This window comes from Eptesicus fuscus, chromosome 7 (genome assembly GCF_027574615.1).
Source record: "Eptesicus fuscus isolate TK198812 chromosome 7, DD_ASM_mEF_20220401, whole genome shotgun sequence".
NCBI classification, from domain to species: Eukaryota; Metazoa; Chordata; class Mammalia; order Chiroptera; family Vespertilionidae; genus Eptesicus; species Eptesicus fuscus.
Window position 1 is genome coordinate 61,188,431 of NC_072479.1, and position 144,179 is coordinate 61,332,609.

The window sequence follows — 144,179 nt, forward strand, 5'->3', positions numbered from 1 at the left end:
CATGCAGTGCTCTTTCTGGAAAGGGCGTTTTACTTAGCAGATTTAACCTTCGGTAGGAGAAAGCGTGGCAGCCCAAGTGGCTACTCCTGTTCTCAGACTTGGGAGGAAAGGAGCCCTGAGCGGCCTCATCTCTCTGGGGATGGTCTTCGGGGGCGAGGAGACTGAGTAGGGGATAAAGGGAGTGAGGCCCTGGGCTCCCAGAAGAGGAAGGGTGTGTCCTTTAAGAGGCCTCTCAACCTTCCCTGGCCTCATAAACCTGAAATCCATGAGGACCTGAAACGTGTAAGAGCTGCGATGCTGACTCAGTAAGAGTTAGAGGCCAATTTGCATGATGTTTATAAGGTGATTTAGCTACATGCGGCTTGATAGTAGTAAGAACAGCCTTTGTTTCCAACCCATGCCTCTTTTATCTCTCCTTCCACTAACCCTGAGCACTTGTTAGTCAAACTTGTAATGATCATCTTACTATGTTCCTTATGCTGTGTACCAGTAACTCAAAAGATGAAGCCAGCCTGTAGCCCCTTCCCCGTAGAAAAGTCAGGCCTGTGGCTTGCAGGTAGGTGGGTGTTTGGAAGACATCACCCAAAGATGCGCCATGGCTGCCCCCGATTTGGACAGAACATCCTCAACATAGGCCCATCTGCCTCGCCTGCTTGTATGACCTATTTCCTAGCTACAAATGGCTAGCATTACCTGTTCTAAACATCTGGCATTACCTGCCTGCTTAGTCACCTTCCCTCTGGCTTCAAACAGCTGGAGAACTCCACCCCCATCCACCTCCGATCCATCCGGGATCCCTCCCCATTTTTTTGGGAAGGATCCGGAGGTACCAGATCTACAAGTTCTGATGTCTTTAAAAGGATGAGCCTGGGAAATAAGGCGCACTTGAGAGCTGTGACATTCACCTTGACGCTAGTGGAAGTCCGACAGCCAATCCCATTTTGGCCTCCAACTGGGCACCATGAAGGCCTGTGTCCCCCTGATACTGGCCATGCTCTGCGGCCTGGCCTGGGCAGGTAAGTCATTATCTGGTGGAGGTAGAAGAGGTCCTGCATAAAGAAGCAGAGATTTGGGGAACTTGGCAGAGGGTGAGAGTAGTGGGACAAGGGAGGGTCAGCTCCGTCCTAAATTCACGGGAGCACCTTGGACCGGTCCTGGTCTGAGGTGCAGGAGTTGCCTCTGGAGTGGAGTGGACTGTGTGAAGGGAGTTTCAGGGCTGATGGACTAATGTCCTGGGAGACACTTCTTGACAGCTTGGAAGGCCAGCCCCAAACATTCCTTAGTCCAACCTGACTTTTGATCTCACCCAAGGTTTGTTTTTTTGTGGTCATTGTATGGTATAAAGCTGGGGCTGGGGTCTGCTGGGTTTGAGTGGCCTGCTGCCCTTGGTTACCCCCTCGGCTGCCTGGGAATAAATGAGGTTGTCTGGGGTGGGACCTTTCTCTGAGATGGGCAGGCTCAGGGGGAAACGGGAAGGAAGAGCCCCTGACCAGGAAGTGGGCCGTGTGCTACCTGGGGCTATGCAAGTGGTCAGGGGAATCGGTCTTGCCCCAGTGTGAGGGGGATTAACACATAGAGAAGGGTCCTGGCCCACAGCTACTAGCGGTGCAGGGGATGGGATGGGACCAGCAGAGGAACAGGAGCCCTTTCCTGTTTAGTAGCTACGCAAAGGGCTGGGGCCCTGTGTTAATTGTGGCTAATGAGTGAGTGAAACCAAGTGCCAAGGGAGGGGGCTGAGCTGAGGCGTGTGGGGAGAATCCTTGTCTGCCTAGAGGAGAAAGAATCAGAGCTTGATACCCATCCCACCCAACCCAGGCAGTTCCTGTATTAGGACTGTTGTAAGGACTAAATAAGATAATGTGTTAAAAGCACTCTGTATGGGGTGAGATCCGAATGAACTGGGGCTTTGATTATGACTATAGATATTCCTGTGAGAAGCTTACTCTTGGAGTCATTTCCAAGTAGGTGGTGGATAAGGGGACCCCTGGCAGGATTCCTAAGTGGAGAGCCTTTGGAGGGGAAACTGCTCCCAGGCGTCCAGCCCTGGATGGGATCATGTACCTCCACCCCGGCGCTCATTGCAGAGCAGCCGGGAATCAGCTCTGGCTGGGCCCTGCCTGGCAGAGAGCCAGTGGTAGAGAGTGAGGGAGGACAGGAACACTTCCAGCTTAGTGTGAAGGAGTGGCCGCAGGGTGGATACATCCCCGTCTCAGGAGAGGACAGCAGCTCAAGACTTTTGGTCTCTGCCCTCGTTGGTTTGGCTCAGTGGGTAGAGTGTTGGCCTGCGGACTGAAGGGTCCCAGGTTCGATTCCGGCCAAGGGCACAGGCCAAGGGCACATGCCGTGTTGCGCCTGGGTTATGGGCTCGATCCCCCCCAGTAGGGGGCGTGCGGGAGGCAGCCAATCAATGATTCTCTCTCATTGATGTTTCTATCAATTGAAATCAATTTAAAAAATAAAATAAGAAAAGACTTTTGGTCTCTGGTGAGGAGGGGGGCAGAGGCCACAGGGGTTTCGGACATGCAGGTGGAGCCTGAGGGTGGTGATCTGATCTGGCTGTGGGATTGCTGGGGAAGTGAGGGTGGAGTGGCTGATGCCACCTTCTTTCCTCAGGTGGGAGGGAAGAGGCTCTGCTCTTGTCTATCCTATTTCAACATCTCAGAACTTTGACGCAAGAATGTGAATCATACTGGGGGGCCTTTGGCTGAAGTAGGAAGCTGGTCCTGGAAATGAATTTTCTTAGTTGACTACGTCTCCATGGAAACCGCATCTGGGCCCCTGTAGAGGCACAGATGTAGGTTGCCCCAACCACCAGAGGGGCACAACACTGGCATATGGGGACGCCCAGGCTCTGTTGGTGGGCAGAATGGATAGGGAGTGAGCATTCATTCTAGCATCTTGACATCTTGGAGGGTGCAGAGAAATTTAGTATTTTATTGGGGTGGGGTGGGGTGATCATGGCTAAGCTCTTCATGGGGAATGGAGGAAGAATCTGAGTCTGAGAAGAAAGGCCAAAACGAAGAAAGGCCGAGTCAGAGAAGGGGCAGAGGGACGAGGGCAGCTGGTGGCTGGAGCAGGGACTCAGGTGCCTGGCCGGTGAGCGAGGCCCACACAGCACTGGTGTAAACAGTAGGCATCGGGTGGTGCACTGGTGTGAGGAGTCAGGGTGAGTGTCCCCAGAGCAGCACAGCAGGGAAAGTCCCTTTGAGGAACAGCTCCTCCCACCCCTCCCCTCCACCCCCAAATCCCAAGGTCGTCCTGAAGCCTAAGCTTACTGAAAGCGTGCAGGATCCCGGGCCAGGCTCCTTGCTGGGGACACAGTTCTTGAACGACGGAGATGAAGACGTCCACTCAGCTGGGGCCGGGGGTGGGGGTGTTCTCCTGAGCACCACAGAGCTGCCTATTCACTCGCAGCCCGTCTCAACGGGTGCCAGCGGCTGGAATGAAGCGAATTCTTTCCTCGGACTCTGCTGATCTGGCCCATTCGACGCTGCCCTGTTTTGTCTGAATTCTCTCCTTCGGATTCTGGGTGTACTGCCAGGCTGAGCGGGCAGGCAGCTGACCGAGCCTTCCTCCTGGGCTGAACACTTCTCCTTAAGGTCTTCCCGTTCAGGCTCTAAGGGAGCATCGCTTAAGATTCAAGAGGAGTTCCCTTGGGCCTGAAGGGACAGGGGCCTGGGGCCTGCTCTTTTTCAGGGACAATTCACTGGATCCGAGGCCTACCTTCCCGGCCACACTGGAGGCCCTGTACATGAGGTGAAGTTGCCTCAGGCCCTGGGTAACCTTGACCTGACACCTCTTTGATGTAAGGAAAACAGACTTACAGTGGGGATGTCAGCTAGGAGAGACTGTCAGCAACATTCATCGTGGGCACCCCGGCCAAAGGGAAGGCATAGCTGAAACCCAGGGAGGGAGTAGCCGGTTAGGCATGTGGGTGGGAGGGAAGACGGCTCCAGCCAGTCTGAATTCCTGTCACCTTGAAGACAAGCATAAAACTTGGCCACTGTTTATTTATCTCACAAACACTTGCGTGGCGCTAATCTGTCACGCACTATCCTAAGTGCTTTACAAATACTAACTCATTTAGTTCTTGTAAATATTCTATGAGATAGGCTCATTATCACACTTTTACAGATAAGGAAACCGAGGCACAGCAGGTCAAATAACCTGTCCACGATTGCATGGCCAGAAAGCAGCAGAACCAGAATTCCAGCCCCAAGCAGTTGGGTGCCAGACTCCAGGTTCTTCCACCTCCCTGCTGTGTCACCCTCATTAGCACAGTACAACCCCTCATCCCAGAATCCAAAGCAGTAACTTAACCCGTATCTGAATATTCACCTCTGCCCTAAACCCAGGCTAAATTGAGGTGCTATACCTGCATGGGATCATAATTAGAACCAAAATCCCGAATCTAGTCTAAGGCAAAACTGGGCTAATTTCTTCTCTCCCAGTCCTGACACATTCCACAACCCTGAATGTGGTCTTAAAGCTATCCCCAATGCTTTACCCAAACATGACGACAAAAATTGTTATTTTATCAATAAATTTAACTCAAGCCCAAATCCTAACTGTAGCACTTAATCTAAACCTAACTCACCCCAACCCCGGCCCAAATTAGGTTTCAGTTTCCTCATCCACACAAATTCCGGCACCGACAGTAACTCTGACTCTGATCTTGACATTCTCTAACCCACAGCCTGACCCTAACCCCAGCACTCGCTGAATCCAAACCTCAGGAACCTCAAATGGAAAGAAAGGCTCTGTTATCCCCCTTAAAGCCCCGAGTGGAAGGAAGGGCCCCACAGCCAGCTTCACCCCGGCTTGCACCCTCCACTGTCTTTGCTGCGGTGGGCGTGGTGGGACTTGTTTTCTTAGGAGTGGTGGTGGGTTTGTACCATTTAAAAAAAAAAAATTCTTGTCCTTATGCCCCTGTGACCAAAAGCTTGTTTCTGCAAGTCCTTTGGCTGGAGTACGGGATGTGGTCTGTGGTTACATAACGGCTTATTCCAAAGGCCAATTCTCACCCACACCCGCCTCATTCCCCACCCTGAGATAAACGAATCTGAGTGCATTCCAAAGATTCAAGAAACAGAAAGATGTGACTGTGGGGGGAGTAGGATGCAGAGAAGACCAGATGAGGAAAGAACAAAGAAGCAGAAAAGGGACAGGATAGAGGAAGGGGATGGGTCAGGGTCAGGGGGCAGAGGGATCCCTTTCATCTACAGGACAGGTGAATAGTGGCCTCGGGGCCGCGCCCAGCCCACAGACCTCTTTATCTGGTCTGCCTGAATTTTTTAAAAATTGGAAAATTTCACATAAAAATGAAGGCTTCTCTTGAAGAACTAGAGGTTGTGGCAACACTGAGCCTGTATCCCAACATGGCAGCAGGTGGCTAGAGCTGATGGTGGCTGCCAGTTTCAGGCTGGGCATTAGTCCCAAATTTGCCACAGTCCCCACCACTTCCTACTGCCTTCCTGCTTCTTCACTCATTTATGTCACAGGCCTAGCCCCGTAGGCATTTGAGTGTGTGATCCTGCAGTATTGGGTGGGTGCTGGGCATAGTGCATTTGGGACTGTGGAAGTACTTCTCCCTTGCAGACAGCAATGACCTTCCTTGCCAGGTGGGGTCCCAGCCCTTGTCTGTGAACCCTCCAGCTAGGGGTACCTTGATGAGGAGAATAGGATCCTCAAAGGGCTGAGTTTGTGACCCTTACCGCCCATAGGAAAAATGGAGTCATGCGCATCGCGCTGTAATGAGAAATTTAACCAAGATGCTGCCTGCCAGTGTGACCGAGAGTGTCCCTGGTACTGGGACTGCTGTGACGACTACCAGCACCTGTGTACTGGTGAGGCTCCTTGGGGGGGGACGGGCGCGGGGTAAAGGGTCTGGAAAGCACAGTGGGTTGAGCCACGTCCATGCCAAGCCTGCCCCAGGGGCTGCTGGCTTGGATGGCCAGCAGTCTAGAACGGGATTCAGGACTGATGCCGGCGCTCAGGGGGCCCGGGATGAGGATACTTGGGCATGCAGCAGGGACCAGCAATTTAGACACCACTTGTCCCAGGTATTCTAAGATGTCCCCAGTGTAAAACCCCAACTTAAAATAAAACAGATGTCATTTACCTGGATTATCTGTCTGAACTATCAGGATTAATGATGTCTTGAAAGTTTAAGTAATTCCCCAAAAAGTAAAATGATAAACATTTCATTTTATTATGTATTCCAATACCAATGGTTACTCAACACTTTAAATAGCAAAAGTATAAAAAACGGCAGCATACTTTTCCCACGTGCATGCCCCCAGGGAGACTGGGCGACACAGTGACGGTCATAGCTCACACCACTCTTCCTGTAGTGAGTAGGCCGAGTGGCCGCAACATCTCCAACCCTCATTCCCAGTCCAGCGATTAAATGGGACACGCACTGCCCTCAAGAGCCAGTCGTTCTTTTGTTACTTCAATGGCACGGTCTTAAGTGAGTCATTTAAAAAACACACACATCATTTTGAATAACCACCTGGTTTGCATGCTGCCGATGTTTCAGACTTTCAGGTAAACGATCGTCCGCTTCAGGACACAACGCCTAGCTAGGTTCACTGCCAAACCATGTGTCCTGACTCCCAATTTGGAAAACACGGTCCCTGGAGCCATGGTAGATCATGGCCCGCGAGATCACTGCATACGGCTGTGCGCCTTGTGCACTGTGCGAGGGCACCTGGTGAGAAGGCAAATCGGATCAACATTGAATCTGTGTCTTTCTTGCTAAGCCATGTGCCTTGGGCAGATCTGTGCCGGCTGAAAGAAAGGGGTGACTTCTCCTAATTTGCCCAAAGGTGGTGTCTGCTGACCCAGTCCTGTGCCCACAGAGCTGCTTCCACCCAGAAGGGACCTTTCTTCAATTTACACAAACACACCCATTTCTCGCTGGAATTCTGCTGATCGGGCGCAGGCGGGAGCACAGGCCCAGCGCTCCCTGTCAGAAGCTGAGCCGCCCCTTTCTGCTGCTGCTGTGCCCCACTCAGCAGACCCGGGAAGGCCCGTTCACCTTAGACCATCGCACTCGCATGTCTAGATAGAGACAACACTCAGCCAGGAGCCGTTGAATCTCTCTCTCTCTCTCTGACGTGCAACTCAAAATGTTACCAATGATGGTTGAGACCCTAGATCAGCTCACAGAAGTCTGTTGGCATGAAATGTAACTGAGTTTAGCACCCTGTGAATCGTCAGCGCTCAGAACACAGCCTGGCACAGGGCGCGTGGTCAGAAGATTCCTGGTGACTGAATGAATAACCTGACGGGTGGCTCTGATGGTAATCACACAGTGTTACCCAGCGAACTCACGCATGGATCCCCAGTCACTTTGTCAGAGCGTTGTTTCTTTGGGGGAAAGTATTCCGCCGTGCGGTGAGCAAGGAGCTCAGGGTCCCAGGAACATCCCTCCTCTTCCTCCCCACCCCAGCTCACCCGACTCAGCCCAGGGCAGAGGCTGCAGTCACGCAGCTTGCAAGCCAAGGGGATGCAGCAGCAAGAGGAATGGGCTTTTCTAAACACACACTCCCCCGAACGCAGGTGGCCTTTGTCAAGTGTTGCAAAGAAAGAAGGGAAGCTGGTTTCTCAGGAAGCAGTCCTGATTCCTGGAGGCCCTGGGAGGAGCTCACTCTTGACTCCGATGGGGAGTTAGGACAGGTCTGGCATGTTCCCAAGGAAGGGCCTTGTCATTTGGAGAATGTCAAGCCTGTCCACCTATCATAACCAAATCAGAGTTTCCAACCCAGAAGGGACCACCTCCTGCCTCCCCCTCCCCTTTGTGCAGATGAGCATACGGAGACCAGAAGGTAAAGTGGTAAGGAGGGCTGTCACCTGGGGAGATTCTTTTCAATAATGGGTCCCCTGCTGTCTTCCATTTTCAGTTTTTCTCCTCCTTCCCTTGGTATTTGTTCATTGTTCCCTAGCGCCTGTTTCGTGTTTTCTTCTACTACACATGCTTGTCCCTGAGGCTGGGGGGACTGAGAACCAGAGATAAAGGGAGGGGTCCCTCGGGGATAGCTGGTGACTTTACTTCTCTGTTTCAATTGAAGAGGACCCCAAAGAGCCAAAGCCGTTCCTGGAGCTGGAGGAAGAGATGGAGGAAGAGATGGAGGAGGCCCCGGCTAGCAGTGAGTCTAAGGGGACCTTCAGGATAAAGAAGGGACATGAGAGGGTGACAGGGGAGGGGCAGCCATATCAGCGGCAACAGGCCGAGGCCTACGTCAGACAGACCCTAAGTCCAGCACCTGGAGGTGGTAAGAGGGGCTCGCTGGACTCAGGATCTGGGCAGGAAGAAGTCTGAGGCCCTCAGCAGCCTGGGGGTGGGGGCTCTGGCAGGAAAGAGGGCCCTCGGCCCGCGGAGAGGCCGGAGAGGGAAGTGGAAGAGATTTTATTTTTAGAGTGGGGAGATTATAAAAACACAGGCCAGAAAGGAGAGTTGGGCATCAGAAAGGACTTCCTGACTGTGAAGGGTGTGGACCAATGAAGCTTGTTTGTTTCCCTTCCCCGGAGATCTTTGATAGAGTCAGGAGAGCCAACAAAGCTTAAGTGTGGGGAACTAGCCGTGACCCAGCGACCTCTAGAGGTCCTCAGGGCACACACCTCCCTCTGCTCTCTCAGCCCTGTACTCAGCACCCGACTCCTGCCGGGGCCGCTGCCATGAGTCCTTCGACAAGCACCACCCATGCCACTGCAATGCCCGCTGCCCAGAGTTTGGGAACTGCTGCGAGGATTTCGAGAGCCAGTGTGGCCACGGTGAGTCTCCTGCTCCCTTTAGCCTAGCCCCAGGGACAGGGGGACCCTCCAGAGCAATAGTTCTCCCAGTGGGGTCCCTGGGCCGGCAGCATCAGCATCCTCTGGGCATGTATTAGAAACGCTTCACCCTGGACCTACTGAATCAGAACCTCTGGGGGGTGGGGGGGCGCGCGCGCACGAACCTGTTTCAACAAGCCCTCCAGGTGATTCTGATGCATGTCAAAGTTTGAGAACCTTCCTAGAGGAAGGGGCCAGCATGGACATTGTCTGGACATTCTGTGGGCAAGGCCAGGTGCTGATTTTAAGGATCCTTAAGGCTCAAGGCCCCTGTCCTCTGGCCACTAGGGGGCCTGACTGCAGCCCCTCTCCCTTGCTGTCAGCTTGTGGAAGGTGCCTGAAGGGGATGCATTCAGACAGATGCCTCCTTCTGTCTACCCTCTGGCTCTGAGACACCCTTCCCCCAATCCCTCCCAGAGGGCTTCTCCCACAGCAGTGACGCCATAACCACGGAGGAGCTGCAGGCCATCTCTGAGAAGATCTACAGGGCGGACACCAACAAAGCACAGAAGGAAGACATCATTCTCAACAGCCAAAATGCCATCTCGCCCTCTGAGACCAGAGACCAAGTGGACCACTGCCCGGAGCCGTGCGTTCCCGTCATTCCTCTCCTGCAAAGTCTCTCCCCCTCGCTTGCTTCTTTTGATGCCTCAGCTCTTTCATCCTCCAGGCAGGGGGATCAAAGGGAGAGCAAAAAAAAAAATAGATCTCCAGAGGCAGACAAAGCTACCTTGAGGGACTGTGGGCATCCAGGGGGGAGGGTTTCTGTGACTGGCCAGGCTGAGAACGTACCTAACCTTCCAGGAGCTGAAGTGTAAGGAAAGAGCGACCTCATGCAGGCCCCCAAGAGCATCTGAGGTCCCCACGCTGCTCCTGAACCCAACCCTCCCAGGCCTGCCCCGGCCCATCTAGCAGTCCTGGAGGGGTTTCTGCGCTACCTTCAGGCCTCTTACTGGGCCACCCTCCGCCTCCCTAGGCTCTTCACATATGTCAACGAAGAGCTGCTCTCCAAGCCGACCTACGCAGCCTTCATCAACCTCCTCAACAACTACCAGCGGGCGACGGGCCAGGGGGAGCACTTCAGTGCCCAGCAGCTGGCCGAGCAGGACACCTTCCTCAGAGAGGTCATGAAGACGGCTGTCATGAAGGAACTCTACAGCTTCCTCCATCATCAGAGTGAGTGAACCTGCCCCCGGCCCCAAGGCAGTGCTGAGGGCTTGGGTCTGTCTGCAGGAGAGCCAGGAACCTCTGGGGCCTCCACAGTGGGGAGAGTAAGAACATGGGTGGGGACTACATGGAGGCTGGTGTCCATTGGATGATGATGATGATGATGATGATGATGATGATGATTGTTTTAGTCCTCACCTGAGGATTTTCATTTATCTTTAGAGAGAGAGTAGAAGGGGCGGGGGGGGAGAGAGAAAGAATGTCAGCGTGAGAGAGTCACATCAACTGGTTGCCTCCCACACTCGCTCTGACCGGGGCTATAGATCAAGCTTGCATCTGAGGTACATGCCCTTGACTGGGAATCAAACCTGATACCATTTGGTCCAAGGGCTGATGCTCTAACCACTGAGAAAACTGGTCAGGGCTGGGTGTCCATTTTTTAAGGGGGAAGGGAGAGAGGGCCAGAGAGAAGCCCAAAAAGATCATGGACCCCAGCAGGACCCAAGACAGAATCTTCTGTCTGGCCTGGAAGTCACCCCATCTTTTGATTTACGCTCAGCTGCCTTGTTTACCTCCCACTCACTGCTTCAGTCTCAGGGTTCTCTGCAAGGCTGTGAGCCGGCCCGCTCCACCCAGGGCATGGTCAGCCACCTCAGCCGATCCCAGCTCAGCACCACTTTCCAGGCTTACAGCATCCCTGATTCTACTCCTTGCTCCTGCTAAGTCCAGGAAGGAGGACGGCCCACTCCACTTTGGTTGTTGTTGGGGAAACAGCAACAGAAAATCAACAAAGGTTCAGAGGGGAAGGTTCTACCAGGAAAGGTTCTGATTGGAGTGACTCCAGAAACATGTGAATCAGACCAAAAAAGGTCAGGGCTGCGGAACTTCTTGGCATGGGTTGTGTTTGTTAGTATCCTCCAGATTCCTTTCCTGCAATCCAGGCAGTTGGGCTTTGCCTCAGAGCGGCTCTGTCCAGGTCTTCCCTCCCTGGCCCTCTGGTCTCGGCTATGCATTTGGTCCAAGGGCTTCTGCCTTGACTTAGTAACATGCTGTTTTTTAGGTGAAGTCCAAGGCACATTTGTAATCCCTATGAAGAGGAGCAATCCTTCACCGCCCCCTGGTGTTCTCTTTGTAGTAAACACTCGAGAGAATCGGAGGTCCAGGCTGAGCCCTTCAACTTTTCAAATGAGATGGAGGCCCAGACAGACTAGATGACTTGGCTGAGGCCACAAAGGAAGTTGTAAGCAGAGCCAGGCTGAAACCCAGGGTTCCCATACGGAAGCCAGGCTGTTGCATTACTCACCCTGTCTTCATCCCTCTCCCGGTCCAAATTCCACTTGTCTTTAAAGTTCTAGCTCACATCCCACTGCATGTCTGAAGCTGTGCTTGCCGCAGCTCCCGGCTAGCTGGCTTTCATCATCTCTTCAGAGGTCAAGGGTTTGGGGTCTGGCCCCAAATAGCCTTGGTCCAGAGAGACTGGATTAGAGTTCGGCTCTGCCACTTACTAGTGGAGTGACCTTGGACACGTTATCCTACTTGTCTGAGCCTTATCTGTGAAATGGGGTCTTGGAGGACTTACGCTTGTAAAGCACCCAGTGGAAAGCCTGGCGCCAAGAAAGTGGTTGCCATTCAGATTGTGAGACCATTCTGTTATTCTGTGCATATTGAGTCTTGTTTTCCAATTGTGTGTTAAGTCCTTGAAAGAAGGGACTATGTCTGGTATCACGTTTGTATCCCCTCCACACAATTCTGGGCAGTGAACAGTTGGTATTTGATGGCTCCTTCATTCTGACCCCCAGCCCTGACCTTTTCCTTGGGTCCCAACTGCCTTTTCGACATCCCTACCTGCCTATCTAATGACATCTCTTCGGAACTTCGTGTAAAGAGGATCCTGCTTCTTCCTCAGTTTCCCCCATCCCATAAATGACACCGTCATTCATCCAGTTGCTCAGGTCAGAAGCCCAGGAGTTATATTTGACTCTTCTTTTTACCTCACTGTTCCCCCATTTCCACTTCCTCCACCAGTAACATCTATTATGTCCACCTTCAAAATCTATCCCTGGCCCTGGCTGGAGTCGCTCAGTTCGGAACATTGTCCCATGCACCAAAGGTCGCTGGTTTCCAGTCAGGGCACATGCATGTCCAGGTTGAGGGCTCAGTCCTCAGTAGGCAGCCAATCAACGGCTCTTTCCCATTGATGTTTTTCTTTCTTTCTCCCTCCCCCTTTCCCTCTTTCTCTAAAATCATTAAAAACATATTTATTTTAAAAAATCTACCCCTCATCTGCCCACTTTTCACCCCTCCTCCATGGCTTCCACCACAGTCTAAGCCACCACCACTTGTAACCTGGACAAAGTGTTAGCCTCAAAACTGGTCTCTCTGATGCTCATATGCCCTGCTGACTTTTTTTTGCACACACAACCGGAGTGATTTAAAAAAATGTTTTTATTGACTTCAGAGAGAGGAAGGGAGAGGGAGAGAGAGATAGAAACATCGATGATGAGAGAGAATCATTGATCGGCTGCTTCCTACATGCCCCCTACTGGGGATCAAGCCCGTAATCTGGGCATCTGCCCTGATCGGGAATCGAACTGGCAACCCCTGGTGCATGGACTGATGCTCAACCAACTGAGCCACACCAGCCAATCGAGGAGTGATTTTTAAAAATCCTTTGTCTCTGATTAGTGCTATCTTCTCAGAGAAGCCTTTCTGATCTTCCTTTTCTGGAAGAGCTCCTACCCCCATCCCCACCTCCAGTCATCATGGGATAATCTTCTTTATTTCCTTCATAGCACTTATCTGAAACCATATTGTTTACTTATTGTTTATTTGTTTATTATTTGTCTCCTCTACCGGAATGCAAACTGTAAAGACTGTGATCCAGTCCTGTGATTCCCTGCTGAATCTTTCACCTTTAGATCTGGGCCTCGCACAAAACAGTTGCCCCATAGATCACTGTTGAATGAACAATTGAATACATCTGTTGGTTGAACCCATGTGTCTCTTGACATGATGGAGCAGGTGGCCCTTCCTTCCTTCCCAGGATCTGGTCCTGCCTTCCCCTCTCTTAAATCCTCTATGTTTCTCTCCCCAGACCGCTACAGCTCTGAACAAGAGTTTGTCAATGACTTGAAGAACATGTGGTTTGGGCTCTATTCAAGAGGCAGTGAAGAGGGGGACTCAAGTGGCTTTGAACACGTCTTCTCAGGTGGGATCACTCTGCTTGGAAAGAAAGAGATGGAGAGATAGCTTCCCTCAGGATTGGGCATTGATGAACCCGCAGCTGCACCAGCTAGCAGGGAGGGACACGTCTACGCCCAGGCCGAGAGGGTGGGGTCTGAGGAGTCACTGTTGAGGAACAGTCTAAGGGTGAAAGAGGGCCAGATGCCGGGCTCCCAAGGGACACATGTAGGAAGGGAGACATGTTGCGGGCCATGGCTGTCTACCTCTGAATGGTCCTCTGCTTCCAGGGCTTGGTCAGCGGCTTCCCAAGAGGGCCTTGGTCTTTCTGCCCACTGCACTGACCCAGAAAGCTCCCAGCAAGTCTGGTTTGCTCTTGGAGGAATGTATCTCAGACTGGTTACCAGAGTCAGCCAGGAGGAGGAATTTCCCCAAGGGCTTGAGCTGAAAGGGGGGCCTTCTGGAGGTAAAAGTGAGGAATGCAAGGGACTCTGAGCAGTCTGGGCAAGGGGCTGAGCAGGTGGAAAGTCTAGGAGCCAGAGACTTGAAAAGTGAGACAGCCTTGGCATGGGAGGGAGAGAGGGGCTAGAGGGGAGGCCCAATCACCCACGCCGCACTCTTTATTATAGGTGAAATAAAAAAAGGCAAGGTCACTGGCTTCCATAACTGGATCCGCTTCTACATGCAAGAGAAGGAGGGCCTGGTTGACTATTACAGTCACATCTATGATGGGCCTGTGAGTACTGAGCGCTGACCCTGTGGATGCCTTGTTTAGTAGCCAGACTTTTTGACCTCGTTCTGCATTCCGAGCAGTCAGACTTGTCTCTCACCCTGACCTTCATTGGTAGCTAATGGGGATTACGAACTTGACTTCCACATCTGCTGGACAGTGGGTTTAGCCAGCCAGGACACTGGGATTCCTTTCCAAACCGCGAAGGCTCCCCAACTGCAGGGGCAGGAGGCAGAGGGCACCATCTCTGGATGGGGCTGCAGGCAGGGCAGGGTTCTCAGAGGGGAGAACCAGTCAAGCAATTACTTCCTGCCTGAATTTTCTTAGAATGTGGTGTCAGCTGGAAGTTTCATCAGGCTAGTCTGAGTTAAACTTTTTATAAAAATGAAACCTTTACTGCCCGGTGCCAGAAAATAATTTGGGAGTGATAAACGATCCTTTTCTTCCACGTGTGAGGGCCATAGGGAACAGATATGTCCCTGTTCCCCAGGCACCGATCATATGGATGCTGACTCTGGCCTCCCTGGGAGACACGCACTGACAGCTCCAGACACAGGGTCGGAGAGGGGCTTACACACGGTAGTAGGAGTGACTGTTTATTTGAAGAATCCAGCCTCCCCTGAAAGTTCACACAGACACCCATTGGCCCTCAACAAATCCTGGCTGACTGCTGCCGTTTGCTTCCACTCTGTCAGCCTCCACTCTGTGGCATTCATACCCCCTCTCTGTCGGCAGTGGGAGTCTTACCCTGACGTGTTAGCCATGCAGTTCAACTGGGACGGCTACTATAAGGAAGTGGGCTCAGCTTTCATCGGCAGCAGCCCCGAGTTTGAGTTTGCACTCTACTCCCTGTGCTTCATCGCCAGGCCAGGCAAAACGTAAGTACTGGGCCAGCCAGGCCAGGGGGGCAGGCTGGGGCCGCAGGCTGGCCTCAGCCAGGACTGTTGGGAGACCTGGATTCTGCCACTCGGTGGCTCAGAGGGTATGGACTGGGCCTCAGGGTTCTCACTTGGGAAATGAATCCATCAGATTGGAGGCTGCCAAACCTCATCTTAGCCGAAGAACTGCCACCCCTCTTTCCTCCAAGTGAAATCTTATGAGGACCTTAATGTATGCAACAGTGAGAAATGGAGTTGCCCTGGTGTTCCAAGCCTCTCTGATTGCCCCTGAGGCTGCTTGGGGGAACCCTGAAGCCCCAGAGAGTACTGTTGAAACCACTGGGCCTCATGTGCTCTAACATTTGAGGACTGGGTCCTGTTACCTCTGAAACCCTATGCAGACATTTAATTTCTGGGGGTTCAGCTCTAGAGTCTGGGATTTTAGAGTACTGCTCTGGGAAAGATGAAAAGCGTTTTTTTTTTTGTTGTTTTTTTTTTTTTTTAAGAAGATAGGAAATAGGCATGGATTTTGAAAGGGCTCCATGCAGCGTGGGGAACTGGAGGCAGTGGCTGAAGTAAGCGGTGGCAGCCTCTTAGAGGCCTGTTAAGATAGTCTGGAGTTCTGCATGAACTGGGCTTGTTCCTTCCTGTCTGGGGACAGGGGTGGAGTGAAGCAGGAACCCATGATTTGATGATCTTTCTCCACAGGTGCCAGTTAAGCCTGGGTGGATATCCCTTGGCCATCCAGACCTACACCTGGGACAAGTCCACCTATGGAAATGGCAAGAAGTACATCGCCACAGCCTACGTGGTGTCTTCTACCCGATAGAGCTTGGGGCCAGAAAGGGGCAAGAGGGCAGTGAGAGCTTTTGCGGGACGGAGATGCTATCCACTCTGGGCTGGAGGGGGGATGGAGGAGACTGGGAGGGATTCCCAAATCCAGACATGTCCATATGGGAAAGAGAGAAAAGATACAAATTAGAGAAATGCAGGGAAACAGTCAAGGCTTTGTCCTCTAGCATTTTGGAAACGGCATCCAGACACAGAAGGTGGGGCCCTCCATAGCTCTTTGCCCTGACGGAAGTTGGAACTGTGAGCAAGTCCTTGACCTCTCCAGGCCTCAGGTTTCCTTTTAATGTAAGGAAAGGGGCTTGCCCCCTCTCCTCTTTTTTGGGGTTGGGGAGAGGGCAAACCTGATGAATTATTACTGTGAAAGTGTTATCAATTGTTCTTAGAAAGAACGGCTGATAGACATTCAAGATTACTATAATGGCTGTTATTGTACACAGCTCTGCAAACAGCAATTCAGCCCTATGTTGGGGCCTCAAAGAAATCAGGCCATGGAAATCAAGCATGGGTATTTGGTCTTTTCTAGGGTTACATCCTCTCAGAGGAGGGTCTGGGAGAACTCCAATGCTAGACAGAGAGGATCATGGGTTGACACAGTGAGTGGGCTTGTAGGGAGTGGACTTCTCCAGGCCTGGCGGTTTTGACAGCCAGCTCAGTAAATGCATCAAGAACGTTCCTGCTTATAGCTCTTTAGTGCAGTTACAGAACTGTATTTTGATCCCAAATAATCTGTGAAAGAGTTCCCCCATCGGAGGATTTTGCATCAGAAGAAAGGAGCCTATAGCTTGGTGTCATAAACAATTATTTTAAGGCTTAAGCAGCAACAAACTCTAGAAGGGAAGACCAGGGAGACTGCATTTCAACCTCAATTATGCATTTCTCCCCTAACTCCACTGAGAACCAGATGCTGTTCCACAGAGCCAGGCTTGAACTACAGTTTAGAGGGTTTGAGTCTCCAATTAAAGGCATTTAAGAAAATTTGAAATGTGTCTCTTTTTTGCAACTGGCCTTCCTCAAATGTCTGTCTCCCTGCTTTTGCCCAGGAACAGGGCTGGGAGTGGTACTTCTGCTTTCAGTGTTTCTTCAGGATGGCTTGGAGAACATGGTATCTTGGTGAAGTCCCTGAGGTCTCACCAAGTTTCTCTGGCAGAGATGGGGAGAGAATTCTTCCTGGTGGACTTGTAATGTGAAGAATGGGAGGAGTGTACTTCTGGCTTCTGGTTCCACATATAGGAGTTTGGAAGTTGCCAGTCCATCCTAACAAGTGAAAGCAGAACAGACTGAAAAACCAACAACTCTCCTTGGGATTCGTAAGAGAAGAGAGGACACAGGCAAACCCCTGCCCCCAAGATTGGAAAGACAGGAGACTGTAGATAGGGCTTGCTGGAGAATAGATTCTGGAGCAGAAACCAGTGCTTTTCTCCAACACAGGCAGGAGAAAAGGAACCATTTTGAAATATTCTAGAGCACTGTCTTTCTTAAAGCCTGCTGTCAGGGGAAACTAATTAGTCAGAGCTTAACCTGAGAGTGTGGGGGGAGCAATAACATTTGTTAAAGCTCTTACCATGTCCCAAGTTGTGCTAGATAGGAGTTTTACATTCATTTTCTCTCTCCAGTAGGTATTTTTTATCTTCACTATTTTAATTATACCTAAACAACTGAGATTCAGATTATGCCTCATTTTACAGATTACATTCTCAGTAAGTAGCAGAATCAGGGTTACAAAATTCAACCCTTTTCCTCAGGTTATAGTGAGCCTGGGTTTCTAGCCGTACTGATTCATTCATCCTTCTTTCAAAGGATACTTACTAAGGCTTGGGACAGAGGTTACTGGTTGCCCCTCAATATCTGCTCTCCTCTTCTTCCTTATTTATTGAATTCTTAGTTTTTAGATAAGCACATGACTGCCCAAAACTAAAAATGCTCAAACTCCCTTGAAGAGAGAAGGCTGCCATTATAGGCATAGTTTTTTGTAGGCCAATGGAAGCCTCAGAATTAGGTGCTGATGGCCATGGAGACCATTGGACTAACTCCTCTCGCTTTGATTCTGTTCTCAATAAACAACTGTCTTGATTATTGTGAGTTGAGAGAGAAAGAGAATTCACTCAAGGGTCTATGAGGTGTTACCAGACCAGCCAGGTGGCTCTTTCCTCTCCCATCTCAATTGACTCTGTCAGAATTAATTTTAAAAATACAGTTGCTTTTGTTAAGAACATCTATACATCAATATCTGCTTTAAATTTTTTACTATTAATTTTTAAAACAAAAAACTCTTAGTTATCTATTCTCTTAACACAATAACCAAAGTAAATTTACTAAATTTCATTAGTAAATATTTTAATGAGATTAATGATTTGACCACTATGATTTTAAAATACAAAGATACCAAATAATTATACAGTGGGAAAGATGTGCTAATAATATGACCTTGTAAGGGAGGGCCCGAGGGAGGTTTTTCATTGACCATTACCTGGCTTAGTGGTTCCCAACCTCAACTGTAGAGCTATATCCTGTGACTTAAAAAATCATGATGCCCAGGTTGTATAAATTAAATAAGAATCTCTGAGATCAAATAAGATCTCTAGAAATCAAACACCTTTTCATACTCCCTAGGTAATTCCAAAGTCTAATCAAATTTTTGAGAGCCACTGATCTGAATTTTTGGGCTAATGTTTAAGATCATAGAGCTGTTTCAAATGAAAAGTTTTGCTTATTTGTTTTCGTGGAATTTAAAAATTATTTTTGTTTTATTTTTTTTTGGAGTTGTCATAAAAATAAAAGAGAAATAACTCATATAAGAAGTAGAAGCAAGAAATGTTACAAGCTTCGTATTCTTTCTGCTTTGCAAGCCAGGACACATCTAAAGACAGACCTTAATACTCACACATGTTATAGAAGGACTCAAAGATAGACACAGAAAAGGAGTTTACTTGCAAAGGTGGACTGAAGAACTGGTTTACCAAAAATAAGCATTTAAGGTGGGGAGGGGAGGAGGAGAAACCTTGCAAAATTGCCAGAGTTACAAGTTTACATCGTCTGTTCGCGGTAGAGAAACAGTAACTCTCTCACCTGATTATCATCCTCACAAAGATCCAAGGCAAATATTCGGGATTACGTAGTGTGAGGGAAGTCCAAGGAAAGATTCAAGGCATTACACTTTGGGAAACAAGTCAGGACGACCCTGAAGGTTTTGGGTAACCTCCCGTGAAGTTCAGTCAATGTTGGAAGCAGGCAAAACGTCCCCACTCTGCTTCAACACACCTGCCAACTCCCTCTTCAGGTTTTACCTTCTGCGCACGCTCCTGGGGGCGGGGCGGGGCGGGGCGGGGCGGGGGCGCGCGGGGCCTTGTGGGAAAGCCCAGGGAGGCGGGGTGCGGCGTGAGTGGCTGTGGGCTGGAAGCGGCGGCGGTGCGGGCCCCAACGGCCCGGTGAGGTGAGCCGGCTTTGCAGTTATCGCCGAGGAAGCTCGTGGGGTCGCCCGGCGGGTGGAGGGGGCGCGGCCGCGGGTGCTGGGTAGGCGGAGCGGGCGAGGGCGGGCGCGGTTTGGCGCAGCGGTGTCCCGGGTAGCGGCGCGCCGCGGGGCGCGCTCCGGGAGGGGGTCGCCCGCGCCGCCCGGCCCTGGACGTTCTGCTCGGCTGACGGCCCCTCCACCCGGGCTGCCCGGGCATTGGGCGATTTGCGGTGGTCAGGACCGTAGGTCCACACTCCGGAGAAGTCCGCGGTGGGGCCTGCCCCCTTTCCGCGTGGGTGCGCGGTGCTCGCCTGGATACTGGGCGTGAAGTGACCCCCCGCAAGCACTGCAAGTTTCCGGTTGCCTGCCTGGACCTCACTCGGTCCATCGCAGGTTCCGTGGGAGAAGCTGGGCCTGCAGGGGTAGCAGAGGTGATGGGCGAAATGGAGAGGCTGTTGACCCCCCTACAGCATCTCACTGGCTTGCTGCATTTTTATTCAGATTTTTGAGTCCCCAGCAAAGCATTGTACTTGTTTTGTTTCTTAATGAGATAGACACATGTGATCTAACATGGGCACTGCCCGAAAGGAGCTTAAACTTAGTTTAGTGTCTGGGTCTAGGCTGGGAGTTAGAAGACCTATCTGCATTTGTAACATCTCTTTCCCGAATCCCGTTGTTTTTTTTTTTTTTTTTTTTAATATACTTTTTTTTTTTAAATTGATTTCAGAGAGGAAGGAAGAGGGAGGGAGAGATAGAAACATCAATGATGAGAGTGAATCATTGATTGGCTGCCTCCTGCACACCCCACAGTGGGATCAAGCCCGCAACTCGGGCATGTGCCCTTGACCGGAATCGAACCCCTGACCCTTCAGTCCATAGGCCAACGCTCTCTCCACTGAGCCAAACGGGCCAGGGCCCGAATTTCGTTTTTATTCACTTCTCTCCCGCATTCTACTTCCCCTTTCCCCTCCTCCTTTAAACTTTGAATCCCCTCTCACCCTTTGGTGACCTTGCACCATCACTTACCTCGTTCTCATATCTGCTTTCACCGTGTTTCTCCCCAGACCCCTCCAGCAGTCATGCACCGTTTCACAATGAAGATACATTCTGGGGAAAGTTATGAGAAATGCATGGTTAGGTGATTTGTAGTTGTGTGGAAGTCATAGAGTGCGCTTACAGAAACGTGGTACAGCCGACTGCACACCTAGGCTACGTAGTATAGCTTAGTGGTCCTAGGCTAGGAGCCTGTACAGCAGGTTACTGTACAAAACAACTTAGATTAAATCAAGCACGAGAGAAAATGATGGAATGAAGAGACTTGGTAAACAGGAGATGGATGAGGCTGCTAGTGTAACACAGCATACTTTAAAAAAATAAGTATAAAGTATACACTCTTACCATAATGATAAAAAGTATAGTATAGTAAATTATAAACCATTAATATAGTCTTTTATTATCAAGTATTATGTACTGTATAATTATATGTGCTTTACTTTTTTTATGTGACTGGCAGTGCAGTAGGTTTGTTTGCACCAGCATCACCATAAACACTTGAGTAATGCATGTGTTACATGGCCATGATGTCACTAGGTGATGGAAATTTTTCAGCTCTATTATTATCTTGCTAGAGGCCTGGTGCACGAATTCGTGCACTGGTGGGGTCCCTTGGCCTGGCTGGCGGTTGAGGCCTATCGAGGGGCCAGCTGGCTGTGGGGAAGGGCTGGACAGAGAGAGGAGCCACGGGAGGTTGGCCGACTGGCCCCCCCCCCCCAATCAGAGCTGATGGGGAGGGGCTGCAGGAGGTTGGCTGGTGGGGGTGGGTAGGGGCCGCGCAAGGTTGGTTGGCTGTGGTAGCGCACTGATCATCCTGCGTTGAGTGTCTGCCCGCTTGTGGTCAGTGCACGTCATAGCGAATGGTTGACTGGTCATTCTGGATTCCGGTCATTCGGTTGTAACTGTTGCTTAGGCTTTTATTATATAGACTAGAGGCCTGGTGCACGAAATTTGTGAAGGGGGGGTGTGTGTCCCTCAGCCCAGCCTGCACCCTCTCCAATCTGGGACCCCTTGAGGGATGTCCGACTGCCCGTTTAGGATCGGGCCTAAACGGGCAGTCGGACATCCCTCTCACAATCCAGGACTGCTGGCTCTCAACTGCTCGCCTGCGTGCCTTCCTGATTGCCCCTAACCGCGTCTACCTGCCAGCCTGATCACCCCCTAACCACTCCCCTGCCAGCCTGATTGATGCCTAACTGCTCCCCTGCCAGCCTCTTTGCCCCTAACTGCCCTCCCCTGCAGGCCTGGTCACCCCTAACTGCCCTCCCCTGCCTGGTCACCCCTAACTGCCCTCCCCTGCAGACCTGGTCCCCCCCAACTGCTCTCCCCTGCAAGCCTGGGTCCCCCCACAACTTCCCTTCCCTGCAGGCCCGGTTGCCCCCAACTTCCCTCCTCTGCCGACCTGGTCACCCCTAACTGCCCTCCCCTGCAGGCTATATCGCCCCCAACTGCCCTCCCTTGCAGGCCTGGTCCCTCCCAACTGCCCTCCCCTGGTGGCCATCTTGTGGTGGCCATCTTATGTCCACATGGGGGCAGCAGTCTTGTGTGTTGGAGTGATGGTCAATTTGCATATTACTCTTTTATTAGATAGGATAGATACTTTGGTTTTTGTGTCCTGGTACACAGGTGGGGGCCAGCTGATTTGCCCTGAAGGGAGTCCCGGATCAGGGTGGGGGTTCCTTTGGGGTGTGGGGCAGCCTGGGCGAGGGGCCTGTGGTGGTTTGCAGGCCGGCCACGCCCCCCGGCGACCCAAGCGGAGGCCCTGGTATCTGGGATTTATTTATCTTCTATAATTGAAACTTTGTAGCCTTGAGTGGAGGCCTAGGCCAGCCAGGGTGTGCAGAAAGCTTGGCTTCCTCCATTACCGGGGAAACCCAAGCCTCCTGCTCGCTCTGTGGCCGCAGCCATCTTGGTTGGGTTAATTTGCATACTTGCTCCTGATTGGCTGGTGGGTGTGGCTTTTGGGTGTAGCAAAGGTATGGTCAATTTGCATATTACTCTTTTATTAGATAGGATAGGATTATATAGATGGAACCATGGTTGTATGTGTGGTGCCTTGTCAACTCAAATGTGGTTATGTGGCACAGGAGCTCCCTCTTACAATATCAAAGACAAAATTATGTTAATCTCCTTATGGTAATCTCATTTACTCAGCCATATTTATTTCCATTCTTCTTAAAAATCCCATTAAAACTCTCAATAATCTTTGTATGACTAAATATAGAGATGATATATATATTTTTTATGTCTCACCTTGAATGTTTTTTTTTCCAATTTTTTTTATTAAGGTATTATATGTGTACATATCTTACCATTGCCACCCCCCACCCCACTCCCATATATGCCCTCACCCCCCAGAGTTTTGCATCTGTTGGTTATGCTTATATGCATGCATACAAGTCCTTTGATTGATCTCTTATCTCCCCCACCTCTCCCTAACTTTCCCCCTGTAATTTGACAGTCTGTTTGATGCTTTACTGTCTCTGTATCTATCTTTTTGTTCAAGTTTATAATGTTCTTTATTACCCATAAATGAGTGAGATCATGTGGTATTTTTCTTTCATTGACTGGCTTATTTCACTTAACATAATGTTCTCCAATTCCATCCAGGTTGCTGCAAATGATGAGAATTCCTTCTTTTTTATGGCAGCATAGTATTCCATTGTGTAGATGTACCACAGTTTTCTGATCCAGTCATCTGCTGACGGGCACCTAGGCTGTTTCCAAATCTTAGCTATGGTAAATTGTGCTGCTATGAACATAGGGGTGCATATATCCTTTCTGATTGGTGTTTCTAGTTTCTTCGGATGTATTCCCAGGAGTGGGATTACTGGGTCAAATGGGAGTTCCATTTTCAGTTTTTTGAGGAAACTCCATACTGTTCTCCACAGTGGCTGCACCAGTCTGCATTCCCACCAGCAGTGCACGAGGGTTCCTTTTTCTCCGCATCCTCGCCAACACTTGTCGTTTGTTGATTTGTTGATGATAGCCATTCTGACAGGTGTGAGATGGTACCGCATTGTTGTTTTGATTTGCATAGAGATGATATTTTAATCTTTAAAATTTTCTTTCCCCCATACAACCTCTACAGCATTTGGCACTGCTAACCTATCTCACCTTGTTGAACTCTTAAAAATACTCATCTGTGATGGTGCTCTCCAAGTTTTCCTCCCAGCTCCCTAGATGCTACTGCCTAGTATTTCTATATGGGCATCTCTTCCTGGGTTTGTTTAAATATTAGTGTTCTCTAATCTCTTACCCCCACCCCATAGTCACAGTTTCCATCTTTATGCCAATGATGCCCAAATTTAGAACTACCCTTCTGTAACTACCTACCATGTCCTCTTGATGTCCCATAAGCACTCAAATAAAACATATTCCCAAACTGAAATATCTGTCTTTTCATTTGTCCTCCAATCCTGAAGCCTCTTATCCTTTTAAAATTGTGATCCCTGACTCAGAATGTCACCACTAATCTTACCAGGCTCCCAAACAGGAAACCTAAGACACTGATGGAGTCCTCTGCACTCTGCAGTTCCTCAGTCTAATCAGTCACCATTTATTTTACCACCTTAATACTTCCACAGAGCTCTCTGGCATTTTAAGATCTGTTTCATTTCCACTTTCTCTTCCATGAAGAGTCCTTCATAGTCCCTCACTGTGTCTGCTCACTCCTTCATGTAAGTCACTTGGATGGCCTCTTTTGAAACTCTGCTGAAGTTGCAGCACCTATGGGGACTCTTCTTGAATCTACCATCCTACCATCTGATTTATGCCTGTCCTTTGTGGTCAGACCCATAGCATTTATATGTTTCTCTATAGCACAATGCTTCTCAACCAGGGGTTATTGTGCCTCTCAGGGAGACACTTTTGATTGTCACAGTCTAGTGGGGAGGTGGTCATACGGGCACCTAGGCGGTAGAGGCCAAGGATGTTGCCAACCATCCTACAATGCACAAGACAGTCCCCCTCCAATAAAGAATGGTTTGGCCCACAATGTCAATAGTCCCAGGGTTGAGAAACAAGTAAATAATTCAGTTTAACATAATATTTTGTTACTTAGTATTTCATTGTTTTGTTTTCTTCTACACTAGACAAGGGACTTTGTCTTATTTATTTTTGCATCCTTCAATCTTGATACAGGACACCTATCACATAGCAGAAGGTCAGTAAATGTTGAAAGAAAAAGGAGGAAAGGAGTTAATAAGTATAAATTTATTAACTCTAGAGATGAGCAACCAATCTGCTACCATGGGTACTTGCTAATTTCAGTGATTCCCTCCCGATTGCCTTTCAAAGTTTGGGGCTGTCCAAACTTGTTTTTTAAATTTTTTGTTTATTTAGCAAATGCTGATTGACCTATTTTAAAAATAATATACTGATATTTTCTTCAGTATCACTTCTATCCATATATCTTGGCCATTTATGACAAGGTAAAAAGCAGTTAATTAGCTAGATTTCAAAAAAAATAAAACCAGTAAATAATTTAATTCTTATTAGAGGTTGGTTGTTCAAAACTCTGCAGGCCATAATGACTTCAACTAATAAAGCAATTGAATTGCAACTACAAGTGAAACAAAATGCAGAAGAATTACAAGACTTTATGAGAGATTTAGAAAACTGGGAAGAAGATATTAAACAAAAGGATATGGAACTAAGAAGACAGAACGGTGTCCCTGAAGAGGTAAATTTCTTAATTAAATTCCTACTTCAGAATCCAGCAGAACTATTTACTTTAAAATAAAGCACCTTTTAAAATGGTTTGTGAAAATATTGAAATAGAAGTGATTTGCTTTCTCTCAGCATTTTGGAAAATTCTGCTTTTAAAGTCTTTGTAATAATTGTATTAACTATAGTAACACATTTTTAAGGCTTAGTGAGAGAAAGATCATATGATAATTCTTAAAGTAAATGAATAGCAGTATGGCTGGTGTGGTGAGTATATATATCATGTATATCATATATAATTTTGTAATGACACTAACATACACTGTTGTCATAAAAATGTAGATAGTACCTAGGTTTAATCACATGTTTCTCTAAAGACTGCATTTTTTATGCTAGATGTAATGATGTGGAGCAGTTCAATTTGCCATTGTATCACTGCTAATTAATTGTACTAAGGCTGAAGATCAGGTAGTTTTTGAAGTTTGAATTTAGGATTACAAATTAAGTGTATGATTAAAATTTTTGGGCAGTGCTTTTCTTGTGACTGAACAATGTTTGACATTTGTCAAAGGATGAATTAAACTTTTTAAGCATAAATTATCATTATACGTGAAGGTGGTAAGTTGGTATTTTTAAGCACTTGAAAATTAAATTTAAAAATACTTTTTACATGGAATATAATTTAGTGAGAATTTTAAACATCGCTAATTATACAAAAAAATTAATAATAGAGTGGTGCTCAAAACGTGTGTTTTTTTTTCCTTCCTAGAATTTACCTCCAATTCGAAATAGGAATTTTAGGAAAAAGAAAAAAGGTAAAGCTAAAGAGTCTTCTAAGAAAACCAAAGATGAAAATACAAAAAACAGGATAAAGTCTTATGATTATGAGGCATGGGCAAAACTTGATGTGGTAAGTTAATCTAATTATGTGTTTCTTAGTATTTGAGTAAAATTTCATGGCATTAGCTGAGAGTCATGGATTAAATGAAAAATAATGTTGAATTCTTACAACCTGTTTCTTTCTCTTATAAACTTGTATGTCGAATAAAAATAGCACATAGAGCCCGAACCGGTTTGGGTCAGTGGATAGAGCGTCGGCCTGTGGACTGAAAGGTCCCAGGTTTGATTCCGGTCAAGGGCAAGTACCTTGGTTGCGGGCACATCCCCAGTAGGGGGTGTGCAGGAGGCAACTGATCAATGTTTCTCTCTCATTGATGTTTCTAACTCTCTATCCCTTTCTCTTCCTCTCTGTAAAAAAATCAATAAAATATATTTTTTAAAAAATAGCACATAGAGGTCCAGTGTACTTTTCACTCAGTTTTCCCCAATGGCTACATTTTAATTATAGTATAGTATCAAAACCAGGAAGTTAACATTGGTACAATGTATGTATAGTTCTGTGCCATTTTATCACATGTGTAGATTTGGGTAACCACCATTGCAATAAAGATACAGAAATATTGCATTACCACAAAGGTCTCCTTTGTGTTACCCATTTGTAGTTGCATCCTCTTCCCTTCTCCCACCATCTCTAATCCCTAAACAGCCTGAATTCTAAGGTAGTAATACTCCCAGAAAAGAGTGAATCTACCAATACTTTTTTTTTTAAATCTTTATTGTTCATATTATTATTATTATTATTATTCAGATTATTCTTAAAAAATCTTTATTCAGATTATTATCTTTCTCTCACTATTACTTTATTATTATTATTACTTTATTGTTCAGATGTTCTTTTTTTCCCCCCATAGCTCCCCTCCACCCGGTTCCCATCCCACCCCATGCCCTCCCCCACTGTCCTCGTAGGTATAAGATTTTTTTCCAATCTCTTTCTGCACCCTCCGCACCCCCTTCCCCCCGAGAATTGTCAGTCTGTTCCCTTTCCATGCCCCTGATTCTATTATATTCACCAGTTTATTCTGTTTATCAGATTTTTTATTCACTTGATTTTTAGATTCACTTGTTGATAGATATGTATTTGTTGTCACTTTGTTGATCATAATTTTTTATCTTTACCTTTTTCTTCTTCTTCCTCTTCTTAGAGAATACCCTTCAGCATTTCATATAATACTGGTTTGGTGGTGATGAACTCTTTAGCTTTTTCTTGTCTGTGAAGCTCTTTATCTGAAACTTCAATTCTAAATGATAGCTTTGCTGGGTAGAGTAATCTTGGTTGTAGGTTCTTGCTATTCATCACTGAAATTTCTTGCCACTCCCTTCTGGCCTGCATAGTTTCTGTTGAGAAATCAGCTGACAGTTGTATGGGTACTCCCTTGTAAGTAACTGTTTTTCTCTTGCTGCTTTTAATATTCTCTCTTGTTTTTTGCCCTTGACATTTTAATTATGATGTGTGTTGGTGTGGTCCTCTTTGGATTCCTCTTTTTTGGGGTTCTCTGCACTTCTTGGATTTGTAAGTCTATTTCTTTCACCAGGTAGGGGACGTTTTCTGTCATTATTTCTTCAGATAAGTTTTCAATATCTTGCTCTCTCTCTTCTTCTGGCACCCCTATAATTTGGATGTTGGTATGCTTGAAGTTGTCCCGGAGGCTCCTTGCACTATCTTCATATTTTTGGATTCTTTTTTCTTTTTGCTCTTCCGGTTGGGTGTTTTTTACTTGCTAATATTTCAAATCTTTGATTTGATTCTTGGGACCCTCTAGTCTACTGTTGAATCTCTGTATATTATTCTTTATTTCAGTCAGTGTATGCTTAATTTCTGACTGGTCCTTTTTCATTTTTTTGGCATTCTCACTAAGATCCTTAAAGGTCTCACTAAGTTCCTTGGAGGTCTCACTAAGTTCCTCGAAGATTTTTAGAAGATTCTTGAGTAACCTTATAACTGTGGTTTTGAACTCTATATCCAGTGGTTTGCTTTCCTCCATTTCTTTCATTGGTGACATGTTTCTTTGTCTCTGCATTTTGACTGCTTCCCTGTGTTGATAGGGTGGCCTTGTGTGGTAGGTGTCTTATAGGGCCCAATGGCTCAGCCTCCCCAATCACCTGAGGTGGACTCTCTTGGTGCACTGCTTTGTGGGCTCTGTGCACAGTCTTGTTGTAGTTAAGCCTTGATTGCTGTTGGTATCACTGGGAGGAATTGACCACCAGTCCAATTGGCTGTGAGGACCAGATGTGTCTACAATGGGAGAACTTCTGTGCTAGAGACACCCTTATGGGGCAAGACTTGCTTCAGTGGGGCTTTGGTGCTCACTGAGTCTGCCCCTTGAGTGTGTCGCTTATGGATGTGAAGAGTTGTAATCTGTATGGTCTCACACTGACCACTGGGTACACTGGCTCTTGGATCTCCAAGGAGGTGCAAAGTCAGCCTCTGCCTGAGGCCACCCAGCAGGAGCTACAGAGAGATCTGCAGATTCCTACTCTTTGTATGGGGTTTGGAAGTGCCCAGATGAGGCCCAGCTGTGAAGCAAGGCAGGCTGCTGCTGCTGCCGGCCTTGGGCCTTCTTTTGGAAGCTCTGAGGCTCTCTGACCCAGCTGCAGTTTGACAGGTTTAAGGCGGAGAAAGGACTGGCCATTCATATGCAAAAGCCACCTTGCACAGCTTGGGTGGGGTTGTAAATTGGGTGGGACAAGGTCTCAGGGAATCACTAGGGGGAAGCATACAGCAATGGCTTCCATTCATGGGGGTGTGTGTGTGTGTCCCTCAGCCCAGCCTGCAGTGGAGAGGTCCTTGCACAGGAACAATGATCGCTGCGAGCACCTCTGAGAGAAAGCTGCCCTCGCTTCCTATCCCGATGCCAGATAGTCCAGTTTCTCTCCGTATGAGTCTCGGTCCCCAGAGTCTCACCCGGAACTGGAGTTCAGAGCAATCAGGAGCTTGTATCTCCCTCCTGATTGAAAAAACAACAACAGCGCACCTGGTTGCCAGCCCGTTCTGTGTGCACCTCCGCACCTCCTACTCCTCTTGGTTTACCTATGCCACCATCTTGGTTCTTTCCCACCAATACCTTTTTTATAGACTGAAGGACCTGTTGAATACTGGCTAAAAGAGAATGCCTTTGTGTCTAGTCTTAGGGCTCGGGCTGTATGATAATAAAAACAGGTCTGCTTTGATCCCAGGAAGGTGAGAGACCAGGAATAACAAAAGTGTAGTGTGTGCTTCCCATCTCCCATGATATGCAGTGTAACTGGAGAACCAGTATTCCTCCTCAGAATCCTCTACTCAGTGCTCCAAGCAGCCACTGTCAAGCCAGGGAACCTGTGAAAGGAAACCTGTTGGCCAGCCTATTTTAGAGTCTTAAGGTTTGATTTGGTTAGGTTGATTTGGAATATACAGTCCCTTTTAGTCTTTTTAAAAAGACTGCCTGGAGTGGCTCAGTGGTTGAGAGTCTACCTATGTACCAGGAGGTCATGGTTTCATTCCTATCAGGGCACATGCCTGGGTTGTGGGCTCAATCCCTAGTGTGGAGTGTGTAGGAGGAAGCCAATCAATGATTCTCTCATCATTGAAGTTTTTCTCTCTCCCACTTCCTTCCTCTCTGAAATTAAGAAAAATGTATTTAGAAAAAAAGTGTTTATTATGTAATATTTGATTCGTACAAAAGAGCATGTGGAGATACATGTTCTAAATCATAATAAAATAAATACAGGCTGGAACAAAAGTAGGTTCCAGTTGTTCGTATAATTAATAATAACTCAAGAATAAACTTTTGTGTACTCAAAGCTATGAATCTACTTTTGTCCCACCCTGTAAAGAAACAAACCTGGTGCTGGGAAAGAAGCTGAAAGGCAGAAGAGAAACCAGTCAGACTTTTGTTGATGAAGAGTCAGCTGATGGTGGCTTAGAAAATTATTGCACTTTGATTTTCTGCCCCCTCCATGTCTAAACCAGAAGTTCTTTTGGTGAATGTATGAACTGTAGCAATAATGTAGGCATCAACATTACACTGGTCAAGAACAAGTGCTGTCTTAGTTACCAGTCTGAGAATAGCCCAACTCAGCAAAAAAAAAAAAAAAAAAGTCCCATGTACTATGTGAACCGACTTTCTAATTTAAAGAGAATTTTTCTAATCCTGTTGAAGCTGCCAGTTTGCTCCTTCCCTATTCCATCTTTTCTCTCTTTACCCCCAGACATTACCACTACTCTGATTTTTATGTTTATTATTTTCTTTGCACTTTTCTGTTTTTATTGAGATATAACATACATAGAGTCCAAAAACCTTACATGTGCAGCTGCCTGAATTTTTAGTCATGAATTCACCTGAGAAACCACCATCCAGATCAAGATACAGAACATTTCCAGCATGCCACCAGCCTCCCTGTTCAGTTAATTACCTCCAAGGGCAGCCACTATTGTGGTCTCAAATATTATAAATCAGTTTTGCCAGTTTTGGAATTTCATGTAAATGTATCATACGTATGTACTTTTGTGTCTGGCTTCTTTTGTTAGCAACATCTGAGATTGATCCGTATTGTTAGTAGCAGTAGTTTGTTCTTTTCACTGCTGATCAGAATTTCACTGTGTGAATATATCACAAATTTGTTTGTTTTTGTTAATCCTCACCCAAGGATATTTTTCCTTTTTTGTTTGTTTGTTTGTTTTTTGAGAGTGTGAAAGGGAAAGAGAGGGAGGGAGAGGGAGGGGGAGGAAGAGGGAGAGCGAGAAACATCTATGTGAGAGACATCAATTGGTTGCTTTACACATGAATCCTGCAACCCAGGCCTGTGCCCTTGACTGAACCCAAGCACTTGATTTTGCTATTGGTTGATATTAGGTTAGTTTGGGGTTATTTGCAAGCTTCCATTAAACCATAATACTTCACTGCTAATAGTTTGTGATTTAGGGGTGGTTTGTAGACTCTTTTGAATTAGCTTACTTTATGAAATCAAAGTCAAATTCTTTAAGTGGTTTGGATCTTGGTTTTCTAAACAAGAGTACCTTTTTTCCTGGAATCTCTCATTGTAGTCTTAACAATGAGAGATTATTTGGTTTGCTTTTATAGACCTTTAGGTCCTTAGATCATAACAACTTAAATTCTGTTTAGTGTACTTTTTTTAATGTTCATGTAATTATTAGGTCCTTAGATCATAACAACTTAAGTTCTGTTGAGTGTACTTTTTTTTAATGTTCATGTAATTACTAGAGGCCCGGTGCACAAAATTCATGCATGGGGGTGTGTGTGTCCCTCAGCCCAGCCTGCACCCTCTCCAATATGGGACCCCTTGAGGGATGTCCAACTGTTCTCTCACAATCCAGGACTGCTGGCTTCCAACCGCTCGCCTGCCTGCCTGCCTGATTGCCCCTAACCACTTCTGCCTGCCAGTCTGATCACCCCCTAACCACTCCTCTGCCAGCCTGATGGACGCCTAACTGCTCCCCTGGTGGCTGGATTGCCCCTAACTGCCCTCCCCTGCGAGCCTGGTCACCCCTAACTGCCCTCCCCTGCAGGCCAGATCACCCCCAACTCTCCTCCCCTGCAGGACTGGTCACCCCTAACTGTCCTCCCCTGCTGGCCTGGTCACCCCCAACAGCCCTCCCCTGCAGGCCTGGTTCCCCCTAACTGCCCTCCCCTACAGGCCTGGTTCCCCCCAACTGCCCTCCTCTGCCAGTCCGGTCAACCCTAACTGTCCTTCTCTGCTGGCCTGATCTCCCACAACTGCCCTCCCCTTCAGGCCATCTTGTGGCGGCCATCTTGTGTCCACATGGGAGCAGCCATCTTTGACCACATGGGGGCGGCCATATTGTGTGTTGGAGTGATGGTCAATTTGCATATTACTCTTTTATTAGATAGGATGAGCACTTTTCCTCTACTTATAATTTCAGGAAAGTATCCTTGATGAACTTGACAAAGAAGAGAGTACCCATGATTCTGTGTCTCAAGAATCAGAGTCAGAAGAAGATGGAATTCATGTAGATTCACAAAAGGCCCTTGCTCTAAAAGAAAAGGTACTCTTTGGGATAGCTTTAGGTTTCTTCAGGTGGGTAGGATATATAGAAAATCATGTGGATCCCAGGATTTCTTCAACATAGTTTAGGGGTGTTCACTCTTTAAGTTGTTATCGGCTGTACCCTTATCAGAAGGCAGTATAATTTAGTGATTAGGAGTGTGTGTTCTGAAATCAGATTGCCTGGGTTCAAATCCTGTGATAAGTTCTTTAAATTCCTTGTAGTATTAAGTTTTCTCAGCTGTAAAATAAGATTAATTTTATTAATAAACCTCAATGGGTTGTTGTGAATATTAAATTAATTCTTATACGTAAAAGTGCTTAGACCATACAGAGAGTTGTTCTGGGATTTTTGTAGTAGACTGAAGTAACTTAAAATTAGTGTGTGACTCTTGACGTGAATATTATATTCCACTTCTCCATATCACAGGCCATCTGTGGTTACTTTTAGGAAAGTTCATCTTTCTAAGGAGTGCCTCATTATTAAAAAATTAGGTATATTGCTCTTCAAAAAGGTGGCACTCTTCAGATTAAACTTCATTTTGATACCTTTTTTGTTTACATTTCTGTGGGTTATTATTGTCAATAAAAGTATATAATGCTAAGTATTTTTTTCATTTTTCTGCCAGAACCCTCAGATTGTGACCAAACTAGGACTCTATAGTGAATTTCAACACTTGTAAAAAGACCATTTTGTTTTATTTTCATTTCTTTATTGTTGACCTTGATCACACAGCTAATAAATTATAAAGAGCTGGATAATATTGGGGAAAAATGGCTCTGTAATTCTGTGCCAGTATATATCTGACTTGTATGCTTTTTTCAGGGCAATAAGTATTTCAAACAAGGAAAATATGATGAAGCAATTGAATGCTACACTAAAGGCATGAATGCCGATCCATATAATCCCGTGTTGCCAACAAACAGAGCATCGGCATACTTTAGAATGAAAAAGTAAGGAATTTTTATAATGTGTGCATATTTTGTGTGTATATGGAGACTGATATTTTAAAATAATTTTTATGACAAAATGTGTGGGAAGGGCTGAAAAAGTACTACATTTATTTCAGCTGTAAATTCTTATAGCTCACTCCCTCTTACTGAGTTATTTTATTTAAACCATTTTATTTAAAACATTCAGGTGCTCAAACCATGCCCCGTAGTTCACTTTACTGAAGTGTTCCTTCTCCAAAAATCAAATAATGATGTTCTATACCTAATTCACAAAAGAAAAAGGAAGTTAGCTGGGTGATTTCCTTTTTAGAAATTAATTTTTCTCCATTATTTTGAAAAATTGTTTATCTACTATTTAACCTAGAGAACTTTTATTATGGTGAACTTAAAATATATTCCAACATTTATCTTTAAGTCATAATGACTCTAAATACATTCTTACTGTTGAAGAACATAAATGTGTTATGGTCTTATCATATGCAGGGAATTTTTAAAAGATAAACACCATCAAGGAAGACATTCTTACTGTTTTAATTATCATTTGGAAATATGAATTATATTGGTGTCTGAGTTTTTACTATTTTAAATAGCATATTTATATTTATTTATTTTTAATCCTCACCCGAGGATATATTTTTATTGATTTTAAAAGTGGGGCAGCGGGGAGAAAGAGAGAGACATCAGTGTCAGAGAGAAACATTGATCCATGTCCTCCCATACATGCCCCAGCCGGGGATCAAACCCACAACCTAGGTATGTGCCTTGACTAGGAATTGAACCTGCAACCTTTTTGGTGCACGGGACGATGCTCCAACCTACTGAGCCACCTGGCCAAGGCTAAGTAACGTATTTTTAGATCTTTGAAATGTATGTTATTAATATCCTGACAAATTAGGGAAATATTTATATTTTATAATATTTGATATCTACAGTATATGTAAGTGCTGAAGAATAATTTTAAATAATTTCACATGAACCCATCACACGATTTAAGAACCAGAACGTTATTACTTTTGAAGCTACCTTGCTACACCTCTCCATATGCTGACCCTTTTCCCTTTTAGTTAACCACTACCTTCGGTTGTATATCAGTTTTGATTAAAAAAATGTTTATTAGCCCTAACCGGTTTGGCTCAGTGGATAGAGCGTCAGCCTGCGGACTAAAAGGTTCCAGGTTCGATTCCGGTCAAGGGCATGTACCTTGGTTGCGGGCACATCCCCCCAGTAGGGGGTGTGCAGGAGGCAGCTGATCGATGTTGCTCTTTCATCGATGTTTCTAACTCTCTATCCCTCTCCCTTCCTCTCTGTAAAAAAGCAATAAAATATATTTTTAAAAAGTGTTTATTATATATATATATAATATATTGTATAACTTTGCTTATTTTTGAACTATAAAAGTATATTGAATGTAATCTTAAATTTCTCTGAACATTACATTTCTCAGATTCCTCATGTTTGCATGTAGCTGTAGACTTCTTCACCGTTACATACAATTTCTTTTTAGGAATACACCATGATGTATCCATTCTCCTGTTGCTGAATTGTTGGTTTATTTATTTCTTCCTCTCCTTCTCCCCACTCTCTCTACCTCCCATTCTACTTTTCTGCCTTATTTAAAAACATTGATACTATGAACACTTTTCTACATGTTTCTTGGTGCTGGGTGGTAGGGTGTGCACATGTTCAACTTTAAATGGTGATGACCAGTTGTTATAAAGGTAGTTGTACAAGGTTACAGTTCCTATTAGCAGTGTATAAGAATGCCTGTTCCGTGTCTTTTTTTAAAACTTTTTTAATTGAATTTATTGGAATGACATTGGTTAATAAAAATACAGATTTCAGGTGTACAATATTATAAGACATCATCTCTATGTTGTTGTATTGTGTGTTCACCACCTCAAGTCCTCTTCTATATCTTTACCACTCTATATAATAAAAGCCTAAGTGACCATTATGGTGGAACGACCAGAACGACCAGTTGCTATGAGGTGCACTGACCACCAGGGGGCAGATGCTCAATGCAGGAGCTGCCCCCTGGTGGTCAGTGAGCTCCCACAGAGCTCACTGAAGCCAGGCTCATGGCTGGCGAGCACAGCCGTGGTGGCAGGAGCTTCTCCCACCTCCGTGGCAGCACTAAGGAGCAGCGAACCGAGTGGTAAGGAGCATTGAGCAGGCAGGCAGTAAGGAGCAAGGAGTCCTGGACTGCAAGAGGGCACAGGCCAGGCTGAGGGACCCCCCCCTTCCAGTGCACGAATTTCATGCACCGGGCCTCTAGTACTGATATAATAGGGCTTCTTAATTGCTTTCAGTCAAGGGGTTGTAAAATGGTAATTCATTGTGGTCTTAATTTGCATTTCCCCAGTTTCTAATGAGGCTGAGCATCTTATATGATCATTCACCACTTGTATTTTCTGTGAAATGCTTGTTTTGACCATTTTTCTGTTAGGCTGTTTTGCTATTAATTTTTACTTTATTCTAGATACTAATTCTCTAGTGCTTGATTATAGTAATTAATTATCTTTTAATTTGTAGCTTATGTCCTTTATGGAGTCTTGATAAATGGAAATTCATAATTTTAATGTATTTTTTAAAAAATGTTAGCACTTTTAAAAATATGATTTGTTAAAATAGTTTCCTTCCCTGAGTTTATAATCTCCTGTATTCTAAAAGTTTTTATGTCTTATGTTTCACATTTAAACATTTTTATATATGCTGAAGATAGAATTCCAATTTCATATCTTTTCATATGAATATCCCAATTGTTCCAGCCCTATTTATTGAGTATCTATGCTTTCCCCATGGATCTGCAGTGCTACCATGTCATATCTCAAGTTTGCATGGATCTCTTTCTCATCCCTCTATTCTTACATTGATCTGTTGCCTCTTACTAAATCCATTCCATACTATCTTTAATTACTATAGCATTATAATTTTAAGTCTTGGTGGTATTTGGTGTAGGGCATGTTATCCTGCCTTATTCTTCAGGAAGGTGTTGGATGTTCTTGGACTTTTGCTTCTCAATATAAATTTATGATCATCTTGTCAAATTCCTTGAAAAATTATGTTGGGATTTTTCTTACAATTGCTTTGTATTTATAGACTAGTTTGGAGTGAATTATAGTTATGTTTTTGTGCCTTATAGGTGAATGTGAAATGCCTCCACTTAAGTCGTTTTTGATATTTTTTAAGACAGTCTTGTAGTGTTCTGCCCTATGGCACTTGTACATCTTTAGTTAGATTTATTTTTTGTTGCTGATCTCTACTAAAGTAGCCACCTTGCTAAACTTTGTTATTTCTAACAATGTCTCTAGATTATTTTGAGTTTTTTAGGTATCCTATCGTGTCATCTAAGAATATCAGTTTTGTTCCTTCCTTTTCAGTCTTTTTAGCTGTCTTTCTTATGGAACTATATTGACCAGGACCTATAATACAATACTGAGAAAAAAACAGTGTTCTTTGCCTTAAAGGTACTGCTACTTAACATTTTACTATAAAAAAATTATTGCTTTTAATAGGCTTAACTAAGTAAAAGGAGATGAGAAATATCCCTTCAGTTGGGAAATTAACCCCTTTTTGGGGGATTTCAGAAACAAATTTTGAAGTTTTAATTTAACAAATGATTTTTATTAATGTCACTTTAATTTTTTTTTAATTGCAGGTTTGCTGTTGCTGAGTCTGATTGTAGTTTAGCAATTGCCTTGAATAGGAGTTATACAAAGGCTTATGCAAGACGAGGTGCTGCTCGATTTGCTTTGCAAAAATTAGAGGATGCCAAAAAAGGTATTAATATTTTCCAGATCATCATTATCTAAAACAAAACCTTTAATAATTTAATTTAATAGATGTTATACAAAGAATATTGGATAATCAGAGTTATTACCTTCAGAGAGTTTTCTGTATTTGAATCAAGTTCATTTTTGTAATTTAAAAAGTTATCTTGATATTTTTGGAAAGAATGCATTATTTGCCACCAATGAAATTTTGGTTCAAATTCTCATTCCACCATGTATTAGCTCTGTGACCAGGGGAAGGTTATGTATCGTCTCTGATTTTCAGTTTCTCATCTGTAGACTAGATGTTGGCTATTGTGAGGTTATAAGTAACTAGAGGCCCAGTGCACGAAATTCGTGCACGGAGGGGGGTTGTCCCTCAGCCCAGCCTGTACCCTCTCCAATATGGGACCCCTCACCGGGATCGGGCCTAAATGGGCAGTCGGACATCCCTCTCACAATCCAGGACTGCTGGCTCCCAACTGCTTGCCTGCCTGCCTTCCTGATTGCCCCTAACCGCTTCTGCCTGCCAGCCTGATCACCTCCTAACCACTCTGCTGCCAGCCTGTTTGCCCCCAACTTCCCTTCTCTGCCAGCCTGGTCACCCCTAACTGCCCTCTCCTGCAGGGTTGATCACCTCCAACTGCCCTCCCTTGCAGGCTGGGTGCCTCCCAACTGCCCTCTCCTGCTGGCCATCTTGTGGTGGCCATCTTGTGTCCACATGGGGGCAGGATCTTTGACCACATGGGGGCAGCTATATTGTGTGTTGCAGTGATGATCAATCTGTATATTACTCTTTTATTAGATAGGATAGAGGCCTGGTACAGGGGTGGGGGCCAGCTGGTTTGCCCTGAAGGGTGTCCCGGATCAGGCGGGGGTTCCCTTGGGGCGTGGGGTGGCCTGAATGAGGGGCCTGTGGTGGTTTGCAGGCCGGCCACGCCCCCTGGCAACCCAAGCGGAGGCCCTGGTATCTGGAAATCATTTTCCTTATAAAATTGAAACTTTGTAGCCTGGAGCGGAGCCAAGCCTGGGGCTCCCTCCGAGGCCGACAGCCATTTCTGTTGGGTTTATAATTGAAACTTTGTTGCCTTAATCGGGTGGGCCTGGCCAGGGTGTGTGGAAAGCTTTGCTTCCCCTGTTGCCAGCGGCAACCCTGGCCTGCTCTCTCAAGCTCCATTCTGCCACCATTTGTTTGAATTTGTTTACCTTCTATAATTGAAACTTTATAGCTTGAGTGGAGGCTTAGGCCTGGCAAGGGCAGGCGGAAAGCTTGGCTTCCTCTGATACCTAGGAAACCTTGCTCTCTGCGGCTGTAGCCATCTTGGTTTGGGTTAATTTGCATGCTCGCTCTGATTAGATGGTGGGCGTGGCTTGTGGGTGTGTCGGAGGTATGGTCAGTTTGCATATTTGTCTATTATTAGGTAGGATGATTGTAAAGCTCTTAATACATTTTTATTTATTTGTAATTTGTCAGCATTTTATTATTCCATAAAATTGGTATGTGTAATATAAATTATAGTCTGAATAAAGATGATAGCTAAAAGATCCTTAAGCTTTTTGGTTTTATGATATACGAATTATGATAGCAAGAATCCTTCCTGGTGGAAGAAACAGATCTGTCAGGGTTTTGTCTGTCTGGGGAGAGAATGGAGAGAGCCCAGTAGTCTAATGTTAGTATTTCTTAGTTTCTCTTCATTTTGCTATAGGACAGTTGCCTATTTGTCACCTGTTGCAGCAAGTAGTTATTGTTTTTAAATATGTACCTTTCAAGTATTCTTTATTTTCTCTTTTACTCAGATTATGAAAAAGTATTAGAACTGGAACCAAATAACTTTGAAGCAACAAACGAACTCAAGAAAATTGATCAGGTAAACTAGTTATTTAAATTAACTGCATTACTTACTAGCTTTATTTGATGAAGTAAGGGTTTTAGCATAGACTTTGTACTATAGATTATTTAGTATAGGCATTTTTCTAATTTTAATTTTTTGTACTATAGACTTTTTACCAAACAATTTTCAAATAAGAGGTAGTATAATGGTATTTAAAGATCCTTAATCATCATTTTAGAAAGTTGTCTGAGATCTTTAGAACTACTGTTGCTTTACCATTTTTCCCCAGGTGACAGAATTATTTTTCATTACCCTACTAATTTTGTTTTGTTTTGCATTGTTTTGGCTTGTGCTTTAATTTCTGTACTAAACTTTTGCATATTTCTTTGATTTTGTAATTTTTAAGTTGTTGCATCTTTGTAGTTTATATCATAGCATACATATATATATATATATATATACACTAATTTTTTTAATAGTAAAAAAATAGTTATGTAAATGTAAAATTTGCTTCAAATGATACTGAGCAGTTACATATTCCTTTCATTTTGCTGTTGAATTAGTTATAATTATTTGCCATCTATTGAAACTATGAGAAAAAAGTGACAATGATTGGGTAAAATCTGCTTCTAAATATGGCCATTATTTATTGCACATAAAAACCTGTTGGTAAATATATCTACTTGATTATAATTGTGAACTGTGCTGTATATTTTGCATTTTGTCCTAAATCAAATAATGACTATGAAAATTAAATTTGAGAATTTGGTTATGTGGTCATAATTACCTATTTTCTTTATGAAAATAGTTCCTTGAACAGTAACTGGCCTGTGTGGAAATTCAATAAATATTTGTTGAATAAATAAACAAGCACCTACCTTTCGTGGATACTACTTATTTTAATTGGAATAAGATGCACATTAAATTTATTATAGTCTTTTGCCTTTTATTTAATAAGTAGAAAGACTTTGAATTAGTAAAAGTATTATTTTGTGAAATGTAGCAGGAATTCTAATATAGTTGAGTAATTTATTATTTTAGAGTCAAATATGTATGCATCTTGCATTACCTGTTTTAGTTTAGCTGCTATGTCTCCTAGGCTTTAACATCCAAAGAAAACTCACACCCAAAGGAAGCTGACACAGTGATTAAGTCAACTGAAGGAGAGAAAAAACAAATTGAAGAGCAGCAGCATAAGCAGCAGGCAATTTCAGAGAAAGATCGGGTAATCCAGAGGAAATCCACCATATATGTGTTACTCTTAGTTTCTTATATATCAGTTAAGTTTTTGTCTTTTCTAGTATTACATTAAAATTCTTTTTTCAGTAGGAACTGAAAATTAAATAAATATAATAAAACTTCTGAAGCCTACTAATTCAAAATTTAAGTAATTGATGACTTATTACATAATTTTAAAAAAACATTTAATTTTAGGGAACAAATTACTTTTGAGCATTTTAACATATTTACATGTAGTTATAAATTTAACAGAAATAAGTTACAATTTGTTCTTATAATTTTTTTCATTAGTTCACACTAGACTATCTGGTAAAAAATTCCAGTAGAAATCCTGAGTTGAGTTTTAATTTAATATATTTATAGCTTTTCATGGACCCATAGAAGACTCCTAGTAAATGCTTATGGAATGATCATTGATTGTGATATACCTGACTTCGATTATAAGTAAACGTTACAATAAAATCTAGTATACACATTTCAATACAGCTTAATTTATCCTATGTTTAGGTTTATTAACATCACTGAAGAGTGAGTTGTTCAGTTCTGATACTCTGTTCTTTCACAAAAATTATGTGAATTACGAACATCTTTTGTACAGCTTCTAAATAACTAAAGAGTATACTATTTGGGCCTCTTTATTAAAATATGTTTAAAGTTGAGCTTTGTGTAATACTTAATTAGTAAAATAATGGTTAATGCTACAGAGTAATAGAGTAGTGTACTTTTTTGGAGGGAAGCTGAAGAGAATAATAACATTCTATAAAACAACCCAAACTAACAAATTCTAAAACATGTGTCATGGACTAGATTTTTAACAAAGTATACTTTAATTGTTTATATAATAAACTGATGAGTGGTGTCCTTGTAGTGAATTCAACTAATTTTATTGCATATGTTTTCATTCTTCTTCATACTTTCCAAAATGATAGGGGAATGGATTTTTCAAAGAGGGAAAGTATGAAAGAGCAATTGAGTGCTATACTCGAGGAATAGCAGCAGATGGCGCTAATGCCCTTCTTCCAGCTAACAGAGCAATGGCCTATCTGAAGATTCAGAAGTAAGTATTGTTTCAGGTTGAAAATGAAATTTACCTTAAATTGGCATATTGGCTAAATAAATTAAAATTTATTTACTCTTAAGCATTAAAATTAAAATGAGAGAATGTCGTAGTACATATTAAGTAAATTTAGCTCTCGTAAATGTTTTTCCACTTTAATAGTCTGGCATCACACAGTTGAACACTTTTAAATTGCTTTATGCATGTTATTCTGAATTAGTGATTTGAAAATTATTTTTAACTTTAGAATCCTTTGGGAAAAATCTTATCTGGAAGTGTTTTTTGTATATATACTTTTATGTGTATTTATACATACACATATATAACAAACGGGAATTGCTGTCATTGAAACTGCTAATTGATTATACCTGCAACTAAAACTTGGTTTCTGGATATTCTCAGGGGCTCCAGGTTAGGCAATCAGCAGGGTAACATCTGATGGCAGAATCTATGTCTTACATTTCTTTGTATCTTTTGTAATAATATTGTACACACTAGTGACAGAATTTTTTAAAAATGCTATAAGTATTATAAATAGGGATTTTAAATTTTTTTGTGCCATGGACTCCTTTGGCTGTACTGTGAAATGTTCTCAAAATTATTAAATGTATAATTATACATTTAGGGTTATAAAGGACATCTCCCACATATTAACTAATAAAGTGCGGATAAGGAATACTCAGAAATCAGTATTGATGATAATGTTACTAGTGTGATAACATATGACTTCACTCTTTGCCATTTGAGTGACTCCTAGTGATAAAATTGCCCAGTTGTTGGCTAGCTATTACATAGGAGTGTCTATAAACAGGGATACTACTAGGGGCCCAGTGCATGAATTCATGCACCTTGAAAGGAACGGTGGGCCGCGAGGCTGTGGTGGGCACAGGGGTGGGTCTCAGCCCACTCTCTGCACCCCTGTCCGGCCCCTCCCGCCACAGACCCTGTCTGCCAGCAGCCCCGCTCCCACCGCCGCTGCTCCCATGCGCTGATGGCGCCGGCCCCACTTGCACCCGCTGACGGTGTGGAGCGATTGGGGCCGGCGCCAGCAGTGGGTGCGAATGGCGGCTGCTGCCCTGGTCGCCCCTCAGGAGCAGGGGGAGGTAGAGAAGCCCTCAGGGGTGATCAGGGCCGGCAGCCACCGCTTGCACATGCTGACAGCACCGAGCAATTGGGACCGGCGCCAGCGCCATCAGCGGGTGCGAGCGGGGGCTCCAGTGCCGTCAGTGGGTGCGAGCGGGCCATCGCCAGTAGCGGGTGCGAGAGGCGGCTGCCAGCCCCAGTCGCCCCTCAGGAGCAGGGGGATGTGGAGAAGCCCTCAGGGACAATCAGGGCTGGCAGCCGCCTCTCTCACCTGCTGATGGCACTGAGCAATTGGGGCCGGTGCTGGTTGCTGGCAGCGGGTGCGAGCGGGGCCGGCACCAGCAGCAGGTGTGAGCACTGGGTGGGACTGCGGCGTGCAGGAGCAAAGAATTTTCAGTAACCACCAAAGGCTCACTCTGATGACAGCGATTGGTGCCCCGCTTTGGTCTCGCACCCCCGCTTACCTGCTTCATCATCTTGACCGCGGCCGACGCCCACCATGTTCTGCACTCTGCTGCCGACACCTGTCATGTTCCGTGCATGCCCCCTGGTGGTCAGCACATGTCATAGCAACCGGTTGTTCAGTTGTTTGGTTATTCCACCGTTTGGTCTGTTTGCATATTAGCCTTTTATTATATAGGATTGTATAGGACTAGAAGCCCGTTGCACGAAGATTCGTGCAATAGACCTTCCTTCACCTGGCTGCCGGCACCAGTTTTCCTCTGGCACCTGGGACCCAGGCCTTGGCCCTGGCCACCCACCAATTGGAGCGCCTCCCGCCGACCACGCCTTCCGTTGGCCCCATCGGTCCCGCCTCAGCGTTGGCCGGTGGGGCCGGCAGGAGGAGCGGGGGGCGAGTCCCCGCTCCCCGCTCCTCCCGCCGGCGCAAACAGCCACCCTGAGTCCCCGCCGCCCGTGCCTTCCACCGGCCCCATCAGTCCCCCCTCAGCAGCAGCCGTTGGGGCCGGCCCAATCGGCCACCCCGAGCCCTGTCCCCCGCGCCTCCCGCCGGCCCAATAGTGGGCATAGCGAAGGTACGGTCAATTTGCATATTTCCCTTTTATTAGGTAGGATAGGATGATCACATGCAGACAAGTAGCAGGTTAAGTTGTTACTGTAATTCTGAAAGGGTGATATCTCAAAACAATTTGTGAGATATCTGTCACAAATATAATGTTATATGAAAATATCTGTAATTTTTATTGGTGACAAAGGCATAGGTACTGCTTTTACTACTGTGGTTTGTTATCTGTAGTTATAATAGAAAGAAAAACGAAAGTTTATTTGAAAGCTAGTAAAAATAAGGATGTAATGTTTTTCCCATCTAAGTTTTCAGATTTCTCAAAGGGCCTCAAGTTAGGAACTCCTATCATAGAAGTAAATTTTGGTTGTGTATTTAACCTTATTGAATCTAAAAGACATAACTAGAGATATATTATTTTGACTAGTCAGAGTAAAGATCATTGCATGTCTTGTTAGCTTATGAAAATTTTGATTTTTGCTATTCAGGAATTGTGCATGATTTAAAAATTGTAAGACTTGGATTCCTAGGTTTGACTAATGCCAAGAATAATAACTTCTAATAGGTGACAAATTATATCTACATTTATGAGTGCTCTAATTTATTGTATTATTATATTGTTTTAGTTGATAATCACAATAGTATGTTATAGTAAGTTAATGGTATATTTTAAATTAAATATGACTCTGATTTGTATTTTTTTCTAGTGTATCTTTTAGATTAACACTTAATACAGAAGTTTTCTCCACCACATGGTGACTGTTGTCAGACATTACAGATTAGATGAGGAATATAAAGAGGGACAACTTTTCAAACAGGAATTTGAGCTGAAATGAGATCTAAAGGGTTAATCTGCATTAGTGAGGTGAAAAAAACAGGTGTCCCAGTGGAGTTCACAGGCTCAGGAATGGGAAATTTCATGGTAATTTCTAGAAAGGGCAGGTGGTCCATGTTATTGTTGTTATGCTGGGGATAATGGCAAGGATAAGGCTGGAGAGTCAGACAGGCCCCTGACTTTGTGTTCTGCACAGGAGCTTGACTTTATCCTGAACAGTATGGGGGCTATGCAAGTATCATGGTTGGGAGAATGATATAATCAGTCAGGTAGAAAACATATTGGTAAGGGAATGGACACACACACACACACACACACACACACACACACACACAGAAAGATCTTCTTTCTCTCTTGTTGAAAAACGAATTCAAGAATTCAGAAATTTTTAAGTTCATTAGAAGATCTGATTTTGTTCAGAGTAGATCTTGTTTTGAGGGTATAATGATATTCACTTAGGCCAGTGATGGGCAAATACAAAATACAAATCGGAGTCATATTTAATTTAAAATATACCATTAACTTACTATAACATACTAATGTGATTATCAACTAAAACAATATAATAATACAATAAACTAGAGCACTCATAAATGTAGATATAATTTGTCACCTATTAGAAGTTATTATTCTTGGCATTAGTCAAACCTAGGAATCCATGTCTGACAACAGTCACCATGTGGTGGAGAAAACTTCTGTATTAAGTGTTAATCTAAAAGATACACTAGAAAAAAATACAAGTCAGAGTCATATTTAATTCGCCAAACTTCGCCAAAAAACTGAGCATAACTCGGGTAGTGTGTCACTTTGAGGAAAAAACATTATTTCGCAAATGTTTCATCCTCAGGAGCAGCAAATGTTTCATCCTCGGCATGCGGCCGCTGTGTCATCAGAAATGGCTACGCGTGTCAGTGCTGACACACGTGTCATAGGTTCGCCATCACTGACTTAGGCCTTGGGGAGAATGTAATCACAGGAGATTCTTTTTAAAAAGTATTTTTATTATGAAACTTTTCAAACTTTCATGAAAGTGGTATAAAAAGCTCCATGTTTTAAATCATCTAGTTTAAAAAAGCCATAGCTTTTTTTTATCATATTTGTCTCAGCTTTTTTTTTTCTCCTGAATTGTAAATAGTTGCAGACATTATGATATTTTATCCCTAAAGGATACTTCAGGTGTAACCACAATACTGTTATCATGCCATATAAATTAAAAATAATTTATTAATGTTATTTTAACATAATGCGGACTAGTAGTTTTATTGCTAGCTTTACCCAGTGGCCAGATAAATTTCTATTGAATGAGTACAAAAAACGTTTTACATAAATGTTAAAGGCACTCTTTAAAATTAAATACCCATTGCATTTTGAAGTTATTTATTACATGTTCTTACAAGATAATATCTTTTTAAAGAATTCTTGTGATCTGTCTGCAATGTGTTAATATATAGAGTCTCAAGTTTTTGTGTTTTAGCTCTTAGTGCCTTGTTATCATAGAGCAGTACCCAGTTAGACTGAATTGATTGTTGGTTGCATGGCTGAGTAGGATTTATGAAGTGTCAGATGATATACTTACAAATATATAATGTTTTGTGGGTTGTTTTTCCTTGGGCGATGTGTACTAAAAGTAAAAATGGAATCCTATATAATAAAAGCATAATATGCTAAGTGTCCAGTCGTCTGATTGGCCATTCAACCAATCAAAGCATAATATGCTAATGATATGCTAAGGCTGCTCAACTGCTCTATGATGTGCACTGACCGCCAGGGGCAGATGGTCTGATTGGTAGGTTAGCTTGCTGCTGGGGTCCCACCGATCGGGGACTGGAGTGAGACAGACTGGACATGCCCTGGAGCCCTCCCATGGTCCTTCCCCAGCTGGCCAACCTCCCATGTCTCTCCCCGGCTCCAGTTGTGCACCAGTGGGGTCCCTCGGCCTGGCCTGCATTCTCTCACAATCTGGGACCCCTAGGGGTTGTCGGAGAGCCGGTTTCAGCTTGATCCCGCAGGTCAGGCTGAGGGACCGCACTGGTGCATGAATTCATGCACCGGGCCTCTAGTTTTATTAGAAAATGAATGCCAGTTATAATTGTTAATGCAGTGTGTGCATATTGAAGGTGGACGGGGGGCGGGGCAGACTTCCAGCAGTACTATTCTTTTGTCTGCTCTACTCATATTTTGCCATCCTAATTCCATCCTTTTCTGACTTTCCTTTAATCTGGTACCTTCTCCCTCCTTAGCAGATGATCTCAAGATTTGGTGAGAATATAAAATTTTATAATTGTCTTTTCCCTCAAACACAGATATGGGGTTGATATTTGAAATTATGTGCAAGCTTTTTTATATTAGAAACTCAACTTATATGAAGTTTTTCTATAGGCTGCATTTTTCCAGTTGGTAATTGTATTATGTTTAATAGATATGAAGAGGCTGAAAAGGACTGCACACGAGCTATTTTATTAGATGGCTCGTATTCTAAAGCTTATGCCAGAAGAGGAACTGCAAGAACATTTTTGGGAAAGCTAAATGAGGCCAAACAAGGTATGACTATTTTTATAACAACTGCCACTCACTCATTCTGACGAGACTCCCAAGTTGTAGAAGCAGAGATTTGTGTAGCCTTCCCATGGTTCAAGCATATAGAATTTAGAGAAAGACATATTTTCTTTCTCAGTGTAAATCATGAATATGTATGCAGATTTGAAGGAATGCAGCTTCAATAGTAGACCTGATTTATCTTTTGATAGCATACAGTACAATCTGGCTAGTTGCCAATCAAAATTAGTAAAGATTTGAATTATAGGTGAGAAGGAAAAAAGCAAGACAAAGGCAAGAATGAAAAGGAAGGGAATCAGCAGCTGGAGGTAGAGGATAATGTAAAGTCTGTAGTGATGCCCCGCCCCCCTTTTTTTCTTGATACTAGTTATTCTTTTATTTTCCTTGATCTGTCTTTTAAGTATGTATTAGTGTTTTTGAAGAACCAACTTGTTTCTATTGTGTATGTTTTCTATTTCATTTATTTCTACTCTTTATTGCCTTCCTTGAACTGTCTTTTGATTTAATTGGCTGTTTCTTAATATTTTAATATCAATACCTAGATAATTGATTTTCAGTCTTTTTTCCTGATCCATGCATTTAATTCTGTCAGTTTTTCTCTAAACCTGGCTTCAGCTGTAACCCATGCATTTTTTTCATTATGGTAAAAGACACATAACATAAAACTTACTGTTCTAACCATTTTTAAGTCCATTGGCATTGAGTCCATTCACCTTGTGTAACCATCACCATTATTCATCTCCAGAACTTCTTCATCATTTCATTCTGAAAACTCTACGCATTAAACAGTAACTCTCCATTCCCCACTTTCTCCAGCTCCTCGGAACCACCATTCTTCTTTCTATCCCTGAATATGACTATTCTAGGTATTTTGTATAAGTAGAATTATACAGTATTTTGTCCTTTTGTGTCTGGCTTATTTCAATTAGCATAATTTCTTCAAGGTTCATCCATGTTGTAGCATGTATCACAATCCAACTCCTTTTTAAGGCTGAATAATACTAGACTCTATCTACATTTAGTGAGTTACCTTGTCATTTATTAGTAGTGTGGGCTTTGGTAAGTTAGGTTACCTGTAGGCCTCAATCGTATCATCTGTAAAATGGGGTTGTAGTGAGGAATACATCAGAATTCATATAAAGAATAGCACTCAGTAAATGTTAGTCTTTGTTGTTGCTTACATGTTTCCTAGCATCCTGAGTAAAACTTCCTGAGATAAACATGGGGTTACTAAACCAATAAATATATCATGTCTTGAACTTGATAAAGTGTTTTCACTAATTTATTATATTTCTTAAAAATTTGCTTTAGATTTTGAAACTGTTTTGCTTCTGGAACCTGGAAATAAGCAAGCAATAACTGAACTTTCCAAAATTAAAAAGGTAATATATTATTTTCACCAATATATACTTTTATTTTCTGCAACTTAAACACATTTATTTGTTGCATAATTAACTTGAGAATATTTTTATAGTCATGATTACAAATCTATTTTCAAGGAATTAATTGAGAAAGGACACTGGGATGATGTGTTTCTCGATTCTACTGAAAGGCAGAATGTGATAAAACCCATTGATAATCCACCTCATCCTGGATCAGCTGTAAGTGAAACACTTGTCTTTCTTGGTATGTAAATATCAGTGTGGTATGAATAAGAGTAGGAAACAAACTGTTGAATTAAAATCTCTTAAAGGAAATGTTGAAGTCTCTTCCTAGGGTCAATAAAAAATACTTTTTAGGATTATTGATGTAATTACATTGGGGAAAAATGAGCTATTTAGAGTTAAGTGCCTTTAGTTTTTAACACCATAAATTTAAATATTTCTACATGTTTTCTGATATTAAAGAAATTTGAAGCAGTTTTACATTTTTGAAATAATTAAGAATTAATAAAAATTCTTAATTATTCTTTTTGTTCCTATAGTGCAGGAAAAAAAAACCTTGGCTTTGTTTAACTTAATGAAAAACAGTATGGTATACCAAAAACAACATGCAGTACATATTGTAAAATATAGTCTTGGCTATACAAGATTTTGCATAAGTGCTGATTTTAGATCTTACACCATACAAGATGTAAGAGTATTTTAAAACAATCCCAATCTCAAATATTGTATAGCCAAAATCTTGTATAGCCAAGATTATATTTTACAATATGTACTGCATATTGTTTTTGGTATACCATACTGTTTTTCATTAAGTTAAACAAAGCCAAGGTTTTTTTTCCCTGCACTATAGGAACAAAAAGAATTCAGCAGTTTGTTTTGTGCTAAGTTTTTAAAATTAAATTCATTTAAGGCAAATATATAATGTGACTCTAAGGTAGTTTCCAACATTGACATAGTTTTTAAAATATATGTATATATAAATTTTTGAAAGATAAAATACATGTAGAAAAGTACACAAGGTATGTTAAGATTTAAAGAATAATTATAAAGTGAGCACCTATGAAACCACCAACCAGGATCACCCTCCCCTCCCCACTAAATTTCCCTGCATGCCCCTCGTGGATGATGATTCTCTCTCCTGCCCCCTGTTACTTATGGATGTTACTTTGAGAATAATAACAAATTTACAAGAAGTCAGAGTGCATATTTGTATCTTCTTTTTTACTAAAGAAAGAATGAGGCAAAGGATGTTTAATTGTTTTGCCAAGTTCACATTTCAGATTAGTAGCAGATAGAGGAATCCTTAGTTTAGTGCTTTTCCAGTGTTCTTATTGTGACTTTACTCTTGAATTTTCTGAGATAATACTTGTTTCATGTGCCAGGCATAAAGCTAGTTGCTTTCATACATTATATTAATTTTCATTCATTATATTCATTTACTATTTTATTCTTTTCAATAAAGGTGATTGAGTGTTGAATTAAATGTGATTTAAACTTCTACATCTTTGTAAGACTTCTTCACAAAAACTAAGTCACAGGTTTTTAAGAAGCCATTGTCAGACTTTGCTATCCATAATTATAAAGACTCTAGAGGCCCGGCGCACAAAATTCCTGCACAGGTAGGGTCCCTAGATCTGGCCTGCGATCAGGGCCGATCTTCCCTGGCTGCTGGCAGCCGGCCCCACCGCCGCCACTGCTGGTCGCCCTCTGTGTGTGGGGCAACTGGCAGAGCATTTGGGGTCCTGGCACCGTCACCTACCCCCAGTTCCAGGTTCCCCATCGGGTGATCGGAGCCTGCTGGCCAGGGGGAGGAACCAAGAGGTTGGCTGGCAGGCTTCAGTCGAGCGATCGGGGTTTGCAGGCTGGGGGCAGCTCCTGTGTTGAGCGTCTGCCCCCTAGTGGCCAGTGTGCATCATAGCCAACCGGTTGTTCTGCCGTCCAGTTGATTTGCATATTATGCTTTTATATATGCAATGTCCCATGGCCAAGATACCCTCAGCAAGTTTTTATAAATCTTTTTGGTTCTCTTCTCTCTCACTTTAAAAATCAATTTATGTTAATAGTTGTGAAAATTCAGTGTGAATTTAAGTCTCTTGTGGCACAATCTCAAAACAAAACACCTCTGCAATGAGAGATCTGGGGTAAACTATTCTATAAATGATCCATCACAAACAAAATTATTATCCTAGTAGGCAAGGGGGGAAAAGGCTGTTTATTTTATAATAGGTTTCCATAATAAAAATGTGGGCATTTATTTGAAAAATAGAAGGTGTAGTTGGTATAATGCTTTTTAGAGTTGATTTGAGCCCATAATACTTTTTAGAGTTGATTTGAGCCCCACTTTATAAACTTTGAAATCTTAGGCAAGTTACCCAATTCCTGTGGGATCCTCACTTTTTCTCAAGTTGAGATTAAAGGAATAATGATTAGTTGAGATCAAAGGAATAATATCCATTAATACAAAGGCAGTGTCAGGTGAAATAAATGTTAGTTTCCTTTCAGTTACATATTTGTGAGTCTACCTGGTCACTGAGTAAGTTGGTCAGGAAAGGAAGGAAGTCTAAGAAGTGAAGAGAGACTTCTGGGGTGGGTTACTTTATTCAAGTGAGAGGCTAGGCTAGGGTAGCCTGTGTGTCAAGGGCTGGTAGCTTGAGAGTACTTTAGGCAAATCTCCAGAGAGAGCATGGGAGACCAGTGATGTAGATCAGCTAAGCAAGGGCCTGGGGTTCCCTGATAGGGTGGTAGTAAATGAAAGTTTTTCCTGATCTCTTAGTCTCTGCTAAAATACTTATTTTCATTTTTCTGTTTTCCCATATCAAAACTTCACCTTTCTTTTTGGTCCTTAGCTTTTTCTTTCTCCCTTTCTATTTATTCTTCTTTCTTTTTTTTTTCTTGAATTGGCCATTATATAGAACTAAATAAAATGTCATGTTTCTAACTTTTAATTTTTAAAAAGTAATAGATTGAACCATTCATATCTTTTCATAAATATTTCTGTAGTTGTATATTTTGAGTTTTACTTCTGTTCCTACTGTCATTCCTCCATCCCTGGTCTACAGTTAACAGAGACTATTTATTTGGAAATTTGTTAATTAGGATCATGCTTACACATCTAATGTCAATGAAAGTATTTGTTTTTTAATAATACTGTATTGATATAATTCAATAATTATTGTCAAATTATAGTCTATTTTTTAAACACTAATACATGTCCATTCTTGATCAATATTTTTATAGTTATCTATTGCTGATGATAGTTCTCAGCAAAGCAAAGGCCTTAGCTTAACATGATTATCTTTTAAAATAGAACTGCTAACAGGATTCTTTTAACAAATTTGCTAACAGCTTTCTTATTTATGTGCATTTATCCAGTAACCATTTTTCCCATTAGGTCTTAGCTTAGCAATGCTAATAGAATATCTGGTTTTAACATTGAATTTAGTATATATGTCAAAAGTGCTTATCTTTTTATCTTTTTTATTTAAAATTTAACTATACAATTGAATTGAACACTTACATTATACTGAAAGGTTGTGGTTTTTTTTTTTGGTTAAAAATAAGAGTACAATATGTAAACTTTAGAAGAAATTGAAAATGTTTGATACTTGCAACGTTTGAAATAGTGAATGCAATTTATTTTATTAAATTAAAAACCACTATTATGGTCAAGAACTTACCAAGTTTGTGAATATTATTTGGCAAACTTTTAATCCTGAGCTGGCTTTATCTAGCGTCTTATATAGAAAAAGTATTCAGGTTTTATTTATTACTAGAGGCCCGGTGCACGAAATTCATGCACTCGGGGCAGGGGAGTGTCCCTCAGCCCAGCCTGTGCCCTCTTGCAGTCCAGGAGCCCTCGGAAGATGTCCAACTGACAGCTTAGGCCCGCTTCCTGGACATCATTAGCACTGCTGCCTCTGTGGGAGAGGCTCCTGCCACTGCCGCTGCACTCGCCAGCCGTGAGTCCAGCTCAGGGCTTCTGGCTGAGCGGCATTCCCCCTGTGGGAGCACACTGACCACCAGGGGGAAGTTCCTGCATTGAGTGTCTGCCAACTGGCAGTCAGTGCGCATTACAGCAACTGGTCTTTCTGCCATTTGGTCTATTTGCATATTAGCCTTTTATTATTTAGGATTATTATTAAAATGTACTTTTATTGATTTCAGAGAGGAAAGGAGAGGGAGAGAAGATAGAAACATCAATGATAAGAGATAATCATTGATTGGCTGCCTCTTGCATGCCCATTTCTGGGGATTGAGCCTACAACCCGGGCATATGTCCTAACCCGGAATCAAACTGTGACCTCCGGGTTCATAAATCTTTCTATAGTGGTTGACGCTCAACCACTGAGCTACACCAACCAGATGTATTCAGGTTTTAATGTTGGTCTGTTTCATACAGAATGCTGGTTATTGCCTAGTCTTGTTTTTCTTGCTTTCAGTTAGCCCACAATACTGTTGTCAGTTTGGTAATATTTTTTCTTGGCTTTCTTGCCTCTAAAATAAAGTCCAAACTCCTTGACATGGCACACAGTCCCTTTATAAGCTATTTTTAATGAGCCTTTCAAGCTTTGTCTCCATCACTTAGCCCCTTGCACCAGTACCATTGGACTGATCACCTTTTCACTGACCATACATTATCATGTTAATCTTCCACATGGCCATTCTTGTGTACTTTTTCTAAAAAGTCTCTGCTAATGCCAATGTTTTTCTACCTTCCTCTGTGTTCTCTCATAGGTTTGTGCTTTCACTTTATATGGTTTGTATCCCATTGCCTAGTAATTATTTATATATATACATCTTCTTTCCCCATTTAGACCTACGTATGGTAGGTGCTATGAATCTTTTTATTTGTGTTCTCAGAGTGTGACTCCTAAGTCTGCCTAGCCATCAAATTGAATTTTTTTTTTTTTATAACTGGGATTTATGTATAAGAACACAGCAATCTTTTAATTTGTAATTCTAAAATAGAAAAACTTTATGGGTTGATTTAAGGAATTGATTTTAATTGTTTTAGAAACCACTCAAGAAGGTGATTATTGAAGAAACTGGTAATTTGATACAGACTATTGACATGCCAGAGAGCACTACTGCTGCTGCTCCAGAGAGTAATCCTGTTAATGTAGCAGATGTAACAGCAACCACAGGCACTGCAAGTAAGAAGAATTCAAGCCAAGATGACCTTTTGCCCACGAGTGATATTCCAAAAGCAAAAGTATTGAAAATAGAAGAAATCAGTGAGACTTCAGCCCTCCAGTAAGTAGAACTTTTATTATTTGACTAGAGGCCCAATGCATGAAATTCGTGCAAGGGGCTCAGCCCTCGCAGCCCCTCGCAGCCCCTCGAAGCCCCAGCTTCGTCCAGAAGGTCGTCCAGACGGTCTTTCTGCTGCTGTTTGGTCTAATTAGCATATTGCTTGTTATTGTATAGGATAATCTCTAGAATGGTAAAGCCAGACCCAGGATTTAATTCCACTAGAAAATTTATATTACTAATGAGAGTTTTGGTTTATACTCATCACTGTAATTTTTTGAACTACCCAACTTCATGTTCTAGTTTTTCTTTTTTATTTGTTCTGACTCTTCAGAGATGTTTTGCATAAGGAATGATCACTGTTCCTTTATCATAGTGGGGAATTTAGAGATAATAAGAAACTATCTTTAACAAGTTGGTTGTGTTCATTTTTCACCTCAAACTTCATTTAGTATATTGTTTTCCTTCTTAATTCAGCATCAAATTTAATTTTTTAAAAGAAAGCTTCTGAAAAATGTAGAATTTAAACATTTACATTATTCTAGCCATTCATATTTAAGATTTGTGGGTTGTTTTAAATTTTGTTTGGAAAAAAATTTTTTAATGTATTTTTACTGATTTCAGAGAGGAAGTAAGAGGGAGAGATAGAAATATCAATGACGAGAGAGAATCATTGATCAGCTGCCTCCTGCACGCCTCCTACTGGGGTTCAAACCACAACTCGGGCATGTGCCCCTGACTGGAATCGAACCTGGGACCCTTCAGTCTGCAAGCTGACACACTATGCACTGAGCCAGACCAGCCAGGGCTTGTTTGGAATTTTTAAAAGTAGTGATGTGTTTCCTTGATCTATATATATAAAAACCTAATATGCTAAGGGTCTGACCATTCGACCAGTTGCTATGATGCACACTGACCACCAGGGGGCAGATTAGCTTGCTGCTGGGGTCCGGCTGATGGGGACTGGGCGAAACGGGTCAGACACACACTGGAGCCCTCCCGCAGCCCCTTCCCACCCCCAGTTTTGCACCAGTGGGGTCCCTCAGTCTGGCCTGCACCCTCTCGCAATCTGGGGCCCCTCGGGGGATGTCAGAGAGCCGGTTTTGGCCGGATCCCCGCAGGCGTCTATAAAAGATATAGACTAGGTTTGTTTTAGGGTCTTGACATTTTATTCATATATTATTGCATTGCACTCAACAATTCTAATGGAATTTTTTTTAACTTTGAATTTTAGTAGTAGTTCAATTTAAAGTGATAGTATGGATTGTGGGAAAAGACTAAGTAGGTAGTTTTGTTTGTTTTTTAAGGAGAAAGCATTTTTTCCTTCTCAGAATATATTTCTTGAAACTTATAATTCAGACTTCTGAAAGGCTGAGTTATTAGTATATATGATGTAGTAATGTGGTATATAGAAATGGTGTGCTTAAAAAGTGGCCAGGCTGATAGCCCAACAAATGAGAATAGTCATTGTGTAGCATGTGAAAATTTGAAGAGGCTTGTCTTGCAAAAAAAATATACATATGTTATCAGCTGAAACAATTTAGTATTTTTAGAATGTAAATAGATAATGTAATATTAGTTAAATCAGAAATTTTAAAATCTCTATTGATGCTTTCTTATAATAAGCTTTGACTAATTTTGTTTCTTTTCAATTGTTTGACTGATGTCTCTGCAATATTGCAGACCTCAAGTTAATATGAAGCAGGATGTATATCAGTCTTCCCGTGAGAAGATTTCTATAGAGGGAGACAAATTGCCTGCTCAGTTTATCACAACTGTTCTTCCTCCAGTTCCTGCAAACTCATTCCAGCTTGAATCTGATTTTAGACAACTGAAAAGTTCTCCAGATATGTTATATCAGTATTTGACGGTAAGAAAGAGGAAGCTAGTAGTTCTGTTGTAAATAAAAGGTCAAAGAATGTCTTTGTCACTCACTATCTACCTAATAAAAGAGTAACATGCTAATTGACCATACCATTACGACACCCACCAGCCAATCAGGAGTGAGTATGCAAATTAATCCAACAAAGATGGCGGGTTAATTTGCTTACACAGGCACCGAGTGGCCGCGGACGGGGCAGGACGCTTGTGTTGTCACCATGGAGACGACGCAGGCGTTCCGCACCACCCCAGCATCTCCGGGCCTCTGGGCAGCATGGGAAGGCAGAAAGGCAGCTCTGGGCGGAAAGGCTGCTCTGGCCAGAGCAAAGGCGGTGCCGGCAGCCAGGGAAACGAAAGCCCATTCTTGCACGAATTCGTGCATCAGGCCACTAGTATAATAATAGTGTTATATTTGCTCTTTGTATTGTATAATATGATTGTAGAAAATGCTCTTATTATCCCTTACCTGACACATGTATCACCCTGGCCAGACCATTTTATTTTATTTTTTTAATTTTTAATTGATTTCAGAGAGGAAGGGAGAGGGAAAGAGAGATTGAAACATCAATGATGAGAGAGAATCATTGATTGGCTGCCTCCTGCCCACTGGGGATTGAGCCCGCAACTCAGGTATGTGCCCTTGACCGGAATCGAACCTGGGACCCTTCAGTCCACAGGCCAATGCTCTATCCACTGAGCCAAACCAGCTAGGGCTGGCCAGACCATTTTAAATATTTGCAACCAGGGAACTGTTGGAAATAGGTTCTGTTTTGAATTCTCTTCTCTAAAAATAACTTAATCTGATTTCATATATCATAACTTGAACTTCTTCATCCTTCAAGATGGGGAAAGAAGCTAAAACACATTAAATGCCTTCTTTGTGACAAGTAATGCTTGCAATATTTAGGTAGTCATTCTCCTTCATTTGCTCCAAGAAAAAGAATCAAATCATATGAAATTTACCAAATAATGGGTTATTTTTCTCCAATGTAATCCTATATAATAAAAGCATAATATGCTAAGTGTTCGACTATTCAACCAGTCGCTATGACATGTACTGACCACCAGGGGGCAGATACTCTGACCAGTAGGTTAGCTTGCTGCTGGGGTCCGGCTGATTAGGATTGGGCGAGACCGGCTGGACATACCTGGGAGCCCTCGTGTAATACCACCCTGGCCGGTTGGCCCCGGTCGGCCCTGATTGGGACTGGGCGAGACAGGCTGGACACACCCTGGAGCCATCCCGTGGTCCCTCCCCAGCCTATCGTGCACCAGTGGGGTCCCTTGGCCTGGCCTGTGCCCTCTTGAAATCCGAGACCCCTCGGGGGATGTCGGAGAGCCGGTTTTGGCCCAATCCCTGAAGGCCACGCTGAGGGACCCCACTGGTGCACAAATCCATGCACCGGGCCTCTAATTATAATAATAATTCCTTATAATTATGCAACGTATAGTTACTTTCAAATACATTATCTCATGTAATTTTATTTTTTAAGCTCTCTCTATTCTTGCTTTTTGAGAGCTCAAAGTTTCCTGGCTCTCTCATGGTGGTGTACATTTATCTGTTCATGAGGTTTTTCTCTGATTTGTACAGAGTATCTTACTGTTTCTCTAACCTTCTTTCTTCTATCTTTAATTACATTACACTGTGACAACCCCCTCTCCCCATTATTATTCATTATGTATTAATGCGTAGTAGTTATTCTTTACTATATTCACCTAAGCAGTTATTATATAATTTATATGTAAATGTTGTCATAATTTAATTTTCTAACTATTTTTTTTCCAAGAAAATTGAACCATCCTTGTATCCTAAGTTGTTTCAGAAAAATCTAGATCCAGATGTATTCAACCAAATCATTAAAATTCTGCATGACTTTTACATTGAGTAAGTTGAATTTTTTTAGTTATACTTTCATACTGTAGTGCTATGCTATTTCTAGGGGTTTGGGAAATTCATTTGTTTTGATTTTATTACTACCTTCTATGTAGCAATATTAGCATTCTGGTAAATTTTACTATGGCAGAAGTTGTGAAGATGGTACGTGCAAGGAGTAACAAGGGAAATGATTGAGTTTTATTTTTTTTAAAGAGAAAAGTAGGGCATGGAAGTGAATAAGTGTTATAGCAGATTAATAACATCTGTGCTATGCCTCACATTTGAGAATATTATTTCTTCAATTGACTTGATAAATTCCTTCACCTGGGCACTTAAAATAAAGACAGTATTCTTTAAGTATCCAGGGAAAAAGATAAATGAAGACCTTATTTATATATAATTAGAAATATTGTGTTAGTAAAGAATTAAATAAGCTACTTTTAATGGATCATTTGTTTTTTATTTTGTTTATTTCAGGAAAGAAAAGCCATCACTCATCTTGGAAATTTTACAAAGGCTTTCTGAATTAAGAAGGTTTGATATGGCAGTGATGTTCATGTCAGAACCTGAGAAAAAAAGTGAGATCTGTGAACATAGCTTTTCCATAACTCTTTATTCTTATATTCCTCTTTTATTTTTTAAACAAATGATAGCAAATATTTGTTGAATGTTTACTATGTCCAAGGTACATACAATTAAATTTAAATAAAACATAATTAAAGTAAAATTAAAAATTTTAATCCTGACAATAACATCATGAGGTGTTGGTATGATTATTATTCCACTTTTACAAAGGAGGAAACTGAGGCATAGGGAGGTAAGGAACGCCATCAAGGTCATACAGCTAGGAAGTCAGGCCCAGGATTTAAACTTAGGCAGTCCTGCTCTCGAGTCTGAGCTTTTCTATTTGAAAAAGCAGTAATAGAATGGTTGAGCTTCTGCCATCATGCAGCATGTGAAGGTTCCCTGCCACAGGGGGCAGGTAACGATGTGGGTACACCGAAATCTAACCCGTTCTGTGACAGCTAATTCCCTGAGTTTGTTTCATTTAAGCTGAATTCTCAAAGAAGGGCAGGATTCAGTTAGATGAAATGGGTAGGGAAGAGTTTTAGACTGAAGGGATGATGTGTTCTGAGACTCTCAGGCAGGAAAGAGCCAATTGAATTTAGAAAATTAAAGGAAGGGCAGTGTGGCTGGATTGACGAGTTGAGGGTAAAGAGTGGCAGGTGATGAGCCTGAATTAGAGCCCTTACTTCTACTTGGCATATCTCAGTCTTTGGAGGAAAGTGTTAGTTTGGGAGGCCCTAATTTAAGTAACATCAAATGCTGCAAAAACTTCAAATTGCCTAGAGGTTTGGGCTATACTGTATAGTTTTAGGAAAAAGAGAGAAAAAATCATAAGAATACCAGAGTACCAGTGTTTTTAGTTTTAAAGATAGGGAAACCTGGTACCATTTTCAAACCTCTTAGGCTAAATGTACTTTGGGCTCCTTTTCTTTTTTATGTATCTAGCAGTGACATTGAATGAGTCTTAATCAGTAAGAAAAAATTCTCCTTATGTTGTACTTAGGGAAGTGAATATGCAACTCAGAGAGATTTTAAAATAGAATTTAAATCAAAAGAAACTTCTGCTTCATCTTCTGTTAATCAAAAACAATTCCTGAAATTCCCCGAGAAGTATTGCTTTTACTTACTACTATTCTAACCTCATCTTCTACCACTGTTTTCACTCTGCCCCACCACACCGCTTGGTGTTTTTTAATGTACCAAACTACCAGACTTAATTTAGCCTCTGGGGCTTTGCATTTGGCTGTTCCCTCAGCCTAGAATATCTCCCCACCAGCTTCCTCACTTTATTTAAGTTTCCATCTAACATTCAGAGATACCTTTCCTCAGCAGCCCTAGTTAAAATAACTGTCTGCCTCCCCTGCCTCCTCACCCTCTGTATTCTTACCCTGCTTTATTTTTCTTCAAAATAACTAGCTGGCAGTATTCCATGTATATGTTTATTATTTCTCTCCCTAATAGAATTAAGCTCCATGAGAGCAGGAACTTTGTCTACAATTTTCTAGGCCTCAGGCATAGAACAGTGTTTAGTACATAATAACTTCTTAGTAGAAGCATGTTGAATGAAAGAATTTCTTGCCACTATAATGTGATAAGTTAAAATGTACTCAAAGAATGTGAGTTGGCTCTTCAGACTGGCCTTCCATCCTGGTTGGGTCTCCACTGTCCACTAAGTTAAACACGGGAAACACTTATAATGGTTCCTGGCATGTAACTAAACTTTCAATAAATATTAGCTGTTCTTATCTTCCATTATTGGCAATAATGGAAGATAAGAACAGCTAATATTTAACAATTGTTAATTAACAATTGTTAGCTAGCTTTCATGTTGAGAAATAGACGAACTATAATAGTATTTTCCAAAATGTAGAGTGTGGACCATTCAGTGGTGTGAAAGATAAAGATTTTACATAGTTTATAGGAAGATCTTTGAACGCTTAATAGTTAGGTATTTTATTTTATTTTATTATATAATATATATAATATATATAATTGTAGATGTTATCACTAATTTTCAATTAGAGTAGTGATATAAAAGTTTCTTCTAAAATAAAATTATTTAAGTTTGAAAAACAGTTAATTATAATATTAAGTAAAATAGTTAAGTAGAGTAAAAATTTTAGGAAGCTTAGAATGAGTTAAGTTTACTCTGTAAAATTAATGTCATTGAGGGTGTAGAGGAAATTTTTTACTGCTAAAGCAAAATATTTTGGCAAACATTGGATTGCTATATAATTTTCTATTCTCGAATTGGCTTTTTAAATACCTGAATTAGAATTTAGAAATAATCTTTATATTATAACTTTCAAATGTAAAATGTTTTATTTGACAGATCAGATTATTCCCTTTAATTTTTGTTTCACTAAACTTTTTTAAAAATGGAGATTAAAATGGGACACTTTTTTCTTTTCTTTTTCAGTTGCACATGTATTATTCAGTCACATAGAGAACTCAGGGTTGAAGGATAATTCTGTTGAAGAACTCAAGAAAAGATATGGTGGTTGATTGCCATTTTTACTAAAATTATTGTCTTTGAATTTCACATGTAAATTTTTTTCTACTGAAATAAAGTTTTGTTTCACGTTGAAGAAAATGAAATTTTACAGGAAAGTACTGTCTTTGGATATAAGTTAATTAACTATAAAGTGAATTGTGATTTAACTAGTGAGAAATGTATTCTTTATAAGTGATCTATTTATAAGTCTTTTCTGAAAATAAAAATATAAATAATGAGGTATATTTGTAAAGATCAGTATTTTGTAAGTCATTTAAATGTTAGATATAGATACATTCTCCAGTGCCCTGTAAGTGTAACATTATTTCTACATGACAAGGCTGCTTCATTAGCATTTGAGTAAAGTTATATTTGTATAGAGAAAGTTAAGTAGGTAACTGGATTGTTTCTTTATAAGACTTTTTAATATCATTGTGCCAGTTCACTAACATAATTACTTAGCTGCAGGATAAGTATTTTTAGTATTTATGTTGAAAAGAGACTTTTAACTAGACTTTTTATAGCAGTTCATTGAGGAGTCACAGCATCCTTAGATTTAATACTTCAGATTTTTTCTTCATGATATCAACATCATATATATACTAAAGGCACATAATCCAAAGCAAAGTGTAGAAAATTTAAAAACTGGGAATATTTAAGTAGTAATTAGCATATAGCTTATGTGTGTATGTGTTGTGTGAGTGTGTATCTATAAAGCCTTTAAAAGCAGGGCTAGAATTCCACTCATCCTTATTTTGTACAGTTCCTGGCACAGTCCTTTGCACCTGGTTAGGTGCTTGATTAATATTTGTACAATCTAATTTAATTTAACAGCAAGAATCAATTTTAGTAAATTTAAAAGTAGCAACCTAGCAAATTTGGGGCATCCTATAAATGTTGTTAAAAGCCATTTAATTTTAGAGAGCATCAAGTTGTTAAAAAACATACTAGGTCTCCCTAGCTGGTTTGGCTCAGTGGATAGAGCATTGGCTTGTGGACAAAGGGTCCTGGGTTCGATTCCAGTCAAGGGCACATACCTTGGTTGCAGGCTCCTCCCTGGCCCGAGCCCTGGTGGGAGCATGTGCAGGAGGCAACCAATCAATGTGTGTGCCAGGCCAGCACATCCAAGGGTTCAGTGAGCCTGAGTGGGGGCGGCGAAGGATTGAAGAAAAGACAGACAAAGAGAAAAAGCTGGGTCTAGGTGGATCTCCTGTGCCTGGCTAAGGCCACAGAGAGAGATCCAGAGAGCAAGCTGAGCCTTTATTTTATAGCCAGAAGTAAACAAGGTAGTGGTCACCATAGTTACAATGTTCTTGTGAGTTTCACTTGTTTTGGCAGCACTTGCTGCACCTCCCACAGCCAATTGGCTACCCAGATAGGATCTAGGGGACGTCATAAGGTCAAGCTTAATTATGCTAAGAGGGCTATGCCCTCTAAGCTGGGACTTGTTTGTGGCTTTGCCAACAGGTCAGTTCGAGGCTTAACCTTATATCCGCTCCCTACAAATGTGATTCTCTCACATCGATGTTTCTCTCTGTCTTTCTTTCTCTCTTCCACTCTCCCTAAAAATCAGTGAAAAAATACTCTCTGGTGAGGATTAACAACAACAAATACTAGGTCACCATCCTATAGCTGTTATCAGCATTAAATTTAAAACTTTATTTTACACTGTTGATAATTTTTGTTGCATCATACATTGTTATACTTACAATTGCTTGAGTAATCATAATCTATTTACAAAGATAATTGTCCAGATATAAATTATTGAAATGATCATAGTTTATATAGTCACAGTGCCCTTAGGTTAGAATTTATTAATGTTATGCATTGCTAAATGTATTATTTTTTTATGGTATATGACAAACAATAAAATTTAGCCTTTTATGTATAGCTTACACATGTGTATTGAATTTTGAATGACTTTAATTTTTTCTCAAGCCATTAGTAAGAAGTTGATTTAGATGAATAGAAAAATATTACAAAGGCAAAAAAGTTATTTCTCATTAGAGGCCTAGTGCATGAAATTTGTGCACTTGGGGGGGGGGCGTCCTTCAGTCTGGCCTGCGCCCTCTCACAGTCGGGGACCCCTTGGGGGATGTACACCTGCTGGCTTAGGGCCTAAGCCAGCACTCAGATATCCCTCTTGTAGTCCGAGGCTCTCACAGTCCGGGACCCCTTGCTCCTTACTGCCTGCCTGCAGCGGAGGCGGGAGAGACTCCTGCCACCACAGCTGCACTCACAAGCCGTGAGCCCGGCTTCTGGCTGAGCGGTGCTCCCCCTGTGGGAGCTCACTGACACCATGGGGAAGCTCCTGCGTTGAGCGTCTGCCCCCTGGTGGTCAGTGCATGTCATAGAGACGGGTCATTCCACCATTTGGTCGATTTACATATTAGCCTTTTATTATATAGGATGGTCTTTGGTTGATTACCTCCCATGCACCCACCCACGGTCGGGGCCAGGGAGGGACAGCGGGAGGGCTCCAGGGCATGTCTGGCCCTTCTTGCTCAATCCCAATCGGCCGGACCCCAGCAGCAAGCTAACGTATAGGTCAGAACGTCTGCCCCCCTGGTGGTCAGTGCACGTCATAGTGAGCAGTTGAGCAGCCTTAGCATATCATTAGCATATTACTCTTTGGTTGAAAGGATAACTGGACTACAGGACACTTAGGCTTTTATTATGTAGGATATTTTCTTATGTGATCCTTAGAAGAGTTCAAACAAGGTAGTCAGGGCAGGTAGTGTTATTGCCATTTTTAACATAAGAAAAGGAGATTCAGATTCAGTGTTTCCATGATTACAGAGTTTAAAAATAGCAGAGTGGGTTCAGAACACACTGTCTTCTAATTTAATCTACAGCTATTTGGACTACTCCAGTTGCATTATTTATGTTGTGTTGTCTGGGTAGGCACTAACCTGAAGAAGTATGAATTCTAAGATTTGCTTTTTTATTTTTTTTTAAATTCTCACCTGAATATATTTTTTCCTTTGATTTCTATAGAGAGTGGAAGGGAGGGAGTAGGGGTAGGGAGAGAGACACACACATGAGAGAGACTCATTAATTGGTTGCCTCCCACATGCACCCCAAACGGGTCTAGGGAACCTGCAATCAAGTTGCAATGCCCTTTACTGGGAATTCAACCTGTGACCCTTTTGCCTGCAGGCTGACACTCTAACCATTAAGCAAAACTAGCCTGGGCCAAGATTTGCTTTAGAATTTGCATTAAAAATTGTTTAATGTTAACTTGTTTTCCATTATAATTAGTTCAAATGCTCATTATTTAGTTCCTACGCTCTGCCATATTCTTCTGATTGGTCTCCTCTTGGGGGATGCCTTCTTGGATCCCATCAGGTGAGCTTTGTGTCCTGTGTCTAGACTTCTGTCACTGCATTCGTCTCTCTTCACTATAGTTGCTATTCTTGCCTGATTACCCCACTAGCTCTGAGATCCCTGCAGACAGAGGCTGTAGCTTTGATTTTTATATTTGTAACAACTCTCACAGTGGCTGGTGTATATATATATTGCTGACTTTAAAATTAAATCAAGTCAAAAAGGCCTTTGTCAAACCATGTGTTCCAAGATTAAGTTAGAAAGGCCATCACTGTCCTGCAAGAAGTGAGTTGTCCCAAAGGTTGTATGCATGAATGATTACAAGCATGCGGTGTATTTTTAAGAGATGACTTTCCAAAGCCTATTATCTGGCACATAATATAAAGTTAATAAATATTTGTTGAATACATGAATGAATGACTTCAAGCCCTATAGAAAGTGCTGAAGGATCCAGATGAAGAGCCTTTTAAATGTGGCTCAAAAGAAATTGCCTGGGCATTGAAGACCTTTTCATCATCAATGGGGATTAATTTTATTTTCTTTTACAGGATTGTGTTCAGATAGTTCCTTTCCCCATCCTGAAACTGCTTTTAAAGGGAATAGGAATTTTTTATGGAATTTCTCATGTGGAACTCTCTTACTAGTCATAGCAGTTCAAACAGGCTTGGGGATTAATATAGCTGCCATTTATATGCACTCTATTGTGTGCTAGATGCTGTACCAGGGGCTTTGCATTTATCATCTCACTTAATCCTAGAAACAGGCTCCAGGAGATAAGTTGCCCTGCGAAGCTGGGAGTCAGGCACTCGTGCTCTTCTGTGCTATAGTCAGTTTTGAACAAGTCAGGACAGCTGGCATTTCTTTCGTATTACTGCCACCCACTGGATCTTTTGAAAATAGCACCTATGTGGCTGAAAGCTTGCTGATAAGAATCAAAGGGAAAGTGAATTTTAATTTCTTAGCAAGGCTGTTCAGTATCTGTAGATGTTCTGCCAGCATGTCTAGCAAACGTGAAGATGTAATCTTTGACCATGTTGTCCAATGCTGAAACCTGGGAAGCGAAGATGGTGGGAGGAGGAAGTGTGGCCGACTGTCCTGTATGAGTTCTGTAGTTCATTCAGTCAACCACAGGTAGGTCCTGGAGGCCTCCCTGCCCGGGTGGTTGGATTGGGTAGTTGGCTTATGAGAAAGGAATTCGTGTTTCTTTGGGCCCTGTTCTGAGCCTGATTCACTCTGTCCTGCGTAGTTGCCTGACCCCTGTGTCTTGGTCACACAGGGAGGGTGTGAGGTCACTGGGGGAGTGTCACCTCAAAGGCAGGGAGGACCCTAAAGGCAGTGCCCAGCCGTGGCCACATCAGAAGCTCCATCGGCCTCCACCAAGCAGAGGCCCCTTTCCTAGTGTGTCACAGGGTCTTTCTAGGGACTAGAGTGCATGAGGCACGTTCCTTCAGTGCTTTAGCGCATGGGACCTGCATCTAAAATGAGCATCAGACTGGACTTTGGAGAGGAAGAGATGTCACAAAAGTGCAGTCACAAAGGACTGCAGGTGTTCTTCCTTTGAGAGGGAGGAGGTGTATGGTTATATGTGTGCATGTGCACATAGTGTGTGTGTGTGTGTGTGTGTGTTGGGAAATGTAAGAGTCTGTATAGGATACTTGGGTCTGTTTTAACCCTTTACACTCGCTTGCTTTTTTCTCGATTCCTTTATTCTAATGCTAACTGTGTTGAGTCACACTCGACATCCGAGTGCAAAAGGTTAACCACCGGCATACAGATACCTGCTTCTCTTATACTTTCCTGGCCTCCCCATTTCTGTCATCAATACATTGTTTTGATGTTTACTTTAAATAGTTTTGATGGTTACTTTATGGAGTCCATTTAAGTAATACAGTGATTTGGGCATTTATTCTCACTGGAATAATTGAATATGTATGTAACATCAGAGCATAAACTATGAAGTCATGGCTGATCCTGAACTAGGATGCAATGGTGCATTTGTAATGACACTATTACAGGCGAGGGTGAGACCAAGAAGTTGTCATAGTTCTGTGGTCATTGGTTTGCTATTCCAAAGATTATACCATGTTCAACCCTTTCTTTTCTACTCTGCATCAAGCTTTTTGTGAGTGCCAAACATCCTTGAATTCTTCGTGATTAGTTACTGCTCATGGGCAGGTGGTAGCTTATTAGGATGGCGAGAGGATCAAAGGAAAGGAAAGGACTCATCTACTGATTACCCAGCAATAAATTGAGACAACCGGCATGCCAGTCTGGTTCTCTGCTACTGACCTGATTTTAGACCTAAGAGCCTTCAATTCAAAACCCAGCGCAGTAGTAGTATCCTGAAGTCTGGCCTTGGTGAAGCCCTGCTTGGTTATAGACTTGACCTTGTCCTCTTCTCTAGCCTGGATTGGACAGCCACCACCAAGTGCTGGAGGGGGCCTCTTGCCTAAGGCCTCTCTCTCTGGCCTGCTGCAGTGCCTGAAACCCGTCCTAGACATCTTGGGGACAGGTCTAGGATGAAGCCTCCATTATGCAGACTCCAGAGAGAGCACCAGATTCAGATCGACTTATATAACTGTATCTAGGTATCCTCAAGAGCTTCTGCTCTAGGGTCATTCATCCCTCTGATGGCCCAAAACATGGCCTGAGCCTTCTTCCCGTGTCCCTGGAAGACATCAGTCTTCTCCTGGGGCCCAGGAACACTGAGCCCAGGGCGTGTTTACACAGGCACAAATCCGTCCTGACTGCCCCTTGTCAGCTCTCTGGGCTGCTGCTGAAGCTTCCCTGCCTGGGCGCCTCGCAGCCTCTTCTCCCCGCTGCTGCCCCTCCGCTGAACCCCAAGTGTGGACACAGGCCTCGTTGTCAGCCTCCCACTCAGGGGTCATACTAGAAGGCAGAGTCTGATACAACGTAACTGAATACTTGAGGACCTCGTCACAGCCTATGGGATAGAGAAGAGCGAGGCATCTGTGCTCCTGGAGTCCACTGCTGCTTTGCACGGGACCCCCCGCAAGTCCAGAATTCTCTACAAGCTGGCCGAAGCCAGAGAAAGCAAACCAGCCGCAGTCTCGGCCCAGGTCACTGCACTCTGCGAAGATGACTTCTCTGAAGCCCCTCAGCGTCTCAGTCCTCAGCCTCTGCCCTTGCCCTTGGATCACTCCTGCTCTCAGAATGTCCCTGGAAGAGCCTTGACTGGTTTGGCTCAGTGGATAGAGCGTTGGCCTGCGGACTGAGAGGTCCCAGGTTCGATTCCGGTCAAGGGCATGTATCTTGGTTGCAGGCACATCCCCAGTAGGAGGTGTGCAGGAGGCAGCTGGTCGATGTTTCTCTCTCATCAATGTTTCTAACTCTCTATCCCTCTCCCTTCCTCTCTGTAAAAAATCAATTAAAAAAAAAAAAAATGGACACAATATTTGAGTTGCTCAGTATGCACTGCTCATCTTTAAAAAAAAAAAAAAAAGAAGAAGAATGTCCCGGGAAGAAAGGGTAGGCACTTCCTTCAGACATGCTTGACCCAAACTTAAATTGTGTTTCCAGAACAATGGGAGAGTCTTCCCAAAGAGGAGTCCCATGAGCACACAAGAATGCAGAAAAAATGCTGATTCCCTAAACGTGGACTTTAAATGTTTTGTTTGTTTCATGTCTGTTACATCAGGTACCTGGGATTTGAACTTTGCCCTTTTTTCTCCCTCCCTCCCTCCCCTTTGTTTCTATCCAAGAACGCCTGATTTGGATTATGAGAGTAAGTCAGGCAAATCTCCACACTGGGTGTAGAGTCTGTTGAGGGAACTCAGGCCCTGCGGTCTGAAACGTGGTGATGAGGCCACTGCATGTTGCCCTCTCATTTCTCATCCCACTGGATTTGTCACTGCACTTGAGAGAGCAGAGCAGAACAAAGTTTTCACTAACAATCAAGCAAAAACTTACCACAGAGAATTTTGAGCCTAGGCCTGAAGGAAATTCAGGAAATCACAGTAGAGAATGAGGCTCCTGAGGCGAACTTGGAAGATCCTGTTAACAGGTCAACTTTCTGTGCATCACCTGAATTCAGGTCTAAATTTTTCATTACTCTAGTGATCAATATTTATCTTAGTTACATGACCTCTAACATTTGTTAGAAGGAAATCAGAGTCTCATTTGTGTAATTTTCTTAGGCTTGCTTTTGACTTAACTTGGAGCTGTATTATTGTCCTTTTAAGGGCTGCATTTTTAGCTTTGATCAGAAGGTGGCAGTGTGCCTTCCATTTTGGGATTTGGATGTGAAATCTTATACCTCCTTCTCCTGTAAGGTGCTGTATAATAGGGTGGTACATTGTGAAATCATGATGTAATGTTTTCATGGGTGTACTACATTAAAACAAAACACTGGTTCTGAATTATAGGAATGGGATCATATACATTCATAAAAATACTTATTTTTATCAGTCAAATAGTGACCACAACACTGTCCTGGATATTCAGTGGGTATAATAGAAATATGTTAACTCAAAGGCTAATAAAAATGAAACAAGACAGCTATATGTTCAACGAATTAGGAGTTAAGGGAAATGAGAGATTACCATGGTCTTTGTTGGTAAGAGGACTTCTCAGAGGGAGCTGTTAATTTAAAGGATGGGTAGGAGCTTCTGGATAAAGATGGGACATTGAGCACATTCATTTCTCTCCCTGTAGTAAATCATAGTAAAGGATTAAAAATGAATAAACCATAAACAGCCAAAAGGAAACAGGACATTAGGAAATGAGATACCAACAAATTTTGGAACAATGAAGGTAAAGGGAGTTATAGAAAGGATTTGCATGAAGGAGCATAAGGAAGGTGTTACAGGCTGAATTGTACTCGGTCCCAAAATTCATATGTTGAAGTCCTAACTCCCCTCATCTCAGAATGTGACTGTTTTTGGAGGTAGGGTCCTTAAAGAGGCAATTATGAGGACCCTAATACAATAAGATTGTTGTCCTTATAAGAAAGACTAGTGGCCCGGTGCATGAAATTCCTGCACATTAAAAGGGAATTAATTAGAGGAAATAGTTTAATATTGCTATTTGCCCTTTCTCTATAATAGAAGTGTCAGAGATTAAAGAAAATTAGTAAAATGTATAGGAAATCTCCCTCCTGTCAGAGACTGGGGCACGCTGTGGGACCTAGAGTCAAGTCCCCACCCTCCACCCTCACATGCTTCGAAAATGCAGGAGACCCACACCCAGCTGGCCCCACCCCCACTGGGTGAGACCCAGACCTGGCCAGCCCCACCCCTGTCAAGCCCCTCCAGGCAGGGGGGGTGCAGCCTCAGGTCCCCCAGCCCAGCGCTGGGTGGGAGGGCGCAGTCTCAAGACCTCTGTCAAGCTCCGCCGGGTGGGGGGCATGGCCTGAGGTCCCCCGTCAAGCGCCACCAGGCAGGGGGTGCAGCCTGAGGTCTCCCGGCCTGACGCTGGGGTGGAGGATGCAGCATGAGGTCCCTCGCCCCGGCCAGGCGCCATGCAGCCTCAGGTCCCTGCTATTCAGTCATGATGTTATGGCATCCCAGCTAATTTGCATATTCCTCTATTATATAGATAGATTAGGACACACAGAGGGAAGACCACATGAAGATGGGAAAAAGGGACATCTGTAAGCCAAGGAGTCCAGAAGAAACCAACCCTGCTGGACCTGGATCTGACTTCTAGCCTCCAGAACTGTGAAAAATAGACTTCTGTTGTCTGAGCCACACAGTCTGTGGTACTTGGCTATGGCAGCCCTAGCAAACCAATACAGAAGCATCCACATTCTGGGACCCTGGAGAGGCTCTGGACTGAGGGAAACCAGTATAATGGGTAGGTGTCTATCATTAATTTTGGGACATTCTCAGTTATTATTCCTTCAAATATTTCTCTTATTCTTTTCTTCTGGTATTCCTATTACATGTTTGTTGAAGATTTTTTTAAAATATATATATTTTTTATTGATTTTTGACAGAGAGGAAGGGAGAAGGGTAGAGAGTTAGAAACACTGATGAGAGAGAAACATCAATCAGCTGCCTCCCGCACACCTGCCATTGGGGATGTGCCTGCAACCAAGGTACATGCCCTTGACCAGAATCCAACCTGGGACCCTTCAGTCTGCAGGCCGACGCTCTATCCACTGAGCCAAACTGGTCAGGGCTGTTTGTTGAACCTTTTGTAATCATCCCACAGTTCTTGAATATTCTGTTTTTTCATTTTCTTTTGTCTTTGCATTTCAGTGTTAGAAGTTTTGTGTTCTACTTTAGATCTATGATTTATTTTTGTGGAAATTGTACTGGCCAGATCTTCCAATATTATGCTGAATAAGAGTGGTGAGAGTGCACATCCGTGCCTTGTTCCCAATCTCAAGCATTCTTTCACCATTAAGTATAATGCTGATTGCAGTTGTTTGCTGTTTGTTTGTTTGTTCATTATCAACTTGAGGAAAGTTCCTTCTATCTTTATTTTTCTGAGAGTTTTTTTTTTTTAAATCAAGAATGGATGCTAAATTTTCAAAAGCTTTTTCGGTACATGATTAGATTATATATTTTTTATTAGCTTTTTAATATGATGGATTACATTGACTGATATTCAAATATTAATCTAGGATTGTATCTCCAAAATAAACCCTACTAGGTCATGATATAGGATTTTTTATGTAATGCTGAATTATGTTTGCTAATGTTTTGTTTAGGATTTTTTTTTTTTTTTTACATCTATATGCATGAGGGATACTGGTTTGTGGTTTTCTTCTTTGATACTGTCGGTGTCTGGTTTGGGTGCAAGAGTAATATTGGCTTCATAAAATTAATTGGGAAATGTTATCTCCTATTTTCTGGAAGAGATTGTTTATGATTGGTACTAATTCTTCAAACATTAGATCAAGTTCTCCCGAGAAATAATCTGGGTCTACAGATTTATTTTTCAATCCCCATCCAAGGATATGTTTTTAGGGAAGAGGAGGCAGAGCCGGAGGAAGAGGAGGAGGAGAAGGGAGAGGAAAAGGAGAGAGAGAGAGAGAGAAAGATTGCCTCTCGTACACATACCGACTGTGGATGTAACCTGCAATCTGGGTAAGAACCCAAGACCGACCTTTCAGTGTATGGGATGATGCTCTAACCAACTGAGCCACACTGGCCAGGGCAAAGGCCTAGAGATTTGGAGGCAGTGTGCAGCTTTTAACTTACAAATTTTAAATATTACCAAGTTATTTCATATTGAATAATAATAATAAAGGCTAATATGCAAATCGACCAAACGGCGGAACAACTGGTTGCTATGACATGCACTGACCACCAGGGGGCAGATGCTCAACACAGGAGCTGCCCCCTGGTGGTCAGTGTGCTCCCACAGGGGAGCACTGCTCAGCCAGAAGCCAGGCTCACAGCTGGCAAGCGCAGTGGTGGTGGCGGGAGCCTCTCCTGCCTCCATGGCAGTGCTAAGGACCCCTCAGGGGGGGTCCCGGACTGTGAGAGGGCACAGGCCGGGCTAAAGTTACCGGCCGCCCCCCCAGTGCACAAATGTCATGCACCAGGCCTCTAGTTGAATAATAATAGTAGGTTGTGTTTTTTGTGAGGTATTGATCAATTTCTTCTAAGTTGTCAGATGTGAGTGTATAGATTTGCTTGTAGTATTTTCTTATCCTTGAAATAATAATTTCAATAGTTTTAAATTTACTGAGATTTGTTTTAAGGCCCAGGATATGGTGTATGATTTGTGGGTACTTGAAAAAACTATGGATTCTGCTGCTGTGAGTGGAGTATTTTATAAACGCCAACCCATTGGTTGATGGTGTAGCGTTCTTCTGTACTTTGCTAACTTTTTGTCTAGTTGTTCTATCAATTGTTGAGAGAGGACCGTTGAAGTCTCCAACTACAATTGTGGATTTGCCTATTTCTCATTTCAGTGTTGTCAGTTTTTGCTCCCCATACTTTGCAGCTCTGCTGTTTGGTGCATACACATTTGGTACTGTGTCTTCCTAGTGGACTGATCCCTTTGTCATGTGATGTCCCTTCTTGTTTCTAGTAATTTTCTTTGTTCTGAAGTCTACTTTACTTAATATTAACATAGCCACTCCTGCATTCCTTTCATTAATGCTTGCATGATATGCCTTTTTCCATCATATTACTTTCAACCTTCTTGTATTATCATATTAAAAGTTTCTTGTAGACAGCATATAGTTAAATCTGTCGATTCCAACCTGCTGATCTCTGTCTTTTAATTTGTATATTTAGGCTATTGATATTTAATGTAATTGTTGATATGTTAGGATATGTCAACCATATTCATTTGTCTTCTTTTCCTTGCCTTTCTGTATGTTACTGAGACATATTTTAAAATTCCACTCTGATTCATCTATCTTTTTTTAAAAGTGTATCTTTTAATATAGCATTTTTATTGGTTGCTCTTAGTTTTACATTATTTATAAAAGACTTATCACAATCCACTGGTGGTGTTATTTTACCAGTTTGAGTGACATATAGAAACCTTACCTCTCTTTACGTCCCTTTACCCTCCCCTATTTATGTCTTAAACATTTTGTCTACATCCATTTAGAACCATGCCCGACAATGTTATAAAGTCCTGACTCTCCATTAGGCCTCCTTAGACATCAGGGAGGGGGATGGACATCTCATTACTGCTGGGTGGGGATAGAAGTCCAGTTGCCCAATTGATCTCATCCTATATAATAAAGGCTAATATGCAAATCGACCAAACGGAGGAATGACTAGTTGCTATGGCGCGCACTGACCATCAGGGGGCAGATGCCCAATGCAGGAGCTGCCTCCTGGTGGTCCGTGCGCTGCCACAGGGGGAGTGCCACTCAGCCAGCGCTAAGGATGTCCGATTGCTGGCTTAGGCCTGCTCCCCATAGCCAGCTGTCAGACATCCCCTGAGGGCTCCCAGACTGTGAGAGGGCATAGGCCGGGCTGAGAAATGCCCCCGGAGTGCACGAATCTCATGCACCAGGCCTCTAGTAAGGGGATAAAATTCCTGGATCCCTACTTGGCTTCATTTACATTCATCCCTTTGGATGTTGGAGCTTTATTAGAGCCCCAGCATGTGGGAGCCTAGGCTTCCTACTTGGCCTTTGCTGATGTAAATGATAGTGGAACTGTAGATTTTCTGTGATGTTTGTCTGGAGTAGAACAGCTATTATCTGAAAGATTCTGTCTTGCTCCTTTCCTGGTCCTATGGCTAGAGAGAGCAGACTTTTGGGGGGCTTTTTTCATGTGTACCCATTGGTATTTCCGGGCTGCTGGCCTCTTCAGTTTGGCATATATGAGGCAAAAGGACAACCCAAAGGTATTCACCGCTCTATTTTTGAGTCCCAAAGTCCCTAGTTAATCTACCTCTTTCTCTCTACTTTTCAGTTTTCATATATATATGAAACCCGGGCATGTGCCCTGACTGGGAATCAAACCTCGACTTCCTGGTTCATAGGTCGATGCTCAACTGCTGAGCCACACCAGCCGGCATGTCCAGAGTTTTTAATTGTACTTAGACAGAAAAAAATATGGAAAAGTACACCTACTACTAATTGTTTTAAAATATTTTATGTGCTTTGCAACTTAATCTCACCAGAAAATTAAGTCAGAATCTCTTCATAATGCTTGATTTCTCCCTCTCCCTCATTTTTCATCAGTAAGTCCTCTTGGCTCTGTCTCTGAAACGTATTCAGATCCTCTCCTCTCCATCTTCCACCAGCCAAAGTCAAGTCAGCATCTCCTTCCTATGCTACAGATAGGAGCAACTGGTCTCCCTGCCTCCACGCTTGCTCCTACAACTCATTCTTTAAACAATCATTGAGTAAACTTTTAAAAACAAATTATGTCACTACCCAGATTAAGTATCTCTAAATAGTTTTTTTCATTACGCTTTCAATATGCTCCCATCATTCTGACATAATTTTTCTCTTCTAAATTCTTCTATCTTGTACCTGCCACAGGTCCTTTGCACTTGCTATGGCCAAACCCAGAGTGCTCTTCTCCCAGATCTTCACAGGGTTCCTCTTGCTCATGTGAATTCCAGCTTAAACAGGACCTCTTCTGAGAAGCCTTCCTACCAGCTCCCTTACCCAGATAACTTTATATATCATCCTGTTTAATTTTCTACAAAGTGCTTATCACTAATATCGCAGGTTTATTTATTTGCTTTCTAGGCATCTTTTTCCTCTGATACATAAAACTTCATGAGATCAGGGTCATTGTCTAGTCTGTCTACTCAGATGCACTGGGGACACAATATCTAAATATTTTTTACTGAAAGGATGAATTTAATCAACTCCTATTGAGCTAACTATATATAAGGGTCTATGTTGGGTACAAGACAGTATTTCACATCTGACATTGAATCTGAACACTGATATTTTGTTATCTTTGTCACCTGTTATAAAGGAGGAAACTGAGGCTTGAGGAGATTCAGTACTTGCCCCTATGTTAACGAATCAATTCCACCAACATTTACTGAGGGCACACTGTATGCCAGGCACAGTGCATGATACCAGGGGTACAAAGGGGATTAAAGCAGGGCTCTTGCGCTCTCATTGCTCTGTCTGGTGTGGGAGACAGAGCACAAACCACTCATTGTACTACAATGTGATGTGTGAATCGTGGTGGTCAACCTTATTCCAAAGGTAGGAACAAAACACTAAGAGATAAAGAATTGTGTGCCTAATTTTGCAGGATGGTTGGATACAGATCTTGAAAAGTTTTACAGAGAAGATGGCATTTGAGCTAGGCCTTTGAGGATGAGTAGGATTTTGCCAGGTGCAGAAGGGGTGACCAGAGCTCTCCAGGTAGAGTGAAGAAGAGATGTGAAAGCAGAGACTTGAAAGAGCGCCCATCCCAGCTAGTTAGCTACTGAAAGCAGGCTGGACTGTCAAACATTTATCAAAGTCAGCATTCAAGTGAATCTGACTCAAAATTCAAGTGAAAAATTAATGAATTTTTTAAATCTGTCTCCTAGATTTAATAAAAGTTTGCTTTGTCTAAGTTTTTTTTTTTTCCAAAGCTTTATACGTTTTTTCCTCAATGAGCCTCTTCTGTTTGAATGAACTATGGTGGCACCATGTGGAAGTGGGGCCAAGGGCATGGAAACTCACAGATACCCGGTTTGCTGACTCATGGGCTTGGCACAGGCCGATGTGCCAAGGGGAGGCTCTCTTACTCCTGCCATTGTAGCCACACGACATGAAAGCCCTGAACTAGGAATTTGCTGTGGAGTCAGCTTTGCTGATTAGAACACAAAACCACTGGGAGGAGAAATACATAAAACTGTGATTGGATATTAACATCTCTGGGAGAGTGAGCTTGTGAGCATCTTCCCTCAGTGCTGGGCAGTGTCCTTAGGGAAAAGGGAATGGACCTTCAGTCCAGGGGAGTGAGGAGAAGGACAGCATGAATATGGAATGTATGCCCGATACGGAGCTAGGTGCTCCAGTGCTTTTTGCATTTTAATATACTCCACGCTATTCTCTTAAATTTCCATATCGGCTCACCAAGGCACACAGAGGTTGGGTAGCTTGACTGAGGCCACACTGCTAACAGTAGTAAAACTGGAATGCAAAACCAGGTCTGCTTCCAAACAACACTGCCTCCCTACCCGCCTCCTGCAGCATCTGGGTCACTGGTGGTGGTGGTGAGCATGGTAGGAAAAATGGTGAGGATGTAGAGCATGGAGGTCAAAGTTCACTCAGTTCACAGTGGCACTTTGGGCTCACCCTCAGAAGAGTATGTGCTCATTTATGTGCTATCTTTTGAGATTTTGGAGGGATAGAAGCAATATGTGGATAGGCTGGCAGATTTCTTGGCAAAATAAGAATCTGCCAGGCAAGTATTTGAAGTGGCCTGCATGCTTACTTCCTACGGTGAATCTGGGGCTTGAAGACAATCAGATAATCTGTTTCATCAGGTGGCATATCACAGGTGAGTCAGGCAAACAGTGTTAGGTACAAGCTGGCTTAAGCCCACCATGCCCCACCCCGTCCTTGGGGAGGTTGATGTGCTTCTTTGCCAGCTTCCCTTCCTGCTCAGACTCGGGTCCCTCAGAAGTAGCAAACATGACTCTTAAGAATCTGTCACCAGAAATGAGGACTACAGCCCCCAGGGAATGCCTCCTCCGTATTGACATGCATTCTGTCCTCCAGAGATTAAAGAGGATTGTACACACGGCCAAAAGGAAAACTATTGTGCAGATTGTGAGCAGGGGCAACACACACACACACACACATACACACACACACACACACACACACACTTGCACTCACAGTCTCATTCACATACACCCACAGTAATGGCCCTCGCGTCTCCTACTCCTTGTATTATAGATGTGCAACCAAGGGGCAAAGGCCTTCAATGTGCAGTTCTCCATTCTCGGGTTTCTAACCACCAAGCCTGGCCCACCGTGTGCACCCTGGGTCAATGTCAGGGTCTCAGTCCCCTGCAGGATACACGGTTCTGTAGCTTCTTCCTTAGAGCTGGAAACTGGATATAGTTCACTCTTTCATTTCTTTAGGTAACAAGCATTTTATTCAGTGACTATTACATGTACCTTGAACACATCACCTAGTTCTCTGGATTCAGTGGTAAAGGAGACAGTGTTGGCTTTTTATTACAATGAAAATAAAATCTCACCTCCAGCATCAGGTAGACTCTCCTGGTTTATTTCACTCCAGCCACACTCCTTTCTAGTTCTTGAACATACCTGGGGCCTTTCGCTGGGACTCTCTTCCTTCCTTATCTTGCAGGTCTCAGCTCAGAGGTTACCTCCTAAGAGGGGTCCTCCCCAGTCACCCAGACTGAAGCTGCACTCTCTCTGGGGGCCACACACATGCGCTGTCATTCTCTAGCCAGCTTATGTGGTTTGCCTATTGAAATCTTACCACTTACGACTCAACTTTTTTATTTACTGGTTACTTGTTTCTTGTTGTTTTCTGATCTCTAGAATGTTAGCTTTTTCAAATAGGAAACTTGCCTGCTTACTATACTCCTGGAACTTCAAATAGCTCAGAAGAGTCTGTAGTAGGTGTTTAATAAATCTTGTTGCATAAACGAATGAATGAGTGGCACTGTTCCTGCCTTTGTGCTTACGGTCCAGCGAGGTGGTATTGCATCAGAACTTACATCCAAAAGTCAGGTGGCCAGGGGTTTGAATCCCAGCTCTGGGGCTAGTGACCCAAAGACCCTGAACTTCAGATTCGCCATCTTTAAAAAGGAGCTAATAATAAAACACCTACTTCACTGAGTTGGCATGATGATTAAGTGAGGACATTCATCTAAAGTGTTTGGCATTGGGTTTGCAACATAGTGATAATGAATGCTGTGTATTATTATTACTGGGAGTGAATCTGATGAGAATACAATAAAATGTAAAAGCATGTAATAAAATGTAATAAGTGGGATAGAGAGGTGGAGGGCAGGCTACCCCAAATGAAGCTTTCATTGAGGAGCCATATCCAGCCAGTTATGCCCATGACTCAAACCAACAAAACACTTTGATGAGCATCCTCATTGACATCCTAGTGCTGGAAGAATCATTCCCAGGTTTCCCTTGGCCCTTGGTAGCTCTTGTCCATTCACCTACAGCCCAAGAATCAGGCTCTTCACCGCAGTGGAGGCAGCAGCCCTCCAGCAGTGAGCACGCTGTGGTTAGGAATGCCGGTGACTGACTTTAATAATCGTGTATGTTTGAGATCACTGTCTCTCATTTGAATTCTGGGTCATGTATTGAAAGAAGCATACTAGCCCTTTATCTGCTGTCTGTTCAGATTTCATGCTTCCTTCTGCGTGTTCTATCTAAATTAAATCTTCCTTTCACTGGGGAGCCCTTTGGCTATCAGCTCCTATTTTTAGAGTAGTAGCCAAGACTTGGATTTCAAAAAACGGGAGGCCCCAGGGCTCCTGCTGTAGTCCGGGCTCCCCACTGACTGCTCTGTGTACTCAGCCAGACCACAGCGGTTCTGAAGGTTAGTGTTTCCTTTTTTCCTGCCCCTGGGAAATTGTTCAGCCAGTGACACCAGTGGTACCTGGAAGCCAAGCCCTCGTCCACGAGTCCTTCCAAGATGTCCCTCCCAGGCTCTGTAGTCAGAGTCCCCAGGGCAGCATTGAGGTTCCAACTCTCAGGCTTGTCTGGCTCTTTTTTTTTTTTTTTTTTTTTTTGAGAAGATAGACTCCCAAGAAAAAAGGACATGTAATAGCAAGCTAGAGCTCCGCAGGGGGAGGAAGTGAGCCTGGGAGCTCAGATTTACACACTGGATTGAGAATGTTGCTGAAGGCCAGCTGTTAACCGTCCTGGGTCCTTTGCTGCTTCCAGTAACACTGTGGGTAGAGCTGGGGGTGGGGATGGGGTAACCGATGGTGATCCCGATGTGGAGGTCTCTCTTCCAGGGCTGAGGGTCCTGTCAGGTGGGGAAGTGTGGAGAGGCTATGGCTTGGTTTTCCCTTGGAGCACTTATGCTGGAATGGCCCCTGCTATCACTGGGCCTGGCTCCCAGGGTGGGGGGATTAAACTTGAAAACAGGCCCACAAACAGATACAAACCTCTTTCTTTGGTTCCCCTCAGCAGAACTTGGACAACTGGCATTTTCAAGAGGATTTTTATCCAGCGCTAAGAGAGAACATCCTATATAATTAAAGCCTAATATGCTAAGTGTGTGGTCATCCAGTCAGCCGTTCAACCAATCAAAGAGTAACATGCTAATGATATGCTAAGGCTGCTCAACCACTCCCTATGATGTGCACTGACCACCAGGGGGAAGACGCTCTGACCAGTAGGTGAGCTTGCTGCTAGGGTCTGGCTGATCGGGACTGAGCGAGATGGGCCCAACATGCCCTGGAGCCCTCCCGTGGTCCCTCCCAGCTATCCAATCTCCCGCAATCCCTCCGCGGCCCCGATCGTGCACCGGTGGGGTCCGTCGGCCTGGCCTGCACCCTCTCGCAATCTAGACCCCTTGGGGGATGTCAGAGCTCTCGTTTCGGCCCAATCCCATAGGCCAGGCTGAGGGACCCCACTGGTGCATAAATTCGTGCACCAGGACTCTAGTAGACTGTAAATGAAGATGATACTAGAGGCATAAAAAGTTTAGCTCACAGAATTCAGGTCCCTTGTGTCAACCTGGGTGGTCTGTGCAATTCTACTGTGTCCTGTGTCCCCCAGTCCCAGCTCCTACACTGCCTCCATGTGGAGAGCACCTTCTCTCCTCCCTGATGTCAGAATCCAGGTTCTCAGATGTCAGCACTTGGTTTCCCTGACACTAGTAGTTCTTCAAGGCCAAGGTCAAGGCCAAGGCCCAGGAAAAATGCTAATTCTGCCTCTCCTGTGGGGACTTCCCACTTAGTTTTAGATGCTGGTCCAAAGATGGGCCTTTCTGCAGCCACTCAAAAAGATGGTGCATCTCAGGTAAGATACTTTCTCTGCTTAGAGAAAGCAACATGTCCAAGAGTGAAACAGTAAGAACATTCATTCAAGAACTTCCCACACACTTTGTGAATGAATTTCCTGATAAATGGTGTTACAATGGCATAAATTTAAAGAGTGAAAGCTTAGAAAGACACAGTTTGGAAAACTTTCCCTTTTCCTCAATGCCTTTCTCTAAGGGAATCTCTGTTTTGGTGTTACTCATGACATTCACACATTTAATACAAGATCAATAATGAGAACAATCAGAAGATTCTTGAGAAGTGCAATGAAATCATCTGTCTTGTTAAGACCCAGATTTCAGAAAAGAAATAATTTGAGCACCAGCAGAAAGAGTTGGAAAAAGTCTGCAACCCCATCATGACTAAGCTGTACCAGAGTGCAGGAGGCCTGCCAGGGGGTACCTGGGGGCTACCTGGGGGTGGGGCCCCTCCATCTGGTGGTGCCTCCTCTGGGCCCACCATTGAAGAGTCTGATTAGGCCAACCTTGCGTGTAGATTTAGCATTGTTCCACACAAAATAGTGAAGGATTCAAATTTGGCAGTTTTAAAAGTAGAGCTGCTATGTGGTAAATAACTGGGCTTTTTAAATTCTTGACTATGGATTATGTGCACAGGGAAAGGAAATAATGCACGTTATAACCACTGAATTGTAATGTGGAAAATACAATGTCTTAAATAAAACTATTTAAAACTGACACTATCCTATATAATAAAGAGCTAATATGCAAATGGTCATCATGCCCTCACGCCGCCGTAAAGGCAAATACACTCAACACTGGGGAGAGAGGAATGGGGACCAGCCAGGCACAAATGATCTGGTGAGAGAGAAATGGGGGCCAGCCAGGCACAAATGAGCTCGTGAGAGAGGAATGGGGACCAGCCAGGCTGTGGCCTGGGAGAGGGACAAGCCGCCCACCCTGTGGTCCCAGGTGCCAGTGGCTGCACCTGCTCCTGCGGCCTGGGAGAGGGACAAGCCGCCCGCCCACAGTCCCCTGTGGCTGTGGCCAGGCAAAGCCAGCTCGGGTCCTGGGTGCCTATGGCCGGCCAGAGGAGGGAATCTGGGTCCCCGGTGCAGGGTGAGGCAGAGGCAGTTAGGGGCGATCAGGCCAGCAGGGGAGAAGTTAGGGGCGATCAGGCTGGTAGGGGAGCCATTAGGGGTGATCAGGCAGGCAGGCAGAGTTGGTTAGGGGTGATTGGGCAGGCAGAGGTGGTTAGGGGCAATCAGGCAGGCATGCAGAGATGCCGGAAACAAATCAGTTTCACTAAAAGAGAGATGTTGACAGGAAGCCACGAAGGCTGGTCAACAACCTTAATTGCTCTAACCACTCACCCTTTAGTTGAGACATTGTTAGCTGAAGCAGCCTCCACCTTTGTTTTTCCCATGTAAATTTCTGTTTATCCTGGCTAAGATGTTTTCCCCAAAGCCTCAATAAAAGGGATGGCAGGGCCAGAGCAGGGAGTAGTTCTCCCACTAGAGTTGGACTACCGCCTGGCCCCCCATTTCGCCAAATTGAATTTCTTCAAGTCTCCTTTCATTTGTGTGCGGCCCTTCTCCAGAACTCGAACCCTGAACTGGAACCCTGGACCACGCGGGACGTGGAAAGGGATTCAAACACAGAGGGGTTAGGGGTGATCAGGCAGGCAGGCAGGTGAGCGGTTAGGAGCCAGCGGTCCCGGATTGCTAGAAGCAGTCAGACAACCCCCGATGGGTCCTGGATTGGAGAGGGTGCAGGCTGGGCTGAGAGACCCCTTCCCCCCTCCACCTCCCCGTGAATGAATTTTGTGCACGGGGCCAAGTGCTTAGCCCTGAGCATGGTACATTATAAGTGCTCAATTAAGACCACTTAGTTACTACTGCAGTTGTGCAAATATGATGTAACATTATCAAAGTGAATGGAGGGGACTTGGAAATGAGTCCTTGAACCAGGGATGGTTTGTTGAGTGCGATCTGTAAGCTCAGTGCGGATGGGCCATATCTCCTTTCATCGGTCATCAGAAGGAGACAGACATGGCCACGTTTACCTGGGGAAGAACTTTACAAACTTTCCTGGCTATGTTCAGAGACAGAGAGCACACCTTTGTGAGCATTTGTGAAAACACAAAAATGTTCCTGGATCTCGGTTCAGTCTACAGATGCATAAGAACTCAACAGCTGACACCTACATGTCGCTCCAGGCAAAACCTTTCCTCAGAAACAAACAGGCTTCACCGCAGCCTTCGAGGGGTCGCTCGCCTGAGGCGAAAACTCTGCCTGCTTATGACATTAGACAGACCCTATCAGGGGCACGGTGCCAGCTGTCAGCCAACGGTGAGCTGGCCTGCTTTCTCTAGATCCCTGAGCCCTGAGGGGTTAAAAAGAACTAAGCAAGCTGAGCCCCATCAGGGAAGTGTCAGGGGAGGCTCTGATAACTTTTAATATACAAAAACAAAAAGAGGTAATCACACAGAAACGTAGAAATAGAAGCTAGGTATTAGTGGAAGCAGCAGCAACTTAAAAAAACAAAACACGGAGCTTGTTCAAAAAACATGAATATTTGTTTAGTTGCATCTTATATGCTATCAGTGCTGACTTTTTCAGGGACTTCAGAGATTAATGGGAAAGTGGACTGATAAGCAAATGAATAAGCCATGGGATCGTGGGGCCACCAGATAAACAGAAGCCCTGCCTTCCTCCCTGCCCCCGAGCCCTCCCCAATTTGGTCTGCAGGTTTTTTTAAACTACTCTCCCTCTTTTCTCTCTTTCAGTCTTTCCCCCTGGTGTTTTCTTTACCAATTCCTTCTATTCCCAAGTTTTTACAATCCAATCTCCAGGTTGCTGCTTTGTGTCATTTTTAACATTTGGTTGGTTTAGTTGCTCAAATAATTATTCTTTTCCCTAAAGTAATGTGCTGGGGTGTGGAGTGGAATGAAGAAGTGAATATGGATCTGTTTATAGCACTTGAAGGGGAATAAACAGACTTATATCCATCAAGCTACATAGTCTGAACTGACATAGAAGATGCCCCTTGGGAGTGTTCCTAGAATGGAAAACAAATAAATGTAATTATATATCAAATTGGTAACAAACACAATAAGAAAATAATTATTTCAAATGCTTTACAATATTTTAACATGCTTAGTGGAATATGTTCTCAAGATAAAAGAAATAGCAAATTTAACTCAGGAGTTTAAATATATTTTATAGATTTTTTACAGAGAGGAAGGGAGAGGGATAGAGAGCTAGAAACATTGATCAGCTGCCTCCTGCACACCCCCTACTGGGGATGTGCCCGAACCAAGGTACATGCCCTTGACCGGAATCGAACCCGGGATCCTTCAGTCTGCAGGCTGACACTCTATCCACTGAGCCAAACCAGTCAGGGCTTAACTCAAGAGTTTAAAGCAAGTTATAATTCTGATATTTTTATTTTGAAACTAGCATAGAGGCGTGGGCAAAAATAGTTGTGAATATATGAAACAGAGTTAATGAAGCTATTATAATAAGCATTACCTGCATGTCTTTTTCCATATGAATAAATGTAAATCTACTTTTGCCCACCCCTGTATATTGCAAGATAAAATAAATACATGATATGTTAATGTTCTTAGAAACTAAGTTATTAGTGTAAGAGAAAAGTAAGTATAACAATAAAAAATGTTATAGTAAAACCTTATTGTTAAAATTGAATAGGACATTTTAATATGAACATATTTAAAAAGGTATACATGTATATTTCTCTCCAATTCTGTCCATTGGAAGTGTCTAGAAGCATTGACAAACTAATAGTGTTGAGTCCCCCTAGCATCCAGATTTTGGTCTCTAAGTACCATTTCCACTGAAAAGAATCAGGGCTTTTTAGAGAAATGACTGATTCTGGGTCTGGGTGAGGGAGTGTACAAGGTGAGCCTGGGACTTCCAGCTGTGCTCGAAAAAGAGCCAGTCTGGAGGGACTTATTGGCCAAAGATGGGACAATTTGAGCTTCAAAAAGGATGACTGCAATGGAATGAAACACACTGAATACATAAAAATCTGTGACTCTATAAAATAATACTCAGAAAAGAGAAAATCAAAGACAAAACAAAGCAAAAAGAACCCCACCATTTTACTTACTCCTTCTCTGAAAAGTGATGATTATTTACCTTGCTGACCCAGTAGCAGTTGGTGAGATAAATCTCTCCCTTTCTTGCTCTTTCTCTTATAAAGATTGCTGGTTAATAAATGTAGAATGAATGATAGAAATAGAAAAGTCACCATTTTTCAATGAAGTAGTTGATTAAGGCAAGAACAGTCAGTAGATGATAAAGCTATTAGGTAATGGGGAATTGGATACCCTAGTGCTGCTGAAATCTTACTCCACAGATTGTCTGGTGGTTTAAAAAGAATAGTGGAACTTTACAATGGAGGAGTAAAGCTGTCTCCGGCTTACTGCTAACGGGCCCATTGGATATGATGTACCTCATGATGTGTTGCAATATCATACAGTCTCAATAATCATATCTTACCGAAGGCATTTAACCTGAATGGAATCCAGCCTCTAGCTCCAAACTCTAGTTTACTGGGAATGCACGGGTGAGTGCAGTGAGGTAAATGACACTACACATTTAGCAGTGGGACAAGTTCAGGAAGCAGGTCGTTCTGAGGGACAGCTGGACTGGTCTTTTCACCGAGTTAAGGTCATGCCAAAGAAATGGTGGAATGCTGTTCTCAGTGATAAGTGACTTAAGGGATATAACAACCAAATGTGGACTGGATCCTGGTAGGACTGGTAAACTGTGAGTAGCTTACACTTTTGGAACAATTGGCAAAATTTAAATATAGATCAGGCATTAGATGATGATAAAATATCATTAATTTTGTTAGGTCTATAATGGCATTGATTTTAAGGAGGAAAATGTTCTTATTTTCATGGTGTCCATATACTTTAAAAACTTTAGTAAAAAAAATTGATGAGGCAAACATGGTAAAAATGTTAACAACTATCATTTTTCCTTATTATTGAATTTATTGGGATGACACTGGTTAACAAAATTATACAGGTTTCAGGTGCACAATTCTACAACCCATCATATGTTCACTGTATTGTGTGTTCACCATCCCCAAAAAGTTAACGGGTGGTCATTGTATTCTATTTTTCTATATGTTTGAAAATATGCATAATAGAAAGTGTAAAATTTTGATTCCTAGGTCCCAACCTAGACCTGCCAAAGGAGCTTAAACCCTAGTTGGTATCCATATTTTGTCAAGTATTTCATCTCAGTGAGAAAATGGATGAATTAATGTCTTTTTCATCTGGGTATTCTTCTTTAGCAAGCGTTTATCCTACTATGGACCAAGCGCTGTTCTAGGTGCTGAATTCCAGCAGTGACCAAAACAGATAAAGGGATCTTAAGTCCATGGAGTTGGCACTCAGCCTTGTCCATAGCAGGTCTCTTTAAAACAAACTAACTTTAAAAAATTGTTATATACAAAAAAACCCACAGAAAACTGCACAATACAGATGGACAGCTTAAATGTCAGACAGTAACAACCCTGCCCCCGCCACCACACCCTGCCAATCAGCAGGAGTCTTCCTTCCTTGCCCACTAAGTCACAACATCACCCTCCCCTCAAGAGTCTGTTTGATAGCTATGGTAAGAATCAAAGACAAAGTTCAGAATCCTACCTTTAATATTCTTCTGGGCCTTACTCTGCCTGCCAAAAGTCAGATTTTACATTTTTTTCCCCTGTTTCAAAACGTTCTTAGTCTCCAAGCTGTACAAAACAGTGCCACTCAGACACGCATTATTACACATGCGGTTTTCACTTTATACTACCAAGTCAGTGGAGCAGCTCTGGGGCAAACTCAGTCCTGATTCACAGCTAATTCCAAGAACATAATGTCATAAAGGGTCTTCAGACGCCAAGGCATACTTCTGTCCTGGTGGGGCGAAGAAATTAAAACGTGATTTAAGACAACCTCAGTGCCAGCCTCACAGGAGCCAAGCTGCTCTCGAGAGAGTGTCTGCAGAGTCATTATGTTGCGGGATGTTAAAGGCGACCAGAGGCGCTGCTTGTTACCTGGGCTGGTTGAATTGAATGAAAATAAGCTTCTCTCTCTCTCTCTCTTTTTTTTTCTTCTTTTGTAGAAAAAGCACTCAGAGAACTTTAATCTTCTTCCATTTTATATGATCTTTTTCTCTCCTAATTGAGATCTTTCAGACTCAGAGCTGAAATATTGCAAAAATGGATGGTATGGTCCCTGCCTGACTATTCTCAGAATGCCCTGATCCTGGTAACAATACAAGGATTGCAAAGTGAAGACACATGCATTTCATCAGAAAGTCTCAAAGCTGGAATACTAGGTTATCTTTCATGCTCAAGGGTACACCGCCTCTGCCAGGCTATTGTGAGCACTGAGTAAAATAATGGGTGCATGCTGCAGTTTGGGGCACACCCAGGAGGGCAGGAAGCGTTTGGGAGGCAGCTGAGGTGGGTGGGAAGGCTCGCAGACGGGGTGGAAATGGGGGCCCCTTCCAGCAACTCCATTCCCTACCTGGATGGCCTGTCTCGATTTGGCCAAACCTCAGTCTCCTCAGGGGTAAATGGGGGAAGACACCTGTTTCTCACAGGGATGCTGTGAGGGTTGACGCCTACCGTTGGCCTGGTGCCTGCTGTGGGCCACTGTGCCTCCTTCCGTCATCATCTCGTATATTCTTCTCAACCTATCTACCCTCTGCAGGTAGCTCATGCGCAGACAGGAAATGTAGGGGACATCATTTTGTTTTAAAAGGAAGTGCTTTTGCCATTTCCACACCCATCCCTTTCCTCCAAACCAGGAGGCATCTCCATAGTATCCTGGATCCTCACTGAACAGTTTTAATCTCTTTCAGTTTACTTGATCTCTCAAAACCTTAATGTCCTCGTGTATAAAATGGGGATTAAAACAGTACCTTTCCGCCGAGACCGGTTTGGCTCAGTGGATAGAGAGTCGGTCTGTGGACTGAAGGGTCCCGGGTTCGATTCCGGTCAAGGGCATGTACAGTGGTTGCGGGCACATCCCTGGTGGGGGGTGTGCAGGAGGCAGCTGATCGATGTTTCTCTCTCATGTTTCTCTCTCATCGATGTTTCTAGCTCTCTGTCCCTCTCCCTTCCTCTCTGTGAAGAATCGATGGAATATATTTTAAAAAACAAAAACAAAAAACAGAACCTTTCCATTGGATTAGCTGAGAGAATGCATCTTTGGTTTTGTTAGGGTCTGGAACGTTAGGGAGTCAGGAGCCTGAGGTCCCTGCTGTGCCGAGAGGACTCCCCCCTCAGCCCTCCTGCTAGGAATGAGGCTGAGGTGCCCCAGAGGCAGCGGCCGGTGCTCGAGGATGACAGACGTGGCCGAGGCTGTGATGGAAAACTCCCCACAGTGAGACTCCGACTGACGTAGCAGAGAGGGAGAAATTGCATTACCCTCCTCTTTCACCTGTCGCTTCCTGTCTCCAGTCAATAAACGTCTCCCGGCTATTGCCTCTCAGCATCGTCCTCGGGGTTAGAGCTTCACACTTTCAGTTTTTAATGAGGAATAATAGCCATGTTTAGCTTTTTCTTTCTTTCTTGCGCAAAGCCGTATGTTTGTTTGCTTTCTGGAAGAAAAGTAAAAGCGTGTCATGTTGTTGGCCTTGGGCTGGACATGAAACAAATGGAAATGGAATGTCAGCACTAGGGTTCAGCGTTGGCTCTGGGTTTGCACTGCGAAGAGCAGCTCCTCACAGGAGGAGCTAAAGGCACAGGTTGTTTCTTTCTGGAAGTTTCTGAAAGGGCCGGTTGTATCAAAAAGCCTTTGGGCTATGTTCTCAGGTTGAATTCTGTGTGCATTTTGTTTCTCCTCCTGGTCCTCATTTGAATGCAGGGCGTGTGCCCAAGGATGTGAGGAATCAGGCTGCTCCGAGGACCTTCGTGCCGAATATCTTCTTTGTCCACTAGCTGCTGTCTGCAGAAGGCTGCTGTGTAAATGCTCCATGGGGGTGGGGGTGTCCTGTTCCACAGACTCAGTTCCCTGCCTTGGAGAGAGCAGGGTGGGCACAGTGGCCTCTGGGCTGCCTCGGACTCCTTCCTCCAGGCTCTGGGGCTCCGGCCCCTGTGGCCTTAGCCCTCTTTGGCCATTGTCCCAATTCCCCTTGCTTCCTCTCCCTCCCTGCGCAGGGGTACTGCATCCACAGAGCACCTGCTGTTGAGTCTGGAAACTTTTTATTTCCCTGACAAAAGTACATATACTTTTGGGAAATACATTTTATGAATTAATTTCTTCTTTCATTATAAAATTCCTTGGCGTGTCAAATGTGTTGAAAAGTACAAAGTTGTTTTTTTTGTTTGTTTTTTTTAAATCTCCTTTCTGTTACAGGGAACTAAGATTCCCAGGAGACAGCAGGCTCCTTTCCTATGTGCTCTCTGCTTTGACAAAAACAAGCGAGCAAATAAAACAAACAAACAACAAACAAACAAAATATCTTTTCTCAAGTAGTGTGATGCATTAGCAATTCTCACAGAAAATAACAAAATACTTTCCCTCTTCTTTCCAAATATGATAAAGTCACTTTGAAACTATCCTTTTCTCTTTCTTTAAGTGAAATTAGAATGATGTCATAAAGTTTGCTTATGTGTTTCTAACTATTGATAAGTAAAGTATTTACTTTATGTGTATGCTCACATGACCCAATATACTTAATTGGGTTCATTGTCCTTTCCCTGGGGATTCCTATCATTCATTCATTCATTCATTCAACTACATTCTCATTGATTCATTCAATAAATATTTTGGAATGCCTCCTATCAGACATTGTGCAAAACCTACTATGGGGGTATTATGGGATTCATGATATTACATTTATCAGCCAGCTGAGTAGCTGGGTGTGGCCACATGTGGCAGGTTGGGTTATCTAGAAGTAGACTTTAAGATGGAGTTCTATATGCACAAAGTTTATTAGGGCTTGACTCTCCATCCTGGCTGAGGTCCTGTGGTGTCTGCAATGTTCTGAGAGTCAGGAGACTGAATGCTAACATTAGCTCTGTCCCTAACAACTGTGAGCTTGAGCAGGTTGCATCACCTCTCTGAACCCAGTTTACTGCTTACACTTGAATAAGTACTTTATTTATAGAAACAGAAAATCTCATATACTTTTGTGAAATACATTTTTTGGATTTATGACATCCCTATGAAGTAGGCTGGCAAGGAGACATTATTCCAATTTTATAAATAAGAAAATAGATTGAGAGAGCTTAAGCAACTCACTTAGGAATACATGGTGGTCAGTTTTACTTCAGCAAAATAATCAGATCAGGAGTATAAAATTGGTACTTAGTTCACCCTGGTATCATGTGGCTTTAGAAATAGAGACTTTGCTTGGAAGGAAGGGGACTAATATTTGCTGAGTGCTTACTGTGTCCACAGCACTGCCAGTAGGTCACAGTTCCTATATTCTTTCATTGCGTGTCACCACATTCCTGTGTACATATTATCACCGTTTTACAGAGGAGAGAACTGAGGTTCAGAAAGGTTAAGTGGCCTGCCCTAGTAAGAGGTGGAGGTGGATTTAAACGTTGTCTTCTCTTACTCCAAAGCCCGAACTGCCAGGGACCAGGGAGCACACCCTCTGACTCGTCTGTTCCAGTGGGGCTCCTCTCAGACGAGGGTGATCTGGGCTGGGGTGGCTGTGCAGCCTCAGCCCGATTAGTCCAGTGTCCACCAACCGTCCATAAACCACACACAGTCTTTATGGAGTTTGACGAAAACCCTGTGTTAATGTTGCTGTTGACAATTTAATGTATCTGTGCTCCAGGCCCTGTTCATTATGTGGTAGTCAAATCATTTTTTTAAAAAATATATTTTATTGATTTTTTACAGAGAGGGATAGAGAGTTAGAAACATGGATGAGAGAGAAACATTGATCAGCTGCCTCTTGCACACTCCCTCCTGGGGATGTGACCGAAACCAAGGTACATGCCCTTGACCGGAATCGAACCTGGGACCCTTGAGTCTGCAGGCCGACGCTCTATCCACTGAGCCAAACCAGTTTCAGCGGTAGTCAAATTATTTTAAAAAGGGCATTTAAGGGCCTGTTTATTAGTTTGGCTCCTTCTGACTGATAAACACAATCTGTTAGACTGGCTCCAACTAAAATTTATTTATTATTAAAACATTACTGAAATATAACCAATTTCCTGGTTTCTAGGGTTTACATGAAATCTCATGGTATTGATATATAATCCACTCTATATTTGAATGTTTACTTAGGTTCAAAATAAATTGTTTTGTCCCTCCTCCTAACTCTTACTTTGACATAAAGCTTGGCTTAATGGGGGATTAGATATCCCCAATAGCAAACCCTTGCATAACTCCATTTCAAAAATGGAAAGTTATGAATATGTGCAGAGCAGGAGGATGTGGGAAAAAGCAATTTACAGCTTCTGGTAACTTTGGATGAACCGTACACAAAGCATCAGAGAACTGAGAAAAGTTTGGTTTTGTAGGCAAATGCTTATTGGAAAATCACATTGGACATAAAAGTCCAATAAATATTTGTTTGTTTTTATTCCCACTGAATATGTTTTCTTCAAATATTTGAACTGTCTGATTCACCAAGAAAATACTGTATTTAAGTAGTTGTGGCTGAATCAGGTTTTTAAATGGAGACTTACGTACAGTTTATTTCCTCTTTAAGGAATTTTGAGCTTAGGCAGAACTTTAGAGAAATCTGTTCCACTCTCTTGCTAGAGGTTCCAAAGGTGAAGTGAGTTGCCTAAAGGCCCACAGCTGGTTGGGGCAGAGATGGGAGTGGGCGTGGTCTATTGTTCCTGCTCCAAAGGCAATGAGCTCTTTTGTGGAAGAAACAGAATATTCATACGCTGGCTCACGGAAGTTAGCACACATTGGGTGACTGATTATATCATTTACATACTTGTAAAAAAACTCAAGCAAGGTGAAAATGTCTAAAAGTATACTACAGCGAAAGCCCGCCACTTCCTGGCCTCCTCCCTTCTCATGCCTAAGAGCTCGCTACCACCAACAGGCTGGTCTATAGCCAATGGATTCTTCTAAGCATGTTTAAAACTCTCCTCTCTTCCCCCAAACATACAAAATTTACTTTGTAAATTAAAAATTCAATTGTTTATATATACGTAATCTTCTGTAATTTATTTTTTTTTTAGCAAAAAAGTAGATCATGGGCTTCTTTCCATGTCACTGTGCACAGCCCCGCCTCCTTGCTCGTGTGGGGCTCCTGTGGGTAGAACAGAATATATTTAACCAGGTTTCTATTGATATAAAACCAGATGTATTCTATTGACAATTTTTAAAAAAATTACAGATCATGACCACGAAATATTATATTAGTGAATCACATACCATCTAGTCTTCCTCTCCCTCGCCCTGGCTAGATGGGGACTTTTACCCATCTCCAAGGGTCATTCAGTCTTCGGGCATTGAAATCACTGCCTGTTCTAAAATCCCACTGAACATAATGTGTGCTCCTGTAGTGACTCCGAGTTTTGCAGAGTTCTGGGCTCATTATGTTCATGTGAACAGCCATTATTCTGAAGAAGCCAGGCAGTGCTAGGTATCAGATGTTGGACGGAGAGAATGTCAAAGTCATCAGCAAATGTTCACTTGAAAAATGCTACTGCTATTTCTTCTTCCTCTTCTTCTTCTTCTTCTTCTTCTTCTTCTTCTTCTTCTTCTTCTTCTTCTTCTTCTTCTTCTTCTTCATATGAGAGTAACGGAACTTAGTATCTGAAATTAATAAACTTAAAAAAATTATACATATTAGCCCTTAGGCCATTCCTAATTCCACAGCCATTTATTGAGTGCTGACCGTAAGCCAGGTGCTGCATCAGAGCTGAGGCCGGCGGCCGAGATGCCCAGCACAGTAGAGACACTGGCTTGAAAAGACAGTGTATTCTTTGGTAGGTGCTGGATGCTTTGTAACATGAAACAAAGGGAAAAAAGATGAAGATGGAGAAAGAGGAGGAGGAGGAGAGGAACTCTTCTGAGCCCTGTGTTAAAAATGAATAAAATACAATTTAGGTGACACAAACACTTCATGAAGCAGGCAGTCTCGTTTTCTATTCCAGAGAACTGCAATATGGGTGGGAGGAAGATGTTTTTACAGGGTAAAGGATGAGGAACAGGAAGGGAAAAACCGGAAGTGAATAAGGAACAGGAAGTAAGTACCGAGCCCAGCGTGGTCTTGGCGTTGGGATCGGCTGCCTGGAGAGACTGCGTTTCTGGTCAAGCAGAGCATTTACTGGGACACAGAAGTGATATGTTTTGGTTTCCTCAAGGGGTGCTCCTTGCAGGGGCGGCTCCGTCTTGGTCCTAGAAATTTATTTCACCATCTTAGGTCCACAGCAGTGTTTTTCACATTTGAGCGAGTCTCAGAAAGGCTGGAGTATTCAAGCCCGCATCACTTCTGCCTAAATTATTAAGAAGGAAGGAAGGAAGGGGCCAGCTTACAGCAATTTCCTTTTTATTTCCTGTGTTTCTCCTTTCAAACCCCCCAACTTTCACTCCCCACTCTCCTGCTCTAACTCTCAAAGGCTTCACAGGGGGCCCTGGGGCCACCCCACTCCCCGCTCCTCCTGCCTCACTAACCCCAGCCACTCTAGGGGGACATCTAGGGGGACAGGGGGAAACCACACCTGCAGCTCAGGCTCTGGGCTCTGCTCCTGTCTGCTTTGTTTATTGGACTTCCTGTTTAATACTTCATCAAAGGAGTCTGTCTGCCTTAGCAGAACAAAACCAACCAAGTTTGAAAGTTTACCACTCATCTGTTGATAGACACTTGGGTTGTGTCCGGCTTGTCTTTCTATACTTCAGCTAACTGTTCCGTGGCATAAAGCAGGGCTCTATTCTGAACCCCCTTTGTAAACGTTAAATATTAATGATTTGAAACTGGCTTTGGTTAATGTGGATGCCTATTTATTGGCCAAAGAAAATAGTGGAGTGAGTTTCTTCCTGTGCAACCTGGAAGTGGCCTCTGTGGGCAATGCATCCTGGGATCAGACCGCTAACAGAAAGAGCAGTCTTAAGATGAACTATTTCACAATTAAAGTAATTATTAATGGGTGTTCTCCAAGTGTAGTGATTCTAAGTTTAATAATTCCATTTAGCCTGCTAATTTTTTGTTATTTATAGCAGTGGTATCCCAACTGTTTTAATTATGTACCTCATTAGTGAAAAAGTGTGTCAGCATGCTTTTCCAATCTGTATAGGTTTATTTATAAATTATGTATAATTTATCACATATTAATAAGTAATTTAATACATGTGCTAGTATATCAGTATGCTATCTATATTACAAAGCATACATAAAATAGCAATTTGAAAGGATTACCTAATGATGAAATAAGTGTCTTTTTCTTATTTTATTCATTAATAGAATAATATCATGGTGGAGGGTGGCAATGGTAAGATATGTACACATATAATACCTTAATAAAAAAATTGGAAAAAAAAATAATAATATCACTCAACTACAACAATGAGTGTTCTGCCTGCTTCTTGTTAAAAATTTCTTGCTAATCCTGATGCCTTCATGGCCCTGTTAGCCAATATCAGAGGAACACTACAAACTCAAGGCAAAGTTCACAAGGAGCAAGAGTAGAGGTAAACCCATATTATAAATCTTTTTATTAATTTTAAGCGGATTTGCTTCTTTGTGAGATGCAATCAGATCCTTGTTTTACCTCATAATGTGGCTGATAAAAGGATTGTGTTCCAAGGACCAGAGAAGTACAGGCTCTGCAGTTGCCTTTTTGTTTGCTTGTGTGTATTGTTACGATAAGCTGCCAGGCGGCACGGGAGAACAATCAGCCAGGCACTCAGAGGGCTCAGAAAGAACACTTTTAATTGCAGGTGCACTAGTGCGGTGACTCAGGGGAGTCAGTCTCCAAAGCCTGAGCGCTGAGTGTAGTGTGTTCCCACGTTAAATAGCCCTGGGTTCTTTGTTTCTGAACTTCTGGGCTCTGTGGCAGGCTTGGCAGCCTCTGTGGGTTGGAATAGGGGAAATGAGATTATACCCAAAAGCCTGGCCTGGCTGGCGCCAGCACTGCCAACCCCCTCTGGGGGTTGTGTATGGTTCATGGTTTATGGCCTCTGTAAAATGGAAGTATTCCGGAAAACAGGTCTGCAAGGCTGGACAAGCATTAACGGTAAGAATGGGGCTTAATTATATACTGGCAAGAATGTGCATCAGAATACTGGTTACTGGGCACAGATGCATTTTGCTAGGGCCCCCCCCTCCCCCCAGTTGTCTTATATTCCCCCTCAGTATTGCTGATGTTTTCTTCAATCCTCTCCATTTCATGAGTTAGTTTAGTTAAAACTAGATGCTACACTCCACACATCTGCTTAATTAGACACATCCGAACTTTAACATGTGGCCATTTGGTGGAAGTGAACAAATATGTGTCAACTCCCTATCTAGGAACTTCCACGTTTTCTCCAAGAACTGAGAAAACCACTGGGGGCGGGGTGGAGGGTGGGGTTGGGGGGATGTGGGTGCACGGATGACATTCTTATGCAAAGAAGACCCATTTAGATTTTTGTAAAAATAATCTGTTTTAGAAGACACAGCAAACAACCTTTGTTGTTCTGTAACTATCTGGCATCTCCATCTGCCTGTTTTTCACATAAAATATTCACAAACCAAATCTAATTAGCTCTATTTGATTTTCCATCTTCATACGTAGCAGTAAAAGGAAACACTAATGCATTATCATCAGGAGGTCAAGAGATACATCAGGGTGATGTCCTGAGGCTGTTTTGCCTCTGAGAGGCCTTCAGGGAATGTTTCGAGGTGGATCTCCCTCTTACCCCACCTTGGCTTGAGGCTTCACTTCTGACTGCTGTATGAAAGCTAACCTACAGCTTAGCCTAGGTTTGATTTCAAAGAGCATACTCATCCCCATGCTTTGTAAAATTTTATAACAACATAGTAAGAAAGGTCACTTAACAATGAGACAATTAACATGTTTCCTCCCTGTGAATGAAGTTTGGTGTAAAAAGAAGCAAAAATAGTACCATGAATAAATTACTGGCTTATACGCATGTTTATGGAATGCATCATACTTGGAGCACCAGATGTGTGAAAGACAAAGGCTAAATGCCAGCAGCAGGATTGCTAAATAAGGCATGTGGCTTGTTGCTGGTAAGGAGAGGCTGCACGTGGTGGGAGTGGCCCTGAAATCGCCAGACTCTGCTGTTTTGACCGTGATCAACTCTAGGAATTGTTTGGATAAGTTTTCCCTTTGGTGTTGATAGAAACTTTTCTCTACAAGAAATTTTTAGAAGCCCCAATATGTTTATTTTCTGAATTCAGAATTCCTTTAGGTCTTCATTTTGGGTTGTTTGTTACTCAGCAATAAATAAATGAAGTCGATGAATACATGTATCAAGGGTAACTTATGATTATCCCTAATCCTCCCCTTTCCTCATACCTTGCAAACAAACAAACAAACAAACAACAACAGCAAACTGTTGATTTGAGTTATGTGCAAGACTTAGAATGAGCAGGAAGAAGAACCTAGAAAGTTGGTGCGGTTTCATTAGCATTTCCAAATCATATTTCTGCTGCAGAAATGGGCAAATCTTTCAATAAAGCTGCTGATTTGATTAGTCTAATTTGTCTAATTTGTAATGAGACTACTAATTACACATTATAGCGACACTCGCATGCACAATCTCCTATTCGTAGAGCTGGCATTCTTCCCATTTCTTGTTTAGGAAAACGTTTCCTGGCTTGGTTGAAAAGAATAAGTCATTAGGAACTCCAGTAAACAGTTCTGTGTGGGGTGTCCATTTGAACAAGCAGCTGTCCTTTGAAAATGGCCTTTATTGTGTGAGGCTCCCAATTTTGCAGTCAGGAGGTTGTATAAAATTAATTAAGCCAGAGGAACTCTGGGTAATCATGTCTGAGGACTATTGTCCCAGCTGCGACTACTTGCCGGCTGTTTTTCCTGTGACTGGTGCCCACGCATTGGCCTTCCCCTCCTGGCAGCATTGTGGTCCTCGAGGCCCCACCTTGCCCCTGTCAGCTCCTTCCCTTCACCACCCCTGTGATTCAGCCCAGCCTGCACATCCCCAAGTCTTAGGCTCTCAAGAGATGCCAGGAGAATGCCCTGCTGGGTTAAGAGGTTGCCGCTTTCAAGTCCTCCTCACCAACAGGTAGGAAGCTGAAGGAAGTACCGCAAATTGCAGCTGTTGCTATGGCAACCAGAGCTGCTCTTCAGAAAAGCTGTTAACGAGGAAAAGCTCCTCTAGTCTTTCAATCTATCTTTCTGTATCTTCCCCTCACCCCTTATTAGGCACCTCAAGCAATCATCTCTTCTAATATCCCCATCTACTGCCCTCCACCCTGAGGACATCACTCGCACTGAGGCTTACACAACCCAAGAGCTTCCATCCTTTAATAAGGCACAAATTCTTAAACCAAAAAAAAAAATCGAACCATAATATCTAATATTCTAATTTTAAGCATCATTTGGCTGGATGGGGAAAGTATCTTGAGGTGTAAGGTAGAGAATTCAATCATTCACTCATTCATTCATCAAGCACTTATTAAATACTCACCGATAAATGCTACACTGGGGTTTCAGAGATAAATAAAATGCAGTTTCTACCTCACAATCGGGAGAAGAGGCAGATGAGAAAATAAATTCCTGCACTAAAGTACTGCTGGTGTTTGATGAAAGTCTATGTGGGGCTTGTGGGACATAAGTCATTCTATTGGGAAGGAGTGTGTGGGGTCAGGAAAGGCTCATGAAGGAGGTGAGCAGTGACAGATAGGTGTGCAGTGAGCACACACATTGCTTTGGTGGCCTTTATATGCGCTCCTGAGTTCATTATTGTGGCTTAACTTATTGGCTAGTGGGTTAAGACATTGGTGGCCCAGAGAGCCTTTGTGAAAAATAGTGTAAACGTGTCACCGTGAAAGGCAGTGGTGTCTCACTTGTGTGTGCTTGGAAGGTAGAGATGGGAATGATAGAAGCAGGGTGGTGGAGGCTGGGAGTGGGGGTGGGGACCATTCAGGGACTCTCATGGGAGGAGAGGCCTGGCTAGAACATTCAACAGGACCTTGGGGAGATGAGAATGAGATAACTCGAGGCTAGTGGGGGAGGTATTGAAGATGTAGGATAATACAGTCCCTGGGATGTGGGAGCCTGAGGTTGAGCGGGGACACTGACGGAAAAGAGCCATCTGACTCTTATTAAGGGCAGTAGTGTAGTGTCATGGTTAACAGCTGGGCTTTGGGATTCAACAGATTTGGGTTTGTCTTGCCTCTGACACCACTAACTGGAGACTTTGGACAAGTAACAGTCTTTCTGGGCCTATATTCTCCATCGTAAAATGGAAAATATATATCTGTTATTGGTTGAATTGTGTCTTTCCCCCAAATTCATACATTGAACTATATTTGGAGGTAGGGTGTCCAGAATGTGACCATCTTTGGAGATAGGGTCTTTTAAAGAGATGATTAAATTAAAATGAAGATATTAAGATGGGCCTAGTCCAACATGACTGGTATCCTTATGAGAAATGTGGACACAGACACATACAGAGAGAAAATGATATGAAGACAGGGAAAAGACGACCATCTATAAGCCCCACAGAGAGGCTTGGAACAGCTCCCTCCCTCGGGGACCTCAGAAGAAACCGATCCTGCAGACACCTTGGTCTTGGACTTCTAGAACTCCTCCAGGGCTGCGAGAAAATAAATCTCTGTTGTTGAAGCAACCTAGTCTGAGTACTTTGTTATGTCAATCCTGGGAAACTAATCCATAGAGTTACTGTGAAGATTAAGTCCTATATAATAAAAGCTAAATATGCAAATTGTCCCCTCAACTGCTTGCTATGATGTGCACTGACCACCAGGGGGTGGTGCAGAATATGGCAGGCGTCCGTGACGAGGTGCTGGCAGTGGGTGACAGTGAAGGCTCTGCCAGCCCCAATGGGCTTCCCGGTGAGCCAGTTGCAGCTCCAGGACCATGCTGGTGGGCAGCACAGAGGCCCACGCTACACCCTGGCCCACGGCATCCTGCTGTGCTCACTGCATCTTCGCGTGGGGACTCAGGTGCCATGACTCAGGTGGAAGGGGGCACATGGGGGTTTGGGGGCCCAGATGCTGCCAAGGGCCCAGAGCTCAGCTGGGACCTGCCCTTCCACACTAGACGCTCGAGCTTCGATCGCTGGCCAGGCCTAGGGACTGCATCTGTGCATGAATTTCATGCACCGGGACTCTAGTAATTATATAATACACCAAAGCATGGACTAGCATTCAATAAATGATAGATATTATCAAAACAGTAAGATTGGCTCTACTTTAAATAAAAACAAATACCAACTCACTTCATTTTTGGATTGTTAAGGCTATTAAGATTGATGAATTTGTCTAGTTAACAAAGTGCCAGAACCCTTTGTTTTCACTCTGAGGCTGAAATCTTTTTCTAAAAAATATATTTTCATTGATTTTAGAAAGGAAGGGAGAGGGAGAGAGATAGAAACATCAATGATGAGAGAGAATCATTGATCAACTACCTCCTGCAAGTCCCACACTGGGGATCAAGCCCACAACCCTGGCAAGTGCCCTGACCAGGAATTGAACCATGACTTCCTAGTTCATAGGTCGATGCTCAACCACTGTGCCATTCGGGCCAGGCCAAGTTCCTCTCTTTAATTGCAAGAGATTGAAATTGAACATGTACTGCTTCTAGAAGTAAGTTTTATTTTGTTTTTAATACGTCAATTGTCAATATTTTCTAATGACTTGCTTCTTTTTTTTTTTTTTTTCACAATGGAGTGCTAAAAACTCCAGTTAACTTTAAGGTTCTAGGCAATTGGACAGACCCAATGTGTCAACATTCTTTACTGTCCATAAGCACATTTAATAAAACATAGTCTTACGTAATTGCTCTACATTGTAAGGACTCAAGATTGTTTCTGGAACTTTAATTATAATAAAATAACATATGCAAATTACTATCATTGTCTCCAGCCTCCATTTATTTAGGACCAGCTGCTCCTAAACAATTAACAAACAGATCTTGTAAATGTAATTAGTTAGAAGTACCAGGTTCCAAAGAGAAAACAAGAAGCTGAATTCTATTTACAATCTTCCAGATTTGCTTCTCAATTGCATTTTCGGGAGCTGGTACCAAACAGTAAATTGTACTTTATTATTGCCCTCATCTGACATTTCTACTTATCTTCTAAGAGTAAAATTTATTTAGCTTCTTTCTCTCCCTTGGGGAAAAGGTTATAAGCCATAGAACAACCAATTTCTATTAGTTCTTATCTAAATAGAAAATGCTGTGTCTGGAATTTCAAGTAAAGAAAAGTAAGGAAGACTATGAAAAGATGTAACCGGAATTTCTATACACTTGTGATAAAGCAATCAGAAAATGAAATTAAGAAAATAATTCTACTGACAATAGCATCAATAAGAATAAAAAACTTAGAAATAGCCGAAACTGGTTTGGCTCAGTGGATAGAGCATCGGCCTGCAGACTGAAAGGTCCCAGGTTCGATTCCGGTCAAGGGCATGTACCTTGGTTGTGGGCACATCCCCAGTAGGGGGTGTGCAGGAGGCAGCTGATCGATGTTTCTCTCTCTTCGATGTTTCTAACTCTCTATCCCTCTCTCTTCCTCTGTAAAAAATCAATAAAATATATTTAAAAAAACAAAGAAAAAAAGAAAAAAAACTTAGAAATAAAGTTTAACAAAAGACATGTAAGACTTGTATAATGCAAACTATAAAATGCCATGGAAAGAAATTAACGATCTAAATAAATGGAAAGACATCCCTGTTTATGATGGCATTTTGTTGAGATGGCAGTATTGTACTACCCAAACTGATCTACAGAGTCAACACAGTCCTGACAATCCTTATCAAATTATGGCTGGCTTTTTAAAAAATATATTTTATTGCTTTTTTACAGAGAGGAAGGGAGAGGGAGAGAGAGCTAGAAACATCTATGACAGAGAAACATCAATCAGCTGCCTCCTGCACACCCCCTACTGGGGATGTGCCCGCAACCAAGGTACATGCCCTTGACTGGAATCGAACCTGGGACCCTTGAGTCCGCAGGCCAATGCTCTATCCACTGAGCCAAACCGGTTAGGGCTTGGCTGGCTTTTTTGGAGAAATTGACAGGCTGTGTTCTAGGCAGTAGGATGGGGAAAGGGAAAGGGGGGTTCTGGATTCCTTCTTTAAAAGGAGAATTCCTGGAAATAGCACGTAATGCTTCTTATATCTCATTGAGCCAAAATTGGTCATATGACCACAGCAATCTGCAAGGGAGACTAAGAAAATGTAATCTTAGCTAGGTGGTTGTGTGCCCACCAAAAAATTAGGGTTCTTTTACTAAGGGATGGGATTTGGGTGACAACTAGCAGTCTCTGTCATACCCCCTTAATAAGGAGGTGCCATAGGTCTCCAGCTTAATTTAAAGAAGGATTATAATTTAGTGCATCCTAGGATCCATGTTAGCTTGGGTTAGTGCCAGTTCTTTCAGTAAGATGCGATGATATTTATTGTGGAGCCTTATATTACCTATTTTTTAAGTAATATTAAGTTTAAGGGGAGTAAATATTTATTAATCTATTTGGAATGTAAATTCTTAATCATTTAATTAAAACCATATTAATTTGAATTGCAAAGATGGAAGCATAGGTGAACACCTAAACTGCTGCCTCGCACAACAATTTCAAAACTACAACTAAAAGACAAAATGGACATCATCCAGAACCACAGGAAGGCTGGCTGAGTGGAAATTCTACAACTAGAAAGAAAAAGAAAAGCACACTGAGACTCACAGGAGCTGTGGAAGGCAGAGGTACAGGGCACGCACACAGAGAGGGTTGGCAACTGAGTATACGGCTGGCTTTTCCAAGCAGGAGGGAGACACAAGCTCCTGACTGCTCTGAACTCCAGTTCCGGGTGAGACTCTGGGGACCCAGACTCATACGGGGAGAAACTGGACTGTCTGATAGCAGGCGAAACTCAAGGGCAGCTTTCTCTCAGAGGTGCTTGCAGTGATTACTGTGGGACACTGAGACCCAGGGGCCTCTTAGGGCAGGGCTCATGGGAAGCCATTGCTGTTTGCTCCACCCTGAGACCCCGCCCCATCCAAGCTGAGTGCAGAGGCTTTTGCATATGAATGACCTGGTCCTTTGAATTCTAAACTTACCTAACAAACTGCAGCTGAGTCAGTGAGACCCAGAACATCCAAAAGAAGGCCCAAGGCCCCACAGCAGCTTGCATTGCTTCACAGCTGGGCCTCATCTGGGCACCTCCAAAACCCAAACAAAGAAGAGGAAACTGCAGATTTCTCTGTAGCTCCTGCTGGGTGGCCTCAGGCAGAGGCTAAATTAGCACCTCCTTGGAGATCCAAGAGCCAGTGTACACAGGGGTCAGAGTGGGACCACCCAGATTACAACTCCTCAGATCCATAAGGGACACACTCAGGGGGCAGACACAGTGAGCACCAAAGCCCAACTGAAGCAAGTCTTGTCTCATAAGGGTGTCTCCAGCACAGAAGTCCTCCCATCGTAGACACAGCTGATCCTCACAGCCAGTTGGCCTGGAGGTCAATTCCTCCCAGTGATACCAATAATAATCAAGGCTTAACTACAACAAGACTGTGCACACAGCCCACAAAGGGGTGCACCAAGAGTTTCCACCTCAGGTAACTGGGGAGGCTGAGCCACTGGGCCCTATAGGACACCTAGCACACAAAGCCACTCTATCAACTCAGGGAAGCAGCCAAAATGTGGAGACAAAGAAACAGGTCACAAATGAAAGAAATGGAGGAAAGCAAAAGACTGGATATAGAGTTCAAAACCATGGTTATAAGGTTTTTCAAGAATTTTCTAGAAAAGGCTGATAAATTTAGCGAGACCCTCGAGGATATGAAAAAGGATCAACTAGAAATTAAGCATACACTGACTGAAATAAAATATAATATACCGAGATCCAACAGCAGATTAGAAGATCGCAAGAATCAAGTCAAAGATTTGAAATACAAAGAAACAAAAAACACCCAACAAGAAAAGAAAAAGGAATCCAAAAATATGAAGATAGTGTAAGGAGCCTCTGGGACAACTTCAAGCATACCAAAATCAGAATTATTGGGGTGCCAGAAGAAGAGAGAGAGCAAGACACTGAAAACCTATTTGAAGAAATAATGACAGAAAACTTCCCCCACCTGGTGAAAGAAATAGACTTACAAGTCCAGGAAGCACAGAGAATCCCAAACAAAAGGAATCCAAAGAGGACCACACCAAGACACATCATAATTAAAATGCCAAGAGCAAAAGACAAAGAGAAAACATTAAAAGCAGCAAGAGAAAAACAGTTGCCTACAAGGGAGCACCCATACGACTGTCAGCTGATTTCTCAACAGAAACTATGCAGGCCAGACAGGAGTGGCAAGAAATATTCAAAGTGATGAATAGCAAGAACCTACAACCAAGATTACTCTACACAGCAAAGCTATCATTCAGAATTGAAGGTCAGATAAAGAGCTTCACAGATAAGAAAAAGCTAAAGGAGTTCATCACCACCAAACCAGTATTGTATGAAATGCTGAAAGGTATTCTTTAAGAAGAGGAAGAAGAAGAAAAAGGTAAAGATAAAAATTATGAACAACAAATACGTATCTATCAACAACTGAATCTAAAAATCAAGTGAATAAAAAAATCTGATGAACAGAATAAACTGGTGAATATAATAGAATCAGAGGCATAGAAAGGGAGTGAACTGACAATTCTCGGGGGAAAAAGGTGTGGGGGGTGCGGGAAGAGAATGGTCAAAAATCGTACACCTATGGATGAGGACAGTGGGGGAGGGGTAAGGGCAGAGGGTGGGGTGGGAACCCAGCGGAGGGAAGCTATGGGGGGAAAAAAGAGGAACAATTGTAATAATCTGAACAATAAAGATTTATTTTAAAAAAATAAATAAAACCATATTAATTTATTTAAGCATGGGTTTGGGTCAGAGAGACCTGGGTTTGCCACATACCTGCTTCGAGGATCAAATGGTACATGTGAAAGGGTTCAATAAATAGTCATCAAATAGTTAAATGGGAAATAGAATGTTCTTGTCTCCTCTTCTCCCTTCCTCCCTTCCTTCCATTAAGATTCTTCGTGCTGACAGAGAGACCTAGTTGAGATGTGCTGCTTCATAATTACTTTTTAAAGCTCTCTGTGTCTGGCTAAATTTAAAAGGATATTTACCTGTGACCAGGGGACCATTCGCTGACCTGTGCATGTCTCCAGTTGAGGTTGCCTAGATCTAGAGTTTAGGGGAGTTCTGCCTGGCCAGTGTGGTTTAGTTGGTTGAGCGTTGTCCCACGCACCGGTTCAATTCCAGGTCAGGGCACATGCTCCGGTTGAGGTCAGGTTGGGGACATGCAGGAGGCAGCAGGGCAGGCCGATCCATGTTTCTATCTCTCTCCCAAATCAATTTTAAAAATAAACATATTTAAGTAGGGGAGTTCTTATGTGAGGGTGGAGGTTCAGTAACAGCTTAGAAAACAAACATACCCTCATTTCTAGCCCTGGGCCCCGGAGCTTGTTTGTTTTTGTTTTGTTGTGTTTTAATGTAGCAAATGAAGAGAGGAGAAGTAGGTTCCAGGAGTGGTTTGGCCTTTCTGCGCCCCTGACTTTATGCCAAGGACACACTCTCTCAGAGGCAGACCCGCAAAAGCCCAGGGGCATCCTCTGCAGTTCGGGGCAATTCCATCTCATCTGTTTCTTTGGCAACTGCTGCCAAGAACATGTAAGCTGCTGACGACAAAGAGTAGAAGGGGAAGCATTTTTGTAAAACATCTGTGCAGCGTCCACTTCAAGCAGCGATGGGGAGTGGTGGGGAAAATAATGCTTGTTTGGACAGCCCGAGTCTTTAAGCTGAGGCACTAAAAAGTACTTTTCACATCGTTAAACACAGCTTCCCTTCCTTCCTCGGAGTGGAGATGTGACAATGGCTGATTACTCTGCCGAGAGGCTTCTTTAGCGTGGCTCTTCCTCCGTAGCTCACAGGGGAGGAGAGTAATCACAGAAGTCTTCTGAGGCTTGGATGGAATGATTTTGTTCTTCTTGATAGGTTTTTAACATTAAATCGGTGAAAGTACATACTAAAATGTTGACAGCCTCATCACATGTTGGGGGTATTTATTATCTCTGGGAATTCCAGGGACTACATATACGAACAATTTGGGGTTACCTCTTTACCTAGATGCCCTTTATGTGGGGGGATTGGATTCTTGGTTCACTGAGTGCTAAATGTGGGGAACCAGACTGGTGTCGTGGATAGAGTTTTGGATTTACAGTTGGACAACTTGGTTCAAGCCGTGACTTGGAAATGAACTTGGGAAGTGTGAAGAGGGACCTTGGTAAGGGTCACTATGGGACTCAAGGTAAATAATTTTGGGTGTCAGGTGTTCCAGCTACGCTTTGTTATTTAATTCTCCCATGGACTCTGGTGGTATTAATGACATCTCAGGTGTGGTTACTCTGGCATAATTAGCTCCACCTGGCTTGTTCCCTGGTGCTGCATGTCTTCACAGGGGCACGCTATGCTTTGCAAACTATAAAAGGCTGTATAAACGTAAGAAATTACTCTTAGTTCAACAGAAGTGGATCATACTGTCCAAGCTTCTTCCCTGAGATTCATTGGGTCAAAGACTGTGGGAATTTCTGCAACCAGTTAGAGATGATAGTTTTATGGTTATAAAAATACATTTTAGGAAATAAAGTCCCATGTAAAAGGAAAGGGAGTTTGTTTTAATCTGAACAAAACTAGTTTTCAAGTGTCCAAACAGTTGATGGTTATGGCAGACATTGTGGGCTGACTGAGTCAATTTCATTTCTATCCCTGTTCCCCTCGTCTTCTTCTACCTTGGAGGCTGTAAAAGTAAAAACTCAGTCTTCCAGCCTCTCTGACAGCCAGGGGTGGCCATGCCACGCAGATCCAGCCAAAGAGATGTAGGGATGTGTATAATAAAGAACGTGGCTCTTTGTCCTCAGTTCCTGGTTAGGGAGACTTTAAACCCTTGGAATTTCCCAAGAGTGATCAGTGTCGTTGCTATTCACACCTGAGTTTATATTAATGAGGTGACTCATGGGGGTGGAGTGGAGCCCTAAATAGTTTTAGGATGGAGCTGGCCTTGCTAGAAAGACCATCCCCGTGTTTAGAGGGTTGGGTCTTTGAGCCACATGATATTAGTCTGGTCTTTGCGGGAATTGGAGATTGAGTTCAGTCATGTGGCCAATGAGCCTATCCATCGTGTCTGTATAATGAAACTGCAATAAACACTCTTCCCAAAGCTCTGAGTTGGTTCCCTGGTTGGTGATACCTGGAGGGTGATGCATCCTGAGGATACAGATGCTTTGCATTTGGGATCCTCCCAGACCTTGATCAATGGGTCTCTTCTTTGGCTGGTTCTGATTTGTATCCTTTTGCTGTAATAAAACTGTAATGCAGGCATAGTGCTTTCCTGAGTTCTGTGAGTTACTGCGGCAAATTATAGAACCTGAGAGTATAGTAGGAGCCCCTGAATTTGTATCCAGCTGGTCTGAAGTATAGGTGGTCTGGGAACCCCCAAGCTTGTGGCTGTTATCTGAGGTGAGGGTAGTCTTGTGAAAGATTGTGCCCTTCACCTGTGAAATCAGACCTAGCTCCTGGTAGTTAGCATCAGAATGTCATTGCAGGGAGGAACCTCTTTTTCCCAACAAAAAGGCAAAAGCTCATTATGAGAAAGACCTCTGCCCTTTATTCTCTGCCCTTCTTTCTTCTTCATGCCTAGGCTGAGGAGACTGTGCTTGGTGGTGCAGCAGCCACTTTGTGACCATGAAGACTAAACCACACACAAAAGAAGGCAGAGCAGGAAGTTAGAGGAAGCTTAGGTCCATGATGACACTGAAGAACAGCTATCCCAACCTTGGACTCAAGAACCCTGGACTTCTTGTAACGTGAAGAAAACAAATCCCTGTGTATTCAAGCTTCTCTTCCTATTATTTGTGGTTAAATACATTTCTAACTGATACTCCACTCCCCATATGTTGTATATTATAGTTCAGAAAGAAGAACGGATTAGGCAAACTTTTATGTAACACAAATTTAATATAAAGAGACATATCTTCCTTTTCCCTCTTATTTCCTTTTCTAGAATGGCTGCTTGACATATGACAAAAGGAATTAGGCTCAGAAAATAAAACCCTTTTTTTTTTTTTTGCTATAATGTTGATGGTTTCTTCAATTCTAAAGTATTTTCTTGCTTCTCATGTGAAAATTAGAGATGACATCTTCCTTAGAGATCAGCAGCTGGCTGCTCTACTCATGACAAAAATAATTAAAAATTAAAGTTATTAAGTTTATTCTATCTGACATAACTATACTTGCCAAACAATTTGTGAACAAATAGGATTGTACCGTTTTATGGTCCTAAAGTAACAAACTTACCTATAACTTTCAAGTTTGTTAAATTAAAAAAAAAAACTATATAAAAATATCAACTACTTGAAACTTATGCGCCTTATTTGGTTACCAATTTGAACAAACAAATTGTTAAATTTGTGAAACAATGAAGATATTGAAATAATAGCTGGATGATTAATGATTTTTATGGAATTACTATTATTTTTTAGGTGCTGTAAAAATACTGTGGTGATAGTTTGGAGTCTTTACCTTTTAGAGATACATTCTGCACTATTTATGGGCAAACTATCTTGGATTTGTCCATGAGTTCATACCACGTCCATGAGGTTTATTGTTGAATCTGGGTGTCGAGGTTCATTATACTAGTCTCTCAACTTTTCTGTATGTCTGACATTCCCCATAATAACAATGTAAAAACAAACAGACAAATGTTATTAAAAAAGTGATGGAGCTAACAGGAAAAAAACAAATGGATAGTTCTGCATGTAAAGAGCTTGGTGGTCCCCACTCCGTCCTAACAATTGAATAGACTGAATAAACTGAAAAAAATCATCAACTCTTCTGGGATCCGAAAGAGAGGCAAGGAGATGGCAAACTGCTGCCCTCAAGATTGGTGAGACAGACAGGTGAATACCGAGCACAACAACCAATCTGAGCAGAGACTCAGAAGCTGCCTGGGAACCAGTGCTGGGTAGGAATACCAGAACTGTTGTTAACAAATTGCTGGAAGCTCAGCGTGGACAACTCTGAGGATTTAAAATTCCTGATTTGGGCCTGGCTGGTGTGGCTCAGTGGTTGAATGTCAACCCATGAACTAAGAGGTCACCAGTTCGATTCCTGGTCAGGGCACAGGCCCAGGTTTTGGGCTTGATCCTCAGTAGAGGGCGAGCAGGAGGTAGCTGATCGATGTTTCTATCTCTCTATCCTCCTTTCCCCTCTTTCTTTTTTTTTTTTTTTTTTTTTTTTTTTAATGAATCTTTATTGTTCAGATTACAATTGTTTCTCCTTTTTCCCCACATATCTCCCCACCACCCAGTTTCTACCCCCCCCCCTCTTCCCTTACCTCCCCCCCCCCCCGCTGTCCTTATCCATAGGTGTATGATTTTTGTCCAGTCTCTTCCCATACTCCCCACACAGACATCCCTTTCCCCCTGAGAATTATCAATCCACTCCCATTCTATGCCTGATTCTATTAAGTTCACCAGTTTATTCTGTTCCTCAGATTTTTAATTCACTTGACTTTTAGATTCACTTGTTGATAGATATGTATTTGTTGTTCATAATTTTTATCTTTCTTCTTCTTTTTCCTCTTTTTAAAGAATACCTTTCAGCATTTCATATAATGCTGGTTTGGTGGTGATGAACTCCTTTAGCTTTTTCTTATCTGTGAAGCTCTTTATCTGCCCTTCAATTCTGAATGATAACTTTGCTGGGTAGAGTAGTCTTGGTTGTAGGTTCCTGCTATTCATCACTTTGAATATTTCTTGCCACTCCCGTCTGGCCTGCATGGTTTCTGTTGAGAAATTAGCTGATAATCGTATGGGAGCTCCCTTGTAGGTAACTAACTGTTTTTCTCTTGCTGCTTGTAAGATTCTCTCTTTGTCTTTTGCTCTTGGCATTTTAATTATGATGTGTCTTGGTGTGGTCCTCTTTGGATTCCTTTTGTTTGGGGTTCTATATGCTTCCTGGACTTGTAAGTCTATTTCTTTCATCAGGTGGGGGAAGTTTTCGTTCATTATTTCTTCAAATAGGTTTTCAGCATCTTGCTCTCTCTCTTCTTCTGGTACCCCCATAATTCTGATGTTGGTTCGCTTGAAGTTGTCCCAGAGGCTTCTTACACTATCTTCAACTTTCTGAATTCTCTTCTCTTCATGCTTCTCTGGAAGAGTGTCCTTGGCCTCTTTGTATTCCAAATCTTTGAGTTGATTCTTGCAATCCTCTAGTCTGCTTTTGGGTCTCTGTATAATATTTTTTATCTTAGTCAGTGTATGTTTAATTTCTAGTTGGTCCTCATTGAATTTATCGGCCTTTTCAGGAAGAGTGTCCTTGGCCTCTTTGTATTCCAAATCTTTGAGTTGATTCTTGCAATCCTCTAGTCTGCTTTTGGGTCCCTGTATAATATTTTTTATCTCAGTCAGTGTATGTTTAATTTCTAGTTGGTCCTCATGGAATTTATCGGCCTTTTCCATGAAATTCTTGAAAAACCTTATAACCGTGGTTTTGAACTCTATGTCCAGTCGCTTGTTCTCCTCCATTTCTTTGGTTTGTGATCTGTTTCCTTGCCTTCTCATATTCTCTGCTTCCCTAAATTGGTAGGGTAGTTTTGTGTACTAGGTGTCCTATTGGTTCAACGGGTCAGCCTCCCAGTTACTTGAGGTGGACACTCTTGGTGTACCCTTGTGTACTGTGTGTCCCCCAGCAGGAGCTACAGCAAGGGCTAGTTTTCTCCTCCTTTGCTTGGGTGGTTTTGGAGCAGTCTGACTGGAGCTGCAGTTGGTTAAGCTGCTCCAGAACAGGCCATTTATATGCAAAAGCCGCTGTGTGGAGCCTGGGCAGGTTTGTAGAATGTGCGGGGCGGGGCCTCAGGGTGGGGCCTCAGGGCTGGGCGGGGTCTCAGGGCGTCACTAGGCTGGGGCGTGGCCAACGGCAATGGCTGCCGTCAGCCGTCTCTGCCTTTCCACGTTTCCAAGTCCCTGCGCCTCGCGCTCCAGCGCAGTAAACAATGATTGCTGGGCACACCTCTCAGCTTTTCAGCGATTGTGCTTCTTTCTCTTCTTAGTTGTAAATCTTCCACTCAGCCAGCTTTCCCATGGTTCTGGGTGGTAGACGTTTTTGTCTTTTAGTTGTATTTTTGAAATTGTTGTGTGAGGCAGCAGATTAGTTGTTTAACTATGCCGCCATCTTGGTTCCTCCCACTCCCCTCTTTCTTAAATTAATAAAAATGTATTCTAAAAATTTCCCAATTTTGTGAGCTTGACCATGTTCCCATAGTAAATATCAAAGAAAAATCCCCTCGTGCTCTCAGCCGGGAGAGGAAAAAAGGAATCGTTTTGAAATGTGCTAGACCACTCTGTCCTTCTTCATAAGGCTTATCCTCAGGGACACTAGGTAACTAGAGCCGGCTGCCGTGGTATTATCAGAGTCTAACTGACCAGGGAAGGGAAATACTCAACTCCAGTCAGCTCCAGCCTTCCAGGTGGCAGAAGGGAAATACCCAACTCCAGCCCACTTCAGCCATCCTGTCCCACTGAAGTTCACAGTCCAGAGAGGTAGGCTCCCTAAAAGACCGAGATACAATCATAGGACTCTAGAACTCTTCTCCTCCCTCCTTCCCACTCCGCCCATTACAACCACAGTACTAAAGGCCATTCACAACAGTTCCTTAAAAAACAAAGAAACATATTTTATTGATTTTTTACAGAGAGGAAGGAAGAGGGAGAGAGAGTTAGAAACATCGATGAGAGAAAAACATCGATCATCTGCCTCCTGCACACCCCCTACTGGGGATGTGCCTGCAACCAAGGTACAAGCCCTTGACCGGAATCGAACCTGGGACCCTTGAATCCGCAGGCCTACGCTCTATCCACTGAGCCAAACCGGTTAGGGCACAACAGTTCCTTTTACCTGGTACATCATGCCTGGCTATCAAGAAAAAATGACAAAGCAGACCAAAAGGCAAAAAAACACACAATTTGAATTGAGATAGAGCAAATAAATATCCAAACCAGTCATGGCGGAAATGTTGGAATTATCAGACTTGGAATTTAAAATACCTATGATTAATATGCAAAGGGCTCCACTGGATAAAAAAGCAGAAAGCACGTAAGAACAGATGGGCAATATAAGCAGAGAGATGGAAATCCCAAGAAAGAACCAAGAAGAAATGCTAGAGGTAAAAACACTGTAACAGAGATGAAGAATGCCTTTGATGGGCTTATTAGTAGACGGAACATGGCTGAGGAAAGAATCTCAGAGCTTGAGGCTATTCAATAGAAACTCCCCAAACTGAAAAACAAAGAGAACAAAGACTGAAACATCAAAACAGAATATCAAGGACAGGGACAACTACAAGAGATGTAACATACATGTACTAGTAATGGGAATCCCAGAAGGAGAAGAAAGAGAAAATAGCAGAAAAAAAATTGAAACAATGACTGAGAATGTCCCCAAATAAATGTCAGACACCAAACTGCAGATCCAGGAAGCTGAGAGAGCACCAAGCAGGACAAATGTCTCCAAACTATTCATTTCAGTGTTGTTTTCCCCAGTATGTCAAATACTTAGCATTTGTAGTCCTGGGTTGTTAATGACTATTTAACATGTATGTATTTCATCCCAACCAGATTAAAACCTCCTAGAAGTGAAGCACTTTTTCCTCACAGGTTTTAAAGTTTAAAAAAAATTTTTAATTTTACACTCTCTACATGGCTTCAATGGATTTTTGATAAGTTCAGAAAAACATTTATATGATAGCCAGGTCTGGTCATTTGTAAGGTTTTATATAATTAGTTACATACTAGATGTATTGGTTAATAATGGCGGATTTTGTAATAAAAGAAAACACGATAATTTCAAGAGAAACATCAAAAGTGCTTTATTAAAAGTAATGTCCATTGCTAGGTACACATTTCCCCCATCTTTCAGGTAATTTGTGGATACCGGACCAATAGAACTTTTCTTGTTTTGAGGCAAACCATTCAGAGACCCAGCTTTCCACTTCTTCGTACGTTTTGAAGTGCTGCTCAGAAAGTGTGTGTGCCATCGATCAGAATAAGTGGTAATCTGAAGGAGCAAGGTCTGGTTAATACGGCGGGTGGATTAATACTTCCCAGGCAAGATCTTTTAATGTGTCTTTAACTGGTTTTGAAGTGTGTGATGGTGTGTCATCATGAAACAAAATTACTTTGCCGTGTCTTCTGGCACATTCTGGTCATTTCACGATCAAAGTGTGGTTCAAATTGATTATTTGTTGTCGGTAGTGATCATTATTAATGGTTTCACCTGGTTTTAGAAGCTCATAATACACCACACCTTCCTGATCCCACCAAACGCAGAGCATTGTCTTCTTTCCAAATCGATTTGGCCTTGCAGTCCATGTTGATGGTTGACCTGGATCAACCCATGATTATGTGCATTTGGGATTCTCAGAATAAATTCATTTTTCATCGCCAGTCACAATTTGATGCAAACAAGACTTTCTTTCGTGCTGTTGAAGCAACATTTTACTGATGACTTTTTAGTTTTCCATTTATCTTTTGTTCAGTTGATGTGGCACCCATTTTCCTTCCTTTAAAATCTTTCCCATTGTTTGTGAATGATCAGAAATTGTATGCTGAGCAATGTTTAATCTTTCTGCAAGTTTTTTTAAAAAACATATTTCATTGATTTTTTTACAGAGAAGAAGGGAGAGGGATAGAGAGTTAGAAACATCGATCAGCTGCCTCTTGCACACCCCTTACCACGGATGTGCCCACAACCAAGGTATATGCCCTTGACCGAAATCGAACCTGGGACCTTTCAGTCCACAGGCCAACACTCTATCCACTGAGCCAAACCGGTTTCAGCTGCAAGTTGTTTTTGAGTTTGACATGCATCTTCATCCAATAATGCTTGTAATTGTTGGTCTTCAAACTTTTTCAGTTGACCTGGACATTCTTTGTCTTTCACATTGAAACCATCACTTTTAAAGCATTTAAACCAGCGTTCACAAGTACCTTGAGATGGAGCATGTTCACCATAAGCTTCCCAAAGTATTCAGCAGTACTTTTCTTCAAAATAAAGTAATGAATTAAAACTTCCCACAAATGCTCTTTCTTTTGGCATGGAATTTGACATTTTTAAGTGTAAAAATATCTATGATGGTAACACCTTCAGCAAATTTGACATATGAAGTTTTAAAGCTTGCTGTCAATACAACAAAATAGCATACATATCAAATTGCATATATATCAATATATGTGTAACTCCATCTATTGAAAAAAATGCACATTATTAACCGGTATACCTAGTATTATTGAATACTAGAGGCCTGGTGCACAAAATTCGTGCATGGGTGGGGTCCCTAGGCCTGGCCAGTGATCTGGGCCAATCAGGTTCCCCACCTCCCTGCCTCCTCTGTCTCTCGCTGCCCGCATCTCCTGCCACCCACCCCTGGTTCCCTGTCTCAGCCCAGGGCCCAGCCCCGATTGGGTGATCGGGACCTGCTGGCCAGTGGGGAGGGACCGGGAGGTTGGCCAGCAGGCCCCATCGGCGATTGAGGCCTGCAGGCTGGGGGCAGCTCTTGCACTGAGCGTATGCCCCCTGGTGGTCAGTGCGCATCATAGCGACTGGTTATTCTGGTCGTTCCATCGTAACGGTCACTTAGGTTATATAGATACGTGTTTAATGATTATTTTTAGCACATTATCTATAATCTTTAAGAAACCACCAATCCTCAAACAGATGAGAAAACTTAGGCTCAGTACTGTTAAAAATAAAAAGACTTGTGGAAAAGCACACAGGCAGAAGTCAACAGCATTATGATTATAACCCAGGCCTGGCTAATTCCAAAGGGCTAACCCTTTGCACAGAATGATCTCTCCTTTAGGAAATATCCTGAGAAGTCAGAAAGCCCAAAAGGTGGGGATTCAAAGGAGACTTCATGGTACTGCTGTTGGCTTGCATGTCCTTCCCAGCTAATTTTGTGGACGGCCAGGCAGCCAGGTGAGAGAGGTGCTGCACGTGCAAAGCCCATGCCAAAGGGAAGGACATCGCGGCACTTCCCACTCAGCGGTGCTGCCCCAGCTGTGGAGCTCCGGGAGGGCTGTGGTGGGTCTCTGAGTGTTTCCCTGTGAAATCCCTACCACGTCCACCACACAAAACCAGCACTTTTTGAAGTGAAACATGTCTGCTTTTGAAAAAAAGACAAACATACCTGCTTGAAGGGTCCGGGGAAGGATGTCACATGCACAACACGTGGCTTCATTGCCCCAGGTCATGTTTAGCGGTGTCTCTCTTTCCCCAAGTTCTCACAAAAGCTGTTCCCAAATTCTCTCCCGTCCTCTTGTCATCTCCAAGCGGACCATCCTTCCCCCAGCCCCTACCCTTTCTTTTTTGTTAAGATAGTGCATCCAGTTAGTGTGGGTCTGTGGTTGAGCGTGGATCTATGAACCAGAAGGTCACAGATTGATTCCTGGTCAGGGCACATGCCTGGGTTGTGGACTCAACCCCCACATTATTGATGTTTCTATCCCTCTTTCCCTCTCCCTTCCTCTCTCTGAAATCAATAAAAACATGTTTTATTTTATTTTTATTTTTTTGTTAATCCTCACCTGAGGGGATTTTCCATTGATTTTTTATTTTTTATTTTTTTAGGGAGTGTGGAAGAGAGAGGGAAAGACAGAGAGAAACATCGATGTGAGAGAAACACATCAATTGGTTACCTCTTGCATGAGACCCAACCGGGGCCCAGGTAGGGAGGAACCTGCAACTAAGGTAGGTGTCCTTGACCAGAATCAAACCTGGAACCCTTTGGTTCACAGGCTGACACTCTATCCAGGGAGCCAAACAGGCTAGGGCAATAAAAACATATTTTTTAAAAAAAGAAGATAGTGCAATCCCTAGGCCCAACCTCCTTAAAAGAGAGGAGAGAGAAAATGGCAAAGAATGTATTTATAATATAATACCCTTATCCTATTATCATTCAAAGTGCCAAATAAAATACCAGCATTTATCCCTGACCTCTTCTCCCTCAATCCCACTCACCAGATTTAAAAGATCACCCTTAGAAGATGGCCTTGGAGCCTTCTCAACCCTCTTCTATTCAAATGTTACCATCAATTTCTCGTTCTGTATGCAGTTCTAGCAGAAACAGAACAAAATTAATCTTTCAAAAGCTGTCAGCTGTATGTGTTTCTTGTTCTAGGAAGAGAATGATCTCTCCTTTAGGAAAACAAAGCCCTTTCATAAGCTTTTTGAAAAAGCAGAGACGAGGTCCAGAGCCCAGTCCACGGGGAGAGGTGGAAACTAAGAGGCACTGAGCTGCTTTGCGTATAAAAATAAGAGGATATTCTCACTGGCTGGAGAATGGCATAACCTTGGGCTCCTTCGGAATCTTTGGAAATGTTGGGAGCTCGCTGGGTTTGGGAGCCTGGCTTCATGCTGGGGGATGAAAGCTTGAATCGTGCTGTTGGGGTGTCACAGGAAAGGGTGACTGGGAAGGCTGGAGACCTGGGGGCCAGCTCAAGCACCTGCTCTGAATGGGATTATGTGATACATACTGTCCTGTGCTTTCGTGTCCCCCCTAGTGAAGTACCTTCCAGAATACATGAGTATACAGGTCATTAATAGATGACCATCAGTGAGGATCATCGGGCAAAGAAGTAAATTAACTTTGCTTCAAATGTAAATTCCTGCAAGAGCTGGAAGTCCATTTTAATGACCTTCCTATGATCAAATATAAAACACATCAGCAAACCAGAACTTGTCTTCTTTTCCAGACTTTAATTTCCTCCAATGAACAAAGGGACGATGAGGCGTCTGATTTGGACAGAATGTGTCAAAGCGTTGTTAAATTAAATGTGGAGGAGACGAGAGTGAGGCTTTTAAAATGTGTGCTCAATTATTTCCACCAACAGGAGGCCTCTGCAAAGTTATCACCTGGCTCAACAAGGGCTCTACTGTTGGATTGTCAAATGCCCCGAACCCTTGGGAGATGAAAGAAGTTGAAGTGAGCTGTGGTCTGTTTGTTGCTGGCCCCACCCCAACATCCTTAGTTGCTTTCGGGACTCTCTCCTTGCTTTAGTTTGCCCCCTTTCTACACATTTGTCTTTCTCCTAAGTCCTGCTCTCAGCACATCTGGGCTCTCCAAAAACACTCAGCGATTGTCCCAATTCTTGAGATTCCAATTTGTCATGAACAGAAGGTTCACTTTGGACTTGAAGACCTGAATTTGAGCTTTGGTTCTGCTATTTAAGCTTTTTCCTTTTTGGTCTTTGGATTGGGTGTGTTTTGCTTCCTCATATTCCAAATTGCTGATTTGATTCTTGGTGTCCTCTACTCTACTGTTGATTCCCTTGTAAATTATTCTTCATTTCAGTTACTGTATCCTTCATTTCTGACTGGTCCTTTTTCATATCTTTGATGTTCTCATTAAGATCCCTGAAATTCTCACTAAGTCCCTTGAAGCTCTCATTAAGTTCTTTGAGCATCTTTATAGCCATTGTTTTGAACTCTGTATCTATTAGTTTTCTTTCTTCCATTTCATTTAGTTTTTTTTTTCTGGAGATTTCTTCTGTTCTTTCATTTGTGACATGTTTCTTTGTCTCTGCATTTTGGCTGCTTCCCTGTGTTTGTTTATATGTATTAGGTGGAGCTGCTATGTCTCCTGGAATTTGTAGAGTGGCCTGTGTAGTAGGTGTCTTGTAGGGCCCAGTGGCTCAGCTTTCCCAGTCACCTGAGCTGGGCACTCTAGGTGTGCCCCTGTGTGGGGTGTGTAAACTGTCTTATTGTAGTTGAGCCTTGATTGCTGTTGGCATCACTGGGAGTAATTGATCCCCAGGCCAATTGGCTGTGAGGAGCAGCTGCAACTACAGCAAAACAGTTGTTGTGCCGGAGACACCCTGTGGGGCAGGACTTGCTTCAGTGGGGCTTTTGTGCTCACCGCTTCAGCACCCGAGTTCCTGATGCCAGACAATTTAGTTCCTCTCCATATGTCCCTGGATCCTTTCTAGTTGCTGCCTCAGCGCTGGAGCTCAGTGGGAGTGAGTCTGAGTACGTCTGTGTGCTGGCCCTTTAAGAAGAACTGCCTGGGATGCCAGCAGCCTCCATGTCATTCAGCCACAATCCCAGCTGGTTTTTACTGCCTGGAGTTATAGGAACTTCTCTCCCAGCTCTGAAACCCTGGGCTGAGGATCTGGTGTGGGGCTGGCACCCCTTGCTCCTCACGGGAGGCTTACATAGCCAAGATAGCCCTCCCGATTAAAAACATGCCACATGTGGGTGTCGGACCAGCCCATTCCCCACCTCCACCCCTCCTACCAGTCCCAGTGGGCTTCTTCTTTAACTCTCTAGTTGTAGGACTTCCATTCAGCCAGATTGCAGGCAGTTCTGAATGGTGGTTGTTCTGTATTTTAGTTGTAATTTTGATGTGGTTGTGGGAGGATGCGATTGTTGTGGAGCAGATGCGAGTGAATGACCACTGGAGCCCAGACCAAATTAAAATTTAGGGAGCCTTTATTAGCCGGGTGGCTAGGTGACCCGGCGACTGCTCTGCCATTCTCCACGCAGGGAGACCGGAGAGCAGCAGCGACCCTTTGTGTAGGACTGCTTTTAAGCACATTAACCACTTCCGGTTTTTGCAGAACAAGTAACCCAAGACAAAACAGTTTTTCCCAAGCAACGTCAGGATCATGCCAATGACGACCATGTTATTCACAGGGTCATCCTGTTCTCCAGAAAGCTGACAGTGATCTGTGAAAGAAGGCCTACGTGCTGGGAAGGGGCCATGAGACCATATCTCAAGGCTTGGCCTGGTGTCAGCACTGACAACTCTATCTGGGGCATAGTCCACGTCCTCTCTGGAAGCATGCTCAAAAATTCCCACTCTCTAACACGATTACCAAGTTTACCTACACGGCCATCTTGGTTGTATTCTGCCAACTGTTTTCATTTCTTGAGTTCCCTGCTGGCGTTGGTCCACACGCTCCCTGCCTTACAGAGCAGCCCCTCAGAGCACAGCTGCAGGTCGGTATCTGCAGCATTACATCAGTTTGCCATGCTGTTACCTAGATATCAGAATCATCACGTTTAATGATCATATGATATTTCACACCATGGCGATATCCTGATTTATTTAACCCTCCTTCCTTCTTGGATGTGTGGCTTATTTCCGATTTTCTCCATTATTAGCAATATTGCTTTGAAAAATAGATGCCATCAATTCTTTTTTCCTTTTGAATGATTTCCACAGAGCAAATTCCAGAGTTTAATTCATGGGTCAAAGGCTAAGAACAAATCAAGAGATGAGCAATTAACGTAACGAACACTTACTGAGGTTCCTCTGTCCTCTAAGTCCTGCATGGTCACAAATGAGAGTCCTAGAGCCAGCACTCAATGAACTCAGTGTCCAGTGGCAAAAATAGATATCGTTATCATAATTACCCCCATTGGTTAAGTGTCTGTTCAGTGCCAGGCACTATGCTACCGGGTGTTTACATATATTATACTAATTCCCTCAATATCATCAGAGGTAGCACTATTATATTCCTATTTTGAAGACGAGAAAACTGATGCTCCGAGAAGTTAAGTAACTTGCTCAAGGTCACAATGCTAGTAAGAGGCTGCACTGGGATGTAAACTGAGGTCTGTCAGACTTCAACACCCCTGGGCTTTCCCCTGGACTACCCAGACCCCTTTCTATGTAGGCATTTGCTAAACTGTTTCCCAAAAGATTGAGCAGCATTGTAGTTTGCCAAAGGTGTGAGTCTTTGCAGTTCATTTCTACTCTGACAGCATAAGATATGATTATTTCCCACACAATTTTGTAGAGTTTTTGAATGTAAAAGCGTAAACATTTATTGTGCTTTTAAAGAGTGGCTTTCCAGGGCTTCACCAAAAAGATTGATTTCAGAGAGCACAGAAGAGCTCACCTCAAATACCACTCTGAAAGCTTCTGCTTATTCCTGGGGCTTTGCCTTGATAACAGGGCAGAACTCACTTCCCTGCTTTCTGTAACTGTCCCAGCCCATGCCGCCATCCCCAATAAAGGGGATTTGTGGGATGTACCCATCTTGATCAGATTTCAAAGGCTATGAAGTGCTTTGGCTTGGTGGGATTTCCAGGGCATGTGTGCTGCATCCTAAAGCATTTAATTTTGGATAACTCTTATTTACACATGGGATTCATGTTCATTGCAGAGAAAGAATTGATCAGATGAGCCAAAAGTAGATTAAAAGCAGCCATAATTCCACCTATAAGATATATTATCACTGTATCTATTTTGTAGTATATATTTTTATGTATATAATCGTACCATACTTAATTTCCTATAGATTTTTTTTTGTGTGAACTGGTTTTGGCATTCAAAATGTAGCATACTCATCACCCAAAGTCATTAAAGTTACTTTGATAATGTTTTCCAAATGGCTACATGGTATTTCATTGTGTCATAATGTACTCAATACATTCTCTATTATTGGATATTTAGGTGGAATTCATTTTTTTGCTACAGTGCTGCAATGAACACTCTTACAGTTAAATCTCTTATCCACATTTTTAGTCATTTCCTCAGGATAAATTCCTATAAATGTAATTACTGGGTCAGAAGGCATATGGTTTTTTAAAAAAGCTTTTTAGCAATATTGATAAACTGGCACAAAAACAAATCAATTGACATGCCCCAAATTCTTGGACAACACTACATACAATACTTAATTTTTTCTGCCATTTTAATAGGCCCCTATATCATTTCAATTTAGTTTTAATTTGTCTTTCTCTGGTTAAAATGATATTGAATATTTTCTCACGCATTTATTGGCGAAATGCACTTACTTTAAATACAGGTTTGACCAGATGCCTATTTCTAACTTAACATGCTTGGTTAGGCTAGCTTCACTGTAGCATGAAATCTGGAAGCTTCCATTCTGACAGGTGTCCATCTTCCATTCTAGAATTGCTTATCAACATGGCAGCCCGTGATGAGCACCCTGAGGAGAGAAAGATGACAGGAGGAGATTTTTCTGGAAGTAAGATTTTAATGTGCTTCTGTGGCTAGAACCAAATTGTTAAATGGAAAAAAAAATGATGGGAGTCATAAAGGCTCTTGTGTTTAACCTAAAAGACCTTCAGCATCTGTGAGCTTTGAGTGCAGTGTGGATATCAATTATCACACAAGTGAGGGCTGCTGTGACTTAGTCTCATACCATTTCTATTTGTGTGTGTGTGTGTGTGTGTGTGTGTGTGTGTGTGTGTGTGTGTGTGCTTAAATCTGGCAATCCCCTGCCAGGTGTTACTTTCTTCTCCTGAGGAGAGTATTAGGAGAGTAAGTGACACATTTTAATTAGGCAAGGAGGGAGAGGGATGTTCTGTTGCCTGCCAGATGACACCTCTTGGCTAGGAAAGGAAATCAGTAAAAACATAAAGCCATTTAAAATGGAGTTGCCTCTGTTTCCTGAGATGAAATCTCTCAAGGACGTTTGAAAACTCTCAAATCTCATGACAGGACTGTAAGAAAAGAGCCTATAGTTTCCTTATGCTTATTTTAGTAAGCTACTGAGGCAGGTGATACTAGAGTTAACAGCTCTATATGACTGAATAATAACAGCATAAAATTAGTGTATCTAATATGCAAAACTGAAAAATAATACTTGAGTCAATGTTTGCTGTAGAAGCCAAATTTACAGTTGACATGCTTAAATCTTCTTCTCAACAGCAATTGTATTTTCAAGATGTAGGACTTTAATACTCAATGTTTCACTTATTTAATTATTCATTCAAAAGATAGTATTTAGTGTCTAGTTTATGCCAGGGACAATACTAAGCAGCGGAGATAGTAAGATATGATTGCAGTCCAATAAGAAATTGTATCTGGAGAAGATAGTCAGATAGACAAACAGTCTTATTATAAAACAGGAAGCACATACTGAAAAAGAGAGAAACAAAATGAAAATTGGGCCTAAAAGGGGAAAAATCACTGCATAAAGTCAATTTTATGCCTCATTTCCTGTACTATGAGTTTATGAGATTCAAACAAATTAAAACAGTCACTCTCAGTTGTTAAGGTGGTTACCTCTGCAGGGTGGGGTTGGTATGAATAAGACAAGAGCCTTTTCTTGCCTTGTGCCTCTAAAGCAGTTCTGGTTCTAAGCCCTAGTCCGAGTCTACTAAGGTTTCTCGCTGTCCTGGGTGCTGAATGCTGGTGTGGTGGGGCAGAGAGTATAAGAGATCTTGTTTTCAAACTTAGCGCCATGGATCATAGGTTTTGACAAATTCAGTTATGCCCCACTCACTACCTGTCTATTTGGATTGAGAAACCCTAACTTTATAGGCTATATTATTTAAGATCCCTACTTTGGCTTTAGAGGCATTTCTTAGCATCTATAAAGACCAATGTGGATTCAGTAGCTCTGTGAGCTGCTGAATGCCGGGAGGTGTGAGTCACCAGGCTGTCTTCTTAGTAGTTGTATATGTGGCTTGTCTTACACAAAGGTCTACTCTCAGAGAATCACTGACTTCTAGTTTACAGTAGTAATTGACTTGTGTATTGTTTAAAAAGTCTATTTTGTGCTTTTTATTTGCATTAAAGGTTAAAGATTATAAGCATTAAGTATTGTATGTATAATTTATGTTGGTGAAATGAAGTCATTGTGTACAATTAATATCGGTGGTAATTATGTCATCAGGTCATTACTATGAAGAGGGTCCATAGAATTTAGCAGATTATCAAAAGGGTCGGAGATCCCCAAAAGTTGAGTTGAATTTCAGCTCTCTGGGCACAGGTGGGGATGGTTTAAGAGGGGCAGGAGGCCCCTCAGAACCTTTGTAATCACATTATTAGAACATCATCTTCTCTTCCAGGTTCTCTCTGGATGAGCGTGAAGAATTGCCATATAACAATCTATGTTGCTGCCTGCGAATTAGTGCTCACATTTGCTTTAATTAGGTTGAACAATATAAAATTTTTGCTATTTGACCTTTTTTTACTTACAAAAATACAAATGCAAAAAGGTTCAACCCTATACATAAAACCAAAGACTTAGTTTGAGGCCTTTTGACAAATAAAATGGAAATTCCTCTAAATTGAATTCCTCTAAATCAGTGGTTCTCAACCTTTTTAGTGCCGCGACCCTTTAATACAGTTCCTCATGTTGTGGTGACCCCCAACCATAAATTTATTTTCATTGCTACTTCATAACTGTAATTTTGCTACTGTTAATGAATCATAATGTAAATATCTGTGTTTTCCGATGGTCTTAGGCTCTACAGCAGTGGTTCTCAACCTGTGGGTCGTGACCCACAGGTTGAGAACCGCTAGCAGGGTCGTCTAAGACACAGATATTTACGTTACAATTGTAAAGAAAACACAGATATTTACATTACAATTCATAACAGTAGCAAAATTACAGTTATGAAGTAGCAACGAAAATAATTTTATGGTGGGGGGGTCACCACAACATGAGGAACTGTATTAAAGGGCCACGGTATTAAAAAGGTTGAGAACCATTGCTCTAAATGCATTTGTAACCTCACTGATTTTCCTCAGGACTTTAATGCCAAATATCTGTTTTGTTGTTGCATCACAACGCTCTCTATCAAGGGGTCCAATGATTTACTCTTGAGGACAAGACCCAAACCTTGAGAAGATGACACCTGTGCTCCAGGGCCAGCTGGAACAGATGCTAAGGTTGAAAATGAAGAGAAGATAATTATTTCAAGTGGTAGCCTTACTGGATTGTACCAAGAAGAATATAATGTGCAAGAGCTTGGAAATGCTCTGTACACTTTAATTGCCTTTAGTCTGGCCCCTGCACAAGAACATTGTATGGTGTATTGCCTTGTGGTTTGACAGGTAAGGAGAAACAAGCATGAGAAATGCAACACCAGTAATTAAAGACTAGAACATCATGCCTTTGAATGAAAGTGAAAAGGGCTTGACATTCATTAGCCTGAAAAAAAAAGGAGATTGGAAGTGATTTAATAGTTGTCTTGTATATAAGGCACTACTAGGATCACTGTCATGGTTCTCTACCTCAACAGAGGACTGACTACAGGGAAATGAACTTCACAGGAAGGGATGGCTTCTAGATCATTATGGTAACTAAATATAGAAGGTGTTAGGTGACATTTAAAATATTTTTTCCCCCAAGAACTGTGTAGAATCTTGTCATCATCCTTTTAAGATATCACCTCTGTTTCATCCTTTATCTCTAACTACTAAAAGTAAGTGTCTAAACGGGCAGTTGGACATCGCCCCTAACTGCTCTCCCCTGCTGGCCTGGTTGCCCCCTACTGCCCTCCCCTGCAGGCTGGTTGCCCCTAACTGTCCTGCAGCTGGTAAGTAAGAGGAAAAAGCCTGCTATTTAGGGCCCCCTGACCTGTGTGCTGCAAATACAAGGCAAGAGCTCGTGGCAGTGGGCAGCCCCTTCCCTCGCCGCCCAGGCTGGGCCATTCCCCATGGGGAGTGTCCACTGGCTCTCTCTACCCTTCCCTGTAAGGGAGAGACTGAGTGCTGTCCTGCAGCACCCCTGCTGGGTGGGGGTCAGCATACTGCACAGTCCCCAGATCTCCCCAGGCGAGGATGGTTCTTCTCTGAGGCAGACGGGAAAACGTGCATTCATGTACTTGGAAAGGGATGTATTTAAAATTATATGTGTTTCTAGATCCACAAATTTATAATCTGATGAATAAAATAAACATGTGGAAAACAAAATTAATATACTGAAAACACAGTATAATTATGAAAATAGGCAGTTTCCAAGATAATCGCCCACTATCTAAGCGGACAGGCAGCTGCAGCACTGAAACAGATAACAGACGGGCCTTCAGCCCCAGAGCCCACACAGACCAGCCCTGGGCTCTCCCACTCAGCAGCAGTCTCTGGTTAAGAGGCTTCTTCAATAGACCAGGCCTCTGGGAAGACATGTGCCCAGCGTCCTCCTCTGAGAACCAATACTGAAGGACGAATATGACCGGTACCCTGGCTATGTCTTCCCCGATCAGTGAGGAGCAGAGCTTCTACCAACAGGGCCTTTTCAACACTGGCAGAGGGGGGCCTGGGAGAACAATGTCCCAGCTGAGTCAAATGCTCCACTAACGTGGCCACGTCGTGGGCTTCGGAATTGCTCCCGGGCCACTTGGCTGAGGCTGGAAAACCCACCTTCTTCTCCCCTTCTGACCCTCTATACCTCTTTCCTGCCATCCTCATTTTTGTTTTCACCCTCTTGTCTTCATCCTAGATGGGCAGCTGGTTCTCACAGCACTTACCTTCCTGCAGGGCACTTAAGCAGAACGGTTGTCATAACAACAGTGTGTATGGTGCTTATGGAGAGACTGGAGGGAAGGATGAGAGCACCTGGGACAGAGAAAAACTTCTATTCAGGGCTCTAGCAGTGTCCATAGAAAAAATAAACAAAGGACACATCCCGTAAGAATGAGGATCACCAGGGCAAGGCACTGGCAAAGACTTTGGGGCTAACGTGGAATCGTCAGGGCTTTGATCCAGGCACCTTTTGTACCAATTTGAGCTTCCAGTAAAGAAACGAGTTGAGTAACAGAATCAAGTTAGTGTCTGCATATGCCCTTCTGGTTGCGGAGCCATGGTTAAAATTGTACGCTGGCCTGCTATTTAGGGCCCCCTAACCTGTGTGCTGCAATTACAAGGCAAGAGCTCATGGCAGTGGGCAGCCCCTTTCCTCCTGGATTCTTCTCAGTTGCGGGAGGTAAATCTTTTTCCTGCAGAGAGGACTATCGCCTTGGGAGCTGTGCCCTGAAGAAGGCCAACCCTTCCAACGAGGCTCCCACTTCATGCCAGCAACAAAGGAGGAGTGTTCCAAGCACAGATTTTCTGGCAGCCAGATTGCTGAGGGCTAAGAGGCTTTTCTGAACATGTAACAAAGGGTGGTAGTCAGGCCGCAGTGTGTGCTGGTTAGGCTCCTGTTGTAAGGAACGCAAACTCACGCATGCTAGCTTGAGTCATGAGGAATTTGCATTTAGGAATCCAGGGATAATTAGGGTGATAGGCACCAAGATATGATAAAACAATCTGTTGGCGGTTAAATGTGACCAACATCCCTCAGAATGCAGAGCTACTCTAGGAACACAAGCAGTGGGGTTTGTTGTCTTCACCTGAGTGTTCTCCAAGTCCCAGGACTCAGTGCCTCACTCTATTGCTGCTTCTCTTTATGCATCATCTTGTTTCTACTTTTGTTAGCCTCTAACTGATTCTCTCCACAGCATGGCAGCTTGCTTTCCCCATAGGCCAGAGAGAGAGAGAGAGAGAGAGAGAGAGAGAGAGAGAGAGAGAACCCTGAAGACGGAAGCCATAGTTTATCCCTAACCTAATCTCAGAAGGGATGCCATCACTTCTGCCATATTTTAATGGTCACAGGAACTAACCCTGATAAGATGTGGGCAGGGTCTACATGAGCATGTGAACACCAGGAGGTGGAGATCACTGAGGGCCAACCTAGAGGCTGGTTAACCACATCATCTCTAGAAACATTGGATGTTTTTGTTCAGGACACTTACCATCTGGCAATGGTTCCCACCCCTTTCTATGCTTCCTCCCATGAGGAACGACCTTTCTCAGACTCCCTTCCACGCAGGGTTCTGGATATCATTCAGATTCAGCCAATGAATTGTTCCTTGGGAGGCAGAAGGAAGGGGAGCGATTCATCCTCCAATGATAGGGGCGGCTGACAGGAGCGTCAGAGGATGAGATTTTTCAGTGTCTGGCCAGGCTCTGCATCCCTCTGCCAGTCACTGGCCGTGGGCCGGGGGGCAGCGTTGATTTCAGCAGGGCTCCCGAAGCTTTCTGACTGCTTGTTGGCAACAACAGCGTCTTAAACTCCAGGTCTTCGCTTGTGCATATGACCTAACAACTTATCGGCAGCTTCCTAACTTTCAGTTCTTCCAGACCTTTCAATAGTTTTATCAACACACAATTCACATAATTTTGTAAGCACACGATTCTGAACAGTTTTGTAAGCACAAAATAATACCTAAAAGAGTAACTAATCTCTTTTTGCTTGCATACCTAGAAAGCTTTCAGTTTTCCTGGTCTGGGAGAAATACCAGTAGAACAGTAGTTAAATATATAGTCAGACTTCCTCCTCAAATTCCATCTCTTATTTGCTGTGTGGCATTAAACAAATTACCTACCTACTTCGGGTTCCTCATCTAGAAAATAGGGATAATAATAACAGCATCTGTCTCATAGGGATGTCAAGAGGATTAATGTGCCCTAACTGGTTTGGCTCAGTGGATAGAGCATCGGCCTGCAGACTGAAAGGTCTCAGGTTCGATTCCAGTCAAGGGCATGTACCTTGGTTGCGGGCACATCCCCAGTAGAAGGTGTGCAGGAGGCGGCTGATGGATGTTTCTCTCTCATCAATGTTTCTGACTCTCTGTTCCTCTCTGTAAAAATTCAATAAAATATATTTTAAAAAAAGAGGATTAATGTGATGAGATAATAAATAAAAATATTTAATATATACCTGGCACATACTAAGCACTTAATAAACATATACTATTTTTATTATTGCTGCTGCTGCTGACTTGGTAGAGAAGGGTGGAACCCCCTTCACCCCCAATCTCTAAAGCCTACATGAGAGTGTTTGCAGGGAAGTCATGGACAAGCTCAAGCTGTCTGGCATCTCACCTAAGTGGAGTAGCATGTGGTCTTTAGAACTGAAAGGAGTAAGCATATGGCTGGGCGTTTAATCAAAGGCAGCCCAGGATTGCTGCTGTTGGAGGTGAGCCCAGGAGAGCAGATGGCAGGCCAGGTGTGGGCCGGGCCAGGCTGGCACTGGAGAACGACTCACTACAGCAGGGCAGATCTGATTCATTAAACAGATGACCACAGGCTCTCAGATGGCCGGACATATAAAACCACTATAAATGGAAGCAGCCTGTCTAGCAATGGCTGGTAACCAGCAAGGTGTGGGCAAGTAGGGCTTCCTCTGTTTGATCCAACAGGTGGCTCAACACATGAAGCAGAGACATGTGGACAGAACCTATGTCCTCTCTCTGCATCCAAGAGCCAAGACAAATCACCTATATCTTAGGAAATGATTCAATTTCCCCACGACCGAGATAGCCAAGGTGTCTTCCGAAGGTGACTGTGAGTCTGGGACATCTTCATCTCACATCGAGGACAAGTGGCCTGCTCAAGGTCACACAGCCAGTTAACCCACATCTCCTCACCCCTATTCTGGCACAGTCTCTTCTTACACACAGCGGCACAGATGTGGCTGTACCGGATGTCTCAGCTTTGGTGAGCCTTAAAGGAGCAAGAGGAAGGCTGTAACTTTCCCTTCACCTTTGAGATTTATGTTGTGTTAGAGCAGGAGGAAGAAAGACAGACCATGAAAATCTTTCAATGGTCTGCCATTTGCCTTCTATAGAAAGAGCTGTCAAGTTCCAGACAAAGGAGCTATAATTGCTATAATGAAAGACAACAGAAGTTCTTTATCTGGGGTCCAAGTGTCCTTAGGGGTTCTGCAAAGGGCTCTGAAGTTGTGTTAAACTTGGTGCTTATCTATCTATCTATCTATCTATCTATCTATCTATCTATCTATCTATCTATCTATCTATATAAAAGTCTAAGCGACCAGCTGACCAGCCGACCAACCAACCAGCTGACTGTTCAACTGGCCGACCTGTAGCTATGATGTGCACTGACCACTAGGGGACGGATGCTCAACTCAGGAGCGGAAACCATAGGCATGGAGACATGGAACAGACTGATGAATCTCAGAGGGAAGGGGGGAGGGGGGAAGGCGGGAAGAGATTAACCTAAGATCTTATATGCATACTAGAGGCCCAGTGCATGGATTAGTGCACCAATGGGATCCCTCAGCCTGGCCTGTGCCATCTCGAAATTAAGGACCCCTCAGGGAATGTCGAAGAGCCAGTTTTGGCCTGATCCCCGTAGACCAGCCCGAGTGATCCCACTGGTGCACAAATACGTGCACCGGGCCTCTAGTGTGAAAATAAAGGCTTACAGCTTTCAGTATATTCACAGGAGAGTCCATGACCCAAAAAAGTTGAAGCACTGCTATTGAATTTCACCTCCCTTCAGCATTGCCTGAGCTAATCTGTTCATTCATTAAGCAGACATTTATTGAACCTACTTGACACCTCAAAGGCATTTAAAGTTTATCACATCTAAAACCTGAGTCAGGGTCTTCCTGCAAACCTCTCCTGGTGTTCTCTCTCTCTCTTTTTTTGTCTGGTGTTTTCTCTCTCCATCAGTAAGTGACACCACCATCCAGCAGTTCTGAAAGTCAGAGGCCTGGGATTCACCCTGGATACTTTTCTCTCCCTAGCTCCATATCCAACCCTTTAGCACACCCTGTGGATTCTACCTCCAACTCTCTCTCATATCCCACCATATCTACAAAATAAAAAGCAAGTTGGTAATAGCATAATAATGCCTTATATTTTAGTAAAAGTAACAATATAGCCGAAACCGGTTTGGATCAGTGGATAGAGTGTCGGTCTGCGGACTGAAAGGTCCCAGGTTCGATTCTGGTCAAGGGCATGTACATTGGTTGTGGGCACATCCCTAGTAGGGGGTGTGCAGGAGGCAGCTGGTCGATATTTCTCTCTCATCGATGTTTCTAGCTCTCTATCCCTCTCCCTTTCTCTCTGTAAAAAATCAATAAAATATATTTTTAAAAAAGTAACAATGTATTATTTAAGTCAGAGAAAATGTTAAGCAAACACTAAATACATCAACATCTCCCCCCATACCCACCCACATACCAACGTTAACAATTGTCAACTCATGGCTCCTCTTATTTCATCTCTACTCCCCACTTTCCCCTCTCCTCCGTGAATTATTTTGAAGCAAATTCCAGACATTATGTCATGTGGTCAGTAAATATTTCACTATCTTTAAAAATAACTAACTCTTGTTAAAAATTACAATTATGGTGTGGCTCAGTGTGTTGGGTGTCATCCTATGCACCAAAAGGTTGTGGTCAGGGTATATACCAAGATGCAGGAGGCAGCCAATCAATGTTTTCCTCTCACACTGATGTTTTTCTCTCTCTCCCTCTCCCTTCCTCTCTCTCTAAAAATCAATTTAAAAATCTTTTTAAAAATTACAATTATCATAAGTAAAATGACTAATAAAAACTACCAAATATCACCCAATATACAGGCAATATACAAATTTCCCCGATTTTCTCAATATTTTTTACAGTTTGTTTGACTCATGGTCAAAACAAGTCCCACAATTTGCAATCGATTGATATGTCTCTCACGTCTTTTTCAATCTACACCTTCCCATTCTTCTTCCTTCTACTTTTTTCCTTTACAATGCATTTCCTGGAGAAAATGTCTTACTGCAGCCTTTCCCATAATTTGCTGAAAGGTTTCAATATCCTTCCTCAACTGGCATGAAGTAACTTAGGAAATGAGAGGGAGGAATCAAAATATCCTATACCTAGTTTAATTTTTAATCCTAGTTCCCTTGATTTTTTTAACAGCACGTTTTAAAATATCTTAAGATAATATAGTTTTTTGAGTTGGAGAGGATAGTGGAGGCTGCCCAGTCTTCCTGTTTTCCATGAGTGGAGAATGATGCCTTTGAGTGATGGGCATGAGGCCATCCAGCAAGCATCTGACATAACCAGGCTCTGTGCTCTGTCTCTGGGTCTAACTACTTCCTTTTCACTGCTCTTACTATTCTGTTCAGTATCTATCAAATAGGGATCACTGTTAGTTGGCATTTTTATGTTTCATTTGTCCAGTTCATGAAAACTGGCAATTCTCGTGAGCTCGACATGGTAGTACTTCCTGACCACGTAACCTCATTTCAGTCTCACTCTACACTGCAACGGCTCGGACCTTCTCTTCTGTTGTCTGTTACCTCGTTTTTTCTCAGTGGAACTCATAATAGCTTTTCTTTTGGGAAGGCAATCACTTGTTCCCCCACATGGCAAGTCCTTAACTGGAATTGTTAGAAAGACATTTAATTGTGCAGTGGTGGGTCAGGGTGAAGGCAGCTGTCAGATTGTGGATAACCATTCAGAATCACGCCTCAGGGTTTCATCGTCCCTCGGTTTTGCTCACACGCACTGGCGGGACGCAGTTTAACTTGGCTGCTGCTCCAACCCCTGTCAATCCATCCTTTTCTCCAGCCCTCCTCAGCAACCCTTATCAGAACTCTCCAAGATAGCCTCTGGTGCTAAACCTCTTAATATTACAAATAAAAGTTGGGAGGACAAACTAACTATTTGGCTCATTTATTACAATGCTGTCATTAAAAACAACAACAACAAAAATCCCCCAAAACTTCTAGTCTACTGGCTCAGACCTGTCCCTCCTTTTGATCTCTCATTGAACTTGCTCCTTTCAGGAAAAATAAATCAACATATATCGATTTGAAACAGTATCCCTGAAGAGGTGTTCTCAGACATCTTTCTAAGAATACCTTATCCTTTTACTAGAATAGATTAGAGAGAGTATGTTAACTGATCAATTGCTATTATAAACCTAATTATGTTTGTCCAGCTCTGTGCTCAAAATCATGGGTTTACAAGCAAGTAGGAAGAATGATCCTTGGTCCCATGTTACAGAAGGAAACATAGTTTTGGACTCAAGTTTATTGTTTTAAAAAATATTTTTGTTTATTTTAGAGAGAGGAAAGAGGAGGGAGGGAGAGAGAGAGAGAGAGAGAGAGATAGAGAGAGAGATAGATAGAGAGAGACATTGATTTGCAACCCAGGTATGTGCCCTGACCAGTGACCTCTCGGTGCCCATGATGATGCTCAACCAACTGAGCCACACCAGCCAGGGCAGGACCCATGTTTAAAACCACCTACAATTTGACCCTGGCCTTGCTTCACTGCTCCAAGCTGTCATTTCCTTGCCTGTAAAATGAGGATAGTAATTCTTCTACTTCATGGAGTTTTAGTAAGGATTTAATAAACTAGTGAACAAAAGAGCTTAACATAGTGCCACATACATGTAAGTGCTCAATAAACAGCTAATATTACTATTGTTTTTTTAGAGAAGTGGAAAATATGTCTGGGGTAGATGATGAAAATGACAATGAGGAATTTGGATTTAATGAGGTTTGAAATGTTAGGCAAGTCTCATTTTATGCTCTTGGTGATATTATGGTGGAGTTGTTTTAGAAATATTGGTCCAAATGTATCTCATCTGGGCCAGGTAGATGTGAGAGGCAGAGAAGCCAGCTAGTAGTGGTGCAAGGAAGAGGGATTCAGGTGTGTCTGAGGGAAGAAGAGTGAAGGGGCACTCAGAGGAATCAAGGGGACTTAGTGTCTATTTGGGTTTAAGGAATGAAGATGAGAGGAGAGCCAGCCCTACCTCCCACACTCGCTAAACTAAGATAAGGAAAAAGAACTGTCCATAGGCCCGGCCAGGTGTGGCTCAGAGGTTGAGCATCAACCTATGAACCAGGAGGTCACAGTTCAATTCCTGGTCAGGGCACATGCCTGATTTGTGGGCTTGATCCCCAGCAGGGGGCATGCAGGAGTCAGCCAATTAATGTTGATGTTTCTATTTTTCTCTCTCTCTACCTTCCTCTCTCTCTAAAATCAATAAAAACATTTTTTTAAAAAAAGAGAACTGTCCATGCTAAGTGAAATAAGCCAAACTGAGAAAGATAAATATCACATGATCTCACTTATTTGTAGAATCTAATGAACAAAAGGAATTGACCAACAAAATAAGACCCGAAGCAGCGAGGCATGGAACAGACTGACATACCTTAATGTGGGGTTGGGGGGACAAGAAGAAATAAAACAAAGAACTTATATATACTTATATGCATAGCTCATGGACACAGGCAATAGTATAGTGAAGACCTAGGGAGGTGATTTGGAGCTGGGGGGAGAGGGAGAAAAGGGGAAGAAAATGGGAGATATCTGTAATATCTCTTCAATAATTTGAAGAGAGAATATCTAATTGATTCAGGGAGTCAACAGCCTCCCTAATGCACCATAAAAGGATATAATGAAATGCACCATAAAAGGATATAATAAAATTGTCTTAGGGCAAGTTATGATGTAGTAAAAACGACTTCAAAATCTCAGTGGTAGAACACCACAAGTTTATTTCTCACTCATAACACATGCCCAACACAGATTTGTGGGGGCAATTTGTTCAGCCTGGTCACTCAGAGACCTCTCTGGACACAAAACTGTTTCCTCATTTTTTATTATTCACATTATTCATCTGTGATTCTCTTTTTCCTTCCAGTACCAACAACTAGCTCTCTCATTGTGCAGCCATTTTCAAACTTTTGAAGAGAGAATATCTAATTGATTCAGGGAGTCAACAGCCTCCCTAATGCACCATAGGCCACTGTCCAACGTACTGTTTGTCTGCCTGCGGATCAAGGACATTTTCTCGTTAATTCTTTGTGGCCAAAGGAGGTCGCATTAATTGAAGTGACAGTCCAAAGAACTGACCTGAATTGCCTTCTGAGACCTTCAGGTCTGTCCCCAAGAAGTTTGTCCTGCACAACCTTACTTACACAGTTACAGTGAGAGGCCAATGAGAATCCAATGCTTTCTTTTGGGGGAACTTTATTTAATTGCAATAGAAACCCCAATTCATTTGTATTTATTGACCTATTCTTATTTTCCTGTTTCTCTTCAGTTTCTGAATTTATCTCAAGGTAAAAACATCAGTTTTGTGGTCCATTTGAGTAGAGGAAAAAGACATAAAAAATACTTTAGTTTGATATCTTTGGTTTATTTGTAATATGGCCATAATTCAGGGAAAATATACTATAAACAGAGTTATCACTAATAGGTGAAATGCGTTATTATATACCAGTTATATTTATGAATGTAAAAAGGGCATCAAAGCATAGGCAATTGGAAATCATATCATAAGTGCTTTTCCACTGAAACCAGCATCTCAGACTCATAAACTGGGTCAATTAGTATTGACCAGCCCTTGTCCAACAAGCAGACAGAGTGCTTTGCTACCTGAAGAAAAATGTCTTAACATCTGTGCAGAGTTTGAGCGCTAACTAATTGCTTCTAGCTGTTACCTCACTGGTGCATCTCCAATCCTTTAAGGTAAACAGTTGTCACTATCCTAATGTTCAGCTGAGGAAACCAATGCCAGAAAAGTTGTAATTTAGCCAAGATTTTGAAAGAAATCCGGATAGAGGTGAAGATTAGATTACAGGCCTGCTAATTCCAACTGTTTTGTCCTTTTGGGTTGCAGGATGCTACAAGACCCCAAGCCTCCCCTCTCTCACCTCCTGCAGAGAGGTGGCCCGGGTTCGGAGCACGATGCTGTCAGTGCCGTCAGCTATGTGACCTTGGGCAAATAGTTTCCTGAGATCATTATAACCTATCTCCAGGGCTTAATGTGATTTAGATAGTGTCTTCAAAGTACTTAACATATGTTAACTACTTAAAGAAATTTTTTTCATGCTTTTAAAACATTGATTTTTAGAGAGAGAAGACGGAAGATGGGGGTGGGGTGAGGTGGGGGGATTGGAGAGAAACATTGGGATGGAACCTGCAACCATGTGCCCTGACTGAGAACCAGACCTGTGACCTTTCAGTGTAGGGGACAATGCTACAACCAGCTAAGCCACACTGCCAGGACTGTTAACTACTTATTAAATGGTGGTTATTATTATTACCATTAAAATTATTCTTTTGGGTTAAGCCAGTGATTTCAACTGGTGTGCTGTAAAGATTTTTAAACATGCAATATCTGACTATTTAGTCAGGGGCACTGATCTCTTTTTCCTTAGATTGTCAAATAAAAAAATGATAACAGCCAACACAACAATAGCTATCCAGTGTGAATGCCCTGTATTAAACCATAAATATATAGGTCACATAATAGAGTTGCATCTTTAAAAAAAAAAAAAAATATATATATATATATATATATATATATATATATTTTCGACTTCAGAGAGGAAGGGAGAGGAAGAGAGAGATAGAAACATCAATAATGAGAGAGAATCATTGATCAGCTGCCTCCTACACGCCCCCCCACTGGGGATTGACCCCACAACCCAGGCATGTGCCCTGACCAGGAATCTAACCATGACCTCTTGGTTCATAGATCGATGCTCAACCACTGAGCGACACTGGCTGAGCTAGAGTTGCATCTTATTGGTCACTTTGCATAATAAGGTCGCATCTGATTGGTTAATTATTGGTACCAGAAATTCTCATATACAAGTATAGGCATTTGATTTTTGAAAAAGTCTCTTTGGAACAAAAAAAGGGTAGATAACTACTATTATTATCATTTTTTAATCAATCAAAATTATACCTATTTATTTTTCAGATTTGCAAAAATATATATTTTTGTGTGCTACAGAATTTTAGTAGTTAGTTTATGTGTGCCACGAGATGAAAAATGTTGAAAATTGTTGGGTTGAGCTATTGCTGTTGTGTTAATGTAAATAAGTGTCTTAGCAGGTCAAGCCCATTAACCTACAGCTGCAGCTAACTTGTTAAGAAGGACCTGAGGCAGGACAGTAATGTCACTAGAGGGAAAAGCTGGTGGTGACAGTGCCAGGAAGACATGCCCAGGAGTGGCTCCGCAGGTAGGGCTGAGACAGCCAGCGCAGTGAGTAGGAAATTGCAGCGTTGTAGCTCAGAGCCTGATGGGGACGAAGGCGTCACAGCAGAGGTAAACCTCACTGTCATCTTTTTGCCGTGGGTTGGTGTTTGCTGATTGAAATCCCTGGGCTATCAGTGAGTGAGATTAAGAATCTCCTCAGTTACAGCGCAGGAGATTCCATTCACTATGAGGATCATTAAAGAAAAATTCTGCCCAGCCGCATGGCTCTCAGGGGTTGAGCATCGACCTATGAACCAGGAGGTCACTGTTCGATTCCTGGTCAGGGTACATGCCCAGGTTGTGGGCTAGATCCCCAGTAGGGGGAGTGCAGGAGGCAGCTGATCAATGATTCTCTCTCATCATTGATGTTTCTATCTCTCTCTCTCCCTTCCTCTCCCTTCCTCTCTGAAATCAATAAAAATCTGATTAAAAAAATAATAAAAATAAAAGAAAAGTTCTTATTCAAATGAGGAAGCCACATGTTGAGAACCACTCTCCACCCCCACCCCTCCCCTCATGCCCTCCACACTACTTGGGACATCTGAAGGCAGGCTGGAGTCCATACATCTGGGGGGAAATAGAGATGACTAATACCTGAAGACAATGTTCTCAACCTCATTAGAAATGCAAGAAGTAAGAATTATGCTAATTGTTAGAACAGCAAAATACTTTGGAAGGGTTTTAACCAAAGGGAGATTGTGGTCAGATTGCTTTATAAAATAATTTACCTCTAATTCTCTGGGTACATCAATATGTAAATAATTAAGAGTAAAAGGTTTTTTTTTTTGTGGTGTGTGTGTGTTTTTGTCTGACTGCTGGTTTAGGCCCGATCCCAGGGATCGGGCCTAAACTGGCAGTTGGACATCCCTCTCACAATCTGGGACCGCTGGCTCCTAACTGCTCACCTGCCTGCTGGCCTGATCGCTCCTAACTGCCCCCCTGCCGGCCTGGTCACCCCCAACTTTGTCCCCTGCCAGCCTGGTTGCCCCTAACTTCCCCCCCTGCCGGCCTAGTCACCCTTAACTGCTCCCCCTGGCCAGCCTGGTTTCCCCCAACTGTCCTCTCTGCTGGCCTGGTTGCCCCTCACCCCCCCCCCGACAGCCTGGTCACCCCCAACTGCCCCCCTCCACTGGCCTGGTTGCCCCCAACTGCCCTCCCTGTTGGCCTGGTCCCCCCCAACTGCCCCTCCCCCCTGCCGGCCTGGTCACCCCTCACTGTCCCCCCCCCCCCCCCGCTGGCCTGGTCACCCCATGCAGCCTGCCGTTCAGTTGTTTGGTCGTCTCTTACTAACCTCCCTGCCAGCCTTGTCACCCCACGCAGCCTGCTATTCGGTCATTACTGTGAGGGCATCCTGACCAATTTACATATTACCCTTTTATTAGTATAGATTGTTTGCTTTTTAAATAGGTAATACAGTCACATGGTACAAAATTCAAAGGTCAAAAGGGTCTGAGGTGAAAAATGCCCCCTCTAAACCCTGTCCCGCAGTAGCCCCATTTATATTGTCTTTCTTCCCTCACAGTTGGCCATGTGTACACATTGTTATGCATCTTGCTCTTTGCACTTAAAACCACATTTTGGTTCCCAGCTGGAGTGGCTCAGTGATTGAGCGTCGACCATAAACCAAGAGGTTGCACGTTCTGTTCCAAGTCAGGGCCAATCAATGTTTCTCTCTCATTGATGTTTCTATCTCTATATCCTTCTCTCCCTTCTCTCTCTCAAAAATCAATAAATACTTATTTTAAAAAATAATAACAGATTAAAGAAACACACACACCACATCTTGGTGATAGTGCATTACCAAGAGAGTTTTTACAGCTGCACAGTATCCCATCATATGTACCATAATTTATTAAACATGACATTCAGGTTATTTCCAGTCTTTCACTCCAGTCAATGCTGCAGTGAATAATTTGAGATATTGAGGACATTGGTAAAATTAGGTAACAGCTTCCGGCCACAAAAACAGATCCAGAAAGTTAATTGAATATCTATGAAAACCCTCTCATAACGTGCAACATAGCAAGGCAGCCTGTATAAATAAATTACTCATAAATGGAGGTAGGAAAAATTCAGACAAATTATGGGCACTGGTGAGCACATAACACACAGGGAGCTAAAGGCGGAAGATCCAAGACCCCGTAGAGTCTGGGGGTTGGGTTTAATGTCAGGATAGAGTATGTACCTCATGGATGGTTACCAAGTGCCCCAAGGTGCTTCCGTAGCAGTGAAGCTAGTCCTGCAGTATTCATAGTTACTAGATTTCTCCGTTTTTAAAGCTAAGGATGTTTAAAACGTTTACTTTTATTTTTAATAAAAATAAAATAACAGCCCTAACCGGTTTGGCTCAGTGGATAGAGCGTCGGCCTGTGGACTCAAAGGTCCCAGGTTCAATTCCGGTCAAGGGCATGTACCTTAGTTGCGGGCACATCCCCAGTAGGAGGGTGTGCAGGAGGCAGCTGATCGATGTTTCTCTCTCATCGATGTTTCTAACTCTCTATGCCTCTCCCTTCCTCTCTGTAAAAAAAAATCAATAAAATATATTTTAAAAAATAACAATAGTTCTAAGAGCTAACATTTACTGAGCACTTACCATATTCAGACACGATTCCAAGTGCTTTGCAGGTATTACCTTAGTTAATCCATTAACAGCCTATGAGATTGATATTCTCATCCCCATTTTAGAGATGAGGAAATTGAGGCCAAAGGAAGTTAACTAATTCGGCCAAGGTCACACAGCCAGTGAGCAATTGAGCCAGTTTCGGAATCCCTAGCTGCCTCCCTAGAGCACTGCTGGCCATTTGGGTCTTTACTTTCAAGTTTCTCCACTTCTCTAACCAACAGCACAATAAAAATATTTGTAATTTTTAATTCCTAAAAGTACCATGGAGGCTTGTGGTCAGCTTGAGAACTTTAAAAATTATCTGACTAGCCTATAATTCAAATACAGGGTGGGGCAAAAGTAGGCTTACAGTTGTTCCTATGGAAAATAATACAATAATTAATAAATAATAATACAAGAATAAACTGTTTCACGAACTCACCACTGTAAACCCACTTTGCCCTGCCCTGTCTGAGAGCCTCTGATTGTTCCAGAGGCAATGCATTCCCTTTCTCCTGTGTTTCTCTTTCTGCTTCAGGTGCCATCGTTGTATTTCGATTTTTTGTTTTTGTTCCCTCAAAGTAATCTGTTTGAAGCACCATGTGAAATCGCCACTCTGAAAACGACTTTGGCATTTTGAAAAGATAAATGTCCTTCATAGGCTGTGATATTGGGTTTGTTCTTCCCACCGAGTCTTTTCAAGGGATAAACTTGTTCTTCAAATAAGCTTCCAGCTGCTTTCTGTGTACGGATTATGGTGGAAACCCCTCTTGTAAGTCCAGTAGGATTACTGAATTCAAGTGAGGGGGACCGTCTAGCTCACCAAGGTGTTAGAAAAGATGAGGACAAGGGCGAGTTTATAAACAAAATGGAATGCCTCCTTACCGGCTCGTTCTGAATCTTTTTTTGTATTGAAACTTTCTTGAGTTGGGCAGTATTTACTGTAATTTGTGAATCACATTATTGGTAATTAGCCCCAGTCTGCATGGGCAGAGGTACTGTCCATGCTGGAGAGTGGTAGTAGGCATTTATAATTTACACACCATCCAGTTCCAAAAAGCCACTCCCTGGAGCGGCTACTAGAGTGAGTTAAACATTGATGAAGTAAAGATGGTCAGACCTATCTACACTAATAAAAGAGAAAGAAGCAAATTGACTGTACCTTTATGAAGTCCGCCAGCCAATCAGGAGTGAGTATGCAAATTAACCCAACAAAGATGGTGGGTTAATTTGCATACACAGGCGCTGAGCGGCCATGGCGATGACGCAGGGGTTCCTCACCGCCCCAGCCACTCCGGGCCTCTGGGCATTGTGGGAAGGCAGAAAGGCAGCTCCAGGCCGGAGCGAAGGCAGTGCCAGCAGCCAGGGGATGGAAGGCCCATTCTTGCACAAATCTTCGTGCATTGGGCATCTAGTCTGAAAATAACAGTCAGCTTCCTTGTCTCAGCTCCTGTGCCTTCTCCTGCCAGTGCCTTCTTTGACTTTCTTCCTAGGAAGCAATCTCAGCTTACTTAGGTGTAGCCCACGTGTCCGCTTTTACTTCCCTGTAAATAATTCCTGCCTTTGGCTGGGGCAGCATGGCTCAGTGGTTGGGCATCGACCTATGAACCAGGAGGTCAAGGTTCAACTCCCCATCAGAGCACATGCCCAGGTTACAGACTCGATCGCCCTTTCCTTTGGTATATTTGGAGGAAGGGGGTTTGTCACATGGCTCGTTCCAGCCTTAGTCAGTGATAGCAGGTCCTGAGTCAGATGGTTGTCATGGTCAGTGTCGCTTCCCTGGGGCTTTCCTCCCCTTGCTGCCAGCAGGGCGGGGTCCGGGGTGAGGTAAGTGAGGCAGGTAGGGAGCAAGGCTTAAGGAGGCAGTGACTCGAAGGGCTGCATAGGCACAAGGTTGTTTTGCACTCATCTGGACCTTGCCTGCCTGCCACAGCCGAGAACTCGGTCCCCGGTGGGGTGGGGTCTGAGTGGCATCGCCTCCATGGCAGGGCACCCCGGTGATTAAAGTGCAAACTCTGGAGCTGAATGTGTTAGTTCATTTCTCTGCACCTCGGTTTGTAGAACGGGGCTGATGCTGCTAAAAGTACAGCCTACCTCATAGGGCTGTTGTGAGTTAATGCAGAAAGAGCAGCCCTGGCGCGTGGTAAGTACCCAAGAGTCACCTCTATTTCCAGCTCCCGTCTCACGGGGGCCCACCGTGCTCAGAGGGGTAATTAGCTCGGGTTTACCATGCAGTAGAGAGCTGATACTTTATAAGAAGGTTTGCGAAAATTATGCAGAATTTGAAAAGACAGAAAATTTTAAATTGTCCATCAGAACATCATCTCCCCAAGATTCAAGGGCAAAGCCCTCCAGAAGTGAAAGCCTCACAGAAAACGACCCTCCTCGCTCTCCCGGGGCTTCTGTCCTCTCCGGAAATGCCTCCGTTTCGAGTTCTCTGTGTTCCCATTTCCTTTCACCACCTACTTTACAACAACCTCGTTCCATCCTCACAGAACTCACACCCCCAATCCATCCCATTTCCCCAACTGATTATCGCCCCAGACTAAATTTTTCAGGCCAGAATGGCATCCGGCCATCAGCGGCACAGGGCAGGGCGGGCGCGGGCAGCCAAGTCCAGGCTCTTGCGAAGCCTCCTGCCCTAGAACCTCACCTCGTTTATATCAATTAGCCTCTGGTAAACGGGGTTCAGTTATGCGCTGTTTCGCTGCAGTTCTAAGAACCTATGGGTGACATGAAATGATGACTTACTGTATGTAATTTTATGCAAATGAATGCTCATACCTTAAATTCAGACACGTTCAGTAATTTTTAGTAGCTCCTCAAAATCACGTCTGTTTAGACTCTTTGTTTTAGGTCCTATGTAACTCAATAACAAATTTACGTGTAAATGTATGTGTCAATGTGTTACCGGGACACATAGGTTAAACCCCACCATCACAGGCAGAGAGTGGGGCTATGGTCTATGATGTATGGTATGTGTTTCAAAGACGTGGCTCCCAGGACCTTGAGCAAAACCTTTCTGGGTGGTGGAGCTGGCTAAAAGCTTACCTGGCCTTTGCAAAGAGCCTCACACATACAAAGGGATAGAGAAAGGATTCGTAAACATCGTGCTTTTCATAGGCATGCTCTACACAAGAGAGGAGGGTGAGCCCCTTTCCGTTTAGATGCCTGGGAACATTCTAAATGTTCTGATTTCCCTTCCCGTCCTCAGAGACCAGGTGGGCAAGGGGGCACCACTGTAGAGAACAGAGGAGGCAGAAGACCCAGTGCCAGGACTAGTTCAAGGCCCCTGCTCCCCACCCTCCGGAGGCTGCAGAAATGCCTCTCGTCTACACCAGCTGTGATCTTGAAGGAGAGCCAGGCAGAAGAAGGGAATCTGGCGTTCTGAGCATTTACCCTGAAGACACGAGTTTCCGTAAGAGACGGCGTTGAGTCCTGGGTAGAACTGAATTTGCCAGACAGTGCTTTGGTATGTTTTTATCTTGCCACCCCCCAAAAAAGACAAAACAAAAACAGAATAGTTATGAGAAACATAGAAGTTACACTTTTATCACTTTGTGTCAAATGCATAGATTTGTGTTTCTGCTGGACAATTTTTCTATAATTCACTCGTGCCGTTATTTTCAGTTTGCATAATTGGCCATGGCTTGGCTCATTTGTGGCTAAAACAAACCAAACCAGAAAAACGCAAGAATTTGCGTTTTTAAAACACAGGACGAGTCACTGTACCATATAGATGCATGACCAGAGCATGAGATAAATATATACCCTTAGGAGGTAATACCAAGTCTTGAATAGTGTAGTCTTCACTTAATATTAAAAAAATTATTAAGACTTTCTTTGTCATTTTTCAGGACTCTCTCTGCTCCAAAAACCCAAATAAGAAAACAAACAAAAATAACCACATCAGAGAGGAAGAACAAATATCATATTAAAATATTTGTTCAATGTTTGGCTTAAACAGACCTCGGAACTTCTTTGCCATTAACATCAAAGGTTCACAGCAAAGGGGGTAAATGATCATTAAATTAACCAGTGAAGAAAAGAATGATTACACAGAGCAGAACTTAAGCATAAGGAAAGACATTTTTCAGAACTGGTACATGGAATGAAACTCTCTTGGGCAATGGTTTTGGTGTAATTATTTTAAGCTCCCTGTTAAACACCCTGCACTCCAGATTGTTTGCCTGCAGTTCCCCAGCTGAGCGAAACCCACACTAATGGCCTTTTCAGCTTCCTACATTGGGCCCAAAACACGTGATACCGGACGCAGCTGAACTTTTCCAAAGGACCGGGTTACCAAGCCTATATTCCTTTTAGAAGCAGTGAATTAAATTTCCTGGGAAGCCTAGAATGATCTGCACGGAAATGGCTGCAATATTTTATGTTAAAAGAGCAGTAATTGGATTGCACACAGACAGCTTCCGTGGATCATGTAACTTCATACTGTGTAGAGAGGGTAGTGTTCAGTTCACATAAGCCATTGTAGTCAGTTGATTCCAGAGAGGAGAGAAGTCATTTATTTTCCGGGCATGTATAAGGGCTTGGGGCTGTCTAGGCTTAGGAGCCGGTTCTTGATTTGTGCTGATTTGCTTTGTTCAGAAACAGTAAGGGAATCTGAATTTAAGGACAGAGCCTATCACATTGAAGAATTTTGAGAAGTCATCAAAAAAGAATTACATTATTTAAGTAAGTTTTGCACCAAAGAAATTCCACTGCTCACCAGACTCCCAGACAAATCAAGACACGTCTTTATCAAACTTTGTTTTGGTTCTTGAGCAAAGATAATTTGAACACTGTCCATCCAGAAATATCTCACAACTTTGAACAAAAAAAATATTCCTTTTGCTCTACTATTGATTTAGCAAATATTTGCTGGTGAAACCTCTTCTTGTTGTTATGCTATATATTAAAAGGGCTATATCCTGCTACTCACAGCCTGAAAACTAGGATAAGTTCACAAACTTATATTTGGCTCCTGGGGTATATCTCTGAGGCAGTGAAAGGTGTACTTCTAAAATTTAAAAAAGGCAATAAAAGTTCAGATAGTACTGGCCAAATAGGAGATAGATGGGATTTAAAATAGCTCCTGGACAGTGCTGGGTACTCACCGGGAAACTCAATATTGATCGATGGCGGCTCATCCTTTGCTGGGACCTATGTAGTAAAAGAAATTTTTACGCAAAATACTTAACATTTTTAAAAAGCTACATGGTAGAGATTCCAGTGGTTATGTTGCTCAAAGAACATTGGTAATTTCAATACAAATTCGGCTTCTAAGAGACTAGATAGAACTCACTATTGTTATTTTTCAAAGCCCAGCATTAGGTCTTAAAATCCAAAAGGCCTTACATGTTTAAACTGGGTAAAGAGAGATTCCACACTTAACTTTTAATGGCTACAGCGCCTGAGCAATTGGAGAATGGAATGGAGAGTAAGCAGTGAGAAGACTGAAAGAGTGACCTGAGGCATGTCGCAGAAGCTCACTGACAAACTCTGTCCCAACCACCGATGATGGGAGCCACTGAAGATTTTCAATGGGCAAAAGAGAACGGGGATGGGAACGGTATTTCAGGAAGAGTCATCTGGCCTTGAGAAAGCCCGGAATCCTTCATTTCAGTGCTAGGTTTAATTTAGATATGGAAAGCAATTGGTGTACTATGTATCACAAACACAATTTTCTGTATCATCTCTCCCAGCCATTTTGGGTCTCACTGTTTCCATACATGCAGAATTCATGCCTATGGAACACTCTTGAATTTCATATTCATTCCCTTCAAACAATTTGCAAATCCCATTTCTTTAGCTTTGTGTAAGCCTCACCCGCTCCAAGGAGTTGTCTTATCCCCTAAATACATACTCTGCAGTGATCTCTCTACTTTTTTTTTTTTTTAGAACTCCAATAACTCTTAGCTGCACCAGTCCCATAATCTTTATCACAAACTACCTTGTAGTGTGGTCTTCTGCATATGCATCTGGAATCAACTGACTATAATTTCCTTGAACACAGAAACTATGTGAACACAACCTCTCTCTCCAAATTAAATTATATACAGTACCTGAGCTTGGTAGGTGCAACATACATATATATTAACTGATTCCACTCCCCACTTTTACCCCACCTACTATGCCAGACTCTTCACTGCAGTTCAAAACTAAAAATACTAGTGAGAATTTTAGTCTCTTTATCGTTTTGTATGTCCCATGCTATCTGCCACAAAGTGGCTTTCATTTTCCCTAAGAAAGATTATAATTCAATACTAAGGGAAAAAAATAGCAGCATTATTCTGCAGTTCCTCCCACCAAGGGGTAGAGTGTATTGCCCTACTCTGCATCTTGACTTGGCCATATGATTTGTTTTGGCCAAGGGACACCAGCAAGCCTGGCATAAGCAGAGGCTTGACGGCTGCTTGTTCCTTCAGACTTGTTCCCTGTCCTGTGGTTCTTGGAACCAAGCTGCCATGTGAAAAAGCCCAGAATGGTCTGCTGGACACTGGGACACGTGGACCAGTGACTCTATTTGCCCCCGCCCATCACCAGACATGCAGTGAGCCATCCAGGACCCACCAGACCCTGGCCAATCCACCAGCTGACTGCGATGGCCTGAGTGGGCCCAGGTAAGACCAGCAGAGGAACCACTCAGCCAAGTCCAGCTCAAATGGCTGAGCTACAGAATTATGAACAAATAAATAAACATTTTAAGCCTCTAAGTTTGGGGAATTTGTGTTACACTGCAAATTAAACTGATTTAATATATGTATAATACAATTAAAAATCTAATATTCATGCATATTTGACAGAAGCCTACTGTGCCTTAAGAGGAAGGTTGTATACAACTTCTTTTTAGAGCATTTTGGGCAAGAGTTAAATTATTGTCCCTGAATTATTGGCTGAATCTAAGGAAAACAAACAAACAACAAAAAGAAACCCATCCCTCGGGCAAGTTCATTCAGTTAAATAAACTTCTAAATTACAACACTGACTCGATGAAGAGAGACTGCTCTTGCTGCCCAGGTTACGGAAGAAGGCGTTGGAATCAAAGTGCTTAAATAAGTTCCGCAAGAGAATATTTACCTAGTAAAGTGGTGAAGCTGGATTTGTACCAGGCAGGCTAGACGCTTAACCAGGATCTACACTCTTTAACAAGGTGCCATACTGCCTCCCAAATGAAGAGCTAAAGCAAAACACCCTATAAGGACTGCTTTATATTTTAGTATCTTACTTTGGATAATGGTAAGGGAAAGCTTCACTCTTATTTTAACTGTAACTTGTAGGCCTTGAAGCTAAAAAGAAAAGATGTAATCATTAGATACCATCATTTCCTGCCTTCTACTAGTTTAAATTATTTCCCACTGTTTTTAGTGTCCACGTGTAGGATTTTAGCCATAGGATGATGTGTCTTGTAGTAATAAAGCCCTTGGGAACATCAGAATGTCAGCGAAAAGCACCCCCTCTTTCTCCCAGAGGAGTTATGGTAGGATCCCACAGAACACCCACAAACACAGACCTGAGCACTATAGAATCCACATATAACTCAATGTTCTAAGTCAATCCGATGAACTCACATATTTGAAGTGCTCTACAGATTTTAAAGTGTTATGAAAATGTTAATTGATTTTGCTAAATCAGTTTTTCAGAAACGTAGACACAATAGGGTAAAAAGATGGCGAGGCCATAAAGCTAACAGAGACCACAGACTTCATTACCGATTCTATACAAGGTTCTGCTTTATAGCAGCAAAGCATTATGGGGACATCTTTAGGCTCCTTTGTCTAATGGATGACAGCCTGACAACTCTACTCACTTGTGCATAATTGAGTCACTTGTAGAGCTCTATGTACTGCAATAAAGCAAAGGTATTTACATATTCTTACCAAGTCACTTGAACTTTGTAAGCCTAAGTTTTCTTTTCTGTAAAATGGGCATCGTAAGATTGTTGTGCGATCAGAATCAATGTACATGAGAATACTGCTATAAGAATCTATGCACCCCTTAGTATTACATTCACTTTATGTGAAAAATATGGACCAAGACATTAATCCAACCCAGTGAGAAAAAAAAAAAAAAAAGCCAGCGGGTCAGTGGGCATTTCTTAGTGCTTTAGTGCTGTTTCCTGGTAGGTGACTGGGGAGAAGCCTAGAGAGCAGCAGCCTGTCCCCTGGAGATAAATGACCGTAGGGACGATTCCTGCCCGCCAGTGGTCCCCAAAAGGTCTCATTACTGTTTGCAATTAAGTTGGAAGAAAACACTCCATCCTCAATAAAGTCTCTGTCCTTCCACTGTTTCCCTTGCCCCCTTTCCTTTTCTCTACCCTAGCTTTTCAAGACTGTTTAGCAACCGCAGTCATGAATCTAGCCACATTAATATTTTATTACCACAAATAATGCTCTGTAACTGTCTCCCGTGACCTTTATTTTCCCTTATTTGCAGAAACGTGGTGAAAGGTGAGACAATCCCCGACCTAATGGATGAAAATACGATGGTTTTTTCTCTAAAACTGGAACAGAGAACAGTCCTTGGTTAAACCACCATCTATATTTAAGATCAGAATGCTCCTTTTAAAGCTTACGAGGAAGAGGTGTTGCTATGAACAACATTCTCTGAGTACTGATTGAAGAAAACTCCCATAACACAATGTCTGCAGTCTGACAATGTGCTACTGGTTTAAAAGATGCTCTGGGATGAGCTGGCCTAAAATAACCAATTCTGCTGATACACAAATGAGAAGATGCTGGGAATTTGGAAAGGTTCGTTTGTGTTGAGTTCGCCTCTGGCAGACACCCTGGGAAGCTCCGTATCTCTGCATAGCAGAAATCATCTGTGGTATCGATTCTACTGTGGATGGGAACCACCCTCATATAAACTCTCTGTCTTCCTCGGCGCTCCCAGAGGACATTATTTTTTCACCCGGGGATAGTCTGCAAGATTATGGAGCTAGTGAGAGACTGAACCCAGTGCTTGCTGACTCCAAAGCTCTGTGGTTCCTCTTTGACATAACCTCCTGGAACTCCTGTTTTTGTGGGAGGGTCGCTCTCATCTGTTTCCAGAGCCAATCGCGGCCAAAGCTGTGGTGTTTCCCAGAATGCTCCTCCCAGCCTGTCTTCATTTCTCCTCCTCAGTCCTTCACCTTGCCTAGTCTCCTGGCATCCTGCTGTCTCCTCCCTGGACAGGACTATGTGGGGTCCTTCACAGGCCCAGGCACGCTTGTACTTCCCTGATTCTGCCAGGAGGGGGAGCAGTACCCTCAAATTGCCTGTCTTGGGACTATCTCCTTCCTGGCTACAGAATTTATTGAAGGCCAATGGCCACTCATTGTCATTCTTTTTGAGGTTGTTTGGATTTTTAAATAGGAGGCAGAATAACAACAGAGTTTAAGCAGTGGAACGGGCCAGTGGAACTGGGACAGGGCATTTGGGCAGGGGAATTGTGCTAGCATATGTGAGTCAGTGTGGTGGCTGCTTTGTGAGTCAGTGTGGTGGCTGCTTTGAGACGGGAAAGAGGGTGGCTATCATCAATTGGCAATGCTGCTTTAGCCAAGGCTGCAGGTTATTGATAGATATTTATATTTTTGACTCTGGCTGGAGCAGAGACCTAGAAGACTTGAACCTCAAGGCATGTG

At 42.9% G+C, this 144,179-nt stretch overlaps 2 protein-coding genes and 1 long non-coding RNA gene across 5 annotated transcripts; 2 read left to right on the top strand and 1 right to left on the bottom strand.

Moving 5' to 3' along the window:
• Positions 1-900: 900 nt before the first annotated feature.
• On the top strand, positions 901-16,368 carry ENDOU (endonuclease, poly(U) specific). The gene is made up of 10 exons (XM_054718474.1): positions 901-1,016; positions 5,724-5,846; positions 8,076-8,153; positions 8,644-8,778; positions 9,253-9,424; positions 9,812-10,011; positions 13,097-13,210; positions 13,812-13,918; positions 14,648-14,790; positions 15,499-16,368. The coding sequence occupies exons 1-10, from the start codon at positions 962-964 to the stop codon at positions 15,617-15,619; spliced, it is 1,248 nt and encodes a 415-aa protein (XP_054574449.1). The 5' UTR covers positions 901-961; the 3' UTR covers positions 15,620-16,368.
• Positions 16,369-16,430: 62 nt separating this feature from the next.
• Positions 16,431-18,875, bottom strand: LOC129149657 (uncharacterized). Its single transcript, XR_008556510.1, has 2 exons — positions 18,709-18,875; positions 16,431-16,896 (listed from the first exon to the last, which is right to left on the bottom strand). It is a non-coding gene; the product is annotated as an uncharacterized LOC129149657 (long non-coding RNA).
• Positions 18,876-19,033: 158 nt separating this feature from the next.
• On the top strand, positions 19,034-61,366 carry RPAP3 (RNA polymerase II associated protein 3). 3 transcript variants are annotated; one of them, XM_028144241.2, is made up of 17 exons: positions 19,034-19,072; positions 24,669-24,827; positions 25,581-25,721; positions 31,590-31,712; positions 32,538-32,665; positions 36,324-36,445; positions 38,233-38,303; positions 39,367-39,492; positions 40,436-40,563; positions 45,922-46,043; positions 47,370-47,440; positions 47,558-47,659; positions 52,458-52,696; positions 54,377-54,563; positions 56,362-56,459; positions 56,928-57,028; positions 59,437-61,366. In XM_028144241.2, exons 2-17 carry the CDS (start codon positions 24,675-24,677, stop codon positions 59,520-59,522), a joined length of 1,998 nt encoding a protein of 665 aa, XP_028000042.2. In that variant the 5' UTR covers positions 19,034-19,072; positions 24,669-24,674; the 3' UTR covers positions 59,523-61,366. The 3 variants fall into 3 exon arrangements, with proteins under 3 accessions (XP_028000042.2, XP_054575112.1, XP_054575113.1); XM_054719137.1 differs by lacking the exon at positions 47,558-47,659; XM_054719138.1 differs by lacking the exons at positions 52,458-52,696; positions 54,377-54,563.
• The last annotated feature ends 82,813 nt before the right edge of the window (positions 61,367-144,179 follow it).

Excerpts from the sequence above, each read along its gene's own strand:
- RPAP3 (XM_028144241.2), top strand. The coding sequence starts at position 24,675 with ATGACTTCAACTAATAAAGCAATTGAATTGCAACTACAAGTGAAACAA. Across the intron at positions 25,722-31,589 it reads CATGGGCAAAACTTGATGTG|GAAAGTATCCTTGATGAACT; the intron begins GTAAGTTAATCT and ends TTATAATTTCAG. Across the intron at positions 52,697-54,376 it reads AGTGAGACTTCAGCCCTCCA|ACCTCAAGTTAATATGAAGC; the intron begins GTAAGTAGAACT and ends GCAATATTGCAG.
- ENDOU (XM_054718474.1), top strand. The coding sequence starts at position 962 with ATGAAGGCCTGTGTCCCCCTGATACTGGCCATGCTCTGCGGCCTGGCC. Across the intron at positions 1,017-5,723 it reads CTGCGGCCTGGCCTGGGCAG|GAAAAATGGAGTCATGCGCA; the intron begins GTAAGTCATTAT and ends TACCGCCCATAG. Across the intron at positions 5,847-8,075 it reads CTACCAGCACCTGTGTACTG|AGGACCCCAAAGAGCCAAAG; the intron begins GTGAGGCTCCTT and ends TTTCAATTGAAG.